Source organism: Chiroxiphia lanceolata, chromosome Z (genome assembly GCF_009829145.1).
Source record: "Chiroxiphia lanceolata isolate bChiLan1 chromosome Z, bChiLan1.pri, whole genome shotgun sequence".
NCBI lineage: Eukaryota > Metazoa > Chordata > Aves > Passeriformes > Pipridae > Chiroxiphia > Chiroxiphia lanceolata.
In genome coordinates, this window is record NC_045671.1 from 15357855 (window position 1) to 15490423 (window position 132569).

The 132569-nt window shown below is 38.7% G+C and overlaps 2 protein-coding genes across 7 annotated transcripts; one reads left to right on the forward strand and one right to left on the reverse strand.

The window, feature by feature from the left end:
- Positions 1-1496: 1496 nt before the first annotated feature.
- DDX4 (DEAD-box helicase 4) lies at positions 1497-67393 on the forward strand. Of its 5 annotated transcripts, XM_032675740.1 has the most exons (34): positions 1497-1588; positions 1848-1929; positions 3372-3435; positions 3723-3797; positions 6583-6660; positions 6868-6960; positions 7298-7369; positions 8366-8446; positions 8750-8830; positions 10422-10564; positions 11628-11780; positions 13054-13208; positions 15758-15887; positions 16930-17096; positions 17842-17987; positions 18792-18891; positions 20664-20934; positions 21085-21165; positions 40527-40601; positions 44238-44319; positions 45671-45967; positions 47308-47428; positions 48844-49013; positions 50146-50297; positions 53124-53289; positions 53902-53987; positions 54539-54755; positions 56031-56213; positions 57583-57684; positions 59021-59167; positions 62303-62443; positions 63779-63872; positions 65349-65427; positions 66251-67393. In XM_032675740.1, exons 1-34 carry the CDS (start codon positions 1497-1499, stop codon positions 66812-66814), a joined length of 4740 nt encoding a protein of 1579 aa, XP_032531631.1. In that variant the 3' UTR covers positions 66815-67393. The 5 variants fall into 5 exon arrangements, with proteins under 5 accessions (XP_032531631.1, XP_032531632.1, XP_032531636.1 ...); XM_032675741.1 differs by lacking the exon at positions 40527-40601; XM_032675745.1 differs by lacking the exon at positions 63779-63872 and having other exon boundaries at positions 66251-66354.
- Positions 67394-75408: 8015 nt separating this feature from the next.
- IL6ST (interleukin 6 signal transducer) lies at positions 75409-106640 on the reverse strand. Of its 2 annotated transcripts, none has more exons than XM_032675746.1 (16): positions 106534-106640; positions 99552-99632; positions 98694-99005; positions 97078-97210; positions 95629-95789; positions 95141-95292; positions 92544-92703; positions 87924-88006; positions 86418-86637; positions 85013-85189; positions 84223-84321; positions 83527-83673; positions 82430-82570; positions 81297-81393; positions 79870-79951; positions 75409-79072 (listed from the first exon to the last, which is right to left on the reverse strand). In XM_032675746.1, the coding sequence occupies exons 2-16, from the start codon at positions 99616-99618 to the stop codon at positions 78347-78349; spliced, it is 2757 nt and encodes a 918-aa protein (XP_032531637.1). In that variant the 5' UTR covers positions 99619-99632; positions 106534-106640; the 3' UTR covers positions 75409-78346. The 2 variants fall into 2 exon arrangements, with proteins under 2 accessions (XP_032531637.1, XP_032531638.1); XM_032675747.1 differs by lacking the exon at positions 106534-106640 and adding an exon at positions 105948-106108.
- Positions 106641-132569: the final 25929 nt, after the last annotated feature.

Genomic DNA, 132569 nt, shown 5'->3' on the forward strand with positions numbered 1-132569 from the left:
TCATGGGACCAGAGCTATAGCATCTTTCTCCTGTCCTCTTTCTATCAACCACATTTCAGTAATACTTTCCACAAATGGTAACCTGTTGATGGATAGGAGGATGAACAATCTGAAAGCTTTTAGTTTGGCTTAGCTGTTCCAGAATAGCACATCTGCCATCAACCATAAATTTCTCAGGAGAACAGACACACTTCTCTTTTTTCCTCAAGGTGATCCAAAATAGAGCTTCAGTGCAATGAAAACAGTAGCCATTTTGTCTCATGAAGCAGCCTACTCTCTTTCCTTGTTTAGACAAAAATATGGTGTGTTAAAGAGTTCGCACAGTGGGTGAAATTTAACTCATAAGCCTGCCAGTTTCAGGTGCTGCTTCAGGAATTTATGAATAGTTTTATACACTTTCCACAGAGATACTCCCACTGCAAGTTCTTCATCCTTGACCATTGTGTGTTTTGCTGACTACTTATTGAAAGCTAATAACTGCCGGCAGCCATCTTTGCTACTTGCACGAAGCACAGCATAATATGTATCACCTAGTGGTGCAGTTTTAACCTCGCTATGAGACAGAGAAGCTGTTTAAGTTTCTTAACTGCCTTATCTTGTCTTGATGCTCCTGAAAAATGAGCAGCTGGAAAGGACAGGGCTTAACTGACAATGGTTAAGGGGAAAATAACGAAAGCATTGGTTCAGAGACCACTTTCCAAAATTCTCCAGCTGCTGCAGGAATTTGACTTGGTGCCCAAAGCCCCTACTAGATGTTCAGAATTCCACATCTGCTGTGACTTCTCTGCAACAGAAGACAGAAGTTCTCAAACAAGGTTTTCTAATAGTTTTTCTGATGAGGAAAATCTGTTTCACATGGTGGAGCAGGTTAATGAGTATTATCAAGTTTATGAAATGTACTTCCTGTATGTTTTTCTAAACAAGCATTGCTGGATTATACCACAGCATGAAGAGAGATACAGAGAATACACACACTGTGCTAGCAGCTCAGAAACACAAGCAGAAGTGTCAGAGTACTTGCCACCATTTTAATAGACGTATTGAACTGATACGAGTCCTATAGATGTTCTCCTGCACTCCAGCAACACCTCCTAAGCCAGGAATTTTGCTCTCTTTCTTTTCTCTAGCAAGTCTAGTATTACAAAAAACGGTGGGAAAGGGGTGTTGTGCTTAAGTTTGAGGTTTTGTTTTATTTTCTTTGTTTTGTTTTTCTAAATATATAACCTCTTTAACCTAATTTAATGTATTTTAAAACAAAATTTCAGCAAAGTGCTGTTAGTTATCATGCTAACGCTTGAAAAACGTGTTTGTAAACAGTAAAATTATTAATGTCTTATTCGGGGTTCCGCCAGACTGTGGATTTCACTTTTATCAGACGTTTGCCAAGCAAATCCCGCTGAAACAGCTCTACGTAAGGGAATTCAGGAACGCTGAGGGAGCCGAGAGGGGCCGCCGGCACGCCCGCGCGCCCTGACGCCGAGCCGCGCGCCCATTGGATGGCCGCGGGTCACGTGACCAGCCGGCTACACGTGCGCGGTGTCTTTAAGAGGGTGTCGGTGCCCGGCGCCATTTTATTTCCTTGCGGAGCGTCCGTGGCTGAGGTAAGGGGCTGGGCGCCGGGCGCCGCTCTTGTAGAAGCGGGAGGCTTTTCCCCGGCAGGATCTCCTTCTTCCCCCCCACCCCCCTTCCATCCCCACCAGCGCAGAGGCCGGACCGGACCGGGCCGTACTCACTCCCGCCCGCAGGCAGGGTCGGTGAGCCTCGGTGCAGGGTGCCATTTTCTCTCCTTGTTAGACCTTCCGGAGCTGAGCAGGAGGCGGCTGCTGATGTGTTCTGTCTCCTGCAAGCAGGTCTGGCGGGCACAGCATGATTGAAGAGGACTGGAATGCGGAGATGGGGGACAAGTCGTTGCTCCCATCCCTTGAGAAGGTATAGGGGGGGAGGGGGACGGCATTTGTTAGGCTGTAGTGTGTTTGCTTCTTTTCCCTTTCCTTTCTCCAGCCTCTCTCTGCGCAGCCTGGGTGGCTGGTGGGCTGTGGTGTGCCCTGTTCCTGTGATTCCAGAAGCACGTGGAGGAACTTGACCTTAACTTGGTGCTGAAAAGACAGTGTTTTCTTAACGAGGTGCAGCAGTTTCAGTCTCTAAAAATGTTGAGGTGCCTTGCCTCCCTGGAAGCTCCTGGGACGTGATTGGTGTGGGTGATTATTGTTACTCTTCCAGATGCTCGATGCTGCTCCTTTACACTGGATTATGAAACGATGCATACTTTTTGGAAATAAAATGCGTGCATAAAAGCGGCACATACGAGTAACTCATTAACTACGGTGTGTGAGCTAGGAACCGAGTACCTATGTGGATAGGCTAGTGGATCAGCGTAGGCTGGAAAAGAAGTAGAGCTAACTTAGGTAGGGTAGAAACTTAAAACTGCAGATCGGTGGTGATAAGGAGTATTCCAGTGCAGTTTTGTAACTCCTGAAGGAAGTTGGTGGTTCACATTGCATGTCCTTTTTGTTTTCTGATGTATTCCTCTTCTGTGTATGCAAGATATAGTGTTTTTCATGTTGTAACATAAACTGAGAACAGATGCTGGATTTTGGGTATTAGTAGGCCCCAATTTCTTGCACAAATCAAATTGGTTTGAAGATTGTTATTGCTGGCTATTGAACAGTGAAAGCGCAGTGGTGGAGCTGCATTTTTGGAGACTTGCAGAACTACATCTGTTGGCGAAGGTGTGGGTTAGACGTGAGCTGTGACTTCTCTTTCAAAGCCATCCTTTTAGCTGTTCTGTTTGCTGTCTCTTCCTTCTGGCAGTCACAGAATTGCTATTTCATTGTACCACAGCAATGAATAGAACATAGGTGACTGTCTCAGCTGTTCTGTGTTGTTCAGTTAATACAGGGCCTCATGTTGTCCCCAAACTTCATGGTCTTACATGCAGAGCTGCTGTAGAAAGAGTGAGAAGTTTTCCTGTGTAAGGACTGTAGGTAGGACTTTGAATATACTTTACAGTATATTCTTGCAAATACGGTAGATAGCCATAGGAATTCGCTGCAACTAAAGAGGTTTCCTCTGTGCCAGCAGTTTGCTTGCTGCTGTTTTGTTCATGTACTCTAGTGCTTGTTGTATACTTCGTGAGCTTCACATCTTAGCTGTGTATAATGTGATTTTTGGTAACATTCATATGCAAACAGTATACCGTTTAGAATACTGAAGTGTAATAAGCTGAAGTGAACACAGGAGTGTGAGAGTCTGCATTTCAGAAGGTGCAGAAGGCAACTTTTCAAGTGGAAGACATAGCAACTGCATCTGTGTTTACGTACTTTGCTTGGCCTGAAGTTATCATGATGTTGTGCCTTTTTTTTTTTTTGTAGGTTAGCTTGTTTGAAAGACCAAATGACCTCTCATCTGGCTTCAGTCCGAGTGTAGGCTCATTCGGTATGTGAAAGGCACTTCTGACTGGCATTTGGGGGAGTTGATCACTTGAGCAGTTTACAAGGTTAAAGGAAAACACAATATTATCATTGTGATATTTTAATGTCTTCCCTATGGAATAGCAGCATCAAATTATAGAGAGAACATAATGAATATACTTTTTTGACCTTCAACCTTTATTTATTTACTTTTTTTTACTACTTCATTTATTTGTTTATAATGCAATATATAACTTATACTGAGTCAAAGATACCTTTGAATGTTAACTCAGTTATTTTTTCTAATTCTAGGTACCGATGAGTTTTTGAACAGACAGTGTCAACCAATGAGTAGTTTCGGTAGAGGAAGGAATTTTGCAGCCAAAGGTAACTTCCTCTAATGGCTATAATTCTGATGGCTAGTCCTATATTATATATTAAATTTTGCTTATTAAGGTGCTCAGTTTTGTTGTATCGGAGCCAAATGAGTATTTGTGACTTGGAGAGTAATTCAGGTCCTTATTTCTGTATGATGTAGGCACTCACTATCACCCCTTGGTTTTGACTGCACAACACAAAATACCCCACCGCATTTCCCAGAAGGCAGGACTCGACATCTAAAATTGATGTTTTGTTTACCTCTTGCTTTGATTCTGTTCTGCCTGTGGAGGGGTATTTTTCTGATAGTTTTGTTGTTATGTGGTATAAAAGTCAAGCTGAGTATTAGTATTCGTATATGTGCTGTGTGAGGGACTATGTCAGTTCTCTTCTGTGAAAGACTTGAAAACTTGCTTTCTTTAGTATCCATAAAGCAGTATTCAGTCCCTGTCCTCCTACTGCTTACAGTGGTGAGTGCCACACCTGTATGCAGTGCACACTGAGGAGGCAGCTTGGCAGTACTGCTTCATGTGCTTCCACCTGGTATGTACAATATACAGGGGCAGTGGGAGCTGCTGGCTAATTCTGTGTCAGTGGGACTGGTTATGAAACAAGGAAGATTGAAACTCTAGTCCTGGTCTAGGCTGGTTATCAAGAGGTCTGGCCTGCAGAACAGCTGTGGAGCCACTCAGTGTTATGTTTATTGCATAGATTTAACCCCAGCTGGCATCTAAGCCCCACGCAGCTGCTTGCTCACTCTTACTGGTGGGATGGGGATGAGAATTGAAGGAGTGAAAGTGAGACAACCCATAGATTGAGATAAAAGCAGTTTAATAGGTAACACAGGAGCTGCACATGCAAGCAAAACAAGGAATTCATTCATCACTTCCCACTGGCAGGCAGGTTCAGCCTTTCCCACAAAAGCCGAGCTCTGTCGTGCATAACCGTGACTGAGAAGACATCTGAGCATCCCGTCTTTCCTTCTTCCCCCAGCTTTATCTGCTGAGTGTGATGTGATGCCATATGGGATGGATTGTCCCTGCAGTCACTTGGGGTCAGCTGCTCCGGCTGTGTCCCCTCCCAGCTCTTTGTGCCCTCCAGCCTTCTCGCAGATGGGGTGAGGAGCAAAAAAGGCCTTGGCCCTGTGTGAGCACTGCTCAGTGGTAGCTAAAACATCCCTGTGTTATCAACACGGTTTCCAGCACAAATCCAAAACACAGCCCCATATCAGCTGCTGTGAAGAAAATTAACTTGACCCCGGTTAAACCCAGCATGGTTTATTCTTTCAAAAAATTCTCAAACCATTTCTGCATCTTTTGGATTGATGCCCACTATAGTAGGTTTGTTTGACTATGCAGATGGCAGCGCTTTGTGCAGAGAAATGATGATGAGAAATTCTGCTGTAGACTCTCCAACAATTGTGAAGTAACTCACAAGCTGTATGTAGGGTCTGTAGTATTTGTGGATACTTACCTCTAGACTGTTTTTGCAGTGAGCCTTTAAGATGTGATTTTGTTTTTTATTTCTTTATGTAATTGATTTGGAAAAACTCAAACAATGAACAAATTGGTATTCACCAAGTCTTGGGGGAGAAGGAACTACAGATGCTGTGGTAGGAGAACTTCTTGATGTCATGTAACAGCAGATTCTCTTTGTCATTACGATATGATAGAACAGATGTTGAGTTGAAGAATAAGGACTTAGGAGAAAATTCCAGTCTAAGCTGACTGCTTGGATCTTGAACAACACCTAAAATTGTCCAGTGTAAAATGAGAAATACCTTATTTGTGCATATGACTCTTTACTTCCTCTCCTTCCCTATCAGGAGAGTGACTAAGGAAGGGGATTAGAAATGAAAATACACTAAATACTTGTCACTGCTGACGGAATAAGCAATTCTGAGTAATAAAAAAAAAAAAGTGGAAGTTGGTAGATCTGAAAGGCACGTTTTCAAATCCTAACTCTGCAGGTACTGGTTATGAAAACTGATAAGGTACAAATGCTGTCAGTTGCCTTATGACTGAACCAGAGTTCTGAATGACAGAATCACAGAATCAGCTAGGTTGGAAAAGACCTCTGAGACGATGAAGTCCTACCTTTGACCCAACACCACCTTGTCTACTAGACTGTGGCACTAAGTGCCAGATCCAGTCTTTCCTTAAACACCTCCAGGGACAGTGACTCTAGCACCTCCCTGGGCAGCCCATTCCAACGCCCGGTCACTCTCTCTGTAAAGAACTTCTTCCTAGTGTCTAACCCAAACCTCTCCTGGCTCAGCTTAAGGCTGTGCCCTCTTGTCCTGTTGCTGGTTGCCTGGGAGAAGAGACCGATGCCCACCCGCCTACAAACTCCTTTCAGGTAATTGTAGAGAGTGATGAGGTCTCCCCTGAGCCTCCTCTTCTCCAGGCTAAACAACCCCAGCTCCCTCAGCTGCTTCTCAAAGGACTTGTGCTCCAGACCCTTCACCAGTCTTGTTGCCCTTCTTTGATTTGCACCTGGATCAAAACTGAAGAGTTGAATGTTTGTGGCATATACGCATGTAAAGTGAGATACTTAGACCTAACGTTTGATTTATGTCTTGAAATCATACAGGAGAGCAGTACTCTTCTTGTCAGACTTTTTGGCAAAAAGTACTTTTTTTCTTCGTTGTTTCATATGTTTAGGCAAATCATTTAGTTGTATTATACTTTTTTTGTGGATTTATAAAACAAGGAATGGGAAGAATTAAAAGATGCTTGATCTGCACATGTGATATTAGGCAAACTGAATTATTGTGTTGTATGCTGCACTGCAGGTTTTCAAGAAAGAAACATAGAAGATGCTAGTACACAAAATAGAGGGTCTAAAGGATTCCGTGGTGGCTTTGGACAAGGTAAGAGTAAGTTTTTTGTATTGACTAGTTTGTATGGGAACACTGTACATATTGCCATTCTTTCTGGGTTTGCTTGCTCTCTGAGAACTGCCAGTACAAGGGTGAGTGCTGTGAAATGGCTTCTGTTCTTCATCCAGGTAAAAGGCTCTTGATCTGCACATGCAGAACTGGGCATACTAAGTTGTTGTTTGCTGTGCTGTACTCCAGGTTTTCAAAGAAGAAATGCTGCAGAAGGTTCTAGTACACATACAAAAAATAAAGGGTTTAAAGGATTTCATGGTGACTTTGGACGATGTGAGAGTAAGTGTTTGTTTGAGGTGTTTTTTATATTAACTGGTTTGTATGGGAGCAGCATGCAATTGGCCATTCTTTCTGGGTTTGCTTGCTCTGTGAGAACTACAAGGGTGAAAGCTACAAAATGGCTTCTGTTCTTCAACTGTGTTTGTGGCTATGTTGTGGAAGAGGAATGGGGTCTTTAGGAAAACGGTATCACTGAGTATAATACAGTATAGGTTGGAGTTAAAAAAGAATCTTTTGGGACTGTTGCACTGCAGATTTCTTGGAGTAAATATTACTAGCTTTAATTGTAGTATTTCCTTATACTAATTTTATACTCTATATCTACTACACTGTCTAGATGGGCAGAGGAACATGTCTCAGTCTGGAATTCTTGACTCTACAGTAAAAGGAACATTTACAGATGGTGCAGGTAAGACTTTTTAATATGTAGGGGTGAACCCTTCAGATTTGTTCAGTGGTGATTTGTGGCAATGCTGTTCCTTGTTAGCTTGAATGGGTCTTTGAGCAACCTGATCTAGTGGATGGCACCCTTGCCCGTGGCAGGGGGATTGTAACTAGGTGATCTTTAAGGTCCCTTCTAACCCAAACCATCCAATGATTAGAATGCATTTTCAGCAGTGCTCCTTAATATTTGAAGAATAATTGATTTGCCCCTATGTGAGTTAGTTCAAGCTAAGTTTTTCAGATTTTTAGTTGAAATAATGATTTTTAGGAAGTGTTTACAGAGGCAGTGTGCTAGTTCCTCTAGTGGATGTAACTGCATCCTTAACAGTGTATTCTTTAAAAAAACAAGTTACTGCTTTACAAAACCAGCATGGTTTATTCTTTCAAAAAATTCTCAACCATTTCTGCATCTTTTGGATTGATGCCCACTATAGTAGGTTTGTTTGACTATGCAGATGGCAGCGCTTTGTGCAGAGAAATGATGATGAGAAATTCTGCTGTAGACTCTCCAACAATTGTGAAGTAACTCACAAGCTGTATGTAGGGTCTGTAGTATTTGTGGATACTTACCTCTAGACTGTTTTTGCAGTGAGCCTTTAAGATGTGATTTTGTTTTTATTTCTTTATGTAATTGATTTGGAAAAACTCAAACAATGAACAAATTGGTATTCACCAAGTCTTGGGGGAGAAGGAACTACAGATGCTGTGGTAGGAGAACTTCTTGATGTCATGTAACAGCAGATTCTCTTTGTTATTATGATACGATAGACCAGCTGAATACTTTTTGGCAAAAAAGTATTTATTATCTTTGTTTTTTTCATATGTTTAGGTAAATCAGTTATATTGTACTTTCTATGTGAATTAATAAGGAATGAGAAGAATAATTTCCGGATAAAAGGTGCTTGATCTGCACATGCGAAATTAGGCAAACTAAGTTATTATGTTCTGTGCTGCACTGCAGGTTTTCAAGAAAGAAACGTTGTAAAAGGTTTTAGTACACGAAATAGAGGGTCCAGAGGATTTCGTGATGGCTTTGGACAAGGTGAGAGTAAGTGTTTTGTATTGACTGGTTTGTATGGGAACAACATACATTGACCATTCTTTCTGGGTCTGCTTGCTCTCTGAGAACTGCCAGTACAAGGGTGAAAGCTATGGAATGTTTTCTGTTCTTTGGCTGTATTGTGGAACATAGGTGATGTCTTTACAAAATAGCATTACTGGAAATAATACATCATGGATTGGAGTTAACAAAGGATCTGTTGCACTGCAGATTTCTTGGAGTAAATAGTACTGGTGTCAGTCATATTTCATTATACGAATTTTATACCCTGTCCATTACTTACAGGTATTAATAATGGGCGAAGGGTCATACCTCAGTCTGGAACTCTTGACTCTAGAGAAAAAGGGACATTTACAGATGGTACAGGTGAGACTTTTGGTATGGGTGGTGAACTTTCAGATTTGTCATTTGTGGCTTGTGGCAATGCAGTTCCTTCCTAGCTCTGCTAAATACTGTCATTGTGATTGTTCTCCCTGTTAAGAACCTTTTGCAAATGTTACAGATCTTGTTTGTATGCCTGCAAAAGACATGCTTGTAACTTCTATGAATTTTAGTGATTGGATTTTCAAAGCCATTGTCTTCCATAATTTTTTTCTTGGTCTTTCTCCTACTGGTTGAGTTAATGTCAGTGAAGCAGAGATGCTAGCCCCAAAACTGGAAGTAAACCTTAAGAACTTGCTCAGTTTTGAAACAGTCACTCTAGACTCTTACAGGAAGGGTAAAAAAAAAAAAAAAAAAAAAAAGTGGAAGTATTTTAAGTTTGTCCAGACTGACAAGTAAGGTGTGTAGCTCAGAGAGGCCAGCTATTCCTGATTAAACTATTAAACTTTATATTGATTTTGGTTTTTTTTCTTTGTTTGTTTTCTACAAGGGATTTTTCCCTCACAGTCCTGTATTCTATTGCCACTGATGCTGCTGTACCTTTTTATCTGTATGTTGTGCTATCTTAGAGCATAGTAATCTTTCATTCACAGAAATACCATAATTCAAATTAGAAATGCCATTAAGCCAGTGTAATGGGTAGTGGATGGCTGATATTCTCCATGAAAGAACATTTCGTGTGATAGTGGTAAAAGAATTTTTCGTAGTAAAAAGGATGGATAAATGATTCTTTACTCAGAGGGTAGTGAAGCACTGGGACAAGTTACCCAGAGAAGTTGTGGATACTCCATCCCTGGAAGTGTTAAAGGCCAGGCTAGGTGAGGCTTTGAGCAACCTGATCTAATGGGTGATATCCCTGCCCATGGCAGAGAGGTTGGAACTAGATGATCTTTAAGGTCCCTTCCAACCCCAAACATTCTGTGATTCAGTGATTAGTATATGTTTTCAGAAGTGCTCCTTAATATCCAAAGAACAATTGATTTGCCTCTATTTGACTTAGTTCAAGCTACGTTTTTCAGATTTTTAGTTCAAATAATGATTTTTAGGAACTGAAATGTTTATAGAAGCAACATGGTAATGCTCCTAGTGGACATAATACATCCTTAATACAGGATCGTAATTCCTTTTTCATGACCACAGGGTAAACTGGTAGCATGTGAAGACTGTTTTGGTTATTGGTACGCAACAGTTGCACCTGTCTGTATAGAAGTTCATGTGGAAAGATAGTTCTTCATAAGGAGTAGTTTGTTGCATGGGAAGTATGTCCCTGGATCCTAAGAGCATGTGTCTGGATGATAAAGGATTTTTGTGACCAGCTCTTGAAAGTAAGGTCCTTAAACAAATGTGAGACAAGAATGCTTTACTGAAGTCTGACTTCATTTGTGAGTGTTAGGTCTAGTAGTATAAAACTAAGTTCTGATAGAGTCAATTTATGGAATTTTGTACCTTCCTGGAAAGTGGAGGGAAATCCAAATGACGCCTCACTGAACTTAACTTCAGTAGCTCCATACTTAAAATAGTTTTAGTTTAGCTGTTCTTGATACTGTTCATGAACTTAAGTAGTTCTGTTCTTAAGGTCCGAAGGTGACGTATGTGCCCCCTCCTCCACCTAATGATGAACAAGCCATCTTTGCACGTTATGAGACAGGAATGAATTTTGACAAGTATGATGAAAATATCGTCGAAGTGTCAGGACTGGACCCTCCAGCAGCATTAATGGTTAGTGAACTGATTAATTGCAGAGTTTGCTGAGCATGATTTTGCAAGGGTGTTTAATTTACTGAGTTTAATATTGGCTGCTAATGAAAATACTAATAAAAATTTGGAGTATTGCAGACAGTATGATGTTGGAAGGAGGTGCTGCCCATTTGAAAGATACAAATTTGAATTCACAGTAATATTGACAGACTACATAAATTTTCCAGAGAAAATAATACTGCATATATAGGAAAGATAGTAATTAAATTGCAGAGGAATACCAGTTTAGATATTGAAAGAAAGAGGTCTTTGGCAGCAGTTGCTGGGAAGGCTGGTAGAGTTATCTTACTGACGTTTGTTACTGGGGGATCTTTAATGATGTAAATGAATGTGTGTTGGAGAAGTATTGATTTGGACAGAGAAGAGTTTGAAAGTATTTCTATCCCTGTTCTCTGTGGCTGTAGTTTATTGTTTAACATACAACTTTGCTGCTTCTCCATATGGGTGGCTAGTGTTTAAAAAAAAAAGAAAAAAAAGCCCTTTCTAGGGAAAAGAAAGAGGAAAGAAGTGCCAATGGGTTAGTAGCACCTGCGTTGAAAGGGAGGATACAGAGGTATTTTCACCATCTGTCTTCTGAAAGGTTTTTTCACTGAAGTTAAAGTGATTTTTGTCATATATGATGCTTTTTGGTCCTGGGTAGAAATGTTGCTGTAGGTCCCCTTACTGTTTTTAGCACAGAAACTGTGTGTATCTCCTGCATGAAATGAAACCAGACAGTTTGTTTTCATAGTGTGCTATGATGTGAGTTTACCTGCTTGAATCCAGATGTATGGCTTCTGAGCAGTTTTTTCTCACAGCTGATACACCAGCTGAAAGTCTTCTGTCCCACAAAGTTACTTGAATGGCATGAGCAGATTTAAGAGACCTTTGGAACTTTTACCTGTAGGAACCTTGGCAGTCTAGATGACTGGTGAGACGCTTTAAAGTTAACCCTTTAATTTTTGGATGTCTGCGTCCTGTGGTAAGTTTCTCTGTCTTTCTAACTTCTGTGATTGTGTAATAACCTGATTTTTTTCTGTTACAGAGCTTTGCAGATGCTAACATATCCCATACTTTAACTGTGAACATTGCTAAAGCTGGATACTCTAAACCTACTCCAGTGCAGAAGTACAGCATTCCTATTGTACTGGCAGGACGGGATTTAATGGCATGTGCCCAGACAGGATCAGGAAAAACTGTAAGCATTATGTATACTGCTGTGACTGTGAACTTTCAGGTGGATGATTTCAGTCTTCCATGTGCCAGATGCTTCACAGCTTGTTATCTAGTAATTTAACACTTGGCTAGCAATGCCAGATGTACTATTAAGCACAGATACAAATGATGTCACGTTTTGGGTTGGATTTCCTTTTAGTTTCAGTGAACTACTGTCTTGATACAGTGGACCACCCTTCAGGGCTGCAGACACAGGTTCAGAAATATAGGCAGGCATTCCTAGACCCTGCTTATGTGAAAACTCAGCAGTTGAAAGCATGGATTTCTTTCAGTGTTGTGTGGAGTTTTGTCGAGTGTTTTTTGGTGGTGGTTGGTTTTTTTTTTTTGGTTGGTTGGTTTGTGTGTGTGTGTGTGAGTTTTGTTTTCTATGTTTTTGTGGGTGTTTTGGGGGGTTTTTGAGAACTTAGCCAGATTGTAACAGGATGTTGTGCTAGTTTGTGACACTTGGTTTGGTCAAGTCTGATCTGCACTGAACTTGGTTTTAGGTAATTCAATATTAATCATGGAACAGTGTTAAGAGTTGATACTAAGTTGAAAGTTGTCTCAATTTATTACATTGCATAGTACCCAAATCTAACCACGGACAGCTGATGTATGAGAATGTTTGGCTATGAAGTGTAACTTTTTGCTGTTCAGTGTAATTGTAGAATCTTGGTTTTGATGTAACGTAGCTTACTGCTTATTTCTTCTGGAAAACCTCTTCTGTTTGTAGAAAGGGAAACGTCCAAATATTCTGAATGCTTTTGGGACTGCTGTACAGATGCAGTTTTGGGGTTAACTAGTCTTATATGGCAGTACCTGTGCTGGTGTAGTGCAGCTGTGTTGCAAAGTGATCTGCCATTCTAGTAGTCTGCAGAATGTTGATACATAGTTACTTTACAGACCTACTGATAATAATCTAGTTTGTAAGTACATGTTAAGGACCTGTTTTGATCCTGGGTACAGAATTATCAGTGTATATCATCAGGGTATGGAACTGCATGTTAGCCACTGCATACTTGTGTTGCTGTGTTACTAAACTCTTAAGATCTAGAGAAATACTTTCATACTGCTTAAATGAGGAGAAATAAGTTTCCATGTCCTGTAGTGCATTCAGGTCAGTCCTTTTGCAGTCTCATTTCCTTGATTGTGTGCACTATCATTCAAGCTTTAAGATTGATATACAGCTTTTAGCATGACTGATGAAAGCTAAACAGCGTAAATACTGCTGTGCTGTTGTTTTTTTTTTTTCCTAGGCAGCTTTTCTTGTACCAATTGTGGCCCAAATGATGAGAGATGGTGTAACTGCCAGTAGCTTTAAACAGCAGCAAGAACCAGAATGTATTATTACTGGCCCAACTAGAGAACTAGTAAATCAGATCTTCCTAGAAGCAAGAAAATTTGTGTATGGGTAAGCTTTTGCACTGTTGCCTGGTATTAATTATTACTTTGCCTGAATCAACAGTGATTGTTTTTTTTTTTTTTCATAAATACTTGCAAAATTTTTTTTTTGCCAATCAAATTATTGAAAACATTGAGTTCAGATTATAATGAGTTCAAATTTTAATACTAGCCAGGAAGTTTCTTACTATATGGCTAGGGATTTAAATTCCTAATCTTCCTGATATTGGGGTGGGTGGGTGAATGGGAGACCTAGTCCAGCTTGGAGAGGAGATAAGTACTAAACTTCTGTCACATAATACTTACTGATGGGAAAAATGAAACGTCTTTCATGAAGTGTTAAGAAAACTTTCTTTTCTGACCATCCAGGAGCCACTCTGGCAGTCGCAGTCACACCCACCAGGAACTTCACTGCTGTGACCAAAGCACCTTTGCAGTGGGTGGCACCAGTGACCCCATGGGTACCTCACTTGACTCCCAACACAGAGCACTTAGTCAGACAAGGTTTCCACACTAACTTGACCCCAGGTTTCCCATGGCAGAGTCTCAGATCTCTGGTTTCTTTAAGTAATTTAACTTGTGCAGCAACATGCAACAGCTCAAGCTGGATGTTTCCATGAAGGGACCCCTAAACAAGGGAATCCCTGGGCTTTTATACACTCACAGTGTATGTACATGATATTCTGGAATCTTTTTACTGAGTTATTGGCTCCTACTGAGTCTCTGTGTCAGGTCACCTGGCTAATGGTGCAGGTCCCTGTGCCCTTTGTTAAGTAAAGAGTTGGTGCCCAGTTCATGGTCTTTTGCTTGGGCTCCAGCCATTTCCAGCCACCCAGAGCTCAATCTGCAGCTCGCACTGCAACAGCACACTGAGCTACCTACACTAGATTTATTCTTCAACATGAAGAAACTGATTAGCTTACCCTATGTAATTTATACTTGCTTTATTTTCATCTTCATAAAAACAGAGGTGTGTTAGGGGTTTTAGTTAACTTTCAGTGATGGTTTCTAGTAACTCTTACTTCCCTGTGTTTCTGGTCTTGGACAGACATTTCACAGCTCAAGGAAACTCTTCTAGCTTTCAAAGCAGAACAAAAGATCTAAACCTGTCATTGAACCTTTGGATGTTGTATGAGAATGCATTTGTACTAGTTCTGTCATTAATCTTTCCACTCTTAAGTAATAAGTTTCACCAGTGCACAGAATAGAATTAAATCTATTGTCTGTGACAGTTTGTTGCTGTTTGGAGGTGCAATGCAGAACATCATCAGTGCAAAATCTGGTGGGGTAAATCAATACTTGGCTTTGTTCAAGCAAGCTTAGGCTTGGAGACTGTCTGCCTTTGAAAAGTATGATCATGTTTGCCCATGTACTTACTAAGCATGTTATTAAGAACAGCTTCTTAATCTGAAACTCTTCTAATGTTGTAGCTAAACAAAGTTTAGCTGTTCATTATCATTGTAGCTAATTCTGTTCAACTAGATACCGATGATTTCACAATAAAATAGCTTTTGAATCTAGAAAGCTTCTGCTGCAGCTGGCCTCCAGTAAAAACAAGATAACCTCTGTTTGGAGGGCAGTCAAGCAGTATCAGAATGTGAATCTGTTGTCTCTAAAGAATTGCTTGCATTTTGCTCAGTTCAGGTTTATGATGATCTTAAGCTCTTTAGTTTAATTCACAAATAGGAATATGAAATATATGTATTAAATACTGGAATTGTAGAAGTCCCCGAAGCATTTCTATTCTTGACTAAAACTTTTTGAAGAGTTTTTATTAACCCTGGTAAAAATTGTTTATGTGTTCACTGTTGCTGCATAGGAAGCTGAGTTAGTATCTTCAAGAAAAGACAGTTTGAATTTCAGTCTAAAAATACTTGTTGCATGCATGTAAAAACTCATTGTGTGCATATAAAGACCTTAGTAAAAGGTTATAAAGGTGAGCTTGTAGACTTGTTTCACAGCTGTATAAGGTAGTTCTTGCTTGAAGAGGTAGTTTTCTACAGAAGAGTATCTGGTGTTGCTGTACTTGGTGGATCTACCCAGAAAGCTTAGTGAGAAGAACACTGAGTAGTGTAGTGTTCAAGTGGATTTGCAGTCTAATCCTCGTGTCACACACAGTGTGATTAGTTACTTTACAAAGATTCTGTCTGTGTATTTTAAGATCTGCAGAGATTACTTTTGAAGCTCTAGAGGCATATAGAGAGGTGGTTCTGCTTTTCCTAAGTGTGCTGTATAAAAGGGAACAAAGTCTAACACCATTTTGGCTGTTAGTGTTAGTAGCTCTCAGCTTAAGCGAGAGGGAAGAATGCAGGTGAAATCAAGAGTTCATTCCAAGCAGACCATCTTGGCAGCCTCTGTTACACAGTGAGAATGGGAACTTCAAGCTTACAGTGGGCGAATTCCTGGTTTTTTGAGTCCTTTTGGAGCAAGCTGTATGGAGAAGGAATTAAACCACTCTAAGCTTGTTTGTGGTAGATCTGATTATTTTTTACAATTTTTCCTGAAACAATACTGTTTGCATACTTACATAATTAATCCGAACTTTTTTCTATGTAACAGAACTTGTATAAGGCCTGTTGTGGTCTATGGAGGTACACAAATAGGCCATTCAGTTCATCAGGTTATGCAAGGCTGTAATATACTATGTGCCACTCCAGGAAGGCTTCTAGACATCATTGGAAGAGGAAAGGTAAGATCTTAAAATTTAATGTGAATTCCCTAAGCACTCTTACCTTTTTTTACCTACTGGTTTTTGTTCTTCAAATTTGATAGAAGCAGAGATAGATATTCTAAGACAAGGTCACTTGTATTTCAGTGCCTGTACAAAGGCAGCATACTGATTGGTTTTCAATGGCTCTAAGTTCCTTGAGGTTTTTGAAAGAATAGCCTGAGTGTAGATCTCTTCAGTTCCTTTCAGAGCCAACTGGAAAATACTAGTCTAAATCAAAGTGGCTGCAGTGTTCGTGACAATAAAATTTCATGGTTTAAATACATGGAACAGCTTTGCCTAGTTCTTTTGGAAAATTCTGTAGCAGATTTTCACTTTCTGTCTTGGTTTTTTTGCTATGATGGCTTTTATCTAACTATATTTTCATACCAATTTTATTAAAAATACAAAAAATTCCAGTGTAATACTGTATTTGAATTTTTATTTTTCCAACCATTGTAAATTCAAATCCAAATTGCTACATTGGTGACTCAATGATGTTGCACTGGACAAATGAAGTTTGGAAAAACATTTCCTGATAATAAACTGGAGATTCGTTTTCTGCTGTTGTCAGGCTTTTAATCAAAGTGATTGGTCTTGGTCAGGACCAGCGAAGTTGAACTGTCCTTAATAATGCTTTCTGACATAATTTATTTTTTCAGAACAAAAAGTTTTCTTGAGAATGTGTGAGGGTTGTATGAGAGAACCTTTCTAAAACTCAAAGCATAATTCCAAAATAGATGTGCTTGAGTAATAGTTGATCTTCAGGTTCTATCTCAGTTTATATTGCTGAACCAAGTTCTGAAGCACTTCACTGTGTGCATTGTATTATAATTAGGGCAAATTAAAAAGTTGAGGTTGAGATGCAAATAAATATTTTGATTTGTGAATAATTAACTTTCATTTTTTAATAACTTCTACTTGAAAGAAATAAGTAAAAGATGGATTTTGCTAGTTAGGAAATCTTGTAAGTATATACTGTCAGTGAACCAATACTGTTTTTCTTTGACTGAAATACTTGCAGATTAGTTTGCATAATGTGAAATATTTGGTGCTAGATGAAGCAGACCGCATGCTTGATATGGGTTTTGGCTCAGAGATGAAGAAGCTGATTTCTTTCCCAGACATGCCACAAAAAGACAAACGCCAGACACTAATGTTTAGTGCCACATTCCCTGAAGAAGTTCAGAGGTGAGTAAAGTAAAAATAGAAACATATGTGAAGATGTACTTGTACAGAATTAAATAACTGAAGAGTTAAGAATAGTCCTTATATTTCTGGGCTTCCACAAGTGCACATTGCTGGGTCATATCCAGCTTCTCATCCACCAGCAACCCTAAGTCTTTCTCCTTAGGGCTAGTCTTGATCCATTTTTCTGTCCAGCCTGTACCTCATCCTGTCCTATTGAATCATGTAAAAGGTTTCTCTTCCTCTCTTTTATGAGGTCCCTTTAGGTACTGGAAGGCTGCAGTAAGGTCTCCCCAGAGCCTTCTCTTCTGAGAGGCCTGACCAACCCCAGCTCTTCAACTCTCAAGCTTGCTTCACAGGAGAGGTGCTCCAGTTCTGTGGTCATCTTTGTGGTCTTCTCTGGACCTGCTCTAACAGGTCCATGTCTGTCTTGTGCTGAAGACCCCAGAGCTGTACACAGCACTCTAGGTGGGATCTCATGAAGACAGTGTCAGAATCACCTCCCTCAACCTGCTGGTCATATTTCTTTTCATGCAGCCCAGGATGTGGTTGGAGTTCTGAACCCAAACACTGCAGACATTTTTAGCTTTTTGAAAAATGCACATGACTGCTTGTGTTATTCCTGACTAGACAGAGAATAAAAATATTTGTTGTCAGGGTTGCTTATTGTAAATGAAAGTACTTGATCTTAAAACAAAAATAATCTACATAATAGACTTCATGTTGCTCAATTTTGTCTCTTTTTAAGGCTGGCTGGTGAATTTTTGAAAACTGATTTTTTATTTGTTGTTGTCGGACACGTGGGTGGAGCATGCAGCGATGTTCAGCAAAATATTCTTCAGGTGTCTCAGTATCTCAAGAGAGATAAACTGATGGAAATTCTACGCAGCATAGGTAACTTTCCTTGTTGCTAATTGTTTACCAGGAAAGAAAAATTGATTGGTTTTAAACTTTGTTTAAAAGGTCGTGATTCTGTGATTTTATTGTGACATGCTTTACAAGATTACTGATGAAGCTTGAAGTGGAACTTCAGAATTTCCAAGTTTTTAGGCATATTGTGTTACAGGAACTTCATAAATTCACACAATACTTTTGATTGAAAGGGACCTCTGAAGGTCACTGAATCTAATCAAATACCCAGTATTTGTCAATGTCTCATCTCAATTGAGTACTAGCAGATAAGCTTCCTAGATGGTTTTCTTCTTTATATGGTCAATTACAATTCTTTAGTATCTGGGGGTGTTATCTCAAGATTATAGGTGTATTAAAATTCTTACCTGAATGTTTGGGCCTGTATTTTGTAAGTGACTGGGATTCTTTCATTTTTGTTCTGAATTTATCTTACGTTTTAATGCTGAAAACTGGAACTGAGTTTGGAATTAAAATGTGGTTTATCTACCTTGCTGTTCAGTGCTCAGGATGGCGTGCTGCTCTTAGCTTCATACTGTGGGGAGTGCTTGCTTCTCAGAGAGCAACATTAATTTCTTCTTTTTATTGAGGAGAAAAATAGAAGGCACATGTCTTCACAGGTTTCTGTATTGATCTAGAAATCGATCAGTTGAGTTTAATTAGTTCAACACAATCAAGAAATTACAATATGTGTGTATATATTAGGTGTTTATATAAGTAAGTGCAACTCTAAATAGTGAAGTGCATCATGTTTTGAACTGCAGTGGCTCTGAACTTCTGTTCAAATAGGTAATGAGCGAACCATGGTGTTTGTGGACACGAAGAAAAAAGCAGACTTCATTGCATGCTTTCTTTGTCAAGAAAATATACCAGCCACTAGCATCCATGGGTAAGTATTTTTAAAGTGAAAGTCACCTAATACTATTGTGAGAAGCTTTTATTGAGAACACAGGTTTTGCCACATCTGTGGTTTAGCTTGCAATGTTTCAGATAGTCCTGTAATTCTCAGTAGCTCTGCCCAATGGAGAATGTAAAGTTTCTAAATGCTAGTTCTCACAGCATTTGCTGAGCATACATTTTTGGTTGACCAAATACTGTGTTTGAACTGGAGAATCTTTTATGCCTACTGCTTATAAAATTAGTATAATAAATTCTGTAGAATCAGCTGTTCTTCATGTGTAATTTTTGCCATAATTTCTGTGACCAAAACCAGAACTTTTGCTGTTACTGGTGAGATGATGTTCATAAATGCGAGTGGCAGTTGTGAACCTTTCACTCTGTCTTAGAGCTTCCTCAAAATGATAAGTTAAGTCACGTGCCATACAGATTTCTGATGCTGTCATTTCTGCCTCTATGATGTGTTCATGGACTTAGCATTTGTATGAAGATAGATCTAAAGAAAAGATGCTTCTAACTTGTGTTAATAGTCCACTTATAAGTGTTGCATACCTGAACAGATTCTGAGAAACAAAAATGAAGTAGGTTCTGATTCCAGGTAAAAACACATCTAAGATGATGTGTCTTTCACATCATGAGCTGGAATGAAGTTTTCTGTTTTGTTTTGTTTTTTGTTTTTTTTTATCCTAGTGACCTGTAGCACATTGAAAATGTAATTTTGTAGTGGTTTTTGTATTAGGAGGAAGGGACTTGAATTTTTGCCAATAAAATTATGTTATGGGCAGTGTTCTGACAGATGTCAGAACATCAAGGTTGTAGAGGGGTTAAAATGATCTTATTACACAGATACAAGATGTTTATGTGTACCCTGTGACCTGTCCGATGTATAGGTGTGTGAAAGTCATATTGAGAAGGTCTGGCCTTCTGTTCTTGGCTAGTCTGAATTGCTATCCCACAAGTTCCTTATGTGAGAGGAGGTTCTTAACACATTTCTGTAGAAACACTGCGCTGTGAGTTAAAGACACTTGAATAACTGGTTCAGTGGAAGCGTCATGAATGTTAGTGGTTTCTGATTCACTTTACCCTTTTGAGTTGAAGGTAGGATGGTTACTCTTCTCTGGAGTAGTGGTCATACCAGACTTCACTAAATATCCCGTATTAAGATCCCAAAGAGTACTGTTTAGCTTTCTAATTTGTTTTCTCATTTGGGCAACAAAGAGTGTGAGTGAAACTGATCCACAGTAGTTAAGTACTGGATGATCTGTAAATACTCTTTAAACATGCAAACCCCAGAGGTTTTCTTGGCATGATGATAAACAGAAGACAAGTTCTTTACTGTTGGCTGGCCACATTTTTTAGTATATCTGGAAAATGTGGGAGTCTAAGAGTCCAGGTAGACTTTATCTTTGTTACTCTGACTCCCTGCTACAAAGCTGTAGGAGAATGACTTCTAACTATGGCATGAAGAATCAACCAATTAAACAAGTGAATCTTCTAGGGAGGCAGTTTGATGCATAATTATTTCTGATACTTTAAAAAACCTCAATATATCTAGAGACTTAGGTTAAAGCAGTTGCTAATCAGTTAAAAATTCAGAAAAGCTGAATTGGTAGTATATGTGGGTTGTTCGGGGGGTTTTTCGTTTTGTGTCTGTTGTCCCCCACAAGGACTACATCTATCCATGAATCATGACATTTAAAGTGTATCTTAAATAATACTGCAGATCTTTTGAGACATCCATTCTAACCACTGCTTTCTTTGTAGAGATAGAGAGCAGAGAGAGAGAGAAATAGCCCTTCAGGATTTTCGTTCTGGAAAATGTCCAGTTCTCGTGGCAACCTCGGTGGCAGCAAGAGGTCTGGACATCGAAAGCGTTCAGCATGTTATTAATTTTGATCTTCCTTCCACCATTGAGGAGTATGTACACAGAATTGGACGAACTGGCCGTTGTGGAAATACAGGGAAAGCAGTTTGCTTCTTTGATAATGATTCGGATGGCCATCTTGCACAGTCTCTAATCAAAGTGCTTTCAGACGTAAGTTTCAAATCTTACTGCTTAACTTTCACTGCTCTTTGGGATTTTGCTTTAATGTACTGAGCAACTGTTAGGTCTTTGGAACAGCTAGGGAACTCCTGAATTGGTAAAGCAGTCAAAGTCTCTGAATTGTCTTTCTTAATTATGTAGGCCCAGCAGGAAGTTCCTCTTTGGTTGACAGAAGTTGCTTTTGAGTCTGAAAGAGGAAGACTCTCAGCTAATGTCCAAAAGGTAGGTCTAGAAATCAACTGAAAGTCTTGACTTTTAGAACTTTGTCTTAGTGAAAAAGTGTGGTTAGCCGTATATATCGTGAGTAATGCCACTGAAACTGTTTTGACTGTAGCTGCAGTTACAACTTTTCTTAGTTGTGCATCTTCAAAGAATTCCAAAGAATTACTGAAACTAATTTCAGACAACTTGCTTGACTTGGACTCTTAACGGTGTGACCTGTTACTAACTGCCTTACTCTTGATCTGTTAGTGTCAAGAATTAGTCTGTGGAAGACAGGTTTGTGCAAACATATGCCAAGGCTGTAGTTCCAGAAATTTCTCTACTGCACATGTAAAATGGGAGCATATAGTTGCTGATCATACAGTTAGTGCTTGCTGTAAATCACTCAGTCAGGTAACTTGTTGACTAAAATCTCAGTTAATTATAGTTAGATAAATGCCCCAGTCTGGTCCATGTCAAAATTGTTCTTAATATCTGTGATGAGGAGAAGCCTTCTAGTCTCTTGGCGTTGCTGATACGAGATGTTAAAATACAGCTTGAATAAAGGAGAAAGCCTCTATGGCATAGCTCTCAAATCACTCTGCAGTTAATATTTTAGGATTTAAATTCTGTGCTTACTCCTATTTTGAATGAAATTCAAATTTTCAACTGATGTTTGTTACTTAATTGCCTTTGTCTAATTGGATTTTAACCAAAAGCCTTTCCTTCATCTCTTACTTCCAGTAAGAACTTTATCGCATCTCAGTTGTGTTCCAGATGTTGATACTTTCTTAGAGACCATGGTAGAAGTAATTGCTCTCACTTCTTAGATGGTGTCTGAAGCTTGAGTTCAAGCTCAGGCCCTTTCTTTCATTAATTATCTTTTTCCATACCGTAATTATTGAAAGTACTGAGAAGTTTGGGTGTTTTTTACCTGCCTGGCTAGTTCCCTAATCAGATCTGAGTAATTTTTCTTTGCGCCTTTATGGGATTTCAGTTATACAAACTTTGCTTCATTTTTATAGATTACTTTCAAAAGTGGATCTCACTAGATTCTTCCAAATACACATCTCCAGCCTTTGAGTAATGTCTCCCAGCGTTTCATGAAATCTGTAATTTTCTAGGTCCAAGTCTTTTATGTCCTTTATAACCTCTAAGCTACCAAATCTGACTGTTGCCCAAGGATATGTGTGAATACAGTATTTTCAGATGAAATCTCTCTGCCTGCATTGGGAATACTGTCCTTGATATCACATATATACAGTGCACCAGCTCTTGAGTTGGAGATCATGAGGTTCTAATTCTTTTGAGACCATCTGATGTCAGTCTGACAGAAACTGTGCATTTGTAACCAGTCCTATTTTTTTTCTTTCAAATGAACTATTAAAGCTGAGTTTTGCTGCTTTACTTTTATTGAAAGAAAATCTTATCTAATGTTCAGTAAAGATCCTCATGCCCTTTCTCTTGGATAAGAAAGGTAATATTTATGTTTTTATAATATTCACTTTCAAAGGGAATGCATAAAAGGGCCATTCGATAATCAAATGGTGAATCTGAAAGCGGAATCTGTTGGAAGATCTTATCTGATTATTTTGGGATGATCTTATAGATGACTGGACTTCGTTGTTTTTTGTTTTTTTTAAAAAGGCGTTTGCTGAGAAAGTAATTCAGTCACTTTTATGTAAGAAATTGAGAAGGAAGTTTTTTCCCACAGTTGTATGAACTGATTTGTTTTGGGTAAGAAAAGATGTTGGGATGTGAACTTCAGTAAGTGTTACTGCCACACCTGATGAAATCTGAGGTTGATTAAACTGCATTAATTTCACACTGGGGTCCAAAAAACCTTATATATAGAAGGTTCATGATAAAAACTATACTTAAAAGTGGTGTTCAGATACATTGAGACACGCATGCAGAAAGCTGAAATTGTTTTGCAGTGACTTTTACCATTAAATAATTGAAAGTGGTTGGAATGATTCTAAATTAGGACCTGTTCTGTTTCCTAGAATAACAGAGGTAGAGGCAACATGAACCCAGGAGAAATGAAGATGAAGTATTCTGCAAGTGAAGTTGAGTCATGGGATTAAAACTGTTTTATCCCAAACTGGTTTATATTCTGTTGCGCTGTAAATGAAATGTTGCATGGGAAGATAGTCTTGTGGAGACCTAGTTTGGGAAAGTACTTTATATAAGGGTTCACTTAAACTTTGTCCTTTTTTTGTAACATGTCAGTTAAAAAGTTTGAATCTTGTGTTGTGATGACTGAAAGATCTGTTGAACACCTCCTAAGCGATTACTTAATAGAAATTTGAGAAGTTCTCTTTGAATGTAGCCTCTGTATCAGATATTACAAAAACCCACATATTGCACTTTCATGAACTGGTATTATTTTGACATGCGTGGAACATTTGCATCTCCATATGGAACTAAAGATGAGTGGCTACACCCACAGCTTAGTGGAAATACATGTTTTTACAGAGCTGTCATCAGAGAATGATGGAGCCCTGTTTGTTTCTAGTAGAATGTTTTTACCTTTGACAGACAAATACACTTCTGCTGTCTCTTGTGGAAAAGTTTGCTTTAGAACAAGCCTGGTGACTTAGGTCCAAGAAGTTTCCCTGGCTTGTAGAACCTATAGAGGGTAAACAGTCATTAACAGTTTAAGGAGATTTCTTTAAAGTTGCTTTTTCTTTGAATTTTTTCTCTTTATCAGTGCAGTATGCTACAAAGATGCATATCATTGTGTTCCAAAGGAAAATGGCAAAGTAATTATATTTCATAATATCTTGCACAGCTGAACAAGTTTACAAGCTTCTCAAGTTCTTTGGTATTTCACACACAGTGCTGAGCGCTATTTCTTGTACAGTCTTCCCACTTAATCCAGGGAAATAATAATTTTAAGCTGTACTTACAGGACTGAAAGTTTAATGCCCAAGTTGGTAGGAATCAGAACTGACTGGGCAGTACTAGGGAATCTGTCATTGTGGAAAAGCATACTGTCACTGTCACCAAAACTATTTACTTAAGTATCCATTTAGAAAAATAGTGTTATTTTTGTAGACTGTAGTTTTACTGCTATATAATGTGGGAAAATAGTAAAGTAAGTGTTAATTGTGTACTTAGAAGTGAGCTGAAAGGATAATATACTTAAATTGCAACTCACATGCAGTGGATGTATTTAGGCCTGAAGTCTGTAATTCAGAGTAAATACCCTGGGCAGCATGACTCCTCTTCCTGAGAAGTCTCCTTGAAGATTTTTGCATCCATTCTGAATTTCAGGTGAGAAATTGAGGGTTCTTTTGGTTGCTGAGTGCAGTAAATGTGAGTGAACTGTAATTGTTGGAGGAAGCTGTGAGCTGATAAAGCCTTCCATTTCTGTGAAAAGAAGCCAGAGGACAGAGTCATGGACCAAAACCTAGAATAAACCTGTGAAGAGAACATGGTTTAGCAATTTTAAAGGACTGCTTATCAGTCCTTATAAACTGCATGTTTTTTTGCTTTGTCTCCCATTTTATGACTTGTTGAGTTGGGGTTGGGCAACAGAGGGAATTCTGCAGTTGTCTCTTTTTCTGTAAAAGAACTATACTGTCCCTATTGTTCCTAACCACTTACAGAAAAAAGGAAAATGAAAGCCTCAAAGAGTTGAAGTACTTGAAGAAAAATACAGTTCCTTTTTGAACATTCAGTTTTACTTTTAGCCTTGTGATTCTTTAAGTACATATTTAATCTGCAGGAAGGTATTTCAGTGCGATTCTCAACTGGAGGAAAATGCTGACAAGAGGAGTTGAGGTGGGGAATGTACTGCGCTGTCAGCTGCCTGTTACTTTTATTCTTGCACTCAAGTAATCTTATATGAGAACATGCTGAAAAATTTACTGTAAAATACTATATTAATACCCTCTTCACTCAAGAGAATCCTGTTGTCCCTCTGGCAGCAGCCAGGGTGAATGTCCTTAAAAGGTTTTGCTGAACTGATTGAAACCTGATAGCAGTGTACCACATACCTGTAATTTCGGTTAGATGTTTCTACTGCCTATAGTTGTGCTAAATTCAGGTCCTTGGATGTTTTTCTGATCTTTACCTCCATGTTTGTATAAAAATTGCTATCTGTATTGCAACTTAGTTCAAGATTAAAGTGAAGGTTTTTGACAAGCTAGTGTTGAAAAATTCCTTCAAACCTTCTTTCATTGAACAATACTTAAAATCCTGCTTTTTCTTTTTTTGTCACATTGCAGTAGTGATGTACTTCATGCAGTGCCTGCACTTTTTCTCACAAGTTGAGTTTCTCATTGTGGTCTGAGAGGAGTGCAGTCAGGGTGTCTGTTGGGTCTGGATGAGATGGAGTTCATTTTCCCCTTAGCTTGTGTGCCCCTTCACAGTGCTGTGCTTTGTATTGGTTATTAGAAAGGTATTGGCAACACAGCTGTGTTTTGGCAGCTACTGAGCAGTGCTCACACAGAAAAGAAGAAGGAAGGAGGGTATTTGCTACTTAGAACAGTTGCCTTCCAGAGCAACCAGTACAAGTGCTTGAAGCCCTGCTTCCCTGGAAGGTGTATGGACGTGGCTTGCTGATAAGAAGTACATAGTAAAATCTTAAGAGGTTTTTTCCCTTTCTTTGTGTGCATGCAGCCTTTCACTTTTGCCTTAGTAAACTGCCTTATCTCAATCTGCAAATTGTTTTCCATTTTATTTTCTCTCCCCCTTCCTGATGAGATGCAGGAAGATGAGATACAATGGCTTGGTGCATACTTGACATCCAGCTAAGGTCAACCCACCACAAGGTGAAAAGAAAGGACAGTCTGTAGAGGTGACTTATGACACTGTGTTGACTGTAGGTCCTGATCAGAACACCAGTTTTAGTAATCTGGATACAGATTTACAAAGTCAGTCAGGTATGGTATCTTAGAAGAAAATGGGCACAATCTCTTTGGAAGTAATGATCATGGTTCAAAATATTCTGAGGCAATTAAGTTCTTACAGGTAAGTAACTAATGTATTAGTACAGAGGAAGTCAAGAAATTGCACAAAGAACTGAACACTGGTCATGAGTAAAAATGAAAAGGAAATGAAAGTTTTTTAATTTTCAGGCTTATAGCAGTTGGGCAAGATGACCTCCAGAGTTCCCATTCAATCTCAATCATTCTATGATTCTTATTCTGTGACATCAGACAAAAATTGAGAAGTTGAGAAGATGGGAATTACAGCATGTCACAGAATGACTGAACTGGTACTTTTAAGCAGCTAGGAAAAAACCACCCCAGTGTGCATCAGGATTAGAAAGGAAGCAAGGGGGCACTTGCTTCTGAAGTTGGCAGGTAAGAAATACTGTAATGCGGGACAACCAGCAGAAGCATTCAAGAGCAGGACTCCCATCCAGAGTGACCTGGGCAGGCATGAAAAACAGGCCTTGTGCAAGGCGGTGTGGACAAATGATGAGCTCCTAATGGAATTTAAAATAATAACCTAGAAAAGAGCCTGGAGAACCTTTCCTACTAAGATCATAATGGACTAGCACTTCCGGTGCTGGACACCATCCTTCATAGTTTTCCAGACCAGACAGGATAAAACCTTGAGCCACATGTTCCCAGTCTCCTCACTGATGCTTTGAGCAAGAAGTTGGACAGAGGACCTCCTATGATCACTGCTATTTAAAGTGATAAGAGTGAAGGCAGCTGGGGAAGAGTCTTCTGAATTGAGGGTTTGATCATAAATCATTAGGCTTCAAGATGAATTGAGGTAGTAGTGCATCCAGCAAATAATTTATAAGGCAGAGCAGATAACAGTAATGGGAATTTTTTTTAAGTTAAATTTGATATTTATGAGACATAAAAAGCCCATTTGAGTATAAATCACGTCCAATTCTTGTCACTAAAGGAAAACATAAATTAGTGGTTTACAGCCCTTGATCTGGAGCTGTTTGTGGGCTGTGAACTAGTTCTAATGAATCTGCAGGTGGTAGCTGAGTAAAGTGTCAAAATTTTGACTGCATACTTAAATTTGATGATTAAGGGCTGCATCTCTCAACTCAATAATTATGACCACAGGAGTTGAAGGATGTAAACAAGAGTCAGAAACAACAGAGAAATCAAATAGAATGCCCACAAACTAACACCAGTTTGATTAAAGTCCTTCACCTTTGGCAGGTAGGAAAGCAGAAGATGTAACAACCAATCCTGAAAACCTCTTTTTCATTGTTGATAATACTTGTTGGAAGTAGCTACAAATTAGCTTTAAAAATGCTGAAGAGAATGGACCTGTTTCTCCTCACTGACCTCAGTTTAGGGCTGGGAGCAGAAAGCAAGCTTGCTGAATACTGTTGGTGTATCAGCTGGCTGTATGCAGTATCAGCTGGCTGTATGCAGAGTCTCTATGCTTCTTTGATTTAAGGTAAACTGTAAAACTTCTGAAGTACAGAAAAACTGTACTCCGTCGTCAGCTTGTAATAAGTGGGGTTTTTCCTGTGTTAGCCAGTTGAGTAATTTGAGCATGTTGTTTAGCAGTTCCAGGGAATTCCCTGGTGACACAGGAGGGGGATATTGTGACATCTGTCACAACTTTGTCCTCAATAACATGATAAATGGATGGGTCTTGGTCAGGTGTGGATGTCTGTACATTGTCCTGTACTTCAGGAATTGTCAAGGATGAAAATACCGTTTAGTTTTGTCATTGCAGATTTTACTTTTTTGTGACTATTACTGTGTGTGTGTTTAGTTTCAGTCTGACAGTGACATTTCTTATAAACCCTCTGTTATTTGAGGGTTTTATGGTATGATTGTTTCCATCTCTTAGCTGCAGTAGCCAATAAGCAACAAGAGAAGAAATCACATGGCTATGGAGTGTGGACCAAGGATGTGGGAGTCTTACGTTTAAGCACATTCTTTTCAAATTTATCTGATTTTTGTATTTTTTTTCTAAATAGCTTAAGGCAAATTACAAAATCAAGTGGGACTTAATTCTGGACAATAGTTCAGTAATGCTTGAAATATAAATATTAAGTGTTTTTCATTTTACACTGTTTATTTCCTTCCAACTAGCTACAATACAGTCTTCGACACTTCTAAGTGTGATGAGTGTGGCTTTTATTTCTTTTTATTAAGCAGAAAAAATGTTCTGGTGAGAAAGGACACTTCAGAAGAGCTACTTTGTGTTCAAGGCTAGGGAGTCAGCTCTTTGATCAAAGTTGACTGGAGCCAAACTACTGAAAATGTGTCTTCCTCCTTATGCTTCTACATAGTTGTAGAAACCTAACTTATCTTTCAGAGCCTGATATCCATATATAAGCTAAGAATAATATTTTCTTCAGAACTCACTGTAAATGTGTGTGTTCCCTGCTGATACTGTCTGAGAAAACTATGGACAGTGGCTGTAATCAGTTGACTTTAGTGTTGTATTAGCATGTCATTCTTACTGCAGTGGAAATACTATCAAGCAGGATTTCATTGCTCTGTTGTCTTTCTCCTTCTTCTTTAACTGGGTCAGCTAAAATAGTTTTCAATATCTAATCTTTACTTGAATATCTCTGAACTTTAAAGAATGTTGTGTTTTGCTCTTCCTCCACTATTCAAAGTGACATATGGACAGTCATAGGGGATGATATGATTGTTTTTTTCCTGGAAAGGTGAATGAGGTTTGAACTGAAAGAAGTTGACTTAATTTTGGCCTCCTTGTGCACTTCTCTTTATCACTGGTAGCAGAGAGGGGAAAACGGGGAGATGATTTACCAATAATTCTTTGTCTTCATCAACTCAGCCCCACCGCTCCCCCTGCTTAAAAATGCTGAGTTTCTCCCTTTAGGACCATTTTCATAAATCACTTGAAACTATGAAACTATCCCTACAACAATATTTCATGGGCTTCTCAGTCTAAACATACCAGTCATATAATAAAGTCAATTATATTGAAGACTTGTGTTTCCTTAGGAGATTCTGTATTTTAAGGTCATATGCAACATACTCAAATATACTAAATAAAAGGTAAAATTCTTTTCCAGAATGAGTGAATAGCTGAGCTTCCACTGTAAGCTTTTTTGTAGTACTTTGGCAGCTCAGAGATCACTTCTAGAACTGAACACACTTGTTTTATTCATATTTATTGTCTAGATTGGTGAATATGTAACCCACCCTCACCGAACCACTTTGGGAAATCTTGTACAAAACTGCAAATACCATTATATACAACTTAAGCATAGAAAGCAATGATTTATTGGAAGGTATAGATAACATGTTAGTCCTAGCTAAATGCTAATGTACCCCTTATAAAACACCTAGTAAATCATGAGAAAGAACCTGACTTCAGACCACAGCAACAAAAATGTTCAGTCTCACCAAGTGAAGACTTGGTGTCCTGACTCCTCAGAAGGTACTGCTTAGCAACAACTGAGACATCAATCAGTGTATTACCAACATTGTTCTCCTCCTAAATCAAAACCACAGCACTTTACCACCTACTAGGAAGAAGATTAACCCTATCCCAGCTGAAACAAGGATGGTAACCAAAAAGACAAACAGAGGGAAAACACTAATCCTCCATTTCCCAGCTTACTCCAGGGACTTCTCCATGGCTTATAGCCACAGGTTATACTTTCTACCCTTAAGAGTGGCAACAAGGGGTGCGGGAAGGAGGGGAGAGTGGAGTTCTGGTCAGTATGTAAGGATTTCACCCTTCTCCCAGCTTCCCTTTGCTGGGAGAAGAGTCTTTGCCTGGCTGCAGAGACTATGCTCTGGAGTAGGTCCTCTGCAGGCTGGAATGAGGCTCCACCTCTAGTCCTGGTGTTGCCTCTCTTACTTCTTGGTCCTTTTCATGCTCTTTTCCTCTACCATTTTTGCAGTTTCTTAAATGCGTTTTCTCTGAGGCATCACCAGCTCTGCTGGGGGCTCAGCTGTGCCCTGTGCTGGGTCTGCTGGACTGCCTGGAGATGGCTGTGTGACACTGGGCAACCCACAGCTCTCTAGCCCTGCAGGCTCCAGTACCTAAATCTGCTATTGCAGAGTGCATCCAGCCTAGGATAACATTTGGTGTGGCAGGAGCCACATTGTTCTGAGGTAAGAAAGGTGAAAATCATAGAATTGTTACGGTTGGAAAAGTCCAGTCATTAACATGGCACTGTCAAGTCTACCACTAAGCCGTGTCCATAAGTGCCATATCTATAGGCCTTTTAAATACCCCCAGGGATGGCAATTCTACCAGTTCCCTGAGAAGCCTGATCCAATGCCATGAGCAGCCTTCCCCGGGAGAATGAATGCTGTGGGAAGCAATGTCAGAGGCTTTACTAAAGTTAGGGCAGACAACATCCATAGCCTGTTGCTCATCCACTAAATGTTTCACCCTGTCATAGAAGGAGATAGGGCTGCTCAAGCAGGACCTGCCTTTCCTAAACCCATGCTGGCTGGGTTCCAGATCCCCTGGTTGTCCTGCACATGCTGCATGATGGCACTTAAGATGAACTGGTCCATGACCTGCCCTGGCATTGAGGTCAGGCTGACAGGCCTGTAATTCCCCATATCTGTCTTCTAGTCCTTCTTCTGGATGGGCGTCATATTTGCCAACTGAGACCTCCCTGGTTAGCCAGGGCTGCTGGTTAAGTGATGAAAAGTGGCTCAGAGTGTGCCTCCGCCAGTTTGCTCAGTAGTAGAATTGATATCCCCACTGTATTTTGAAGGCCAGCTCAGCAAGGAGCTTTGCTTAACACAGATGCCAGATTGCAAATCTGGTCACTAACACAGTTTGTCTTTGAAAAGGCTCTTTTGAGTCTTGGAAGTTTTGTATGTATCATGTCCAGCCTTCCTAGGAGTTCTTATACAATAAGTATGACGTCTAACTTGAGGGCCAGGCAAGTGATGATGCAGGCAAAGGTCTATCCAGGGGATTGCCTAGGGCAACTCAGTCAACCGCTATGCATTACAACTGCCTCAGGAAAGAAAAGGAAAGAAAGTAAGAAAGAAAGAAATTAATTGTAGGCAACTCCCTTCTGAGGCAAACACTTATGGGACGGGATGGGATTCACCTGAGTATATAACAGAAATTGATTGCAGCCGACTCCTCGCTAGAGGTTTCTCAGAGAAGTCTCAGCCACGCGGTCCTCCTTCAGCAGGAGGAGAGAGTGGCCAAGTTCCTTCTCTGGATTCCAAGGCGAAAAGTCCTTTATTTGAAATTCCCGTGGCTTATATGGGTTTGGGGGGAGGGCTAGAAGGAGGAACGTGATTGTGCCAAGATCTGGGGGAAAGGGAGTGGCTTGAGGGCTCTGCTGACCAGTGGGGGATACAGGAGGACCACATTCCAGTAACAGAACCAGGGATTGGAGAGAAGCGGATGAGACAGCTTATCATGCTTGTGCAGAGGTGGAGTCCGCGATCGGGGAGGGGAGACGATATGGTTCCGCGGGGGGGGGCCATGCGGACCGGGGAAAATACATAACTCAGGGGAAAACCCATACGATAAAAACGCAAGTACTTGTTGTTTTTCTGCTGCGCTCGATCCCAGAGAGCTGCTGCTGTGATGGACCTGTTTCTAAAACCATTCTTTCCAGGATTCATGATCTTGGTGTTCTGCCACAAGTATACTGAGGGAGCTGGCAGAAGTTCTCACTGAGCCACATTCCTCCATCTTTACCAGCATCCTCCCAGCTAACCTGGGAGGGGCCCTGGTGACTGGAGGTTGAACAATGTGACGTCCATCCACAAGAAGGGCTGGAAGGAGGATCCAAGAAACTACAGGCACGTCAGCCTGACCTCAGTGTTGGGGAAGGCTAGGGAACAGATCATCTTGAGCGCAATCACGCAGCACACACAGGACAGCTAGAGGATCAGGCCCAGCCAGCATGAGTTTAAGAAAGGCAGGTCCTAGTGGATGAGGGGGAGGATGTGGATGTTGTCTACTTGGGCTCAGTAAAGCCTTTGACAGTGTTTCAAAGGTGCACTCTTCATTGATTTAAGAACTATCTGGATGGCCGGGCTCAGAGAGTGGTGGTAAATGGAGTTACGTCCAGCTGGTTGCTAGTGGTGTTCTCCAGGGCTCAGTATTTGATCTAGTCCTGTTCAATTTCTTTATTGATGATCTGGTGAATTTGCAGATGACACCAAGTTGGGTAGGAGTGTTGATCTGCCGGAGGGTAGGAAGGTTTTGCAGAGGGATCTGAACTGGCTGGATTGGTGGCCTGAGGCCAGTGGTATGAGGTTCAACAAGGCCAAGTCCCAGGTCCTACGCTGATGTCACAACAACCCCAGGTAGCGTTACAGACTGGGGGCAGAGTGACTGGAAAGCTGCCTGATGGAAAAGGACCTGGGAGTGCTGGTCAACATCAGCTGAACATGAGCCAGCAATGTGCCCAGGTGGCCAAGAAAGCCAATGGCATCCTGGCTTGGATCAGCAATAGTGTGGCCAGCAGGACCTGTTCAGTGAGGGCAGTGATCATCCCTCTGTACTCGGCACTGGTGAAGGCACACCTCAAATCCTGTGTCCTGTTTTGGGCCCCTCACTCTGAGAAAGACATTTAGGTGCTGGAATGAATCCAGAGAAGGACGATGGAGGTGGTGAAGGGTCTGGAGCACAAGTCCTGTAAGGAGCAGCTGAGGGAGCTGGGGGTGTTTAACCTGAAGAAAAAGAGGCTCAGCAGTGACCTGAAAGGAGCTTGTAGCAAGGTGGGAGTCTGCCTTTTCTCTCAGGCAACCAGCAACAGGACAAGAGGAAATGGCCTCAAGCTGTGCTGGGGAGGTTAAGGTTGGACATCAGGAAGAATTTCTTCACAGAAAGCATTGTTAAGCATTATAATGGGCTGTCCAGTGGGGTGGTGGAGTCACTGTCCCTGGGATTGTTCAAAAAAATGGGTCGACATGGCACTTGGTTATGTGGTAGGTGTTTGGTCAATGGTTAGACTTGATGATCTTGAAGGTCCTTTCCAGCCATAATGATTTTGTGATTGCATGATCTATGTGATGATGTGCTTCTTACCCTTTAATTTGGAGATATACCATGCTGTTGGACATATCAGCTTTGAAAGATGCTGGCTCCAGAAATTATATGAATAATTTTAAAGCAGAATGTGGTGTGTGGGGGAAGAGAGGAGTATATGTATGATAACCTGTTCTCACCTACATAGCCTTTTCCTTTTTCGGAGGTCTTTGTTAAAGTGTATGTTTGTAAAAAACTTGCTTCATTGCAAGTCACTACAAACTGCTGCAGTTCTCCCTGTGTAGTGGCTGTCTGTCAGGAGTAAATAATGCTGGTACTTGTCATAGAGAGTCTGCTCACTGTGGTTTTGGGGTGGAAAATTCCTGGCACCTTGTAGTCCTGCTATTAAAGCCACTCAGAATTTTCAGTAATTCCTTTAGCCTGTTTGTACAAATAGGTTTAATTATGTTTGTCTGCTTTTGCAATTATAGTAAAAGGCTTGGTAAGCTTGAATTACCGTAGAGTGAAAACATGTAAAAAATTTCTGTAATAAGTCACAAAAAGCATCACTCTGGGAATAGAGTCCCTTCTTTGCCAGCACAATTGCAATACAGCTGTTGTTGCAGTGTTGCAATGCTGTGAAGGAAGATGCGACAGAAAGGAAATATTGTGTAGTTCTCTATTCTGAAATTGACAAAGGCTTTGTGGCCTTTTTAGCAAAATACCTGATTCTTTTCTTGAGGAATAAATCTTCTCTAGAGCAGAGATTAAGAAGATTCACAAATAATTACACTTAGGCATTAAAACCTTTCTTTGTATATTAAATCTTGGTAGATGCACACAGCACAGCATAGTAATTGACACATTTCTTACTCCTTCTGTTAGGTTTGAATAATTTGTAGATCTGCCCCTAAAACTGTGTCAAATTAAGAGTCGTACAGTTGTTGTCTGTTATAGAGGGCCAGAGAAGCTGCTTGGAGTCACCGGATGGATTGTGGTGGTGCATTCTCTCTCTCTTTCTCTCTCTTTTTCTCTTTTCCTTTCTCTCTTTTATTTGTTAATTCATCTGCCCTCTCTAATTCCTCTCTTCCCTTTCACCCCACAGTTTCATCCAAATCCCACTGCTGCATGCTTGTATAGTGGGTCAGGGATTAACGTACCAATTTCCATGTGAAGTGTGTAATTTACTAATAAAACACTGATTGTTTGCAGACCTTCTACTTTTTTTGTTCCTTTTGATGAATAAGCATTAACAAATCTTAGGTGTTTCCTTCCCCTTAAGGATGGGTTGTCATACCTGATATCCTTGCTTATTCACTGATATGGGAGTCATTAGCTTGGACAATGTATTGCATTTAAATGAAGGCTATAGTCATAAGAGCCTGGTTTTGAGCGTACTGCTGCTATTGAATTTTTCACTGAAGTGAAATCTAAGAGCTGCGTATTAATTCTTAAAAGCAGCCTTGCATGGAGTTTCAGTCTAGTATATTTCTGGTAACTATTTACTGAAAAACAGTTACGTGTACTCCGAAACTGATATCAGAATCTGATTATTTTCACTGGATTTTTCTTCCCTCAAATGACATCACTAAGGAATAGGAGGACACTCATGATTTTTATTTGTGTTCTAGAGTGTTTTAAGTCAATGGAAATCAGTACCCATCCCCTCCTCTTTACACTGGGAGAAATGAAGTGGTCAGGTGGTGGTTCAGGTCATTGGCCCAGGAAGAAATCAACCTTACAAGTTACTTGGTTAAAACCAGCTTTGTAACTTCTCAAAGTAGAATTCTGTGTGTTTTTCATCAAACCTGCTTTCATTATGACTGCACAATTAAATCCTGCAAGGTCTGTTTCCAGACTGGCCAGTGAAAATGCACCTCATTTTTCCACTTAACTACACAATTCTCTGTTCTGTGCCAGTCTGTTAATTAATACAGACTCACTGTAGTTATATGGTGGTCAGTAACATTATAGGGTGTGGTCACACAGAAGATAAATCATACAGAAGGTAAATACTTTTGAAAACTGAGCTACCACAGGTAAATTAATTTATAATGAGGGTCAGATTTTTAGCAGTACTTCTGCAGTGTCCTGTCCCTGCCAGCAGGGACAGTGCAAATGCCTCCCTTTAAGAAGGGGTACCATCTGGGATCAACCAGTCCCAGAGCAGCCACTTCTGAATCACCAGCCAAAAGAATAATGGTAGAGAGGCGTGGGCAATGAAAACTGTGAGTCTTCCTGTTGAAGATGCTTCCTGCCATGTGTTTCAGAAACAGCAGCTCAACTTTGCTCCCACCCTTAGGAAGAAGAACTAATTCTTTTAAAGCATTCATGTGCAAAGTGGATAAAAGCATCTTAAAGTGTGGATATGCAAACACACTTTTGGCATGATTTCTGTCTTTGTTTCGAATCACTTTTGGTAAATCACATCCCTTTTTTTTGGCAAGATGTTTTTCTCTCTACTATTAAATTATTACAAATGGTGGTAGCTGAAACAGTTACTGACGGTATCACTAAGTGTCCTCTGCATCCTGGAATCTCCTAAGTGCTATCTCCGAGTCCACACTCAAACATTTAAGACTATGGACACTTTAATTTAAGCATATAAGTAGTCCTCAATCAGAAGGATGACTCAAGGTTTTTAAAAGTTACGCACATATTTAACTAATCTGGTAGGTCTGGTGCAACTTTTCATCACTTTGAAAGACTGAGCAGCCATCTTTCAGTGAGTGAATGAAAACAATGTATTAATCTGTGAGCACTGGCAACTAATCAGACCAAGTTTAACATTTAATTTCCATTCAATTAAAAATAATTAAGGGTCTAGTCCTGGCCTTTCTTTCATGCTCAGTAGAAAAAATATCTGATGTGTCAAGGAGCATTTAGGTTACAGTTTGGGTCTGTTTCTGTTGAATCACATTTCTGTTTTATCTGTTACCTACTAATAAAATAAATGGAAGTTTTCAAAATATCACTATACGTGCTAATGTATTACAATACTTCTAAATATCAAAGGGAATTTAGAAACATTAAAACAGTTTACAGTGTAGCCTTACACTGAGGTTATGGATGATGGGGAGATGGCAACATCATTCAAACATAAGAAGGGAATCAAAGGGCTGAATCTGATGATTATGTAAAGAGAGAGAAGGCTAGTGGATGCTCCAAAAGTTGGAATGGGTGTTGAGCTTGTGTGTTAAAATAGCTGCTGTAGGGGAAAGAAGGCTAAACAAACCTGATCCGAACAAGTGATGGAAGTCAGAATGAGTCAATCTACAGCTTCTCTTGCTTAGTGACACTAGTGTAGGACAAACACATTTGTTGTCTGTAATGGATCTCCTGAATTGGGGCCAAGACCTCTTGATGACGTCTATATTGACTGAGTTATTAAAACACAATAGCTGTTCTTGGAGAGTGTCTTTGTAGCAAGGACTGTCTGCTTAATAGGAGGCACATTACTATGGACTTCGGCTTTCCATTTACTGATTTCACAGTATCTATTTTAATTGCAAGGTTCCTTCTGATTTTCAATCCTGCTATTCCTTTTTGTGTTGCTGACGGCTGCAGTCTTCTTGCAAGTCATTAACTGGAATACATTTGTTCGCTTTAAAAGGAACCATCACTTGAGTTGTTCCTCTCACAGTGCTGATGCCCTAAATGATGCATAAGGTACCTACTCGTGAGTGCTCTTAGTTGGTGGCTGTTACTCGATACCTTGTCTCGCTGTGCACGTTTGTGCTATTTAAACGAGCAGCTGAATTGATTCATCGGCACCAAAACGCTGCGCACATCACCGCACAGCCGGCTGCTCGGTGCGCTTCGAGAGGGCTGCGAGGTTTGTGCGGGCACTCCCTAAACTTGTGCGACGGCGGGGCCGGGTCCCCGCGGAGATGGGGTGGTGTGGAGTGTCCGCGGGACAGGCGGAGGCTGCGATGCGGGTCCGGCGGGGCGGGGAGCGGCGGAGGCGGTGTCCCTCGGTCCGTGCGGGTCCCCGCAGCGGTGGCTCAGCGCGGCTGGTGCCTGTCGGGGTGCCCCTCCGGCCGCCGGGGAAGGCAGAGAATCCCCCACCACAGACCCCGCGGACGGCGGAGCCCAGAGCCGTGCGGAGTCTGGCACCGCTCCCCGCGAGTCCCGGCGGAGAGGGCGGAGATTTCTGGCCTTCAGAATTACAGGAAAAAGCGTTACTTAGCCCGGGCTGAACTGGGCAACTTCCTATTTTGTACGCCCTTTCGCGGTCGCTGGGAGGCAGAGGCCCCTGCTAAACCAAATGTCCATTCTGCAGCCGAGGTAAGTGGATGTTTTCAGCAGAGGTCTCTGCTCGTCTTTGTTAACACGAAGTGTTGGAGAGTGTGAAACTCTTCCCTGGACTGTTACTTGCTTAGTTCTCTACCAGTGGTGGTGATGTGTGCTTGCGTTCCTGTCTCTCCAGCTGTTCAACCCAGAACAGGGCATGCTTTTGCATCTATCCAGGCCAAGAACTGGCCAACTCCTTTCAGTTTCTTTCTTTCAAGTCCGTGAGACAGTCAGAATTGAAATTCCCCATTTAGCTCATTGCATTCACCTCATTTTTGAAAGAATGTGATACATATGCTTGGCAGTTGTTTTCTTTGTGTGTCTAATGGTTAAGAGTCAGTTCTCAAAATGTTTGCAACATGTGCAATCACAAAGGCAGTAAAATCTCTTTCCTAACTGCTCTCCGCTTAAATTGTTTCTATTAACTCAAATTTTCTTGAAGTAATGTATCAGATTTTAATACACTGGCCCCATGTTTCTTCAATGCTTGCAGTTTCTGCCTCCTGATAAAAAATATTTTCATGTTGTGTTTCTGTTTGTGTCCATCATGAGTATTATCCTCACATACTCATGCTCAAAGTTGAAAAGTGTCGCTTAGCTTCTCTCCTGTAATGGACTGTGTGATTTGTGTTTTGGAGGTGGAGGGTCTGGAGCACAAATCTGATGAGGAGCATCTGAGGGAGCTGAAGGTCTTTAGGCTGGAGAAAAGGAGGTTTGGGGGGGACCTTATCCCTCTCTACAAGTGCCTGAAACGAGATTGTAGCCAGCTGGGGATTGGTCTCTTCTCTCAGTTAACATGTAATAGGACAAGAAGAAGTTGCCTCAAATTATACCAGGGGAGGTGTTGTCAAGCATTGAAACAGGCTGCCCTTGGGGAGTGGTGGAACCACTGTCCCTGGAGGTATTTAAAAGATGTATACTTGTAAAATGATTCTATGATTGTCTAAAATAGTTGAAATCCAACTTTTAGACTCTACCTGTGAATTAAAACACTGATTGGGTAAGAGAATGTTTTCATACTTGAAGGAAGATTCATGTGTTGGGTAGAAGAACAGAATGGTCAGTTCAGATTTTTCTGTCAGATAGAGGCTTATCAGTAAACAAAACAGGTCTCAAAAGGGATAAAAACAGGGAGAAAGAAGTTTTAGATTTATATCATAGAAGTTACAGTATTGAACATTAAAGATCTTGATTTTTCTATAATAATTGTGTAAACCTGGTGAATTTTTGCATTATTTGGTGCTTATAGGGAACATTTTCAATTAAAAAATGCCATACTAGGGGAGATGTCAAAATGTAGCTGTGTTCAGTAGGTCCTCTGGAGCCTGATTTGGGATCAAGGAATACAGAGGATGCTCAACAGGTCAAAAAAAGTCCTGGAAAGTAGTAATGTAAAGACCGTTTTAGATAACTGTGTCTGTCCTCTGTTAGGGAAAAGGGCTAATGTTCTGCTTCAATGTACAGTAAATAGGAATAGCAAGTATGTGCCTCGTAGTGATTCTGTGTTCCTTTGAGAATGTACATGAAGTGTTTAAATACAGCGGTGGTAAGGAGTATGTGAAGGTTAGCTGTTTATGTTATACATTCACTGAATTAATGCAATAGAGATTGTAGCTCACCTCTGTAAGTTTTTCTCTGACTATTCAGATACTGTGCCCACACTTGAGGAAGGATATGAAATACTTGAGAACCTCCAAAAGAGAATATTAAAAAATAATCAAAGGAAGTGGAAACCAATGATGTGTAAGGGTAAGCTTCAGGGTCATGGTCATCTCTTTTTGAGTGATAAGAAAATATAAAAGTGAAGTTTTGTGCTCCTTTTGTTCCCTTTCCTTCTTGTGTCTGTGGGAGCACAGAATTACCTGCACTGTCCTTTGTGTTCTTCTAACACTTGCAGCACTGCAGGTGGACAGGGATTATAATTATATCCTTCATTTTGGGGCTGTAACTGATTCCCTGAACAGTCCAGGAAAGTTTTTATTTTCTTTCTTGCAAAACACATTTTGTTAATGTTATTTAAGTCGATGAGTGCTTTATTCCAGAACATCTAGTTCCAGTCTTAAGTTAAGAGGCAAGAGTGGTGAAGGTGAAATAATGCTCTGGAGCTGTACAGAAAATCTCGCTTCTGATTTTTTTCTTTTGGATCCTCCTCCCCTGCCCATCCATTTTGCTCACCTTAGTTGCTTTCCACAGCAGAGCCAGCTTGTTTTCCACCAACATGAAGGGGCATGAGGGCAACCATCCTGTCTAATAATGTCTTACTAACTGAAAATGTCTGATGCAAAATCATCTCTCAAAGTAGACTCCTGTAGCCCAAATACACTTCATAGTAACTCAGGCACTGAGCCTAAGAAGAAGACTTCAAGACCAGACCTGTACATGAAGCCTGTATAAACCATAACTTGTCTGGTTTTATTTTCTTGGTAAAAAAAGAATAGGGAATGACAGTGCTGCTATGAAAGCTACGTTCTTCTATATCACCAACATTTATTTCTGATGATAGTGATGGCCTGCCCTTTCTTTCAATGAGCATTATCAAGTCAGATACAATCATGTAGTTAAAATAAATGACCCATATGTAAAGATAAAGAAAATAAATCTAGTTTTGTATGTTTGTAGCTTTAAACTTTCTCCCTAAAAATTAGGTTTTTCTTATAAGGTACAATATATTCATTAGTAAAGAAATACCTATTTTGCATCTTTTTTTGTCTAGCTGAGCATTTTATACCTTAAGATCTATTTAGAGGCTTATTTGTTATGGTTGTTCAGAGAATATTGGATTATATCCTGTTTACTTGATATGGATTAGTTATTTTTCTGTATTAGTACCAAACTGCATGTAGTTAATTATATTTAAATTTCAATATAACAACATTTTATATTAAAATGTGTTAATATTCAATATCCTATTATATATTGTTTTATAAGAAAACAAAGGGTTTATCAAAACATGTTTTGCATCTGTAACTCTTGGGTATACTAAGCAAAATAACTATTATCAGAAGTTATTAGCAGAACTGACCTTTCCTGGTCACTATGTCCTTCAGAATTTTAGAACAAAAGTATCTTATCCTTTTATGCTTATTTTTTCTATTTAGAGACTGAAAGGAAAATAGCTTTCCTGCTTTTTCAGTTTCCATTTGATTTGCAGCTTTTATTAGCAAGTTGTTGAACTTGATTTTTTTGGTTGTTTTTGTTTTTAGAACACATTTCTCTGGTCAAAAGTTAGCATGGGATTTCAAGGGCCTCTGCTTCATGTGGCTCCTACAGACCTATCTGTGAGCTTAGAAGTTTTCTCAACAAATATATACTGTCTGAATTTATTTCATTTATTGTTTGAATTAATTTCATTTAAGTGATGTTAATAGATTATGATACCGTTGTGTTTTCAGATAGGCTGTCATAATTTCAAATTTAATAGGTTTATTTTCCAAAATAAAATGCACCTAACATCTGTTTCAATAAAGTTCTATTTCAGTGTTAATATTATAAATCATATTCATCCTGGTCTGAGGTTCAGCTGACTATTTTTAGCTCATTTAAGGACTGTGGATTGTGAAACAGCATGCTCAGGATCTTTCACTATAGTGTCATTTTCCCCATGGGTGGTCTTGTCAGTGCATGGTTTGTAGGGATTAGAGAGTTGGGAAACTCCTCAAATTTACTGCTTCCTCCAGTATGTTTCTGTGTCATTCTCTGACCTGTGTAGAAGAACCTCCGTTTTCCTCTTCTGAGGCTCGCTGGTACTCACTCTTGGTGTAATCCTAACCAAATCTTGAAGATGATGCACCTTGTTGTCAAGAAAGAAGTTCATATTTGGATCATTTGCCTGAAATGTTCTCTTTCCCTATGGGATTTGTGTAAATGCTGATGAATTTGACAAGAAGTAATGGGTACAAACTGGAAGAGGGGAAGTGTAGAAAAAGAAATTTTTTGCTGTGCAGGTGCTGAGACAGTGGAACAGGTTGCCCAGGGAGGTTGTGGATGTTCCAGTCGTTGCAATGTTCAAAACCAGGTTGGATAAAGCCTTGAGCAGTGTTGTCTAGTGGGAGGAGTCCCTGCCCATGGCAGAGGATTCTGGGATTGGATGATCTTTAAGGTCCATTCCAACCCCTTAACACCCTATGCTTCTGTGTCATACTGCCTTTCCATTTATCGATGTGGCATGTTCTTTATTCCTGGTGTAACATCTACACTGCATGCAGAATTGTACATGTAGTTAAAAACAATCTTAAAATTGGATCTGAATGGAAAAAGATTTCCTGTCCTGAAATGGAGGAGAAGAGTGATAAGAAATGGTCTTAAGTACAGTTACTTTGGATAATTTTTCCCTCTAGTTTCTTTAAATTTTTAAACCATAGCACTTTCGAACACTGAAATTCCGAAATGAAAATGGAAAATCTGAAGTGTAAAGAAAATATTGTTTCATCAACTATGTTACACAAGTTTTATTTATTTAATGTGACCTCTATTGAGATTGCATCTGCCTGCAAGAAATCTGGGTTTGGTGAATCAGTTCGTGAATCATTTGAAGAAGATGGTTCTGTTCATGCCATTTGTTTAGTTATCTGCATTTACCTTACATAGGTGTCTTTAAGTGAAACACTTCTTAATTTATCATGTGACTTTCACTCGGACATGTTTTTTCATCACTTTTACCTGTGCAACAGTAAACAGCCAAAGAGCTCTTCAGTCGTGCATCAGTACCATGACAAGCAGATGAGGCTTGAGCAGCATTGTAAGCTGCGGAGTCACTACCCTTATTTCTGGTGGATAGTAACTAGCAGCTGGCATGTCAAATAAACAGCTGCTAATTGGTACTAGAGAAAGTGGAAGCAGGAGGACTGAACCAAATTAACAGCTCACAACTAGGAAAAAATGTTATGGAGGTCTCTCTCCCCAGTCTTCTCTATTTCACCAGCTAAGATGACTGTCTAACCGTGTAAGCAAGTTGCTTACATTTGCTAATGTAGCACAAATTCTTCTTTTTTCTTAGTTGTCTGCTGTTTTGGCATGTGGAATTGACTGTGTGGGAAGTAGGGCACTAGAGGAGCAGTCGAAGAAGGGGGAAAAAGTAGCTGTTGTTACAGGGTGAGGAGCCACTGAGTGTGGATGGGATCTTTGTTTAATCTTTCTGGTGAACGTGTGAAATCAGAATTTTTCAAAGGCTTCTAAATTGGCATCACAGCCCGATTTGTTCTTTTAGTGTTCTGTTTCACAGCACTGTCCCTGGCACAAGGATAATTCAAAAATGTTTTCATGATTTCCCAATGCTTCTGAGTTCCAATTCCCTGCTAAAATAGTGTGGGATTTCTGGAGCTTATTAAAGGAATATGATAAGGAAATGTTGTCTTTATTCTTGAAAACAGCTGAACTATTTTGGCTGAAATGCAGCCTCTTCTCTTTCATATACCCTTGAAAACAACAAACCAGAATGTGCAGAATATAAGCAGAAATTTTATTATGGGGAATAAACAAGAAGAGTTAGGTGTGTACCACATGCCTGCAGGGCTGTGATCTTCGGACATCGTGGAGATGTAGCGGGATGGTTCCTATGACTGGAGCATTGGAATGGAAGGATGTAGGCTCTTTAGGAAGGACAGGCAGGGGAGATGAGGAGGCAGTGTTGCCCTATATGTCAATGATCAGCTGGAGAGCATGAAGCTTCTCCTGGGGATGGATGAGCCAAACAAGAGCTTACGGGTCAGGATTTAAGAGTGGGCAGGGACAGGGGACATTATAGTGAGAGTCTGCTACAGGGCACTTGACCAGGAAGACCATGTGGATGAGGCCCTCTACAGACAGATAGGAACAGCCTCATGTTCACATGTCCTGGTCCTCATGGGGAACTTCAACCACCCCAACATCTGTTGGAGGGACAACACAGTAGGGCACCCAAGTGACAGAGAAGCCAATGAGGAGAGATGCTGTGCTGTACCTTGTTCTCACCAACAAGGAGGGACTGGTAGAAGGGTGAAGCTCAAGGGCAGCCTTGGCTGCCATGGCCATGAAATGCTCAAGTTCAAAATCCTTAAGGCAGCCAGGACAATAGGCTCATTACCCTGGACTTAAGGGCAACAGAATTTGGCTTCTTCAGGAATCTGCTTGGTAGAGTACCGTGGGATAAAGCCGTGGAGGGAAGAGGGGCCCAAGAGAGCTGGATGATAATCAAGGATAATTTTCTTCAAGCTCAGGAGCGATGCATCCCAGCAAAAAAGAAGTCAGGCAGAAACACTGTGAGGCCTGCTTGGATTAATAAGACAAACACAAACACAAAAAGGAAGTCTACAGAGGGTAGAAGCAGGGACAGGTAGCCTGGGTGGTGACCGGCCAGGGATCAGGTGAGGAAAGCTAAAGCCCTGATAGAATTAAATCTGGCCAGGAACATCAAGGGCAATAAGAAAAGCTTCTGTAGGTATGCTTATGTGGAATACTTGAACAATTGCTAAAGGTTCTTTTTTTTATTGGCATCGATAGTGTAACCTGTCTTTACTGCTTTAAGAATAAGAACATACACCGTAGGCAATTGAAGTAGTAATAGATTCTCTTTATGTACTGGATTTGTTTCCTGTTGGAACACATCTTACTACTGCTGTTTTTTTGGAGTCTGTCACTGGGCAAACTCTTCCCTCATTTTTCTTTTTATCCCATGTGTCCTTTTAATGTTTTTTCTCCTGTTTCACGCTGTCATAGCCTCAAAGACTATAAAATGCTTTCCAAGATTTTTATCTTAGGAGAACTGCATGGAATTTCTTCCATTGTGCAGGAAAGTAACACTCAGACAAAACAATAATTAATTTGAATTCAAGTGAGAAATGCTAAATAGTATTATTAACTCTTACACAAATACTAACAAAGTATTACAGGGACATCTTTACTTGAAGTATGTTATTTTTATTTTTTTTTTATGACAGCATTTCGTGCCTGTAGTTACTGAGAAGGAAATGTTCAGCTCTTTGATTTGGATGTTCGTCCTGCTCTGCAGCTCTGTAGCAGGTATGTTTCTTGATTATTAGCACCTGTCTTGCCATAGGAAAATTTTCCAAAAGACGATGTCCTCCAAATGAAATTTTGAAGAATTCTGAAAACAGAAAAGTGTATTTTAAAAGTAGGTTGACTAAGTAGTGTACAGTATGTGATAAACAAAGTCTCGTTTCTGTAAGTTTTTGAATAGGAGTTTATTATATGGTAAAAGCAAGCAGCTGGCTGGGTGACAGAAATGGGGACAAATTTCCCAAATCCCTACTACAGTGTACATTTGGCATTTATCTTAGCTACTTCATGCATATTAATTATATCATATACATATACATTTTACAGTTTTTTGCTAAGCATTTAATATATGGGGTTTCTTACAGCTAAAGCTAAAAGGGTTATCTCTAGAACCAGTCATAATTCATGCATTCTTGGACAAACAGGCGCCTAAAAGACTTAAAGTTCTACCATATTTTATTCTCAGGATAGTAGGGAGGTTTTAGGGCCCCTTGACCTTGTAAGGGTCTGTTTTATTTCTTTATGGGGGTGTAATTAAGTTTTACAATGAGTTTGTTTTATTTTGATGTAATCACCCATTTGTTTCACGAATCACAATTATTTATTTATCACAATTATATGTAGAAAAATTAATTTATGGCAGTCTTGATGTCCTCTTCTGTACAGATTTATTTATTAAACTTATTAATGATTTAATAATTACAAATTTATGAAATTTGGCTTCAAGAAATAAGTAACAGCAAAACAAAACAACACAAAAGAGGAAGCTCTTTGCAGGACTTTAATGGGTGATTTTTGCACTGTTTGATAGCTTTGGTGTTGAATTCATTCATTCAGCCCACTTAAGTGTTTTTCTTTTACATGTATTTTAATTACAATTCCTACACTCTATCTGGCAATATAAATTCTAAGAGGTGTACAGGTACTAATGAGATATTGAAATATATTGCAGCTTGGTTGTAAATTTTAACCTTATTAGTTTGATATGTTTTCTGATATTGTAATTAGTAATGATAACATGTAAATGGTATGCATATATTTTACATATAGGAATGTTTTATAAAATCAAATTTTTCTTCCATTAGAACTAGAGGCATCTGAGTTGAAATGTCCCAATTATTTCAGTGACGTTTTAGAAATGTCACTCCAATGTAACACCTATTCTAATATAGTAATTCATATGAACTGAGTTTTCAAACAGCAGTGTCTGAGTTGAGTGACTAACTGAGCATTTTATTTGAATTCTCTTTGACAAAAAAAAAAATTATTTTTAGACAACAAAATAACTTACAATTTTTTCCACTAGTATTTTAAGATTAATTAGGCTATGTGATGTCTTTGATTCTGTTTTTAGATGAAAACTCTATCAGAGATGCTCACATTTTTCCTTCATCTGCTGAAATTAAAAGAGGATCCTCCCTGAAACGATTTTGTATTCTTGGAAAACACCACATGCCTCACAGAAATGCAAGCCACATCATCTGGAAATTGAATGATGAATTGATTGCTCCAGAGAATTATAACATTGTGAATGAGACTGTATCTAGTATAACCATCCCTAATTTCACCTACAGCACAGCTTATCTGAAATGTTTCATGAAGTACTTGGACAAGGAACAGCTTCTGGTTCGCAAAGAAGTTAAATCTGGCTGTAAGTAGAAATACAGAAAAATTGATTTTAACATTTTTACTCTAGTAATTTTGCTTTTAAAAGAGCTACTTTTGGTTTTTTATCTTGCGGCATCGTAAAACACCTGTATTCAAGTATCTCATTTTTTCCCCCCCTGAAATAAAGTATGAATGTATGGGCATTCCTTACTAACACTGATCTAAACCCTCTCTGATACCAGCTTTTAGCCAGTTGAAATTTTCTGTCGAGTTCCAACAGTGCTGGGTATATCCCTTTGTTATATCTTTTGTCTAACTTAGCCATATTTGACTTTCTCCAGAGAGGACTTCTTCTCTAGTGCTCTCTTCCAAAGAAATTTTAGTTATAAATCTCTTATGGAGAAGGTTGAAGTATGTATATGAATTCTCTAGTTTATTGAACAGATTAAGTCCAGATTATACAGATGTATGCCTGGAAGTCCCATTCTGATAAAGAAGCAATAAATGCAGAAAGATATGTGTAGAATAAAATCCAGCAGAAAGTATTGCTTGTCTGGGAAGATCATTGTGCAATAAACTTGTCAATAACAGAAAGTTCTTTTGAATGTTCTATTAGATGGGACAGAAAAGTACTATTTTGAAAAGAGGGCTTTTTCATCCAACTTATTTCAATGGGCACAGTTTTCCTCCTTTCCACTGCAATTTTTTCTGACCAGTGCAGTAACCTAGCTGTAACAAAGAAATCTTTGAGAATGTTACATTTTTGTGGATGACTTCAGACTACAGAGATTGTAGAAGATTGTTTCCTTTATGCTATCTTGCATAAAGAGATAAAGAGAGTCCAGAATTAGTGATCTCTTCAAGGTCACCTAGATCTGTTTCCCAGGAATTTGTCTGCTGCACTCTGTATGTGATTAGATGTTCTCTGAGGGAATCAAGAGGAGTTTTGTCTTTCGAAGAATGCCTCTTTTTTTGGAATGTTTGTACTATTTCTTTGTTTTTCTCTTACTGTCTGGACTACCATTGAGCTACAGGTGTGTTGCAGGTGGGAGGTGGGGTATGTGTGTACTTAGAGGTTCAGGACAGTGTATTTAGTGGTTTGATACAAGCTTGTTAATCGGTTACTGCCTTTAGGCCGCCTAGTAAAGTATTTTCAAGAAATAGCTGGAGAAAATATCTCTGTCTCCCCAGGGAAAGACAGACTGGTTTTGATTTTGATCTTATGAAGAGTTTTGAGGGCAGTAAGGAATAATAAAATGAAGTGCTATGCGATACACTGGGTGAAGTTTGCCATAATCTGCTTTTTGACCAACAAAATCAGCTGTACATTAAAATTACTTATTTGCACTGGGTTGTTTTTTTCTTAAACCTTTGTCATTGCAGTTCCCCCAGACACTCCAGGAAATATTTCCTGCATTTATTACTTTGATGATAACCTTACCTGTACCTGGAATTCAGGAAGAAAAACAAGTTTCGCAAGAAACTATACTCTTTACCGAAAACTGTAAGTATAGGAGGTGTTGGGAGCTGGGTTGCTGGAGTGTGATAACCAGCCTGTTTTCCCTCTCATCCTGACTTCTGTTTAAAGACAACCTGGAAACATCATGGAATTCAGAAACATCATGGCATTAATGTAAATTAAATTAATTAATTCAGGGTTGGTAATTGTTGAAAAAAGTGACAATGACCTTTTTACTGTGCTGTATAAAGAAATTGAGCATGCTCAACCCAATATTCAGTAGAGAAATGTCAGAAGTGATATGCACTTGTTCCCTTGAAGTAGTGTTACTAATTAGGTTGAAATTGTAGGGTAGGAAAACCTCTTTAGTTTTATCTCCATTGTAGGTTTGACATTTTAGGCTTCTACCTTTACTATGTGGAACTTTCTTACTTCTTCTGGTGCTTATATAACTTATAACTCAGCTGAGTTAGTGAAATCAGAACCTATTGAAAGTATGTTTCCTCTACAAGCACAAATTCTTCATTAACCATACAGTGAATTGGACTGCAGAACTATTTCCAGTCAAATCTAACCATTAATTTTAATCCAGATAACTCCCCAGCTGAGTTTAACATATGACTACAAAAGCACTGGTACAAGAGGTGGAGAGCCATGGGTGGAAACCAACAGCTCTGCATGATAGAGAAGGTTGGACTGCTGCTTTTTGCAGCAGCACAGGCTTACACTAGCTTAAAATGTTGATGAAATACCAGCCCCAAAAAGCATTTTGAGTTACAAAATTATCTGCTTGCTTACTGCATCGTATGGAACATTTAGCAGAAGCCCCTTATCTGAGTTTTCATTAGTTGAAGAATTTCTCTGTGGGTCAGTAAAATGAAATGTATTTTGTTAGTTTTGCATTCTGCACTATTTATTATGAAAGTAAATGCTGTAAAGACAATGTATTGTCAGTATGTTCTTTCTGTCAAATTTCTGTTGCCTTGGGATAGTTTGGCAGTGGTGGATTTTGGCTTTTTTCTGTATTTAAAAAATGAATAAAAGCTTGTTATTACATAGTTCCATGTGGCATGTGTTACTAGCTCAATCAACCTAACTGTATTTTTAAAGGAAGTCCTGTAAGGAGTTACATGATTTCACTTCTCTTTGAGATTTTTATAAAAAATAATCATAGCATGTGGATTTCCTATTAAGGCCTTTTTACTCTTTGCTCTGCTCCTGGAAAATGGTTTTACTAATTGCAGTTAAAACTAACTGAGTCTGTGCAGACTATTTATATGCATTTGCATAAGCAGTGCAATTAGGAAAGAGTATTCATTGCACAAACAAATCATCTAAAAATGTTCACTGGCAGAAAAGTCTTGCAACCTCAAAAATCTATAAATAATAACCCAACAGTGAGTTTGAATTACTCTAAGAAAAATCTTTAACTCCTATAATTTTTCTCTTATGTTTTTTAGGGCGACTGATCCAAATACTGTATTCAGCTCCTGCCTGAGTAAAACAGAGTCATGTTCATTTCGATATCCAGATACTCCATATAGTAGTGCTTTTTGTTTTCAGGTGAAAGCTGAAAATGTTTTGGGTGAAGCCTTATCGAAGTGTGTTCCTATAGCTTTGGAAAAAATAGGTAATTAAAGAAGAGTTAAATAAAGATTTAATTGATGGTCTTTCTGTATAAAATTCTTCAAAGTGGTGTGTTACAGCAGTAATTTTCATAAGTTTCTTGATTTTACAGAGAGTTGATGAAAAATGACAGGGTGCTGTATTCATACTATGAAACACCTAACTGCAGCAGTATTTTTTTAAGATAATGTCTGATGTATCCATTATAAATTACTAAGTTTTAATTATTGACAAGTAAAGGCAATATTCTAAAACTTTTTGTTGAACTAAGTGGTACTTGGACTGTACTTTTCTATTTCTGAGTGGTAATAAATGTACTGCAACACCCAGCTGTAATTTCTCCAGGGCCGCCTATCATTTACTCTGCTATTCTACTTTCTGGTTAGGCGTGTTAAAAAACACCTGTTCTGTGTGCAGTAATAATAATTGCACACAGGAGCAAAAATAAATATTTTGTCTACCTCTTCTCCCTCTGTCCTGTGCTCTGTTTTCCTCTGTTCACTTTGGTGTAGATAATCGATAATCCTTATTGCTACAACACTCATCAACTTTCCAGTCATATGCTCCTTTATTCCTATGTTCCAGCCTGCTGTGGCTCCTCATTACTCTTCACATTCTCTGTGCCAGCCATCTCTTTCCTCATTGCTAATGCGTTCTTTCCCCACTTTGTCCTTCACACTTCTCTCCCCCTCAAATCCTTTTCAGCTGAATTCTTCCTTTCTCTGCAGTTCAGACTTGTCTTTCGCATCCCAGCTCTGCTTTATTTATTTTCCCTGCCCTTATCTCTGAGTAGTATTTTTCAGTGCTGATATAGATGAAAGAAGTCTGCGCATGTGTTTGAGAGCAGGTTTGTGAGCAAAATCATAGAAAAGCTTGGCTGGCCAGGGACACCTTCTGCTAGACCAGGTAGTTCAAAGTCCCATTTAATTAAATCAGAGTTATATGTGCAATTTCTCTTACAGACAACTTCCCAAATGTAGAGTTATGTCTGTGAAACAGACCATCACATGAATACTCTGATAGGACGTGTGTTTTTGGGATACTGATTAAACTTTTTGGAACACACATACCCAGAGAAATTCTAAACTTTTATAGAGGCATTTTCCCCTCTTAATGTTTTTTTTTCTTCATTCTAGAGAAATTTGACCCTCCTGAAATACTTTCAGTTAAAACAATCAGCGGTATAAAGCAGTTACTTACAGTAACCTGGAAAATGCCTGAGAAGATTATCCCTTCACAAGATTTAACTTGCCAGGTTCAATACAGAAACTTGTATTCAAACTCTACAGTAAGTTACATCATTTTTCTTCTGAATGCTAGTCTCTTTGTGACTAATAGTGACTAATAGTTATAAAAGTTTAAATAGGAAAAAGGCAACAATTAGTTTGAACTAATGTTTAAAAACTTGTTATTTTAATGGAATGTAATAAGGTATTCATGGTTTTAAGAACATTGTTTTGTTATCTAGGATTAATTGTTCTCTTTCTTTTGCTCCTTTTCTGTTTTGTACATACCATACTTCTCAGTATATTTCTTTGAAAGGCTAAGGGATGATCCTGGGCCAAGGGATTTACACAGGCAGTCAATCAAAATATTTTATTTTCCCCTTGCATTCTGGTGTGGAAAACATCACTTACTCCCAAACAAAGTAGTTGAATCTGATTAAGAGGGATTAATGTTACATTAATTTTAAACTGAACTAAAATATGAATTTTACAGGATGGAAAATAAGGGAAGTTATTTTTCTGTTTGTCTTTCTGACAGTTAAATGGAAATGCAGGTGCCAAATGATCTATTCCTATACTTCTCAATATGGAAGGGATTCTGTTTGTAGTTTTACTGTTTCCTCTCTCAGATTCAAGAATGGTACAGGTTCCTTGGCTTACTTTTCTGAGTTCATTGAACTTAGCTGTCTGCCTTGATCTTACTGTTTCATACATTATATATGTAATTTTGTGAGAGAAGAATTCATCAAGGTAGTCTTCAGAGCTTTCAGGAAGTTCCTAATACTGAAGATGTTTCTAATTAGCATTCTTTTCACATTTTCATGGCAAGCATCTCTACTGTAGATATGACATACTGATTTTTGGATTCAAGATATAATATTTGGGATGACTGGATGGGCAGAATAGCTCAAATCCACTTGGGATATTAGAAATGGAACTAAGAGTTATTAAAAAGACCTGTTCCAGATGTTTATCCCTTTGGAGTCAGGGCACTGGTGTCCTTGTGATGCTTGCTTGCTGTGGGGTCCTTCCCCAGTGTTGAAAACATTCACATTTTTGTAAAGTTACAGCTTTATTGTGCATTGTGTCTGTTTTTCAGCACCTGCATTAGAAATCACCTTTCTGCTTTTCCAGCACTGAATACAGTTTACATCCATTTGCTTCCTCACATCTTACTTGCATTTTCCCACAGATAATCTAGAGGAAAAACAGTAACTATCCATGATCAGTAAAGACATAGAAGGTGCTTTTCTGTCAGCACATATATGCAAAAAAAAAAAAATCTCAAACAAAGGAACAAAAAGAATATTTGAGCCTTTTAAGCTGTCCTACCAAAAAAACAGTCTAAACAGTTTGGTGTGAACTGTTTTTACTGAGTGAAAACAGGTTACCTGTTTTTCTATCTGCATATACCGAGTTTCTACTAAGTTTCTGATTATGATGAAATATTGTTAACAGCCTTTTGGCAAGTAACTAAAAGCTAGTCTGTGGTGTGTCCAGTTCTATGTCAGGTTCTGCAGGAGGCTGATAATAGTTTTGAAGCCCTTTTTGCTGTAGGTTCAATAAAGAGTCTGTCACATAGAGTGCTTCGTAGGTCCCTGAATTCATTCTCATAGAAGCAATTTTCTTTTTTTGACAATGAGTTTCTTGGGATCAGAATGGACTAAAAATTTCAGTTTCATTAGACAGTGCATTTCCCATTATGGTGTTTATAGGAGTGGGTGTCTGCATTTTGTATTGTTATACTTTGATTCACTTTTTATTGGAAGGTTCAGGTGGTAGAAGACAAGAATTTCTTCACAGTTTTTTAGTCCTACTGAGAATCTATGTGACTTTACTACTTCAGTTCAGCTCCCAAGAGGGAATCTTCCTTATTCAAAAACTTGCCTTTGCTGACGTTGTTAGAATTTAGCTAGTTGAACATTTATTTTGGTGTCTTTCTGTTTCAGTAATCTGAAATTTAAGACGGGAAGAGTTGTTAATTATTGAGTAATTTTTGCAATTTGGAATACATTAATGTTGGTATAGTGATTATATCAGTCCTTCTGTTCACAAACACTTATCTTTCTACAGTTCCTGTTGTTTCTTTCTGCTTCATGTTGTCAGTCCGCTTGAGTTGGTTTATCAACTCCAGTTCCTGGTCTTCATATCTATTTTATTTGTTTTGGAAGAGTAATCTAACTTCTGTCTTCCGTCAGTGAGAAGTGAGTGGAGCTCCTTTTAAGACAAAGAAATTACTCACCTTGTCATTACTTTTCCAAAAATATACTACATCAGTGATTTCTCATGCTGTTGTTTTCCTTCACCACTTGAAGGCTCCATCTTCTTTTTCTTTTCCTCTTGATATCAAACTTTTTTGTATTTCATTTGTCTTCTCATTTTAATCCTTTGCTGATAATCTTTGGAATGGCTCACAACCACACTATTGTATGGCAAAGAGCTAGAAGACCTTGTAACTCAGAAAAGAAAAACAAGAAAGGAAAGAAGTACCCAGCTGGCTCACAAAATGCTTCCCCCAGCATGCCGTTGTGGGATATTATTGTGATAATAGCTTTGCAATAACCAGCTGCTTCCCATCAGTGGGAACTGCACTCATCCAGCCCCTCCTGTGCCAGCACAGCTGCTCTAGAATCATGTGTGAGCTGTACAGCATTCAAGCCACAGGACAGCCAGTACAGATCTAGTTTTGGCTCAAACCCTGAGGTTTCATTGGAAGAATGAAGAGGCTACACAGAAAAATGAAATACAGTCTTGAGTCTCAACGGGGTGAGGTGGGAAACATTAAAATTGCGTCTTTTGTGTTATTTTTGTTTCATTTTTTTCTTAATAGGTCAAATATCTGCACACAATTTTCTATCAAATAATTTTGTTCATGTACCTACTTTCAGAAATCTGTCACTGTCCCACTGAATTCTGCAGAGAAAACAGGATCATGTAATCTCACAGGTCTGTGGGACTCCACAGAATATTCTGTTGCTGTTCGGTGTATCAGTAATGAATCAATATTTTGGAGTGATTGGAGTGGAGAGAAAAATGGAAGCACGAAAGAGAAAGGTGGGCTGACTACCTGTAAAAGTTTTCTTTAGTTATACCTTGAGGCATTAGGATTTAATAAACTGTGTTTTCAGTCTATTGTCTATTGCATTTAGAATTCTGTTGCTTAAACAGAACATGTGTATTTTGTTTAAAGACAGAAGAGGAAAACAAACACAAGAGCAAGTAGTGGAGGAGATTTGAAAAGTGATTCAAAGAATATAGGGCTAAGGAAGAAAATGGGTGAGTAGACAGTGAAGAGAGGGAAAATTAGGAGTGCAGATGGAGATTGAACATTGCAAAATAGGATAGTAGCAAAAATGTAGTATAGCAAGTATGTTCAATAAAATTAATCATAAGTAGAGACACTAAATTTCCAGTTATAAAACAAGACTACAAAATCTCCTCTAGGAGACTCTGATACTTAACTATAAAAGAAAGCAGAAGGAAACTTATGGAAAGAGAGAAGCTGTACTTACTAGGGGAAAAAACGCACAGCATTACACAAGAGAAAACTTATTTTTATTAACTTTCTTTCAGGTTGTATGTTTGAAACCTTTTGTTTGTTTTACCATATTAGACTATCTTTTTAATACAGCAAAGATATTCAAGTTATTTTTTGTCCTTATATAGCTCCTTCAGAAAAAGTGGATTTGTGGAGAGTAATTGAGTCTTCACACTCACCTGGTGGAAGTAGATCTGTACATCTTATGTGGAAGGTATATACTGTTTTTTATACTCTTTATGTGAATTGATAATCATATTGGTATCCTGTAACTGATGTTGTGTTTAAGTATTGTAGTGCTGTAGGACATATAACTGCCAGGGGCATTTGCTGTCATCAGAAAAAACCTCACTGAACTAAAGCAGAATTAAAAAGGCTTTTGTTTACTAAATGGTAGATGAATAGAGTTTTGTAATGTCTTTGGAAAGGAAGCATTAAATTGTGTTGAGATCACTGGAGAATCTGATTGAAAGTCTTTACAACTACTTTTAAATAATATGGCTTATCAAAGTTATGTTAAATTCACTTTAATCTTCTAGTAAAGTGTCCAAAGACTTTTTGCATTTCTAATCTCAGGACTTTTGAACCTTTCCTTCAAGGAAATTGTTATGGCTCTTTGTCCTGAAAATGGGACTGAAGAAAGTACCTTGCTTTTCTAAATATAGTATAATCATTTTGTAATTTGATCTGGACTCTTCAATGCAACATGTATTTTTGGTTATGCAAATAACACTGTGAAACACTACTGTTTATTTTTTTTAATAGCCATTAAATAGCTTTCCACCTTCTGGGAGAATTCTAGGCTACCAAATACAGTATTTTCCAGAAAACAAGACTGCACTTAAAATGATAAACAACTCTACTGACAAGAAAATCACTTTACTTTTAAATGAAGAGGCACATATAGTATCTGTTACTGCCTATAACTCTGCTGGAAATTCTCCTGAAGCTATTTTGAGGATTCCATCCACAGACGAAAAAAGTAAGATTTCTCAATGCCATATTTTTCTCATTAACAAAAAAATTATCTTCATGACATCTGTTCAAGTTTTGCTATAGTGGAAGCAAAATTGTTTTAAGGACTTCTATCCTACATCTTTATCTATATCTATATCTATATCTATATCTATATATCTATATCTATATCTATATCTATATCTTGTTGTTGTGTTTTGCTGTCATGCATCTGTTATAAATGATTATTGTTAGGGATTTTATTTTGAGATAAAGTTGTTAAGATATGAATACTTTCTGATGTTTATTTCTATATTATTTCCATTGTTTTATTTTCTGAGGGTTTTTTGGTTTGGTTTGTGTTTTTTTCCTAACCTTGTACCTCCCAAATAAGTTTATAGAGTGCTACCCAATTCTGTCACATCCCTTTGCTAGATCATAAAATTGGTTATCTCAGGACAATATTGCAGAGCATTAAACAGCATCATTCAAAGATGCCTTGAATAGAAGTCTCTAAGATGTGTCAGTGGAAGCAGAGAGAGAAGCCTTTATTCTCGTTTCGTGTGCATTCCCGAAGTACCTCATCCCACCCACTGCCAGAGTCAGGAAGTTGGTCTGCTCTAGCACAACAGCTGAGCTCTTTGGCTCTTATGTTTAATTCTAATACCTCTGTGAGCCTTGTATTCCAACATCCTGCTGCCTACCATAATCTAGAAGAGAGTCTACATTTGAAACACTTGAATAATTTCTGTATCAGTTGTTCATGAAATAAGTGCAAGCGTCCCCCTGAAACTGCTCAAATTCCATTTCTGATTAAAAAACTGGATGTGTAGATGTGCTGTCATCTTGCCCTGGAGGTTTCTGACTACCTCTCTACCCACTTCTGTATCCCACCATAAATGTTTTTCTGATTTTTCCATGCTGTGACATGCTTTCCCCTCCCCACCCCTAGAGGCATCTATTTTTTCCTCTGCTTTATCAGGTCTTTTTTGCCTCTGCTTTGCCAGGTGGTGTTTTCAGTCAGACTTTTATTACATCTGTTCTGTAGGCTGATGGTGCACTTTTGCTTCACTGTCACTCGTGACCTTGCTGACTTATATTTTACTGTTCTTCTGTTGCCTTTGTCATCTCAATCAAAACTTGCTTTTCTGCACAAACTGCAAAATTGGTAGTAAATTGGTTCGCAAAATTTTACAAACTGTAAAATTCAGATTCTAAAAGAGAGACTTGTCTTTGGATTCTGTATGTATTTTTTAAGTTTTTATGAAAATAGAATTGCTGATATTATCTGTTAAATTTTTAGCTGCTCAGATTATTGAAACAGCGAGCGCCTCTCCATCAAATGAAGAAGTGGTTGTGGAATGGGTAGCCTCTAAACCAGAAGCAACAGAATATGTAGTTGAGTGGTTTGAGGAGTTGGAGATGGATCCTTTTAGTAGATCGTGGCAATATGTGTCGAATTCTACAAACTGGAAAACTAACAAAAGTACGTTTATTTATTGGCTACAGCTATAATAATGTACAGATACGTATGTATTTATAGGTAGACCGGAAAGAACAAACAAGGATGAACTCATCCAGCTTTCCTCAGACCATTTTAAACATAGCAGTGTTATTACATGCTTTATTGAAATCTCTGCAAGTAATTTAATAGCAATTTTAACTCTTTCAAATTTTCATGCAACGTGAAAGGTGGTGTTTGCTCCCATGTAAGATTAGGCTTTAGATTTTGTGTTTAAGCACTTCTGTGGCTTCATCTCATGCCAGTAGGGAGGCAGATGTACACTGTTTTAGCAGAGAAATCTACAACAAAAAAGATTAATTTAAATATGGGAAAAGATCGTGATAGTTCATATGTTTTAGAAGAGAGCAAGAAACCTGAAAGAGGATTTGAGTGAAAATTCTACTTTGAAATAAGCAAGTGGAGTGATTGATCAATCTGGCGTGTTAGATGTTACATAACCACATTTGTATTATGATCTAAGGCATTTTTAAGAGTTTTCAGTGACCTTATGAAACACTGACAAATAGAGGAGGATCTTAGTTTTTTTCCTAGAGGCTGACGTTTTAAAAACAGATAATCTCTGTAACTGTTAATGTTTTGGCTATGCCTGTGTAGTTTCAATGAAAAACCAAAAAGTGTACAGAGCTCAAGAGATGTGTGCAAAAGGCAAAGTTGTTGTGAATGTTGATGCCAATGTGAATATCCCATGTCCATTACCATTAGCTAATATAATGCATGTAATTTTCCTTATACATTTGGATTTGGGCGGTGACCACTGCTCTGGAGAGCCTGTTACAGTTCTCAACCACCTTCAGGGTGAAAAACCTTCTCCTAATATCCCTGACACAACTTCATGCTGCTCCCTCAGGTTCTAAGTATTAAGAGCTGGGGTTCCACTGTACCTTTTAGACTATTTGATGCATGAGACAAAACTGTCTTCTGCAGAGCATAAACATAAAGATATGTGAAATTAAAAGTATTACTGTAAGTGCAATTTTTTTACTCGTTATTTGAAAATAGAAACTTCCTCCAAAACCATAAGCTCTTTCGAGATGAGTAAGTGGGTTCATTTGGAGAAGTCATATAAGACTGAAGTCTAATGACCCATTCAAAGTATTTCTAGTGAAAAATGAGTCAGAAACCACGTGCTCTTATGAATACTACTAGCAAAAAAGTGTGTTAAGGGCAGTAATGAGCATTCAAGGTAATAAATACATGTTGTGCTTGCTAAAGAGTTGAAGGAAATAATCTGTAACACTATATTTAGAACTTGTTTGGGATTTAGTCTATTTTCATTGTATTAATCTCACACAGAGAATTGTATGTAAATATTCCTTTTTTTCCTTTACAGAAAACTTTAAACCATTTGTATGCTATAACATCTCGGTGTATCCTCTTTATGAAAATAAAGTAGCAGCTCCATATACCATACAAACTTACGTTCAAGAAAAAAGTATGTATTTTAAACTAATAATGTTGTGAAAGATATGTTGTAGTCTGTCTGTCAGGATGTATTGTCTTTGATCAATTTAGTACTATCATTATTTGAAAGAGAGATGGAGATAGTGGAAAAATCCCAAGGTTTCAGGCCTCCTGATTTCTGTTTTGTTCAGCGACAAAATTGTTCAGTAAGAAAACATGCATCTTGTGATACTGAGGTATTACTGCTTCAATCCACTAATTTTTTGTAAAGTTTACATACTTTACACAAAGCACTTGGAAAGTGTATAGCTACAAGCATGAAAGGATTTTTTTAAACTAGTTATCACTTCAGTGTTACAGTTCATTAAGATATATGCTTGATTTTAGTGCTTGACTGCATTTGTAAGTCCTAATATATGACGAAATTCTACTCACAGAATAAAATGAATGGTTTGAAAAGCTTGCTTTTTGTTAAATTTTATAATGTAACAAAATATTTGCAGTTCTGCATATAAAAAGTAGTAAGAAGCTGTGACATTTGTGGTTAGATAGAAACCGTATATGAAATAGTGTTGAGGGGAGGGAAGAGGAGGAATGTTTCTTTATTTGCAGAAGTTTAATGTGAATTTAGTGATTTATACACACAGCTGTAAGAATGTAGTTTACTGGTAATTTTAAGATTTCATGTGAAAATGTTGATTTGTGTGTGTGCATATATAGGACAGTGCTCTACTAAACAGCATTAATTACTGGGAAGAGGTAGAGGAATATTTTATTTTTGAGTAATACTTACTAGCACAATTAGAGCTGTGTGTCCAATGCTTTCCTGTTTATAGGTAGCTATGACAGCACTCAAGGTTGTCAGAGAATGGGAAGCAAGTTACTTGTTTTAAAGCTGAAATGCAGGGAACTCTTCCTGAGAAGTTATGAGCAATGTATGTGAGGTGGTATTGTGTAAGTAGGAAGGCTTTGTCTAATGTAATGTGCAAGATTGGGTGTGCTGGAGACACCAGTTAAATCTCAGCTCAGCCTGAGGCATCCTGCACACACAGTGTCCTTGCATCTGAGTTCCCCCATGAGTATGTAGCGTTGCTTTACCTCTTGATCTGTCTCTGATCTTGCGAGGAAAGGCAGTAGCACTTAGAACTATGCTAACACCAGAATAAACGAGGGGAAGTTTTATCAGAAGAAATCCCGTATAAAGAGAGTGAGAAAAGTTAAGGACTACGTCAGAGCACTGAGATTACATATTTTCTTGTGCATTTGTTACTCCTAATTTTACTGGTATGTGTGAAGTAACACAGATGGATAACATTGTGGAATATTGACTTTTAGTACTTTTTCTATTTTCTGATGCTTCTGTGTAGAACCATCAGAAGGACCTGTGGCTGACACAGGCATTCCAGGAAAAAATGAAGTTACAATAAAATGGAATGAGATTTCAAAAGATAAAAGAAATGGAGTTATCACTAACTATACAATATTTTATAAACCTGAAGATGGAAAAGAATTGAGTAAGTATACACTAAACAGTGATGTTTTCAACAGAATTATGACAATGTGCTGTCTGCAGATAGTTATTGTCATAGTTACTAGCAAGCTTTGTTATTGTGTATCATATTGTATATAATATGTAAATAAGTCTGAAAATACTGGTTCTAAAATGTGGCTTATGTACAGATTAAAAAAATGTTTAGTTTCAATGGAAATGATGTGGTATTCTAGTGAATAGTCCCTACTTTAGTACTTTAATGCAATACATGTGTCCTTTTTCTCAGTTCCTTTTTTCTGAACTTATTTTGTACAGCACTGCTTACTCTCAGTTTACTAGTAGTGTTGTACTACCCATGGTAATACAGTCTTGACTGTTGACTACATTGTCCTTCTGCTTCTCAGATATAAATCTGAGGGATCTCTAGGTGATAAACTTAGTGTGTGGCAGCACTATTATTCCTCTTCCTTTTCCAGACCAGGATGAAAACTCACATATGAGGAACATTTTGCAGATTGTTTGCTATTAACAGTTAAAACAAAAGAAATTTGCCAGATTATGCCAAAGTAATGAGTATTACTTGTCAGATACTTGCTGTTTTACCGTTTTACATTTGTACTAGTGTCCCTCCCTTTTTTGTCTGTCTTCCATCATGACACACCTTTGAACTCAATCGAAAAATTAATGACAGGAGCAGAGGAGCTAAAATATATAGGAGAGTCATAGGTCTTTTGCAAGTTCATGGATCGTGAGGGTTCAGTGGGTTTATAAATTCCATTCACATCTTTGAAAGGACATGCCTTCAGCTTCTGGAACCCTTCAGCTTCTGGAACAGTATGGTGGAAATTTTCTGTTAAAAATGTTTTTACAGTCAATTTTATATTAAAAGCAAATTAGGAAATAACAGTTGAGAAGCTAAATTAAGCTGCCAAGAAATAGTTTCTCTGGACATAGTTTTTAGATCAGTTTCTTCAGATGCTTGATTTTCTGTGCTTGGTATTGCTTTTCTGGTCTGGAGGCTGATAGCATAACTTTGAGCATATTCCTAATCTCTACCTCAGGAACAGTATCCATACAATCTGACAGTGCAATGCTATCTGTTCAGAGCTTCTTTAGTTTAAATCTCAGTAGAATCTTTTATGAAAAGGGTTTTGGTAGCCTAAATTTCTCTTCCTGTACAATTTATGAAGAATGCTGTTGGAACAGTCAGTGCTTTAGAAATGTTTTTTTCCCTGCTATTTTATGAGACATCACTGTTAACAGGCACCTAACACAATCTCTTTTGAAAAGTTCTCAAACTTTCAAATCTTGTGGTGTCTTCTGTTTCTTCTGGATATCCAGTTTACAGCCAGGGCATGAGTATTCTTGATAATTTTTAAATTGAAAGAGAAAGCTAATTATTTCTTTCAGATTCAGTCCTCTACATGCTGTTTTTCCTGCCGCGTTGGTTTCTGAGTAATTTAATGCTGACTGCTTTGTGCGGGGTCATCCTTGTGACATGCAGCCTCATGTTACAGAGCAATACATGTCCATATTACTTCTAATGTAAAGCAGGCTGTGTCCATTTTAGGGGTTCAGATTAGTTTCTTTAGAAAATTAGTTCTAAATATGAACTCAGGGGAGTTAAATTTAAATGACAGAAACATACCGTACTGAAACATACTGTACTGATGTTTTGAGGCTTCTCTGATGTCACATCTTCTTGATGAGAATAGAACATGGGGTTTGTGCCAATGTAACTTCACTGGTGGCCTTTAACTCTAGAACTTCACTTTTCCCTCCTTGATTTAGGAGAAACTCAGTTTATTTTAACTCTGGGCGTATTGCAGCATAGCTGTTTCCTGAGTGTTACTTGACTGAACTGAATAATGACATGAGGTGACTTAGACTTTATGCACCAGAAAATGTTTTAGCGACTGTAATTTCATAGTAGGAAGATGCTTTTGGTACTGTTAGTAGACATAGGATGGTAGACTATATGCCCTGCTTAAAAAGGTGAAGCACATCATACTAATTTCGGTATTGGACAAAGTATTGGAAACATTGAGTTCTATTCATAAAAGCATTTTGAAACTTGGTGTCTAAGTTTTATTTGGCTCCCCGCCAAGTTCCCAGGCCTAGCACAAAACCCTCTGGCAAAGAGGAAAATAAAAAAAAACCTGTGAAAAAATCCAGACTAGCCGAACTATATTAAAATAAATGTATTTATGTATATTACAGTTAAATACAGTTGAAAAACTATATACAGTTCCAAAAGGGAAAGGAACAAAAAAGACAAAACCAAAATAGATATACACAATCAAAAACTCAGGATCTAGCAAACTAAAGAATTAGCAAAAGAATATCTTACTACTTTCCTTGAGATAGCACAATCGCCCAAATGCCGCCGCCACACTACCGGACCCTGGATCGGCAGAAACAACAAGGCCCTGTAGGCCCGGCCAGGCCTCAGCTCCCCCACAGGAGCGAGACCGGCTGGGGGAGTCTGCTGTCTCCAAACCTTGCCAGAAGGGAAGAGAGGAAGAGGCTTCTCTCTCCGCCTATTTATATGTTTGGGTTACATAAAGGAATAGGATGGAATACTTCCTTCCTTCCTTCGTGGTGACCAGGAAGGAAGGCCTAATACTTAAAACCATTACACTTGGAAAAAAATTCCTGTTGATTTTGGCTTTCCTTTGCCATAATTGGGATGATATCCCAGTGCTGATAGATTGCATCTTTTTGGATGATCAGTGTCTAACTGCATGTACTAGAAATATAGGTAAACTTCACAAACTACAGAAACTATTTTAAGTTTCTAATTTCTGAGCCAACTAGTTTAAGGAAATAAAGTTCTCAAAGCACTGTTTTCAGTGATAATATAAACTACAGGAGATCATAATTCACCTGTCTTTAATATTAGAAAAAATATTTGTATTTAATTTTGAAAAATAAATGCATAATGGTTTGTGTATTTACTTTAAATTTTAAGTAGTATTGATAAACATTTTTTAGTAATTTAAGTTTTCTCCGTAAAAGGATTAATAAGATCACTTTGTATTTCAAATTGTCTTTAAAATACTTTATGATCTATTATTGTAAATGTTGCTAAATAATTGTACAGTTCCCTGATATAACACTATTTTTGTGTGTTTATTGACATAAATCTTCTAAAAAGATGAAACAGTGAACTCTGATGTTCTGCAATACAGACTGAAGTCCTTACAGGCTAATACACAGTATACTGTCTATATCATGGCAAGCAATGAAGCTGGTGGAACCACCGGAGAGCCAAAGACATTCAAAACTTTGAAACTGGGTAAGTAATATTCCAGATTAGTTACTACTATTTTAAAAATGGGTTTGGGAGTAAGGAATACAGAATTTGGGACGTTGTTTAGGCATTTGTTAACTTTTTTTTTTAAAGGACTGTTGAACAAAGCAAGGAAGAATTGCCAGCAGTAGCTGAATTTAACACAATTTCACTGACCATCTCACAGACTAAAAGCTCAAGATTAGAAGTCAAACCCAGTTGTCAGTAATGCTGTGGAGTGCTATGGATGTTTGTGGAAGCAGCAGTTTGTTTGCTGTCAATTATGGGATGGCTAAGAGTTTATTAAAAAGTAGACTTTTCCATCTGAGGTATTAGGTTTAGAATAACCTGGCATTGTATTTTACCTTTTCTGGTATATAAGCTTAACTGATAAATGAGTGCACAGGTTATGGCCAGTATGTGTGGGGAAATACCTTTTCCTATTTCTTGCTATTTGTTCTAGCCAGATATTACCAAGGAGATTGGTATGATGGCAGAAGTTCAGACATTTCCCCATTTCAGCTTCTGGAGGAATGTTTTCAGTACATTCCTAAATTGTCATAGTGGTGGCCAAACTGAAATTTAAAAAAGTGCATGAGCTATTCCTAAACTTGTCATGGGACTCAAAGCTAATTCATTTTTTGCCTGTAAATTATTCTGCTGATTGCTAGTCAAATACAAGGTATGTTAGACTGTGCTGAGGTCAGGTCTCTTGCTGTCCATACCTGCCTCTAGTACTTGGAAGCTATCTCAGAAATCTTTACAGTGTTTCAGTCAGAGTAACTGTATTTTTTGTGATTTAAGATCTATCTCCTGCACTTAACTTGCTGTTTATTTTGTAGTAACTGATAGAAGTGGCACTATGTGTCAGTGTGAGGTGACTGTAAAATAACAGGTGCTCAAAGCAGTGGCAGAGTCTTCATCTTAGGTTGCTTTCAAAAGTTGGCTTTGTATGACCCTGGGCAGTTTGATTCTAATTTTAAAGTTGGATGAGGTGACCTACAGATGTCCCCTCCCATCTAAATTACTGTCCGATTCTAGTAAATAAAGGAAATTTTAAAATACAGTACATGTGTTCCTGGGAAATCCTGAGAAGTCTCATTGTGACCTGGTTTTCTGACTGAGTAACTATGGCTTGTTGGATTCAAAATACTCATCTTTTGACACATCATACAATGCACACCATACAGTATTCTGAGTAATTCTGGCTCTTTAGAAATGTGCTAATTAGGTGACTTGGATGTTGAAAATTAGCTATCTTCAAGGAATACATGAAGAAATGACAGACATCTGTGGGCTGATTGTTGTTTTGTTTTTTTCTGTGTGTTTTTTCCTCTAAAGATAAAGAAGATGTTATTTTAATTGCTGTACTTGTTGGAATAAGCGTGTTCTGTCTGTTAGGCCTTTGGGTAACATGCATTTTGAAAAAACATGCGTAAGTACATTTTCTACTGTCTAAAACCAAATTCAGCCTGTTAATTTTACCTTGGAAAAGGCAAATTTTTATATATCTTATAAATGCTTTTGTTGGGCTCAAAACCAGTGTCAAATTAAGAAAATAAGCAATTAGAGTAGCAAATAAATAAGCATATAGGTTATACTTTAACTGCAGATTATGTGCTCTAGTCCAAAAACAAGTACTAATTTTAGAAAGTTCGGTAAATTAGAACAAAATAAATAGGAGAAACAGATTTATGTGTCACCTGTATAATTCTGTGGAAAATGGTATATGCCATTTGCAGTTCTATTGTCAGTCAGTTGAAGGGAGCATACCTTAAGTCAGTTACTGAAAAATTAATAATGCCAAGAATAAAGTTTCCTAGGCATATAGGAAATATATCTGCTAGTACGGCACTAGAACATATTTCATATAATTGCTTATCTTAGCTATAATAATATTGCTTTTGTTACTTTGTGATGCTTCCCTTGAGCTGTAAAAAAGTCATGCTTTGTGTGAAAGCATTTGGATGCTTGATCCATGAGTATGGATCTGTATCCATATGTGATTCATAATCTGCTGTCACAGGTGTCCCCTGCCAGATTTGAAATTGCTTTCTCAGAGCATGGGGATGTAATAACATAGCAATGATGAATCTGAGGGGTTTTTTGAGGTTATAAAATATGTTTTTCTTTCACATGAAAGTGACTAGCGAAGCATCAGGTGATAAGTATGGCTGAATAAATAAGTGTAATTTCCAGCTCTTTTACATCTTCTTCTGTGTTGTGGATTCTGTATTTTTGCAATAATAAGAAACTATATTTTGGTTCTGGACAATATTCGAGATACAGTTCAGTGTTTATATTCTTGTGTAATCACATTACAATGTGAAAAGTCAAGCTTTGGACTGTTTTTCATTTCCTTACATATATACCTAGTATCAATGAGTGATTCAATGAGTGAGCATCATTTATCTGCTGCTAACATTGGAACCCGGCTTAGCTCTAGTGTGGTGTAGTGCTTGGGATACTTTCCTTGGGCCAAGTTTACCTGAAGTGGCTTTTCACTAAAGAAACACCTTGAAACGTGATCACAACAGATTTTGTATACAGCCTTATTTTGACATGCTGTTATTTAATATATTATAATATACTATATTATAAGAAATATAAAAAATATATACATAAGTATATACATAGAAAATATATAATGTAATTAAAAATTACTTTTGTGAGTTCTTAATTTTTCTACAATGTCTCTGTAACCCAAGAGGTCTTGTTGAGATCTTTTGTAATAAAAGTCAGTGTATGGGAAAGCAATTTCATTGAAAAAAGGCTGTGTTAATATAGAAAAGACCTCCTTTCTGAAAATTTGGTATTTTAGCAGTATGTGGACTTTCCGGAGGTTTGTTAATTTTATTTTTAATAATCTATTTCTGTCATAATTTGACTAAAATTACTGTCTCAATTATAGGTTTAAGAAGGTTTGCTGGCCTGATATACCAAATCCTGCAGAGAGCATTGCAGTGGAATGGCCTCTTTCTACATCTATGGTAATAATTGCAATCTCATGTATTAAAGAAGGGATCAAATGGAGAGAAAAGAAGTCCTTCTCTGACAGTAATTTTATAACTTTTAAAAAAAGTATATAGAGTTTCATTCTTCTTTTTAAGTGCTATGAAATGCTCTTCATAACAGAGAACATGCATCTTCATAAAGTATATTCTTTTAATTCTCATATGATAACGAGAAATAATGTTTTGAAGTTCCTGAGTGGTTGGCAGACATGGTTGATTTAATACAGTCAATTCAATTTACACAGGTTATTGCATCTACTGAATCAGGTTCCCACATTTGGATAAATCCTCACTTCTCCATAAAAATGTATTGCCACATGTAGTAAGATTTGGCATATTATTGTACTAATATTTCTGTCTTTTTATTTGTTGAATATTTATGCCTTATTAAAGTTTTGATGTCTATTTGAATGAAGTGGAGTTGATCAGTTTTACGTAGAAAGTGTAATCTGTGGAGAATGAGATTTAAAGTTTTTTCCCCATAAGTGACTGGTTAGAGTAGAAAAGATGGACACAGTCCAAACCTGATTCTGAGCTTTCATGGAAACTTCTTGTTTCATTAAGCACAGAAGACCTACTATGAAACTGTTTAACAAATGAACAGAATAACATTGTCATTTTTAGTACTCATTCACATATAACTGCATCCCTGCTGAAATGCACATGAACTCTTTATTAGTGCACTTCTAAAATTATGAGTCAAATAGAGCTCAAATGGCAATAATTTATCCTTTAAAAAACAAACTAATATGTTATCTATCTGTGTATAACTCTCCAATTTATCTCTTGGTACTGACAGAATAATTCACTTTTGAAGAAGTTGGCACCTGAGGCTAAAACTGTAGACTTTGAAGACATAAATGTTTTGGAACATTGTTTTCCTGAAGAAAACCATGTTTCTGAATGTATTGATATTAATGCAGAAGACATGATCAATGGAGATAAAAAGATACTGCATAAACAAGAAAATGATGTTGCTAAATGTTTTTTGCCATCCATGCCTTATGTGATCACTGATCAATTTACCAGAAGCCAAATGAAGTCAACTTTGATACTAGTGAAGGAAATCCAACCCGTGGAAATGCTGGCAAATGATTTGTGTGGATCCCAACAGAATTCAGTCAAAAATGATGAAAATGATGGTGAAGTTTTAAAGGTGGAAGATTTCAATGAAAAAACACTGTTCAATCCATACCTTAAAAATTCTGTTAAAACAAGGGAATTTCTTATTTCTGAGAGCTTGCCAGAGCACAATATGGATGAACGCAAAAGCCAGTCAAGTGTCTTACCTCCTTTTCAACAAAATGTTGCAGGACAACCCTACATAACACTGGACATGTTCGAGCCGGCCGCTGCTCAGTAGCATGGGAAGATTTTCTGTTGTAAAATCCCCCTGTGAAAAAACTCTTGGCACTGCTGCTCATGTGCATTCCTATGTTTTAACCTGTCTGGTCTCAGTTAATTTGGATGGAAACACCCTCTTCCTTCAAACAGCTGTGAAGTTATTATTTGCACCGTGTTTATACATGTCAGGGTTCACTTTTGTGGGTTTTTTTGTTCGTTTTTGTTTGTTTGTTTGTTTTTATTTGTTTTTGTTTTGGTTTGGTTTGGTTTTGGTTTGGTTTGGTTTGGTTTGGTTTTGGGTATTTTAGGGGGGGTGTTTCATTTGTGGGTTTTTACCAGACATGCCAGTACTGAGGCAAAAGAAATAACTTTTGTTATTTCTTCTTAGTTCTCCCATAATCAGCCTGCTAAAACAAACTTGTATTTGCTGCAAGAGGATCCAGCAATGCAAACAGCTCATTGATTTCCCCCCCAGGCGGCCAGTTCCCAAGGCTCAGCTCTGCTGGGGAAACATGGACTGACTTTTGAATAGAGCCAGAATCTGACAAATCCTTACTTCAGTTATGTGAAATAAAACTACCATCCTGTTCTTACTTTCCTTGATTGTTTTATATATGGTTTTATGTATAGTGTTCCTTTTGTATCACAAATACCTTGTAGATTTCAGTAGTTGTTGTTTTGTATCTTGACTCTTGAATCAGTGGTTTGGCTTATATTTTGTCTTTAATGAGAGTTTATTTGTATGTTATCTGCATTTTAGAAAAGATACGGTTATGCTGTCTATGTAACTTCTTTCCTTTCTCTCATGTTTTTAGTCATCCTCTGCATTTTGTGCTGCTTTTGTCTCTTCTAATTGTTTCCTGATTTTAAAAACTATTTATTGAAGGATAACTTCTTATCTTTTTATTCCTTTGCCTCTAATTTCTTGCAGTTTAAATCTGTTTCTCTGTTGATATTCTGATATTTTCAACTAAAAAAACCACAACAACTAAATATGGCATCTTGTGTTGGAATAAGCACTAAGTTAGGAAGTTATTTTTCTGAGAGTTATGAAAAAAACACTAAGTCTACAAAATATCGCCATATATCCACTGGTAGATGATTTAGGATTAGATATTTCTACATGAAGGCTATAACTTTTGTAATTTGTTTTATGATTTTGATAAATCGTAAAACGACTTGTGGTTTCCAGTTTATAAAGCGACAATTAAGCAGGAAACAATCACACTAATTTTTTTTTTTTTTTGGCGGGAAAGAGGCCATTACTGTAAAGTTCTCTACTGAAGTATTTACTCTGTTAAATAACAGGTTGAAAAGGATGGAGAGTCTAAGTAAATTGGTCTTCATTATGACACATGTGACATATGGTCATTTTAATACTTCAAAGTATTTTTACAGTGTTTAAAGTCTTGTTGTCATGAGTCTTGTTTGCACATAACTACAGACTTCGTTTGGGATAAAAAAAAAGATACAGGAGTTATGGGGATAGAAAAACGAGAAACATGTGAATAGAAACAGAAAGCCTTTCCTTTCTGTGCAGGAAGAGAAGTGGGAGAATGGAAAATATATTGTCTAGCATGAATGAGAAGACTGAGCCTTTCTCTGGATGTATTGGCTATTACTTGCATTGTGTTGTGGAAGACAGGGTAAAGTTTGCATTCAGGATTTTTGTCTACAGTTTGGAAGTTGCTTTTACTTACAGTGATATTTGTAGTTTTCAAGGAATGACGAGAAGACAATTTCTGCAAATGTTCCTTGTTTAGCATCACAGATTTCATGTTTGTTGGGTCACTTTCTCAACTATAGTGCTATAAGCCATACTGCATGTATGTTTGTTCTTATAAGCCTTTGCTCACTTAGGTAGGTCATGCTCTGAAATTAGCATGGGACACAGCCTTGGTTAGGTCAGTGCTGCTTCTGCTGTTTCGCTTCTCACTCAGAGCTACATTGCTGGTTCCTAGGGTTCAGAACTCACTGACTCAATCAAAGAATTTTTTTTTCACTTAAATCTCAGTATTGTTTTAATATCACAAGATATAAAAATAAACAGATGCAGAGACATTTCAGAGCTGTCTAGGAATTTTTTAGCAGCCATATGAAAGCTGCATACTCTGTGTTGAGATCGAGACAGGTAAAGATTAAAAATAATCCAATTTGTAACATCTCTTAGCTTTTGGAGGCTAAATATAACCTGATTTTCTGTCCCATTTTATTTCCTTCTCTATTGATATTCTGATTTTCTATCCTCGTTTTTCTGTTTTCCTTGCCCATTATTTTCTCTGAAAAAGCACAATGCAAGTAACTGGGCTCAGTACATTCCAGAAATTAAGCTTGCATTTTGCACATGCTTTGAAATGCCAACTTCTTGTACTTGGTTTGTTTTGCATTGGGAATTGTACTCTTTCTGATCTTTTACAATTTGTCCTTCAGACTAATGCTGTGACCCATTAAAAAAATAAAACTGAGAGAACAAAGAAAAGTTTTTTATTGATTTACACTAAATACACCATTTAGACATTTTAGATTTTCATGTTCATTTAGAAATGTGTTCCTAGTTTGAGAGGGATTTACAATAGTATTTGAGTAGTTTGACTATTTGAACAATTATTCCACTTTTATAATACCAAGTGGCAATTGGTTGGAAATTACAATACTTTAGCATTTTTTGTGCATATTTTGATACAACACCTGGTGCTATTATTGCTAGAGAGCATTTTTTGTTAATTTCATTTCATCTCACCATCACTGATCTGGAAAATGCCCATTTTTACCCCTCCTTAAAATATAGAAAATGACTCTTCAGTGTCTTGGCAAGGTTAATAGAGATCAGACTGTGGCATAATTCTAAGAATATATTGATGCATCTTCAGAATTGTCATTCTTCTGTGTATCGTACTGGAAATTCCTTTCTGACCTGAAGGCTTATGTCCCATAAATTATTAATAGGTCATGTTTTGAACTTAACAGATTTTTAATTAAATTAAAAGTTCAGTCTTTTTTAATCTTAGTTTACCTTTAACTACCCAGAACTTCGAATTCTTTGAGCAGGAATTTGTCAAGCTTTTTGATATAAGTGAGTGCCTTCTTATAGGCAAATTTTCCATAGTGCGTAACCTGTCATATCTCTGTGTTCTTCGTGCCCTTTACAATTGCCCATATAGAGGGGAAAAAAGTCAGTGGTTAAAGCAGTGAAGAGATGGATTTAGGCTAATTTTAAAGGCTGATACTCATGTAATGATTCAATTTGCTTTTATTTACAGATGCATTACCTATCTAAATGAAATTAATTTATATAAATAAAATGGAAAGGCTTTCTGACACATGCAGGAACGTTAATAGTTTCAGGAAGATATCCAGCAAACAGAGAGTAAAAATACATGCAGCAAATGGAGCATAATGGGTACATGCTGAAGGAGCCATGTCCTGAGCAGGCTCTCGAGGCATCTGCTTTTGTGCTGGGCTATCAGCAAGTACTTGTGTCTGGGAGAACAAGGTGGGAAAGGGAAGAGGCAGCCTCTTCAGGTGTCTTCATGTAATCCATAATAAAGTGTGACCAGAATGTGCTTTAAAGTTTATTACAGTGACACCATTTAGGGAAGTTTGTCTTAGTACCAAAACAGCACCCTTGCCTCATCCACAGCAGAGTCCTGCAGTGGTGGTGGAGAGAGGCAATGTGCACAGAGGGGTGGTCCCCATGGCTCTTTGGTGCACGTGTAGCTGGGCACATGTTCTTTCGCCAATGATGCATCTCCTCCAAACACAGGAAAAAGCTGCGTCTGTTCAAGCAGGAAGAGTTTTACTGCCACAGGTCTGATCCAGAAATAGTCTTTGTGAGTCCTGTGCTTTTTGCCAATTGCTTGGGTCAGAGGTGATTACTTATCTGGGCAGAGCAGGGCGGTGATTCAAGCTGTAGAAGTGCATGAGAACAGCCTTCCTGTCAGCGAACCCCAGCATATTCATCAGCCCATGGGGACAAGGAAACGGTAATCTGGGCCTGTTTCATGTGGATTGACTATTGTGTGGCCCCATCCAAGGGGATGGTGTGCCAAGTGGGCTGTGGAATTGTGACCTGCCTGGCAGCAGGCAGGTGCTGAGCCTGCCCATTGGGCCAGGATTTATTATCCCACTCAGGAATGCAGGTGATGGAAGAACATAACAGCTTTTGCTGACAAATGGAGAGGAAGAAGAATAGCCAAGGGGACTTGCTAAACTGTCAGGAAATAAATATTAAACACAGTTACTGGAGCAGTCAGCCTGTCTGACTATTACAAGAAACATGTGGTGCCATCTCTTGGCATAGTCCTGGAGGCTTGAACAGGCTGTGGAGTGCTGGGGCCTAGCTGGTCCATCCCCCAGAAATGCCCTGAGAGGCCAGACTTGGGGCTGCACTGTGCTCCTGAAAGCAGTGGATCTGTAGCATGCCTGGTACCCAGGAGATGCCCAGGCTCCAGTCCGGACTCCAGTCCACTGTCCCAATACCACAGTGCTCTCTCACTGGCCCCAGTTAATGATGCTGGCTTGTGTCTGCTGCTTGGCTGCATCCTGGCAGTAATGAGTGCTTCAGGCACTTGCAGCCCTGAAGAGCATTCTCTGAGGAGCTTTACTTGGGATTCTGGTGCTCAGAACCTGCCCCATGTCACTGTGCACTCGGTAATGGGCTGTGCTGGTGGTACCTGAGGACCGGCTGAGTGCTGCTGGAGCTGGGTGGGTGGCTCCTGCAGATCTGTCCCCTTACCGAAACCTTCTGCTGGCCCCTGACCCAGCTTCCTGCCCAATCTCACTGTGTGACTCAGGCGTTATCGTAAAAGGAAAACCAGGGTGATGCCTGCTACCCCAGTGCACAGTATGTTTTCGTTTTCCAGGCGAGCCTGGAGTTAGATTAACTGGCTTTGAAAGTCATCCTCCATCTCCCAGTTGAGTCATCAGTGCTCAGAGCCTCCCTGGCTGTGCCAGGAATTTCCTAGCTATTTTGTAGGGAGTAGAAGGAATATTTTGGCTCTGATAGTTTTTTCATGGTAGATGGAGACTGCTGGGAAGTCAGAAAGGCACTGGATCACTTTGCCACTAACATCACAAATGTCTGGAAAACTCACAGATGTTTTTGCAGAGAGATTCCATGTTACTGTGATTGTCAGTGGTCAGGATGAAGCAGTAATCCCCCAGCCACCCTCCCACCGCATTGCCCTGTTAAGTGTGGGTTGGCAGGGCTCCTGTGCACCATCTTGAGGCTGTTGTGCTGTGTTGCTCTCAGTGACCATCCTGGCTGGACAAACCCAGGCTACTCCAAGGCTAGCTCAGGGTTAGGCACATCCCCTGCTCCTCCGCAGCAGACTGCTGACCTCTGCCATGGAGAGTGGAGAACTGTTTCCAGGAACTGGGCTGCTTCTGGCATTCTGATGTGTACACTGCACAAGTATGTGTTTTCAGTATTGGTCTGGCAGCAAGGAAGAAGTCTGGAAAAGACACAGCTGCTGCCTCCTCTTCTGTGCACACTTTGTCCTGCAGTTGTGAAGCACAACCACACTAATGCTCAATCAGCTGAGTGCAGGGGAGGAGGACACACAAAAAAATGCTTCTCTGTAGAAGCTTGAGGGGCCTTATGTGAAACAGTGGTAAGTGAACTACTGTGCTCTTAACTAACATTTTGGAAAAGGAGTCTAGTGTTTTATTTGTGCCTAATACCACCAAAGTGTTGAGGCACATGATGTGCCTCAGCTGGCTCTTCTGTGCCAGCAATCATTTCTGGTGACACATAACACCCCCATCCCCACGCTTCCTCAGTGTCACACAGGTCTGAGTCTGTTCAAATGAGAGTTTCAGCCAGGAATGGGATGCTATCTTTCCCCAGCTGCCCCCAGCTTGAAGCCTTTTGGGAAGGTGACCAGCCTTTGAAGGTCCAACTCTGCTTTTTTAGTACTGAGAGCAATGTCAGACAGAGCTGTCACAGACAAGCTCTGTCCCGCCTTTCTTGGAAATGAGTCTGTGGGGGTAGACAACAATTCTATTTCCAGGAGCAATTACAAAGGCAGGACTAAAGGCTACTCGCCTTCTGATGAATATGCCCACATGTGCAAAGGTAGCCTTTTATCGTGGTATCTCATGGTCGTGTCTCTCCGTTTATTGCCTATGAGGTAATGACCCAGACTCTTCTCCTTTCTTGGTTACTACTTAAGTCAGCCTCACAAAACACTGACTCCAGGACACAAGGTATGTATGGAATTTTGTTTTGTTTTCTTTCTGTGTATTATGTACTACAGAAATGCAATATTCAGGCTCAGTCAGGTAACAAAGAAGAAGACACTCAAAACTGACCATAAAATAAATTGTAAAAAGCAGATTTTATATGACAATATGCATGCAGCTTGCAAAAGAATGAAGACAGTGAACTAGTATTAAAACACATTTCCATACAGAGACAGCTTATGCAGCAATTTACATGTTTAACCTCTGGCTGAAGTACGCAAGCCCTTTAAAGCTGGCATTCAAATTACCACTAGCTTAATCAGCCATACTTAGTTAAAGTACATAGTAAAATTTAACTTAATGTTTACATTCACCATTCACTAGCCATCCAATCCAGCATCAAGGCACTTTCCTTGTTGGTGTATCTGTTCCTGTGTCGCACACCTCTGCTTACCTAGATGCATATATTGGCACAGCAAATTGGGTGACCAGTAACTCCTTATCCCCAAATAAAAGCAATTGGTTACCAGACATCCCTGGCTGTATCAAAGTGTCAGGCTATATGTGACACTGTAAACAAAACTGGTGTGTTAAAAAAAACACGGCAAGTTGACTGGATCCATTAACAAATGTGCTTTGATGACAAAAAGTGATAGGTGTTACCAGTTTCAACACTGCAGAGAATGCTCATCTATCACGGCTGTGATCACCGGAGAACAGCTGACACTTCAGGCTGAGCAGGAGGATGTGGAGCCTTCCAGCCATCAGTCAACAGTTGTGCCATAAGTGTTTTTCATCTATTGTTACAGAAGTGTGCTTCTGCAGAGTAGCAATGACGTTATTGCATATATCCCCTTCAAGGTTGTCTTTGCAAATAAATACAAGTACTAGCTAAGGCTGCATTCTGGGAGGTACTTGCTGCCCACCCTCTCTCTGCACTACAGTTAAGGGGGGGGAAGTGGATAATTGTTGAAATCTGGCTCTTTGTCATTATTTTTAAGTTTATCAAATCTGGTGGCCTTAGAAATGCATCCTTGTGCATGAAGTCAGCACTGCTTTCATTTTCAGGAATGGCTCAGATTGCACAAGTACTACAAAGGAAACAACAGTGATAGCAAATATACATGCATTTCAGCTTTTTTTTTTTAACTGATGTTTTCACTTTAAAGGAAGAGAAATGGGAATTTGTGAGTCCAATTCAAGATATTTAATTTCAAACTTCTCCAGGCTTTTGCACTTATACCTCCACTTTACTGCAGTTTTCTGGATCAACAGCAAAGCTGGAGACTCTGAGCTTAGCCTTCACTCCCTAACAGCTGTTTCATGACAAAAGACTCAGTATTTTTCACATAACTTTTTCTGATTAACCCTAAAAGCAACTTTGGGAATTGAAAATGGCTATATGTATCCATCCTTGCAGACAGATAAGAGGTTACAAGGATTAATGAAGTTTTACAGTTGATCAGTCAAGAGAACTTTTTAACACGCTTAAAGGAATGTGTCCAAATAACAGTTAATCTCAGTCACAACCACTGTCTAATAAGGGGAAATAAACTAGTGTATTTAGTCCCATTTAATGCACATAAAATACAGTGTAAAACACGTATATCCTGGAGTGGGGCAGACTATTAACATTCTGACAGTCTTTGGAGTTTCAGATCCCACTAAGAAGCCTATAGCATAGCAGCACATACTGATGTGGGTCTTGGATATTCAAGACCTGGCACTAATTAAACAAGCTCAGTTACTGAATTTAAATCAGCATGTGATTCCCACATACTGGGCATACTAAATGTAAGTTTTAATTGCCTGGCAATGCTCACGATTTACAGTCAGAGCTGAAGCTCCAAACCCCACCTGAGGTCATGGGGCTTCTCCAGTGCCCAAGAACGGGCCTCAGCCTTTGCATGCAAACTCCCTCATCCTCCCAGGGCCAAAGTTTCTTCCAGCTTTTGCTAGGCTCCTGTAGCACAACCTAGCACATACTTGACACAAAGCTCTCCAGAACAAAGTTTAGAAAAATTTCTGCTCTGCTGTGCTTTGTGCTGCCATGTTAAGGCCTAACAGGCAGCATAGTTTTCTACTCTAGGGTGTATGAAACAGTCCCAAGACTTTCACTACAGTGGGAGTGGATATTTCTAGATTAACTGCCCTGAAAGTGGACCAACACGGTCCAGAAACAACACCAATCACCTTCTGGTCTAAAAGAACCACCACAACAGAACTACTTACTCCCTTGTAAACAGGGGAGCCTTAGCCAGCCTGCATGTACGAGATTTTTCAAATATGCTAATACAGGAAAATACTTCATATTTCTACTAGCATCCCTTTCCTGCCACCAAATTAAGAGTCTTTAAAACTATTCTTCCACCCCTACCTGAAAAATTCCAGTCCAGGAAATCAAGATGGATAAGAGTGTCTACACTGAAGTGTGATTTTACTTTAATAATGCCTTTATTGTGTAAAGTACACCGCAGCCATTAGTCAGAGGAGGAGAAAAGTTTTTAATTACTATGTTAGGCCCAAGTTTCAGAAAATTTCAGTTGATTGCTATAGTTATGCTACAGATACTCTGAAAAATCTGTATCCAATTCTTTGATACAATTAGATTTTTACAGTCTGAAGTACAAAATCAAGTTAAACCCTGAACATTGCATGATATATTTGGCACATAGGTCTATGAACTAGCTGTAAACCTGTTATTTATATGTATTGTGGCTTCTCAAAGCTGTTCACTCACCAGGATCTCCTGCTTAGTCTTTAGTATTTTAGCCCTAGATAAATGCACAAGCTCAAGTTAGAGCATATAACTGTCAGCCAGAACTCTCTCTAGGATCCACTCCTGCACAATTCTTAGTTTATTACCACTGGCCCATAAACATCAAAGAAAAATACCAGAAGTGACAGGCCAGAACTCTTGTTAGCACAGACTTTTAAAAATGAGAATCTCTTGATGCTCTAACATTAGCAATAGTCCACAATTAACAGCAACTGAGGATAAAATGCCTTCCCCTTTAACAGAAAGGCAACTAGCAATTTAAGGAATAACTGACATTCTCCCTCAAATAACAAATGCTATCAAAACCTAGCATCCTTGGATCACAAAAACAATTAAAAAAAATCATGAGCACGTTTTTGAAAACATTCAGACTTTTGAAGCAATGTTTAGGCTACACAGCCAGGTTGTGGCCTACAATATTTCAGAAGTGAGAAGATGGATGAAATGGCTCCTGGGCAGTTCTAATAAGCACACACACTGCTCAACAGAGACTTTCCCTTTTACTTGTGGTTTCTGCAGTCACTGTAAAGTTTGCATAGAGAAGACAACCCATCCCCCACTAAAGTAACTGCTATTTCTTTCCAAGAGAAACATGTTCTGACAAAGAAATGCTCCTTAAACCTCTTAAAAAATGGAGGATGGTCTCTGCTGCCTCATGACAGCAGAGTTTTCATTATACCTTTGCCCTTTGTGAGGGAGTTTGAAGGTGCTGAGGTGCAGTGGGGTGAAAAGGAAGGGGACCATTCTGATGAAAGGTGTAATTACAGTAAGCTGCAACACAGCCTTTTAGTTTAAAAAAAAGTGCCCAGATACAGAAAAATACTGTCAGGAGAAAGGAACTGTGGAATACTGAAACGTTAAAGGTTCTGTATTCTTTATCTGTTTTAAATATACCAGTCTTAAAGAGATAATCTTATGAATTTACTCTTGCACTGAATTTCTTTGTAACAGAAGCAAAAGACACATGGACATTTATATGTACACCCACCCTTCCATGCAAGCTGTCAGACAAGAACAAGAGAAGATGAAATGATACTGACACATGCCTTTCCAGGGCCTTTAGCAAGTGCTCTGCAGAACAGCAGTACCAGAGGTCACAGCACAAAAGGTTTCAGGTGGTCTTAAATATATAGTTCTTTTACTGAAGGAGAAATAAAACATTTGTTTTATTCTCACAACACAGCATTTAGTGTTTTGGAATACAGTTTTATTAGTGTCAGATTAGAAAGCTGACTAGTCTAAGTTAGGCTTAAAAAGAATTCAAAAAAATCTTTAGGAGTGCCATACAATTTCTGCTTATCACTGGAAAAGGGGTTTATTGTCATGTAATTTAATTTTTCTTTATACTGGTGGAGACAGTTTCCAAGAAATGCAGCTTTTTCAAATATTGAAAACCATATGAGCAGGAAAAAAAGTGAGACATTAAGAAAAAAGTTAAGGAATTTTAACAACCACCTAAGTGTTATTTGTGGCTCGTGATTGCTAACAGATACACTCTACAAAAGTTCAAATTCAGGTTTTGGTTTTAGTTTCAAGAGAGTCAATGATTTTAATGCTTTGGCTGCCTTCAGTTTCAAGAAGGTCCCTCAGTATGAGTAGGGAGGCTACAGCACACTAATAGTTGTAGTCAATCAGGAAGAAGGTCATATTCCCTTTCTCCTGAGGTATTAGAAAAATGGTAAAAGCTTGTTACTTGCCTCTCAAGCTGTATACAGCAAAGGTGCACTTATTAAACAAACACATATGATGAAAGAGGTATTGTAGAATCAGACAGTGATTGGGATACAAAATGATTTAAGTAACTGTCAATCGGTGGTGTCACCTGATTTTTAAATTTCTGAACATGAGACTGAATTGCCATGCATCAAGTTGCAAGGCACATTTTTTAGGCCAAATTATTATATAGTTAATTTGTATACACATCTAAATGTAGATAAAATATCAGTTAATAGTAGTAGCATTCAGATTCAAGCAATCTTGTTGTTTTCCTCTTTGCACACCACAAGTTATATTTAATTTTTATAATTTTTAAACAGGGATGAACATGATTTGAATGTCTGGTAAGCTGAAAATTAAGGCACTGGGCCAAGTCAAAATTCAGTAAGTCAAACAAGTTATTGAAAAGTATATGACACAAGTATTCCATGTCAGAATACTAAGCTTCAGTCTTACTGGTGCACAAAGATGCTCTGCACAACTAGAGTTGGCTTTTTAGGCTTGTACACTGTGACAAATCAAAGTACTTCTTCTAGGAGGTGAAGTACTTCTTCTATTGGCTGATGTGACTAATTAAAACTTGCCCTTTTCATTCATGTGAAATTCTGGTATGAAAAGACACAAAACCCCCAATATAGCACAAAGGCTTGTTCAGCTATCTAGAAATAAGATTTTATGTAGTGCATAAAAGTAAGTCTCCAGTAGGTCTGGACTGCAAATTTTCCAAAAACACAGTCCTTATTGTACTTTGTCAAATTAATTTCAATATTTCTATCTGCATTCAGATAAAAATACCTAGCTTAATTTATCAGAAACACAGGGGAAAATGTGAACAGGCACTAATGAAGGCCTAAACAGAGCCAGTCTCTACTCTCACTGAGGCATATAGCCCCCTTGTCTCACAGTCTGTGGAAGGTAACTTTTTGGCATTTCATCAATTGACAGGGGATTTTCTTCCACTGTTTCAGGTCTCACAGTTTGTCCTTCAGTACTTGCCTGAAAAACATTTGATAGAGCAGTTTCCTGGGTATTTTTTTCCATCCCAAGGCCCAATGGCTGTGAACTCTGACCTGAGATCTGCAGTTGTACAAATCCAACAAGATCCCCCTCATTAGCGTGAGTAATTTGCTTTGTTCTGTCAAAGCATGGTCTGTCTCTGTTGGTTTCATCCTGACCACCATTTTGTCTGAAATACTGTTGCCTCTGTGCTGGACTGTCATCTCCTCCAGCGTGATCCTCTGACCTCTCTTCTGAATCAAGCAGTGGTTGAGTTGACTCAGACCTTGAAAAGACTTGTACAGGAGTTTGATCTCTGTAGCCATTAAGAACTACAGTTGAATACTGTACAGTGCTTGAAGTGTTTTGTGCTGCTTCACCATCATCGCTGTCAGAGACGCTTTGCCTAGGAGAAGACATACAGGAGGATCCTCCAATACCACTGCTGTGCCCTTCTGAAGTACTTTTTTCTTTTTTAAGTAAGTCAAATGGTTTTAAATCTTGTTCTGAAAAAGACTTCTTGTCATCAGCTTCTATTTCTACGACGCTTACATCTGTAAAGCTGCCTTCTGGGTACATCTGATCTTTGGAACTAAAGTTATGCTGAAAGAAAGATGTATGTTGCCTAAGAGGAAGGTCATGTTAAAAAATCAACAGCCTCATTAAATATCTGAATTTTTATTCTCTAATGGCTTTCAATCTCTTCATATAAGTTTTATCTTTACTAAATCTGGCAATATCTCCAAAGTATCTGTTAAATGATAAAGGACATAGTCTTGTTCCCAATGCAAAGTCTTAATTATGCTGCTACTTTAAAATCATAGTGGATGTGTGGGCAAGTTTTGCTCTCATTTAATTATCCTTAAGAGCTGTAAGCATAGAACCATTTGCTATACAGCACAGGAACATTCTATATTGAGAACCATACATTACTTCAAATAATGTATTCAACATCACAGCACTTCTTCACAGAAGTTAGCCAAAATTTGTTGAATAGAATTTGCTATCTCATTCACAGGGCATAAATTTTGCTGCTATCTTCTCATCCATGAGAAACTCTTTGGAGTTTTCACTCTCATTCATGAGTGAACTGTGCAAACAAGTCACTCTAGGGTTTTAAGAATGGGAATCATGAATTGTTTAGTTAATCCTGATTAAGTAAATTAGGGCTTGGCCCTTCCAACCAGTAAACTGAATCTAATTCACAATGTATTTCTAATGCTGAATCTACTGACGCAATAAAGTCTTCTAACCATATTGTATCACAATGTCAAAGAAACTTAACATCCAGGTTTTTCCTTGAAATCCATGTGTGCTAGAAGACAGAAAACTCCCATTGGTTAGTTTATCTGAAACCTTGCAAACTAGGAAGATACAGAATGCAGAAAGGTGAGTACTACCTTAGCTGGAACTTGAGGAGACCACTGAGCAATGTTACTCTTGGATGGATCAGGTACTATAGGCCAGATATGCTTTTTAATTCTGCAAAGGATTAAAACCAGAAAAGTTACAAGATGCACTCCTCAAATTCCCATGTTCATAGCAAGTACAGCATAATCCAGGACACCACTCCTTTACACAGCAATTTTGCAAGAATATTTATTTCCAAATAGGAATGTTTCCTATGATACTTTACTTCCTTGTATGAAGTCATACTACTCAGCAAAACGTAACACTGCATTTAATTCCTCCACACAGATGCAGCCATCCAACATAAGGCAAAACAACAAATCGTAACAGTCAGCAAGGGATTTTCAAATTTATAGCACTCCAGAATCTACAGAGAGATTACTTAGGTAGAGTCTATGATGCACATCAGTATAAAAATACACTCTTGCTTCATTAAGATAACTATGAATATCACAGGTCAAATTCTAAGATAACTTCACAGTTAAAAGTAAAGTGAAAATACTGAAGAAAAACTTGCTTTGTAACTTTAAAGTTTAAGAAAGTACTGTCACTTAACAACAGAAGTTTCTGTTCATACATCCCCCCCAAAAAACCAACTTTGAACCTGATGCACCTATCATGCTCTTTACAAACAGGCTCCAACAACAGATCCTCTCTAGGAGAAGTATGAAGAATATTGCAAGATGTGCTTTTCAACTAATGTCCAATAAGACTGATTTTAGGAGCAGTAGGGATGTCAGAAAGAAAAGGACATAAAATGCTGTCTTCAATTAGAAAGAAAGGAAGTTGACTGGTGACATCAGAGAGGTGCTATTCCTTGCCAAGGGAAACACTGCAGCAATGCCATTCTGGTTAAAGCCACAGACAAGAGCTGTGGGGTGAGGGAACAGGCAGGTTGTTTTCCAGAAGACAGTAAACAGACACAGAATTTGACTGAGGTTGTGCAAGGTAGATCGAGATGTCTGCCGAACTTTTTTTTGCCTGTAAAGCCTAATATTTGTTAACACTGTAATTAAATAGCCCAAACAGAGCTAACAAATAGACCTCCTGTGCTTCACAAACTAGGGACCATCATTCCACTCATATGATGACTGAGAAAACACAGACAGTATACCCTGATCAAAACCTAACAAACCTAATCCTAACCAACTCTAGCAAGAAAAGCAGGAATTTACTTACAGGATTGAGTCACGGAACATTCTGTATGTGTGCAGTTAACAGTAAGAAATCAGTATCAGAAGAGGCCCTGATTTCTCAAGGAAAACACAGAAGTTTTTAATGCCAATCAGTGTATGTGTGGTTTACATTTTTTTTTCTGAACTACCTGCAGAATACTTACTTGTCTGGTATTGAATTAACATTTCTGTTATGCTCAGAAATATAGGAAGTATAAGAGAAAGACTTAATTTATACTTACAAGTCACGTTTGTTGAAGCAAAACAGAACTGCAAGGAGCACAATCAGCAGGAATGCTAGACACACAGGTACAACTATGGCTTCTATTTCTCCTTTCCCTGAAGAAGATGAAGAGAAGCAGTTATAGCCCACTTTGACATTTAAGGAACTCAGCAGAGGATCAGGGAAAACCTGAAATTGAACACACCTTCAACACTCAATTCTCAAGCTTCACATTCAGAAGGAAAAGAGCTTATTTATTAGTGAAAACATGAAGAGCTCTGGCCTAAAAATATAATGCCTTGCATCAACAAAAAACATGGGTTGATCTAGAAGTTGTAATACTGACAGAGCAAATAACTTTGCAGTTTGGGCAGGTATGACAGTAATGTCTATGTCAATTTGTCTGCCATCCAGGGGTTTCAGTGGCCTGCTGGCTGCCATTACATAGCCGTGGTCAAATAAGTAATGTAAGCAAAGTAACTACTCATCCATCAGTTTATTCTGTACATGAAAATAACCTCTGCCTGCAAACACTTAAGTCTGCACTACTATTATGGATTCCTTCCAATGTCATACATATTCTTAAGTAAACCTTAGAGAACGCTTAGGGAAGAGCAACACTATACAGAAAATAATACCTCTGCTAAATCTAAAGAAGTATCTTCCACAACTAAATTCAGTTAATAATGTTGCTCTGACCATTACAAATAAGAAGCGCTCTAAAGCCGAACATACAATAAATTTAACTATTCAAATTTAAGTATTCAAAATGAGTCTCTGTAGAGAACTGTAGCAAACTTTAATAGTAATATGAAGGAGCATGCAGAACCCAAGGAAGGGCTGTAAGAATGGCATATGCTGACTAGAACCTAGATCAGCAGATCAAGATCCAAGCACACCTGTCTGCAGCTTCTTAGGACACCCGAATGAGGGTAATAAAGGCCAACCTATCTTCAGATTAAAACAAAGACTCTGACCAGGGTAGGTGCCACTGGACACCAGAAGAGACAAGAACACTGAGTAAATCCTAATGACTCATGAAAAGTCAGGGCAAAACAATACTATAATCTAAAGTATACACAAAACACATCGAAATCAGCATGCTTGACAACATAAGAAGAACTATTCAGGAGACTTGCCACTCTTCCTTACCAAATTTTTGTGTAGTAAATGTGAAATCAGGACCACTCCTGCTTCCATTATCTGTGGATGCCATCATCCGCACAGTATACAGTGTGTCACTGGTTAGAGAGGAAAGGGTATACTCTGTTTTGGAAGGATCCACTGTCACAACTGAAGAGAGGGAGAAATTTATACTAGTTTTCTGTAACATGTATTAGATCTCCAAAGAACCAGCAGCATTAAGACATTCAAGACTTCAGATGTACAAGACAGTTTTAGCAGAATGCGTGGTTGTACAGAAAACACAACACACAGAAAGACTGACAAACCTGTACAAGAAATGCTGACATTCATTTGTTTCTGTTTAAATGTTTTAAATTAGTCTTTTTTGATATTATTTTATATTTAGTTTAATTTCCCCTGAGATTTTTTCCCCAGAATGCGCCAATAAACTAAACTAGTAGTAAAGCTGAGGCTTAAAGGTGTCTAGTAGGCCAAATACATAGCTAATTAGAAATTGCTGGTTACTGACTAGAAAAAACCCCATGGTTAAATATAATAAGACATAGGGTATGCGTAAGTACTTGGCTCTTCTAATTTAAACAAATCTAGGAAGGAAATTCTGATAGTGCTAGCTCCCTGTCTCATGCCTGCAGGTCATATACATTACTGAAAACTAAGATGTACTTAAAACAAAATGATTTATATCAGTACTATAGTGATCTATAGCTCCAGAAGGACTATTAAACTCCTCCCCATCACCCTTTTTTAAGGTTTTGTCATAGTTAAATGCAGTCAACTCCTTTTTTATCTTGGTATGGTCTATCATCATCTTGATATACCACAATTTCACTCTGTATTTAGACAGAAATATGGGAGCACAATATCCACAAATCAGCTTTCAGAAACTAAACACAGTACCCTGCTATACACAGACTGAATGTTCTGAATTCTCTGCTAGGGACTTTTCTGTTCTAGATGGAACTATGACCTAGACATCAGCTTTACGTTATCAGAAGAGACTGTCAACCACACTTGATTCTTTATCTTTTTTTTTCAGAAACAAATGTTAGGAAAGAGACAGATGAAACACTTCAGTGCCACAAACCACTTATGTTTTTCGGTACCTGTTTCATTTCCATCAATAGTTTTGTAAAGTATGGTGTAATTTCTGATAAATCCATTTTGTTCATCCACTGTGAGATGGCTCCATGTCAAAACAGCTTCAGCTTTTCCTACTTTTTTTGTCTGAACAGTAGGTCCTTTTGAAGGACCTGTAACGGCAGATGAAGATTAGTTCCTGTTCGGCAGCCTTGCATCCACAGAAGCAAGTGTATCAACGAGCACTGAATTGCTACTGCATAAAAACCTCAATTGAATAGTTGGACTAACTCTTTTGGAAAGCACTGTTTTCCGACAATATAAAAACTACAAAGATGTTTTAAAAAAGAAACCTTCAGGAAAACAGATATGAAAAAGAATAATCACCCCATCACATGAAATCTTCAACTGAAGTTAATTAGTCTTGGTTTTATACGTGAAATTTAAAATAAATCAGCATATAAATATCACTATACCAATAAAATAAACTCATGTCAAATTATCTGATAAAAGTTGGAAAAACAGGAAGCATCAGTCACAGATACCTATTTAACTCCTAAATACTGTAAATAAGCAGAATGGATACAAACAGAAGAGACTAGATCAATTATGTCAGAAGTATTAGACTGTTTTTCACTACGTAGTCCACATTAAAGCAAAGGCCTCATTTTTTTGTCAACAAGGTCAGTTTATGTGCTCCAAGATAATGATTTTGTACTTACGATCTTGCTTCAGATAAGCCTTCACAGACTGTCCACTTCCCTGACCATCAGCATATAGAGGGTACACAGTTATCAAGTAACACTTGAACGGCTTTATATCTATGAAAGGAATTTAAAAGGTGTTGTTTATTCAGACAGTCAAATTGCCCACCATCCTTCTCATTTACTTCAGATACAACAGACAGAATTCTGAGTTTTGTCTGTTTAATTAGATGCACTTCTATCTAAGGTAGCTGAGTATTTTCTAGAGCTCATTGATATATTGCTCCAAAATATTAACTAAAGGCACTGAATTCACATTCAAATGTTAAATTTATTAAACAGACTTCAAAGAAGTCAAGGGTCTTTTTCTAATTTATTTGAAATAAAAAGCCTTCATCTGTCTACAGCACTAGCTCCCAAACTTATTGATTTGAGTTACTGATCATAATCTGAAAAGAACAGTAAAGCTGATCAAGTTTCAATATTTGAACTGAAGAAGGATCAGAGAGTTTGATTTTGAAGGAACTAAGCCTGTTCACTATTTTAATGGTTTCCAAGAATGAAAAGAATAAAACCAAAATGCAGATAAACACCCTTGCTGTTATATGATATAAATTTCCAAATGCAAGATCAGATACAGTTATATGTTACCTATGATAAACTAAAAGAAACCCTCTCAGCACTAACTCAGTTTCCTGTTCTACCACAAAACTCTAATCAGCATGAGGATGTTCTTCACCTTGAGAATACTCACTACGTTTTTACAGCATCCCACTGTAAAACTTCTGTACACTTATGATCTGAATACCTTTTAAGTCTATTCCTTGAACATCTCCTTGTGCAATCTGCCATTCTATGATGCAGTCTGAGCGGCTGGACACCAGACACCATTCAATCACGTATTTAAGAACATAATTGTTAGGAGCAGTCCACCCTACCCACAACTTGTCATATTTAGGCAATGTTCTAAGATTCTTCACAGGTGCTGTAATGAAAGAAAACAGAAAAGTGATCAATACGGACAGTTCTTCCACTAGATATTCATTATAAGAGATATTCTGTCACATGTTGATACTTTTGGGTTATTGCGATGGCGGCAAACTGACAGAACCTTTGTAAAAACCATTTTCTGAAATTTGGAGGTTTACACCTGAATTTTTGTATCAGAGATCCAAAGTAAGCAGTATTAGGCTATATGAATATCGGAAATTAGACTTCGCTTCTCTGTTTTCCAACACAGTAAGCTGCCCCATTGCATGTACACAGACGCTATGTTTCTTGCTTCCAAAAGAAAGGGTCTATTTCAGAGAGAAATCAAATTTAAAATGGGAATTTAAAGGGTATAAAACAGTCACACTTAAGTACCTTACTAAGATTTATACCTTACATATAGTATAAATATATATAAAGTATACAGTATATACGTTATATACTTGTATACCTTATACATACACTATATACTTACACCTTACTAAGTGCTTACTTCTGTCTGCAATGCTACTTTATTTGAACCATACCCTTAACTAATTATCTAATGGTTTTAGAACCAGTGACTCTCCCTTGTGTTTACTCTAAAAGCAGCATCTACCCGTAAAACTTTTTTTTGCTTTCCCTCTTGGTAATGTTTGGGCTGTCAAAGAGAAGGCTGGAAGTAAGGAGAAACCAGCCTGTAGTTATTATTACTGCATAATAAAAAGAACATGAAAAGGAACATGAACAATAAGGAAACAGTGGAAGCATATGACAAAGCAACCAGGCAAGATACTGAAAATGTGGGAGAGTGAGACTGGGAAAAGCAAAGAAAGAGGTGGGAAGAAGATCAGGAAGTTAAAAGAAGAGCAATGGTAAAACTATATATACATGAAGTAAAGAATGCTTGCTTCTGCAACCCTTTGGTTTTTTTTTTTCAATAAGGACACAAAAATGCCTGCTGTGCTAAGAAAAAAACAACAGGGAATATAGGGCACAGCAGTTCTAAGGATCAAATCCCAGTAAAACACACACATAGCTTTAAATGACCCTGTGAGTACATAAATCCACATGTTCCCTTGTATACAAATGGTAGAACAGTTATAAACATGTGAGACTCTAGATACATTCAGTAATGCTTTAATTATGTGTCCATGTAAGAGGTATAATTTTACAACACTGAAGGCTTTTTGTAACAAAAGCCATGCAGATTTATTTGACATAGACATTACCAGGACACTAACCTTTTGAATTACTTGCTGGGATAAGTAAAACTGATGGAGGAGATGCCCCAACTCTGTTACGGGCAATCACAGTCACTTCATAAGTTCCATTTGGCAGCTGTAACGTAAGGTTGGTGCTGGTAACATTGAATTTCTTCAGTGGACTGGAGAGAGACGATTTATCTCTGACAGTCAGTTCATACTGCAAGATTACTCCATTCGCTTCAGAAGGCTTCAATGCCTGTCAGAAACACATTTTTGATTAAACTAACGTGACATATACCTTACTGTCTTTGAGACGCAATTTAAAACTCTGAAAACAAAAAAAGTTACATAGATCAAATACCTGTGTATTTAAGACAAGCATAAATAACCCTTGTTCATTTCTGCAAAACAGTAAAATTCTAAAACTATTTTTCATTTAAATACTATTTTTCTTGGATCACAATCTCACCTAGTGACTTAATAAAAGCTATTCTGTAAAGATTGCATAACATATGTTGATAAAACCTCTGTTTTAAGTGACTTTACAACACAATGACATAAAAGGAGTCTCACATCTTAAGCTGTGTTGAATCTGAAGCAAAACACCCCAAGTAGTTTCATTATGCATGGCAAAAATACTTGTTTGTGTCATGTAACAACATAGAAAAATACTATGTTTCTGTGTAACACTATCAGTTTCCACAAAAATTAAGAGAAAATTGTTGAAACTGTAAAGAAGTAGCGATTTTTCCATTTTAGGCTAAATAACGTCAGAAGCAGAATCACAGAATAACCTGAGATGGAAGGGACCCTCATGGATCATTGAAGTCCAACTCCTGGCCTTGTCCAGGACCATGTGCCTATCAGCACTGTCACAAGTGGTGTCAGAAAATGATGCCATATTGATTTACATGTAACTTCACACAATCCGCCTAGCAATAGGCGGATTAATAACAAAATTAATAACAGAAAGACAGCTGGGACACAGTTTATGGACCAAAAGAAAGTAGGGGATGGGGACTGACCATAATTACATTCCCTGTCTCAGCTGGACCAATTATCCAATTGGATGCAGCAGCCCACTGCATGCAAACATACAGTGCTGTATTTAATAAGCCTGACCTGTACAGGATTTCTAGGCTTACTGGATTTTGCAGCTGGGGTTTCACTGTCCAGAGAGTGCTACCAGAGCTTTAAGTTACAGCAGAAGACATAACATGAAGGTTTGCTTTGTTCAAGTGGAAGTTCCAAATTCACAGACTCCTTAAGGACAAGTCAGGAATCTGAAAGTGTATTCTGTATACTCTGGATCACAGTTGTGTGTCAGTTAACTGATGGCCTTTACATCTCTACTTTTAACTTCTCATAACTCATTATTATAATAAGAACACTAAAGTAACTTCTCATATCAATAAAACCTACCTCATATCAATAAAATCAATCCCACCACCCTACTCAAGGTTGTTGGGGCACATTTCTCTACTTAAAAACTCATGTTTTTAGAAGAATGCTCAATTTCTGCAGTTTATCACGTTGCTTTACCTTCCACATCAGATGCACAGTCCAGGAAGCCGGTGAGTGAGATGCATCAATGATCCTCCATATGGGTGGTCCTTTAGATGGTTCTGATGAAAGAAACAATGCTTAATAGTAGAAATATTTTTATTTAATCTGTTTAAATTTATACTTTGATTGTCATATGCTTTAAATAGATATGATTTTTATATTTTGTATATTAATCATTATGAGGTTTTGTCTGTTTTACCTCAAAAACCCCTCAGTGTTAAGTATACAGTGTGCACCTTGTTTCTTATGATTTACGTTATGAGGGAAGGAGAATCAGGAACTGAGGCAAAGGGAGTTCTTAACCTCACTTGAGTACCTGCATTTGGTTCACATGAAAACGAAGCAACTGTACATCTTGCCTAATATGGATCATGTTCATTTGCTACTATAACACCGTTGTTCTAAAGCTAAAATAAGACATGTTCTAAAGCTAAAATAACTTAATCAATATTAGCAGTATTTTTGCAAAGCCAGTCACTACAGCAGAATAGCAATGCAGTCTAAATAGGCAGGCAGTCCTGAAATCCTCATTGCTCAGCCTGATGCAGAAATACAGAAAATGAAGCCATACTATCATTAGGAGTTGAAAGGTAGCTACTAGAATACTGAAATAATATTTTACTATATCTCCCCCAGAGAAAGTAAATTTTGCAATTGAAGCAATGCCATTATGCACAAAAATTCCACTTTGTTTAAACAAAAATTACAAAAATATTTTTCTTATTGTGCCAATCTAAGATGACAAATTCATTCAATTAGAGCTCATTATTGCAAACTCAGTCAGGATAAATAAGGAAGGATTTGTGATCTGTTTTAACAAAGGAACCTATAGTGGTTTAGCTTTGTTTAAAGACATCCTCTGAAACTTTGGAGCAAACAGACTGCTTAGAAAACAGCACGCCTTGGAAGGCATTATGGAATACACAGGATATTACAGAAAAAAGACTAGGAAGGTGCAAGCAGGAAAGGCTAAAGCCCATTAAAAAAAATAATCAATCAGGTTGACTAGAGGCTAAACTGCTATCACAAAGTATTTGCAGCAATGGAAAGCAGGAATAGATCCCTACTGACTATTAAGTACACAAACAGAAAGTCTGTACACTGGCTCCATGTGGGGTAAGATCAGCATAGGCCAGCAACAAAGCCAATTTTGCAGGCTATCAAAGTAGAAGAGAATGGAAACTGGACCAAGCTAAAGTAGTTTTATTCCTCACAACTCTAGAATGAGTTTCTAACTGATACTAATAACCAAGTTCCTAGAAAAACAAGATAAAATCCCCACATTATTTAATTCCCTTTAAAGTCAGAAATCAGCAAGTGATTCCCAATGCTGCTACCACTGATGATTCATGAGGAAACCAAACAAACTTTTAAAATAAAATCCCTTTGAGGGCAATTTACTAATTCTAGAATCCCAAGAAATCACAATGCATATTATTGTAACTTACACAGCTATGCAACAAATCTATTCTGTTGGATATGAAGACCTTTGGCTAGAGTCACTATTTGGAGATAAAAAGCAGCTGTTTCCTCATAAGGATTATGTAGTAAAATAACTGCCAAAAGATTTCAAAATTGTCAGAATGCTTGCATTACTCTAACACTGTAATTCTGCATTTGTGCATTTCCATTTAAAGATTCTATTGAAACTTCACTTGATTAGTTACAATATTTAACGCTTGGAAACATAACACTTGGATAAAACCATATGAAAAATAGAGAAGTGTACCTTCCTCAAAACAGTAGGGTAAACATGCCTGTATCTTGGTAGCTTGCTACTGAGACAAACACCAAATCTTTGAATGCAGAGGGCAAGCAGATGTGGAACCTTCTGGGATGTGGGTCTAACAGTCATAGAAAAAGTACAGTATTCAGAAGTCAATTTTCTGATTTGACTGAGGGCAATAACAACCATATAAGTAACTTAAGTGTCCAGTGTCTGCTTGTTTCTTGTTTAGTCTTTGCAATTCAAAAATAAAAATATATTAACAAAGTTTTGGTTTAGTTTTGCCAAAATTGCAACCTGCAGTCCCTTGTCTAAGCTTGACACTGGCCAGAAAAAGAATCACGAAACTACGGACTTCATAACCTCCTTTCCAATTAAAGTTATCCCACTATCCTATAAATTTTTCAGGGTATCTAGGCATTTGCAAGAGGTGACCATATCTCTTAAGTTGTCCATAAGTGAACTCAGAATAGGAAATTATCCTACTGTCAACTTATTCCTATAATAGCACAAAGTGCTATCTGATCAGTAAGCAATGTAGGAAAAGTGTGACTATCCTATTGTCATTAGGAAGGCTAGTTATGACAATTAGTTAAAATGCTTTTCTACCACTGTATTTTCTACCACTGTGTTTCCATTTACAATGTATCACAACTAATTGTGATACACAGGTATTCAACAGCTTACTGCACACTGAAATTAATTCATTTTACCTTTAGCAACAAACCAGACAATGTACGGTGTTCTGACACCAATACAGGTTCAAAAACATTTCAAACATCTATTAAAGATGTTGAATTAGTTCCAGTTCAGACTATGCAGTTTACTAAGATGAATGACAAAATGAAAACAGACCACAGAAAGCTAAGTTCTTGATGAAAGTGTGGAGGTTTTATACTGAAAGCAAATTAAAAGGCCAAATGCATAGGTCTAGGTTGTGTTTCACTATATGCTGCATGTAATTTTGTTCTGTTAATGGAAAAATGTAAGAAATTACTATTTGATAAGAGGATTTTTCACACAGTAACAAATGCATGGGTGTGATTTTACTGCTCAGTCATTGTTGTGCAACTTTATACTTCATATGAGTTTCTAGTTGCTTGACACAATCGCTAAGTCATTAAATGATGCAAAACAAAACAGCTAAACAACATCAGTAATAAAAAATGCTAAATATACTTAACTAATGGTTTTAGCACAACTCAGTGACGGAAGGTACAATCTCTGTACTCAAGCACAAGCTTGAGGGAGAGCCACTCTAGTGGGGACATACTGCAGTGATTTCCATGAATTGAGAAGTCTACTGAATTCATAACACAGCAAGCTGTAGTTACTTTAATGCCATGGTACATTTCAAGCAATGAGTGTGTTCATGAGCAACTCAGAGCAATCAATGAAGTTAAAAAATGTGCTCTGGAATGCAGTGGACACACATCTTAGAAGACAGTGAGTGCAGTCTCTGTGCCACTGTCCTGAAGGAATACGAATATGACCAGGCTGAGGTAGCACACCTGTAGAACGTGCAGTTCAATGTAAACAGACAATGTCATAACAGCTGACTTAAGCACTGCAAGTAATTGAAAGGCCAGGCAAGTTGGCGAGCTGGTTGTAGCATGAACAGATTCTGTATGGCAACAGTTTTACAATGCTGAGGATTTGTTCCACAAAGCACTGAAAGCTGAGGCTTGACTGATACTCTTAAGCAGCTTTTTTTTTTAAACAGGGCTGTGAACTTTAAACCTAGTGGATGGTTACCTTTTGTGTATCTTTATAAAGTTTACACTTTGAAATTGTATGTATCCTGCTTGCAAATTCCTTTTGTGCAAGACTAAACACGATTCAAATACTGCCCCCAAAGAGCTTAAGTATGAAGTTGGTAAGAACTTTTCCTCATTAAATTACGACCATAGCAAGCAATGTTCACCCCTACTGAAAGGAATGGGATATTACAAGTCAGATCTATAAAATAACAACTCCAATGGTACATCATCAAGAAGGAACACTAAGGAAACACTGAATTTTGTGATTAATTATAAACAAAATAAAACTATCTTCCACATAAACTCAATCTTGCTTAAACTGAGATAACTTTTATAGATGGCATTCCCTTTCTTATGCCTCTCACAGTGACAACCATATCAGTGATGAGCAGCAGGACTCTTGATTACTATGTGTATAATGTAAACAGTGAGTACAAGACAGAGCAGAGACAGCTGTAAGTGACTAAAAAGCAAGAAAGTGTTACAGATGCAGAAAAGTTAAAAGTAAATCAGAATGTTTTATTTAGATGCTTTGGTGCATAAGAGGCTACACATAATATATGCACATTATTTTGTATAATTGTTTTACTAAGTTTGTGAAGAAGTCTATGCATCCTATGTGAGTAAAATCTTCTGTTTCATAATTGTTGATGCTTGTTCAACTACAACTTTATCTACTGGTGTCCTAAACATCATGTTGTTCACAAACTAAGGCAGTAGGTCTACCAATAAAACACTTCCTAATAGGCAGAATAACTTCTGTTACAGAGGATAACCTTCAGAATAAAAAAACAAGCACAAAGCCTACATCTCCTCTAGAAGACTTCCTCTAGAAGACACAGAAGTTTTCTGTGAAGAAAGCTTCTTCCTTACCTCCCATTCCAGCTGTTTTCAGGAAGCACCGCTAGACTGGCTTAATGGGAAACTATTCTTATGCTCCTTGGAATGCACGGGTCAAGTCAGTCAGTGCTGAAAGTAACTCAGGAGAGCTTTGTTGCACGTCTAATCAAGAAACTCAAGTGAGGATACACAACTTCAGCTGGCTATTGCCAAAATGCTGAACGTTCACACACTTTGAAAGTCAGTGACCTACTTTCATATATTACTTACTGTCTTCAGTAGTGATTCCAGACTTTTCTTCACTCCAGTCACTCCAGTAGCCCACTCCATCTTCCTTCATGCAACGAATGGAAAAGACATACTCTGTGAAGGGCCGGAGCCCTTGAACACTGAATGAAGTTCTTGGGGAAGCTGTATCTTCAGAAGGAATCTATACATGGAAGAAAGATTTTAAAGGCACTGATCAAAATACTGTAAAGCTGACTTGTGTGCTACTACAGCTGTCATCCAATAGGGCTCCCCACTGCATACATGCCTATAACAAACAACAGTTTTCCTCCTCTCTTATTTCCAAAAGCTTCAATTCTCCACCATTGTTTGACAAAGATTCAGTCAGAGTTGTGTGTCTTTACCAGGTACAACAACATACATGCACTAGAATAGTTAAGCACCCACCTCAGGACAATCTCATATTCTGTTATTTTAGCTTATATCTCTCTCTCTCCTTCCTTCTCATATAATTCTAATTCTGCTATTACTGATCTGTAATACCCTGTCTCACATTTCAGAACTTTGCTATGTTATCTGCTTAATAATTGATTGCAAAATTATTGATTGCTAGAAACATTCTATAAAGCTAAAGAGTCTAGGATCATTGCTTCCACTGACACAGAACAGTGTTTTTTAACTGACAGTGAAAATAATTCTGAAGTAGTTTATACTTTTGCTAATAAATTACTTTATAGGCTCTTTTGTTTATCTTAGGTGAGCAACTGAATGCCAGAAAAATAATCTTACTGTCTATGTATGGAAACAGGTGTGATGTAAATAGACACAAGTAGGTACATACACACACGCTGACTCTGTCACGTTACTCCATTTGCAAAAATGTTTTTATACTGAGGAATCCTGCAAGAGGAATAACTGCAGATAAAACATAAATGCAGGACACTTAAGAGGTGAATCTTGAGAGCAAAGAATTACCAAGATAGTCAAAATTTACCACAGCTAAGCAAGTTCAGCTAATTTAAAAGTTACTATTTCAATGGTCTTGTGCACATGTTAAAAGGGCAAGATAAGTTAAAAGAACTTGCCCTATTGTCCTATAAAGACAAAATATCCACAGATCCTGGAGCTGCAGACTACATTGTGCAGGTCAGTGCTCTTTAAAATATCAATACAGGTGATCTTAATAAATAGTCTCTGCATCTAAAGCCACATTAGTCAGAAGGGCAGCTGAGTTATGCCATCTGCTTCAAATATAGTATTTTAGTAAAATTAGAAGCAGATTTCCTTCCAGTCATGGAATTCAGAATATTTTCAGGCCTCTGCACTGAAACAAGATCTTGGAAAAAAAAGAGCATTTCTGGAATACTGCTGCTCTGATAGAGGCCTAAAGTAAGGAAAAACTGAGAAGCTATTAAAAAGAAGAAAAAAAAACCACCACAGATCTTGATGATGGTAAGATAAGGCAAGGCATATTCCTTACTCTTTTCCTGTTCCTTGACTGCAACACACTTAAGGAAGGTATGCAGGGCAACCAGATTTACAGAATTACATAATCATTTAGGATGGAAGAGATCATTGAGGCTAACCATATACCTATCACTGCTAAGTCCACTACTGAACCGTGTCCCTAAATGACACATCTAGACACTTTCCAAACAGTTCCATGGATGGTGGCTCTACAACTTCCCTGGGCAGCCTGTGCCAATGCTTGACAACCCTTTCCATGAAGAAATTCTTCCTCACATCCAATCTAAACTGCCCCAGCACAACTTGAAGCCATTTCTTCTTGTCCTAACACTTCTTACTCAGGAGAAGAGACTGACCCTGACCTCGCTACAACCTCTTTTTTGGTAGTTGTAGAGCGTGATACGGTCTCCCCTGAGCCTCCTTTTCTCCAGGCTGAGTACCCTTCACCAGCTTCACTGCCCTTCTCTGGACACTCCCCAGCACCTCAACGTGTTTCTTGTAGTGAGGGGCCAAGAACTAAACACAAGATTCAAGGTGCAGCCTCACCAGTGCTGAGTACATGGAGACACTCACTGTCCTGGTCCTGCTGGCCATATTATTTCAGACCCAAGCTAAGATGCCACTGGCCTTCTTGGCTACCAGGGCACACTGCTGGCTCATGTTCAGTTGCTGTCGACCAGCACTCCCAGGTCCTTTTCTGCCAAGCAGCTTTCTAACCACTCTGCCCCAAGGCTGTACCACTGCTTGGGGTTATTGCAGCTCTAATGCAGGTATAGTAAGTTCAAAAAAGCATTCCAGAATGGTAGAGTATTTACCCAAGCTCTAAATGACATTTAGATCACTGTTTTTGCAGTGCATGGGAAGCAGAAACTTCTGAATGTTCTGTATGTTGCATATGCAGAAAAAAATTCAAAATAAACATACTGCACTGTGATAGGGAGGACAGCAGAGAGGCCCACAAAGATAAGAGAACGTCACTGTACTCACAGTGTGCCAAAAAACTGCTAGTTCACAGCCCTCATGAACAGGTCAGATAAACTACCATGGGTAGGCATATAAGGTGTAAAGAAATAAAAGTGAATGCTCTGAACTGCAACAGTGAGGGAACTTCTGCAGTTTGACAGATGGCTGGGTAACACAAGAAGAGTGGCAGGGGACATAAATGGTACTACCTCCATCCAGTTTGTGTCACCAGCGATCCTATAGCGAATATTGAATTTCAGCTTCATCACAGTAGATGAAATACGATTCTCCCAGGAAAGCTTCAGGACAGTTGGCAGTATTCCTGAGTTGACTGTTACATTGTGGGGAGGCAGTGGTTGAACTAGAAGAGAAGAAGTCAGAGTCAGCTCCACAGCTGTATTTTACAATGATTTTAGGAGCTGGTACACTCTATTGCAACACTACCATTAAAGCCCTTCAGAAGCTCAAATGCCTGCTACTTCACGTTATTTTCTAAAGCAGACTACTCAACACGAACTTGCTATCTGAATTGTGATGAAATCTCTCTCCCCCTACCTTTGCCCAGCACAGTTCAAATTCTGGTCAACAACATTTTTGCAGTGTTAATTTTTATAGTGAAGAAACATTAACATACTAATTCACCAATATTCACAGAAGCAGTAATGTACCACTAAAGCTTTAACAGGCATATAGTTACCAATATCAATGGGATCAAGAACAAGGGGATCAGATTCAGCCTTCCCAAGAGCATTTGCTGCTTCTACCCAGATCTCCAGGTTAACAAAGAACTGAACATCAGGAATTGTACAAGAATTGTTTACATCTTTTGGTATACAGTCGGGAAAATTCTCTCGTGGCCTAAATAAAAGAGAGGGAAAAACAAGGTACAAAGCAGTAAGTTTGGTTTGCTTTAGAGAATATTTTAAAGTAGATCAGAGCAATCAATCAGTGTATTTTGTATGTTTCCCCTCTACCACCCCCCTATGTCTTATCTCTGTAAGCAGAGGGGTGAGAAGAAAAAGTAAACATATGAGAATGGCTTGTTCAGCCACAAATGCATAATTGCATTAGAATTGAAACCAGAATAAAATCTCTTGGCTTTCCAGTCGCATACCTTCAAAAGCACAAGCCACAGTATTTTAATTAAAGTTGTATAAAAACCTGATTTAGCTTAAAAAGATAAAGATCAAGAACTGATACAACTAATCAAAAGCAACATGGCTACTAAATAGAAGCATATTTATGCATTAAAGAATGTAGTCAGTACTACCTGTATACCCATCAAGAGTACAGTGTCAGAGGTGCAACACAATTTCTGTTCACCACCTCTGCTACATTAACAGTAGATAATTCTAGGGCATCAGGAGATTTGCAAAGCATTAAGGTTTTCTATCTGTGCATACTTTCTACCACAACTGTTACCACAACACTTTAGCAGAACTGGGTAGATGGAAGCTGAAGGCAGTCACTTGTTTCCAGAGCAGAGCAACAATTCCGCTCATTCCATTTTAAACTACAAGAGACCATTTGAAGAGTTGGAAAAATATTTAATTTGCTTTCACAGTAGAAATACTTTGCTGAAGCTTTCATGTTAGGATCAATTCAGAATAGTGTTTGTCCACGATTCTTATGAAGTGCAGAGTAGATAATACCTCTGCAAAATTCAGTCACTATATGTTGGTTTCTCTACTTAGAATCATAGAATGGTCTGGAGTGGAAGGGACCTGTAAAGGTTACCTAGTCTGATCCTCCTACAATGGGCAGGGACCTCTTCTACTTGTTTAGAATGGGACAGAACAGTCAACTCAGAAAAATGAAAAATATATAATTTGGGTACAGTCACCTTTTATTAGGTATATTGTAGTCAAGCCACACTTATCATGTATTTGAAGAATGGAAAACCATGAGATTGTTGTTACTCTAAAACAAGTGCAGCAACAAATTTCATGTCTGACTTAGAATTATTTTCAATGACAACTTCTTTAACTCTTCCCTTTCCCCTCAAACCAGACAGATAACAATGCTTCAGAAAACTGGCCTTAAATGTTAAGAACTTTTCCAAAGCATCGAGGAATTTCAAGGAAGTTTGGCTTAGCCTACAAATATTCTTCACAACTATTCAGATATTCTATAGAGGGCTACTTACCACCTGTATCTTAATCTGAACTGAGTATCCAGGAATGTATGCCTTCCAGGGTTCCAGGTACAAGTCATAGGATTTGTGAGTTTTGACACCTGATGCACAATGCAACTTAAGTTCTTGGGCTTCTCTGGGGGCACTGTACAGAAAGTTAGCAATAATTAATCTATACAGACACTTCAACCCAGTAAGAATCATTCAAAGTGTTCCATTAGGGCAATTTCAGTGAACATCAGAAGTATTTACTCAATTTTATTTCTAAAGGAGGTGGCAAAAGAGTGCTAAGGTATGATCCAGCAATCAAAGTCAAGAAGCTTAACCAGCTGCTTTGAAAAACAGTAGGCTGTATAAGGAACAAGCACCCGCCAGCAAGGAATGACAAAGATTTCTCATTCTGAAGCAGAAAATCTGATATCAACCAATTCTCATCTAAATATATTTTACTTCATACAGGATGCTTTAGCTGCAAATGCATGCAAGAAGATTAGGGATCTTCATCAGTGCACCGTACTGTGTAAGAAACTTCTTCAGAGTGCAGCAAAACTATTTACTTTCCTTCTTAAACTTATATTGTATTCTTCTGAAACCTGTTGTTAGCCTCATTATTTAGTTCTTCTTTAACTGAAATCAAAATACAATAGCTTTAAATACAAATGCATGTCAAGATGCATAATGTGAGTTACAACTGTAGAACGTCCTCTGTACTGTCCTTTAGTTTGTCATAATTTATCTGTCCTCACCTTTCCATATGTTTTATCTGTCACATCTTTTCCAGTGAAATATTTACTCCTCAGAAGTTAAAACAGGAAACATTACTTTTCTGTGAAAGTACTTCGTAAGTCATGCTAGAATACCACATGCTAGAACCACATTAGTCTAAATTGTGAACTCAAGCCAGTGGACCATTCAACAACTGCAGTACCTTTTGCCAACACCAGGAGACAACATAATTCATCAGCCATATCATACAATATTTAGGACATTTGAACACTTATTCCATAGGCAGAACACCAAGTAATTAAGAAGTAGCATATTAAGTTTTTCATACCACTTTCTGAAGACCTCAGTCTTGTCTCAAGGAACATTTGCTCAGAACTACACAAGTACTATCATTCTAGAACAAGGGAAGTTTATAATGAGTTACAAGTATTTCCTTATGTTTAGAGATAAAGTAATACAAGTAATATGTTCCATCCTTAAGGCAGTTCAGGTTAGCTATAGTGACACAGATGGACTAAGTATTTCTCAATCCATTAGTGAAGAAAACAATTTCAAAATTCAAAATCAACACTGACACAGAAGAAATTTCCTAGGATCTATTTCTGTTAAATCCACATCTTAGTTCTGTAATTCAAATCTTCCTGCTTGAAGGTTTTTCTGTTGTTCTGTTTTCATCCTATTCAAACACTGAAAATGCTGAGTATTTTCCACTTTTTAGAAAACTTTATTCAGTGCATATTTACCAGCTTTGCTGTCATGTAATTTGACACTATTTTTCTACAATTATCCAGGAACTGAGGGAATGAAAATAAGTGTATCAAGGAATGCACACTTTCCATTGTTTTCATTTTCCCCTGTTTCTCAAAAGACCAGAGTAATATGAAAAAAAAAATGGTACTCACAGCCTACTGTAACTGTAATTCCATAAATGTTCTGTTCAATCTGTCCATCTGCTAAGATGTTGCATGTCAGAGGAGTAGCTAGTGAAGAAGTGTCATTAAATGTGACACTGGAAACTGTTCTGTTTATTTCACGATATTGTTCTTTAGGTACCACTCTATTTTTAATTTTCCAGATAATTTGACTAGCATAGATATTGCCAAAGTCAAGACAACTCTCATTCAGAATGCATAATGCTGTGAAATTGGAACCAAGGGCCAATACAGGAGATTCCGGGATGATGTGACCACATGACTGCACAAGTCCACCTGAAGCTAAAAAGAAAAAAAGAATTTCACCTTTTTTAAAAACTACAGAGCATTCCATAATCAATACTGCTGATACACTGCTAGTGTAATGTTAAAAATACTACACATGTCTAAGCAGGAAGTTAAGTAGTACTTGATAGTTGTAAAACTGAAATGCATTAATAAACCACCAAGCAGATCTAAGGGGCAAAACCAGTGCAATGTTCCTTAGGCTTTGCAAAAGCATTTTACCAAGCAAGAAAAGCTCTATTCATAAACAAGGGCATTTAGAGAGAGGAGAGTCTAGGGTTGAATGTTTATATGTTTTGAAGGAAGAAGTTATTACTCTTGAAGTTATTCTTGCAATAAAAAGGTATTTCCTGTTAAGAAAGTTAAAACAGAAAAATCAGGGTAAGTGTGGACCTTTGTTGTGGTGGACTAGCATTAGAAGAACAGCAGGTGTCCTAACACACCTTGCTTTCTGTCCCCATCCCACAAGTATCTAGACAAAATTCAAATATCTGATTTAAGAAGTTCTACAAGTCTCTTGTGTTTGAAAAACAAAACTCTTACCTTCAAGAGAACAAATATTCAGCAGCAGATAGAATCCATAGGCCACCCAGTTCCACCCAGAAAACATGCTGCATGGAATTCCTGTAACAGAGAGATATACATATATATATTTAAATTTAAACTATTACTCTTTAGATTAGATCAATGTCAAATTCAGATTTGCATTTGCTTTAAGATCATTTCTCACCTATGCATATTTACTTTCCTGAAAGAGTTTGTATCTTCTCACTCTAAAGAAAGAATGGGCATATTGTTTTCATTTCCCTCACTGCTAAAACAAAATTAAATGTCTACTTAAGACAACTGACGCAGTTTAAAGCCTCATCAGGTACAAATTTAAGAAATGTGTAAGCTTAAGGTTTTCATGTTGTATATGAAAACAAACTTCACTGGTACTTCCATGGGAGGTTCAGTTAGAATACAGAGCATAACGCTGTGGGTTCAGGTTTTAAAATATATCCCTATGAAATTGGTTATGGTTACCATACTCACCTAGCTTTCAAGGACTTTGGACAAGGTTCAGAACAACTCATAACAAAACCACGTATCTCATTCACAAGAGTGACTTAAAATAGGTTCCATATCAAAAACTGTTGTCTACTATAGAAAAAGCAACAATTATTTCTTTAAAACCTTACAAGGGAGTTCATAATTCATCAGAAGTTGGGAAGCTTTTTATAACATCTTATTTATTTTTATATTTCAGCAGAGCTCACTCATTCTCAGTTTTGACAAATCTATAGAACAGTTTAGGGGACCTAAAGCATTCACACAGCAGCTTCCACCCCAGTTGTTTTGAAGCCACAAAGACTGTTCTGGTTTTCTCAACTTGCAGTTGTAAAGCAGCCCTAAACTACTAAAAGCAAGTGACCATTCTTATGGTCATAAGCAAAATAGCTCATAAGCATATGAGCTATTTTATTTTTAGCCGTATTTACATACCTTTACAAGAACAGGTAGATTGGCTTAGTTAAATAGGATACTTAGTACACTAGCCGATTTCTAGAAGCAGTCTTCATGCTGTTCATACAGCTAGAAACTAAACACAGACTTTCTATGTTTACTAAGATTTGAGATGAGATTGCCTATAGCAACCTGGTTTCTGTAGTTCTATTTTTCACTAACCTGACAGCTTCTTTGGAAACTAGTATTCTGAGCTTTATCCCTGTGTAAAAGGCAACTCACTAAAACGTTTAAAGGTATTTCACAGTATTTTCTAGACAGGAAAATTTATAAGCTACATTTACTACTATCAGAAGAAAAAAGAAACTGCCATTTATGATAGTAAACACTCTTTGCTTTAATTGCATGTAATTTACTCTTTAGCAGTGACAGAAAGACACAAGGCATTTCACACAGATCAGTAAAACTAGACACGTTTAAGCATGGATATACCCACACCAAGCCAAAACCTCATACATCAACACAAGCTTTTTTTTTTTCAAATCAGGATGAACAATGTAATGTAAGGAAAATCCCTATTCACAACAACAACAACGAAATGGAAGCCAATCTCAAACATTTATAGCAGCATCTTTGTAGGGTTTACCAACTGAGAAGTCTTTCACTAAGAACTAAAATAAAACCCATTGGAATCACCCAGCAGTATCTTTACTTGCATCTATTCTTGCAAGTCCATTACTCAAAGCCCACCAATATTTCCTACAGAGAAACTTCATACTAGAAGCATTGCTGATTGAAAGACTTGACATTTTTAATCATATTAACAAGCATTTATATTTGTCACTAGAAGTTTACTGGTTTGTTCTTTGACTAAATAACAAGATATTTATCATCAGACCGTAGTTTTACAGAATTGAGAATCAAAAAGCTATTAATTTTTCCTATGTTCCACTCAAGTACTCTCACTAGGCTGGATACAGAACCATTATACAGCTTTAAATGCAATACATCTTAGGATATTTATTACAAGTGTACAGTAAAATAACTACACCAATTGATTTTTGCTTATTTTGGATGTAATATCTCCAATATCTGAAAAATAAGGTTTCTACCCACACATGTCTTTCTGCATTTTAAAATCCCAATTAATTTCATTAATTTGTATAAATTTGCATGGTAAATCCAACCAAACTCTGAAGAGTTTTAGTTTAAGTCACTAAACCAGCACATAGGAATCTACTTTAGGATCTTGACTTACACTAACACTTATCAGAATACTGCTTGCTACCTAAAGTTTGTTGAGCTCTATTATGGACAGACCTCAGGCTCTGTCACTTTAAGCAAGACTCATTTAAAACTATTTAAGTAGGACAATTTGAGTTGGGGAAAATCTGAAATTCATCAGAATCCTGAGGGCAACTACAAGGTAGGTAGAAAGAAGCAGCAGCTCCACTTCACTGCTAATTGCCAACAGTCACAAAACAACAGCAGAAGCACCTTCCACACTGAAGGGGAAAGAACGAAACATGTAAAAAGATAAAAAGGAAAATTTTTAAAATTATGTTCAATACAACAATTGTCTCCCATTTGGTGTCATCTGGCACACCACATTAGAATAATGGCGGTGTCAGCTAAACTAAGTACAACATCATTACAAAGTTACTGGTTTTCTTTTTGGTCATTATTTATTCGGATTAAACAATATTTCCACAAAACTATTCAATGATTTTCACACCAGCAGTTATTAAGTATGGCTCAGGTTAGTAAAAAAAAAAAAACTGCAAAGCAACTGAAAATAAATAAAAAGCAACAGTCATCAGAAGTAAACAATAACAGGGAATTATCACAGATTTTGTCCTACAGGATGATGTTTTTCATAGGAAATTCAAATGAAATTACTATCCTTTAAAATAAATGCCATTTCTGTATTCAACTGTTTTCCAGGCTTGGAATACTACATTTCAGTTGTCCTGAGCAGATTAATTCACACCTGAGAGGCTTAAGTCCAAATCTCTACACTACCTTGCACTTTGGAAATTTAGCACCTGTTCTGAGGGAGCAATGAACTCTCCATAGGTTATGATACTTAATTGTGGTACTGCATTCAGCTCCTAAAACACAAGAGAACCGAGACTCATGCTCCAGCATCTGCAAAGGAGAGTTAAGTGGAAAGCCCACCCACCTACAGCATGGGAACCAAGCAGTTGCAACTACAGTGTCAAAATCATGCTACAATTCAGCATATATCTGCTTTAGGCTATTCTGACTTATTTTACTTCTCCCCTCCTCCGCTGATCAAAACAGTTTGAAGAAGACTGAAGCTACACACCTCCCAGCCCACAAAGGGTCTATTACAATCCCTTCTAATGTATGCTACTTTAATAATTTAGTTCTAGGGGAAAGAACCAGAATTATACTAGACACCTCCATCCATCTAGCCTACATGAAAGCTGTAAAAAAACCGAAAAAAAACCGGTGGGGTTTGTAACTAACAAAACAAGGACCCATACTTCACATTAGAATGACGAAGATACTTCTCTGCAAAGTAGCATTTCCTTATCTGAGCATGTAAAAATGCTAAAGCAAAGAAACCCTGCACATAAGCCAGCCCAAACTTTAAAAGATGTGCCACCATTCAACAGAAATGTTAATCACTAATTGCTCACGATCAACTACTTCAAGTCAGACTAAGCCGTTAGTTTAGACAACAGAAAACCCAATAGTTTCTTTCACTCATTATGCAGAGCCCAAAGCTGGTATAGCGTATTAGGAAATCTAAGGTGCAAATTGAACCTGATGCTGAACTAACATTGAAGCACCTAGTCAGTTCAGATGCGTTTCATAAAAAATACCCCAAAAACCAAAAAGCCAAATCAACACTTATGTACACTATGCAGTTTTTGTGCATCAGTAGGTGAAGACAAAAGGGAGACAGCGAAAGAAACTGATGCTTGAAGTTTGTCAAGTTATTCTCAGTTTAGTCTGCCTAAGTGGCAAGGGATCAAAGTGCATCCATATACTACAGAGTAAAACCAACATAGCCAATTTAGAAACGCTGTCGGTAACAGTTCTTAACTCACAACATAAATAATCTCACAGAGGAAGAAAACCTGTTAAAACGCTCTGATTACTTCAGTAAAGACAGACTTACAAAACTTACATGCTATGAGATCACCCCATTTAAACTCTAAATCACATGGAACTTCCATTATTCTTCTTCACATCCTGAAATCATTTTGAAAGGAAAGCACTAAGCCTTCATGCCTGAACCTTAAGCTGATACTTCAGGCAGTGTCCTGTGAAAAACTAAGAACGACCCTAAAGCCAAGCTTCATATGCAAAAAGTAGCAACAGTATTGCGTTTTATAATTAACCTGCGACCTGTTTTTGAAGAAGTGTCAGGCATTCATCCAAAACAGGTATTATTACTTACTCTGAGCAAGAGAGAAGTCTTAAAAATTAATCTTATTTCATAAATCATGAGAACTACCCCAAAATGAATACACATGTCATGTAACGAATTATCACCTCTCCGTTTCAGAGAGGTGACAATTACTTTCCAAAGGACCTGCAAATGACAATGTCATCTTAAGAGATTGTAGCCAAAACATGTACTTGCCAGCAAAGCCGGCTTGCAAGTCAGGAAGTTCAGATAACACCACAACCACCATAGGAAGGTGTTCTGTCTGTTAAGGCTCATCACCACGTAAATCATGGAAGACCAAAGGTTGCTGGCAAATGGATTTACAGAAATTCCTCAAAAAAATTAAGAGCCAAGTTTAGAGCTTCAAGTGATAATCTCTCACTAAGAATCCACACAGCACAGGCAGACAGGGCCAGCGATACTGCACAAAGCAGCTACAGCTTGAGGTTTTACAATAAGCCAGACAGATACTTAAAGCCCATCTAAAAGCTGTAGCTATTCTGAAGGAATTTTGATTACTCCAACAGTAACTGCTTTCTAATTAAGAGTATTTCATCTGCAAGCTTCCTTCCTTCCTCCAAGCTTACTTCCTTCTTGGAAATATTTATGAGGCTCAAAAACCACCAAACACCTCTAAGAGAAGCACTTGAAAATATTACATAACATTCCTTATAGGTACAGAATATTCTGAAATTCATTCTCATATTTAAAATCTCTCTATGAGAAAGTGATTATCTCTATCGCTTTCAGTCTATAAGTATGTATTTTCTCTACATTACTCATTCCTTTGCCTCTAGAAAGAGGCTTCTCCCTACCTCTGGGGTTTTAGTATAACACTCGGAATAAAAAAATGAAGAGAAAATAAGAAAAAAACAAAAAAGGGACACAGATTAAAATTACTGAAACACCTAATTACAGGAACCAAATATTTGCTTGCAATAATTAAGTTCTTCCTGGTATTTTCTTAAAACTGTAAATAATTCTCTATGAAATACTTCAGGATTTTTTCAAAGCTAATGAGTAGCTTTAGTCCAAAAATCAAACTAATTTATACAAAATAATGTTTTAGCATTCCGTGCACTCATCTTGAAGTCAAACCTTCCAAACTAATGACCACCAATGTTGGTTCTCTAATTTAGACAGTTCTCACTAATAAAAAAAATTACTAAAAAAATGGCCAAGTTTATTTATTTTTATGTAATTGTGCTAGTGCTAATCCTCCAGACAAGCAGCACAGGAAACGGTATATCTGCATTTTATGTACTCATGGATGTGCATGTATCTTCCCCCCACAGCCAAAAATATTTATGTATTTGGTTTACTTGAAGCTATCACATTTCCAGACACATAAACAAGATTCAAATAATTACTTCTAGGGCTCAACTTCTAGGAAGTAATCTCAAAATTTCGTCACCCACTCTTACATTCTTATTGTGATACATCAACATAACAGATTAAAAATCTTTTGAGTTCAGAAGTTAGATGCTCTAGAGATATCTTTTACATAAATATTCCTCTGAAAGGAACAGTATATAAGAAGAAAAATTTTATGATTTTAAAAAAAAGAGAGTGAAAGAAAAAAGACCATTAACTCCCAAAAGTATCCAATTTCTTCAAGTTGTGGATCCCCCCCTTTTTTCCCCCCTCCTAGTGACAGGGCAGATCACCAATGACAAAATTATAATCCCACTCCCAGGTTTCTCCTTCAGAAATGCCTCAGAAGTAACAAGAAGCCACCAGCTGGCAAACTCCTAGTCAGCCTAACACAAGGATGAAAACTGAGACTGGTATTTATTCTCCTCTGCACTGCCAACACACTTGGCAGACCGCTTTCCTTTGTGCCTCAGTTTCATCATCTGAGAGAAGAAAATAATGACGCCTGTTTTCTCTAGGGAAAGCATCCGAACCCTACTACAGGGATGACTGGAGCTCCGGAGCACGCTGGAAATTACCAGAGGACCGAGACTGACCACTGCACCCACCCGCTCCTCCCTAATTCCTCAGGGAATCACTACTGGACCAGCAGTAAAAACAAGCATGCGTCTCTTTCAAGGCCAGCAGTTTCCTACCTTCTCATCCACAGGCAACAAGAGCAAACCTCTCGCGGTGAAGGCAACAAAACGCAAATATTTCCATCAACGAAATGCCCGCCGATAGCGCGGCCGAGCTTATCAGGGAGTCGAGAGTGCCCGACAGTCGCGGCCCCACTGTCAGCGCAGAGCGCCGGCACTCCCCACTCCGCACGGGGGGAGAGCACAGACACCCTTCGGCCTGACCTCCTCCCGGGGACGGGACCCCCCGGCAGCGGCTCCTCGGGGGACTCGACGCACGCAGCGGCCCCGGGCGAGGTCGCGTCGCGTTCGGAGCGTCACCGCCGGGCAGCTCCGCCAGCGCTCCGAGAGGAGGCGGGACGAGGCGGGACACGGCCGCGGGGCACGGCTGGCGATCGGCCCGGGGAACGAGTGGCGCAAGGGCCGACCGCCTCCGCCACAGATCCCGGCCTGAATCCCTGTCAGCCCTGGACGAACGCCCCGGTACTCCCGCCCGCGGCGTGCGGGCCCCGACAGTGGACGCCCCTCAGGGCGAGGGCGCTGAGGGCCCGGAGGGGATGGGAAGGGACGGGATAACCGCACTGACCGGACCCCCGGCCCTTACCCGGCGCCGCTCGCGCCCTTCGGCCGCTGCCCCTAAACGGTGGCCGGGCCGCCTCGCGCCATCCCGCCGCCGTCCCGCACGCGCGGCCCCGCGACCGGCCACGCTCCGGCCCCGCCCCGGCCTCCGCGCGTCCCGCCCGCCCCCTCCTCCTCTCTGCGCTGCCATTGGTCAACGGGAGCCGTGACGTCGGCAGAACGGGCGTGTCCAGAGAAGGGTTGGGGCTTCCCGGAACACGGCGGCCCGTGCCGGGATCGCGGGGGCGCGGGGGGTCGTGGTGGGGGCGGTGTCCTATCCCAGCATCCCTTAGGCCGCGTGTACCCGGTGTGCCCGAGCCCCCCGGTCCCTCACGGCTTTCCCTCGAGGTGTGTGCCAACTGTGCCGCCGCCGGCCAGGCCACTGGAAGCTTCTCCCGGCCCGTGTCCTGCCGGGCCTGCGCTGGCGGCGCGGCAGAGGTGTTGTCCTGGGCAGGCCCGAGCAGCCATCGGCCTTCCCGGCGTTTCGCAAGGCTCCCCTGGGAGCACGGGCGGCTGGAGAACGCGCTTGTTAACAGATGCAGTGTGAGCAGAGCGCTGTGAGCGAGGGCAGGCTCGGTGCTTCAGTCCCTGAAAGTCAGGGTGTCAGTCCTGAAAAGGTGTTGCTAAGGAATGGGTCTTAATGTAGTTCATTGATGTGATCGTGATCCAGCAAAACCTCTATGTTCTCTCCATGGTTGTCTTTGCACATTTCTTCCTTCAATAACCCTGAAAAAATGACTTTTGTAAATCAGACACTAACATGCCCTCTTCATTCCAGATGAATTCCAGTTCAGGAGTGAGAAGAAACATGTTCCAGTGCCACGCCACAGACTTCGGTGGTGCTGAGAGTGTCAAAGGAGGCTCTTTCTAGTCAGGAAAGCACCAGATATCACTGATGCATGCCCGAGTTGCTTCCTGCCATACACTTTAGGCTTTTGCCCATTCACTTCTTAATCATTTTGGGGCTTGAGTAGGATATGAGCTATATTATGTTCTTAGTTACATCTTTAAAGGAGTGGGCAGATTTGCTAGACAAATAGGGCATCTAGTTTAATACCCTGTTTCAAGGACTGGCATGAGCTGCTAATGAGAAAAGATTAAGAACTTTGGGGGAAAAAAAAGTGGAAGATAACCTATTTCTCATGTGTTTAGTACCAATCTCTGATTATTTTGGTTTACTTTCTGTGATGGCTTAATATCCCCAACAAAAATGTGTTGCTTACTCTGAGAATGTTGTATATTTTCTACACAACAAAGTAGAGCTGGATGGACACTTCAAAAGTCATTTAGTTCCTCTGTTTTCCTCAAGACAGAATTGTCTATACTTAAATAGTGTCTGATAGGTATTTATCTAACCTGCAGGTTAAATTTATTGCTCTATGTCCCTGCTCACAGCTGATGCTCTTCCTAGTAACCTTAGATCCTATAGGTGCTGCTGTTTCTCTCATAGGTGGTCTCTGCACTCAGTAGTCTTGGTCCTTTCCATTTTCTCCTACAGGGCTTTTGGTATTTAAGCCCTTCTTAATGTATCAGGACAACTGACATCTGGGAACAAGTTTCACAGTTTTTTCATTATGAAAAAAGCAGTTTGTCACTTTTGCTTTCTCTTCAAATTGTGGTTGGTGTGTCTTTGATTATGACGATTACAGTTTGAGATTGTACAAGTATGGTTCAATTGTATAATTGGCAGATTTCAATCTGTATGGATATGCCTGCTTCAGCACCTTCAAAAATTGGTGTTTGGCAACAAAGGTTTAAGTGGAACCAGGCTCTAACTAGAGGGGACTGAAAAAAATAATGTGGGCTTTTTTCCTCTTGTTTTAGCATGTCTTCTGTGTCTTTTAAGATCACTCGAATTCTGCTACTAAATAGACATTTCAGAGTAGACACTCCACTCTCCCCCCTCCTCCAGCTGACAGAAAGCCTCTTGTGACATTCTTATTCTGAAATCCTATAGCCTGAAGCCATTCCTCTTATATTGCCAAAGCTCCTAGAACAACTCCCCCACTCTCTTTAAAACCGATTCCATGTCAGGCTTCACTGACATGCTACATGTATTGTAACTCTTCAAATAAGCAAGAGCTCTTGTATTTCACAGGCTATTTATGAACTCATTGTAAAACTATTTACACATAGCTGAAGTTTCACAGAAAACCAATATTATTTGTTTGCAGCTGTGCCTTATTTTTTTCTGTATTGGCACAAAATATTATTTATTCGGTAACAATTTAGTTGCCAAAAATCTGACTTGTGTTCTTAGACATTGGGCATTTTCTGTTGCAAGCAGGTAAAAAGTTACTATTATTGCAGCTACCACTTCATAAAACTGGAACATTTCGGATCCCTAGTAAAGAAAAGAGTTAAGCCTTTCAAGCATGCTGTGAAGTGCCTTTTCTGCACATGGACCATTTCCTGAAAGACTCTTCAGTTTGATTTACTGCTTTATAGTCTTCCCTACTGAAACACATTATACAGCTTTATAGTGTACTGTATATGCAGCATAGTACTGGTATATGGGTAATATAAACACCAGTAATTTAAAGTTTTTAATACCCAGAGAAGTGCAAAATTCTGGCCACATTTTAAAATGTTCCTTCAAGCTAATGTTTTAATCTGCACGTTGAATGAAGCATTATATTAAATGTTTATGTATTTAATGAAATGTTTAGTCATATAATTCCTAAATATATGAGGCAAGAATAAAAGGAGGTTAATTATCAGGAATTGGAGGGTCTTTGAGATTGATTACTTATCTGCTTATTTAGACTGAAATTTGTGTTCCAGCACAGTGTTCAGATCAGGGCTATATAGGATATTTCCAAGCTCCCACAATCTACAGCCAGGATATAAGTGGATGGAGCATGCCTTCACACTCTCTGCTTTTTGAGGCCCAGGAAGAAGAGGATAGCCTGAGAGTGTGGAGGTGGGCAGTGATGCTTGGAAAACATTTAGTGATTGGCAAAGGTTTCTAGGTAGCTGCTTGACTGTGGGAGCAGAGATATTTTTAGAGATGCTCTTAGAGATTGCCAAGGAACAAACTTGTACTACTCTTTTTGGATATTTGAAGCAGTTTTGTAACAAGCTGTGACAAGGTTTGCAGTCAGTGCAAAATCTACTGAATCCTACAATAGATATGCCACAGAAAGGAAAATATGTTTCTGGAAATTATTATCTTGGTATAAGGACATGAAGCATCCTATAGATGCATCAGGGGTGTGAAAAGATTCCTCAGTCTGTATACATGTGAGGTTTTTTTGAGATGGGTTGCTGTTGGGAAAGATTTCCAAAGTAAGGGAGAAGCTGAATAATAAGACCCTTCAGTGGCAATGTTCTGACCCATGGCAAGTCAAAGTAATTTTCTGTGAGATGGCTGAATTACTATATAGAACTACTTACCTATAAGGTTCAGTGAAACATCCAAACCTCTTGCTGTAGTGATGATATCTCAGCCTGTATCACTCTCCTGAACTTGAACTTAGGATCTCCAGGTCTGACATTCGTTAACATGAAGAAGAGTCACTTTTTTCCCACCCTCAAGAGTGGAGAGGACTAGTCCTTTGTCCTGAGTTGTCAGAACAGTAGCAGACTGTTGTGTTGAAGCCATAATCTTAAGGTCATGAAGTTATGGTAAAGTCCTTTGAAAAAGTAGGGAGGAGGCAGGCTGGGAGGCAGCAGCAAGGAAAAAAATGGCTGATGTAAGTGTTGGAAATGATTTAGTGACAGTTACAGCATTTCACAGCCTTATAACTTAGCAAACATGAGCTGCTCCGTGGCAGGAAAAAATAGGCTTGTTAATTCATTACTTCCTTTTGAGGCTGTCCTAGTTAGAACAGCTGGGACCAGTTCAAAACTGTGTATTCTATAGCCTTCCACGCCATTTCCCAGAAACTGGTATCAATAGACTATTCACACCTTCTGCCCAGAGCAGCCTGACTCCTCAGGCTATAAACTGGATGTTAAGAGGCCTGCGAGATAGGAGGGTGCCTCCCTGTCCTCACACTCTTTTGTGGAACACCCCACCCTGAGGGAAGTACTGAGCATTCCTGCCTGAACTGGAGGATATATAATCGTGGAGTCTTGGAACTTTTTTAACCACTCGTGGGATCCAGAGGAAGACTGCAGATCATCGTTTTCAACTGGACTGCAGATCACCGCTCTCAACCAGACTGCAACCACCATTCTCGACCAGACTGAAACCACCACTCTTGACCAGACTGCAACAGCACTCTCACCAACAGGTTTTCCCCTCTCCTTTTACTTTGGACTTGGGGCCCAAGGAACACCACTCTGTTCATGCCTCAGGGTGCTGGGTTATACATTTGGGTTTTGTGGGTTAAAACCAATTGTTTGTCTGTATAATCATACTTATTGTATTATTTTATTAAATTGTTATTCTGACTTATAATCTCTCTTTTGAGTTGAGTTCATTTCCCCTGCTGGTTTACCTTTAAACCAGCACAGAGGCACATGGGAGTATGTTTCTTTTTCTTAAGAGCAAGTAGATGTTTGTCACCCTGTGACAAAGGGGTAAAGTTCACTGAGACACAAGCAGCCATTATTGCAAACAAACAAATATGTACAACTTGATACTCGATGGCATCTGTTTCATGAGGGAATGAATGATGCATATGGCAAAAGAAGTGCCCTCATTCCTTAGCATCGCTATGCCCAGTAGGTCCCTAAAATCTGAGGCTTTGGATGAGATCTTGAAAAATTCAATCAGGGTCTGTAGAGTTGCAGCTAGGCTTCAGAACTTCAGGAAAATCATGTGATTGTTGGAAAAAATTAGGAATGGAGATAGTTGACTCCTTCACATGTGATACGCTTAATAGGAAAGCTTTGGGCTGTTGAAGAGGACTTGATCCAGTTCTTTGTTGTTTTTATTCAGGAATAGAAATGGTAACATCATGAAGCTGCAGCAGGACATATGGAAAAGAAAGGGCATTGGGTATAGCCCACTTTAAATTAATGGCACATCTAACAGAGCAATGTGGAACCTAGCAACCTGCTTGTTTTTCTGGAGTGGAAATCATACAGCTAATGTAATTTTAGGCCTAGGTGGTAAGCTTTGACTGATGGAACATGTTGCTGGGGGTGTTTTTTTCCAAAAGGATGTTGGGCAGGACAATCCTGAAATAAGGGGTCTGGTCTTGGTAAACAAGACCAAAAGTGAGACCAGAAAAAGGAAAACAAATATGAAATTTCAATGAAGATAAAATTAAAATACTGTAAAGGAATAAATTAATCAAACATAAAAGATGGTTAGGTCAGAGTGAGCAATACTGTTCACTGCAAAGTGCTGATTCAAAGCTAGGATGAGGTGAAGGTGTTACGACATGCTGCAGTCACTTATGCCACATGTGTGAGCTGCTCATGAATTTAGTATACTTTTGGCAGCTACTGGAGCTAAAATGCCTTTGGAGTGATTCTGCACCCACAGACTGAATGTAGATGTATCCCTGCACAAATGCTTAAGGCAGAACTCTTGGACGTGGGCAAGAAGACCCAATTAGGAGCAGCAGAAGATGATGAAAAAGAAGAGGAAGATGTCTTCAGAGTGAGGGGAATTGTCTTTCCTACTTGGCCACAAAGATTTTCATGAGCAGTGTAGCCAATAACAAATATGCCAGAAAATGTCAGTCCTTTTTTGCCAAAGTAATCTAGTGTTTGAATGAAGTAAAGTGTCATGTGTGAAGAAAACTGAGCTGGGCCAGAATGTTGGGCTGACAGAAGGGATACTAGCAGTAGAAAATGGCATTCTGAAACTGAGACTATGGTTCAGTCTCCTCTGTTATGGGAAGCCAGGCTGTGTTATATAGATATAACTGTGGATTCCTTTCTGGTGTTGACCTCTTAAAAACACATAAGTGGCGCTTCCTGTCCTTTCCAGTGGGTGAGGGAACAGTTCTAGTCAGCCAAATTATCACTGGCCATGGTTATCCGTGGTTATCCCTTGCGTTTTGGGCAGGCTATAACAAGGTTCAAGTCTATGCAGAACAACATCATGTGACTCGCCTCTTCAGGTTGTATGAGAACTGGCATACAAGGTGCAGAGCTACAAAAGGAGCTTGTGTTCTTGGTCCTCAACTGCAGAGCACAGCAAGTACAGCACAGGGGGTGCCTGGCCCCATATTCCACACTGGTTGCTCCACTGAGCAACTGTGGAGTCTCCAGACTAAGGCTAAAACTTGTCTGTAGGAGGGCTGGTCTTAGGTAGTGGCATGACTCTAAACACAAAGAGTGTGTATGGGTTAAACTTTGTTATGGTTGGAAATGGCTTGGCTTTCTGATACTACAGCTTGTGCCTTCTCAGTATAAGATGGTAGAGATATATTGAAGAAACTGTATATGGAGCTTACAGAGAAGAAATAATCTACAGGCAAACTACTGACAAGTCCTTTTTGTAATTTTCCCTGCTATACATATTGTTCTACACTATACTCCTGAAATCAGTCTAGTGAGATACCACTTGATTGCCTGGAAGATAGCTATCAGTGATGATTTATAATTTCCTTTAAGTGGCACATTTTTAAAAAATGGTCTTGACAACTTTGTGCTTGAAGTTTTCTGCTTGAGCTGTTAGAAAACACAAAATGCTGGAGGCTGTTTCGCCACATGCCGTAACAAGTGCTTTGCAGTCAAAATTTGGCAAACAAAAATGATGGTGGTCATGCATAAGGTATAGCCAAATCAAGCCCAGTTTCTCAATACTGAAGCTCCTCCACAGTGCCAATAGCAGCAAAAGCTTGAGGAGATAAGCCAGATACATATGAATCACAGTTCAAGAGCATCTCCTATAGTGAGCTGTAAAAATTCTCTTTAGAGCCCAGGTCCCAGTATAGAATTTGTCATTATTACTTGGAATTCTGGTATGAATATTTGTAATCAAGCTTTAACTTCCAGGAACAGAATTTTGGAGGTTTTGTGTTTTCTGTTTGGTTTTGTTGCAGCACTCAGATTTACCAGACTTGAATAGGAACACGTTGTCTTGCTGATGTATAAACGTATGGAAAAATGTAGACCTTCTCCAGAATCAGGGATCCTAATGGATAAAAGAAAACGGCAGAAAAACACTAGTGGTAAGGGATGTATCATACACACCAAACCATTATCATAATCATAGACTAATGCTCTCTCATTCTTTACATTATCATTGTCTACTCATTTCTTTTTCACTTTCCTGGCTCTTTTCTTTTGCCCTTGTTTTCTTCTGTCATCAAATCCACTTGTTATTCAGTCTGTAAAGGTTGACTTGAATATATTTTGTCTATAGTTAATTAAGCAGTGGGAAAATCCTCTTGGAGAGATCTGCATGCTCAAGACCAGGTTCAAGTCGTGTCAATGTCCATATATCCTGAAACATATGAACTGCTGCTGTTCATATTTCAATGCCTTTTCTGAATAGATCCTTTATGGAACAATTTGCTAGTATCTGCTCCAAAGTTATAGTTGCTTGTGTTACTTGAATTTTGTTATATGACTGCCTGTGACAATCAATAGCAACTAAAAAAATAATTAATTCACCAACGATACTGTGTTGAACAAGAGGCATTAAAATTTTAACTATCCTGATGTTTAATAAGCAGTCCTTAGCAATGTGAATAAATGTATTTCAGAAATGCTTATAAATTCTTTTGTCACTCATTATGGCCTCATAAGCTTGATTCAGAAGGAGTCATGAACAAATTACTTTTAATGCATTGGATTTGATGAAAATTTCTCAGGTTATGTAGACATTCTCCTGGTGGTTTCCTCTTGACAGTTCTGTACTGTGTATTACATGCATGTCACCATGTAACAACAATAATATAAGTAGGTTCAGTAAATGAAATGTTTGAAAAACATTAGTGTGAAGTTGGGTAATCTCATCTTTGGATGTGTTGAGTGCACTGTTCTCCCATGAGCTGATGGTGGATAATATGAGCTTTGAGAGGAGGATGGAACCACAGTGCCTCCGGAGCTTGTTTTCTAAATCATTTACTAAACTATTTTTCAATTCCATGGTAATCAATAACTTATCACTAATGATTGGGCTATTAGCCCATATTTTTCAATTCCATGGTAATCAATAACTTATCACTAATGATTGGGCTGTTAGCCCATGTACTGTCCAATGCATCTACTATTCACAGGATTACTGGAATATATTCAACATGTCTTCTTAAATTTTTTTTAATGTTACATTTATGCCTGCCTACCGTATTACAAGTTTAATTGTGTGTCACTGATAATATGAATGATTTGTAGAGAGTTAGAGGACCATTAATGCCTGGAAATACAACAATACACTCAAAATAAGCAACCATCTCCTTTGGAGCGATTCCATTTTTAGTGTCAAGATGTATTCCGTATCTCATTTTGAAAAAAGCTGCCCCGTAGTGCCTTTGTGTTGCCACTCCTAGTGCTGGGAAAGCTTTTCAAATGTTGTGTAAGCTGTGGTCTAAAGTTGCTTTGCAGATTTTTTTGTAGCTCAAGGTTTCTTAGAATACTCAGGTGTTCTCGGGAATGACCTGGTAATTGCTGTCTCTCTGCTTTCCTGCAGTTTCAAGTGTCAGGCTGTCCTTTTCCTGCCTTGTCTTCCTTCAGATCTTCTTGCTCCACTGCATTTCTTTCCTCTAACTTTTGCATCTGGATTTATTTGGTGTTGTCCAGGGTGTGTCCATCAGGAGGCAAATTTGGTTAGGTAGGTTGGTATCACAGCCTGTGATTTATGGGAACCCTTGCTACTGACAGAAGTACTAGAGGAGATACAGACAGGGAAGAAAAGGAAGCTGTGGTTAACAAGCTGCTGTTCTCAGTACCCGAGTTAGGACTTGATGGTGGCCTTACTTGGCACTGGTGAGGCCACACCTTGAATCTTGTTCCAGTTCTGGGCCCCTCACTACAAGATAACCATTGAGGTGCTGGAGTGTGTCCAGAAAAGGGCAATAGAGCTGAGGAAGGGTCTAGAGAGTAAGTTATACGAGGAGTTTTGGAGGGAGCTGGGGTCTGGGGAAGAGGAGTCTCACTCTCCAGCTGCCTGAAAGGAGGTTGTAGCCAGGTGGGGGTTGGTCTCTTCTTCCAGGCAACTAGTGTCAGGACAAGATGAAATGGCCTCAAGCTGCACCAGGGGAGGTTCAAGTTGGACATCAGGAGGAAGTTCTTCAAGGAATTGGATACCCAAGGAGATGGTGGAGTCACCATTCCTGGAAATGTTTAAGAAATGACTGGATGTGGTAGTTAGTGCAATGGTATAGTTGACAAGGTGGAGATCGGTCAAAGGTTTGACTTGATAATCTTGGAGGTCTTTTCCAGCCTAAATGATTCTGTGATTCTGTGAAACTAGTACCTCATGTACAGATGAGCTATTGACTGTATGGTGATGGGATCTTGTCCTTTGGAAAGCAGCAGTTCCTGGCTCCTGCTGAGTTCCTTCCAGCAAGTTCAACCACTGAATTAGAAAAGAAAAATACAATCTGACATATAATCTTTGACAAGTTGCTGACCCTTGTATCTGAGGGATGAGAGGAAATTATTCTCTGTGTTCACGCAGTTCTTTTCTCTGTAAACAGCAATTCTTCATCCACAGCCTTAAGAAAAAAAAGAAGTCTGTGTTGAAGGCAGAAAGTTCAGTCTCATTTCTTAGTGTAAGAAATCCCTTTTACAGATGATTGAATTCAACCATCTCCAGAGTGACTGTAACAATTGCTTAATAATGTGAAGCCTTAAATTATATCTAGCAGATTCTGTAGGGGGATTTTGCAGGCAGGAAGAAGTTAATTATTCAAAGGTGGATCCAGATCAAGGTTTATTGGCTTATAAACTGTAAACTTGATAGCTCTAAAGTGGTAACTGACATACTTTTTTAAATGTAATTTGTGAGCATGTGCAATGGTGTAAGAAGGTGTTTTTCCAGCAGGTCAAGAAACAACTTTTTACTTGCTCATTAATCAATTACACTTTTCTTGAGAAAAGACATGTAACCTAGCATAATATTCCAAAGTGGAATAAAAAATCCAAGTAGAAGCTTTTCAGGTTATAATTAAGGATTCGTTTTGCTTGTTTGTTGGGGTTTTTTCTCCCTTGAAATAGTCCATCAACATGACCAGTATGTTTTCAGGTAAGAGAAACCTTTACTTCAGCAGCAACCTTCTTATCCTGTATGAGACTTTATACTGTTAATGCAGAGTATCTGTGTTAAATGAGTTTGATCTTGTTATTTTTCTTTCCATAGATAAGTCTAAAGTGCAGACAAAAAAATGATACCTCCAGCAGACAGAATTAATTTTCTGCAAGGGAGTTTCATCTATTTTGCACACCAAAAATGTAATGCTGAAATAACATTTTGTGACATTGCTATGTACAAAGGCAGACTGAAAAATCATGTTTCCATGGACAAGTTTAATGTATAAAAGAAGAAGTAGAGGGAAATTCTGTTCTCAGTGAAGTTAATTTTTTTTCTCTTGTCTTTCACAAGGTCAGTTTTCATCTCAGTTTTCTAAAATACGCTGCCCGATGAGTAAATGTAATCTAACAAAAAATGTAAAGAAAAGTGACAGTAACAGAGGTCATCTACATTTTCAGCTTTTAATGGTACCTTTCTTACAATGTGTACCTTTTCAATTACTGTTGGTTTTTGAAGCATATCTTGATTTTTGGAACACTGATAACAATACTAGTGTCAATTTCTTTGTGAAATGAAGCTCCAATATAATGGTGAAGTCAAATGGAAAATCAAGAAAACAAGGACAGGATGCAAACTGCTTGACTGACTGACACATGGCTTGAAAGGAAAGGAAACAGAGTGAATTCACTTCCTATTTGAGTCAAACCCTAGTGCTAAAAAAAGAACCAGTGATTGGAACAGCAAAGTAAGTTACTTGAAAGGGACCACAAGTTGTCAAGGTAAAAAGGAGGAAAAGACAAGTAACAAGATTATTGGAGAGATACAGAACACATTGTGGCTCTGTCAGTGTTATTTGGGGTACTGTGTAAATTTTAGCTATTACAAGAAAAGAAAAACAATCTTTTATTGTTTAACTTACACAAATAACGCTTCAAATAAATTTCTTTAAGCAATAGATTGCTTTAAAACCCCACTAAATTTCAACATTTAGTCTTCTGTATTTCTAAATTTTCTATTTCTAAAACCTCTGGGGTTTCTGTTGGCTTTTGAATACGTTTGCAAAATAGGCATACAACTCACTCTTCTGTGAAATCAAACATATTTCTCTAATTATTATGAATGTGTTATATTTCCTAGGAAATATAATGCATTTGCTGATTTTTCTAAGGTATATTAGGTGACTTTTTTAGGTATAGCAAGTGTTGTGTTGTCTAATGTAGGTATGGGAAATGCTTCCTAGCCCAATAACTAATAACACAAGGAGGAAATTTGATAACTGTATCCTCTTAGTTTAATGGTGGTTGCGGTATACTAGAACTAGAGTCAAGCCCTGCACTGTTCCCCTCAGATACAAGTCTGTTAAGGCTTTTCCTAGCAGCCTATATTTCCTAGACTGCAATCAACATTTAATCAATGTCTTGCATTTAAATGAAGGGTTTGAATTTGTGAGCCAGACTGTATAAATTTACTGTCACCAGACCTTTCAGAATCTGTAAAATTTTCATTTTTTTGAGACATCTGTTATTTTGCTAAGCCTGATCATCTAGCAAAGCCCTTTGTGTTCTCCACTAACCATGATTAGCCATCTGGCAGCTATCTGTAGATTTAGTTTCCCAAACCGTAATTTCTTTCCAGTGCTAAGCCTAGACGCATGACTAGGGGCCTCCATTGGCGTCTGCTTTTTTGTTATTTTAAAAAATTGCTTCCAGTATTTCTGCCCAGTACTTAGCACCCTTGTTTACTTTAGAGTATTTCCAGCAGATGGGGAAGAATGTTACATTTTCCTCACATTCAGCACATTTCCAAAGAACGCTGATTTCCTTTTCTTGATCTAAAATGGAGCAAGATACCACTGGAATAACATGTTTCAAAAGGGATTTCTTTCATGTTTGTACTTTTTGATGACCCTAGAGATCTCTTAGATGCCACTGTTCGTCATCTTGCCTTGTGTTGCTTTGACTATGCCATAAAAGCAGAAGCATAGTCTGTAGAGTGAGTCTGTTCTAAAGAAGTACTCCACTGTTTCATATAGCTCTGCATTCATGAAAACCATGCTAACCATGACTGACAATTACAACTGAGAAAACAAACAACTGCTCCAGATTACAGGAACAGCAAATTAGTGCTCAAGATAAGAATGGTTAAACCCCCCTCCCCAAACACAAATAATCAAACCCAACAAAAAAAAAAACGAACAAAAAACCAATCTCCAATTTATCTGTAGTTTTTCTTCTAATTTGAAAGAGTGCCAAATTTTCATGATATGGAGACTTGTAGAAGCTTTGAGTTGCAAAGACTGACAATGGTTTTGGTAGTGCTTTATGCTAGTGACATGGCTTCCACACCCTCAGCTCAATATACAGGGTTTATATTCTAAGTATATTAATCAATACCACTACAAAGCTGGAAAGCACAAACTCCTCGTGCATTTAGCAGTCCTGGGAAACCAGTGAAGCTAAGTTAAAGTTATGCTGATGTGGTTTACTTTTGAGGGTGATGAGGATGGTGCTTTACTTCACCTTTGTAATGCAATGTCAGAAAGGAGGAAAACTGCTACTTTCCACTTACATATTTTGTGGCTCACTCTCAGGTTTTACCTAGGTAAGATTATTTTAAAGAGTGTTCTCAGCAGACAGACTACTACATTTGCACTGAAACAATTCAGTTCCAAGAGTACAGATAAGAAATCAAATAGAAACATTCATTTAAACTTTGTGGTTAAATAATTACTGGTAGCAGGAAGTCTGCCTTCCTATTTTTTTCATCAGCTGATTCATCTAGATCAGATCTTATATCACTTTTGAAGGGACTGAAGTCATGTAATTTAGAAAGCTGTCAAGGTTTCTGAACCTTTTCAATCTTATGTTAAGAAAGGCTGTGGGTGGTGTAGCTGAATGATAGGCCTCTCTGTATGCACAGAAAATTATTATGCAGGACACAGAATACACTCAAATAACACTGGTGGGGAAAGTTCAGGGAAGGATTGTGGGAATATAGCATGGTTTCTAATCTTTCCAGGCTGCAACAGGCAGAAGCAATAGGCAGAAGCTGTTTCAGAGTGTATTCTGAAAAGAGGGTGGGGAAGGTTGTGTTCAAGGAGCTCATAATTCAGCAGGTGAATTCCTCCTTCACAAACATGCTGATAGCCTGTAGCTCCTGACATCTTGCCTGTTTTTCTGGTTTGAAATGGGAGGGGTGAATTTCCATGTATAAAAGTCCTTCTGTTTACAGGTCACCTCAAATAGTTGGTAAAGAGCTGCCACACTTTCTAGCTGGCCTTAAGCCTCAAACTCTATGACTGAGAAACTTTTTTTTCTAAAGGCACGGGGGGACATAAAATATTTTCTTCTGTGATTTTTTTTTAAAAAATAAACATTTGAACTACATTGGAAATATTGTTCAGATACAAATTGGACTTTCTCCTAAAGATGGCAAGAAATGTTTGGGGAGAAAGATGTTTGTATTTCTGTTTTCACTTTCTACATTAAATCATTCAAAGCTTGTGGGTGCTGATTACAGCATTTCCTCTTTACTTCTTGTAATGCTCTAATTGAAACACTCATATAAACATTGGAGCAAATAGCTCTGGCGTGTATTTCTCTTTTCTTTTCACCTCAGGATTGTAAATGTGTAAAATTCTAAAAAATGCTTTATAATACTAACAAAACAGATGCTTGTGACATGAGACAAAAAGGCTTCTGAAAGTCCTGCTGCACTTATCTACTGGTATGTTTTGCAGTCCAAGTGCATCCTAGAGCTCTATGTTTTAGAATTGACTGGAACATTTGAAGCTAAATCGCTTGCTTGATTCTGACTGGCCAAATGTTCATCTACAATGATTTCACACTAGAATATGCAAGAATTCCAAAAGCTGTACTTTTCAATTGGTCTTGCAATCTTCCATTTTAGAAAATATGTTTAAATCTCTGGTTTCTAAAAATAGTAATAGGAATGAGGTGAGGGATGAGAGATACTCTGCAGGAAGATTAAAGAGCACTCTGTAAAAGATTCTTAGAAAGAATGAAGCTCTGTAACTCTTTAAAGAAGAGATTCCTTATTTTATATAGATTGCTGACATGATTGGAGGAACACAGGCTGTTATCATTCATTTTAAAACAGTCAGTAGTTAGAGAAAGTCTAGGGAATTAAACATATGTGATAATTATGTTTTATCCACTGCTAAAATGCAGCCCCTTCCTAGGGTGCAACACAGTAACTGTTAAAAAGGACTTAACAGCACTACAGGGGTTTTAGGTGTCTTATAACCAGAGTGAGTGATATTAATGGATGACTTCAAAATACCACAATTTTCAGTCACTGACTGCAAATGGGCATCATGTTTTCAATCTTAAAAAGCTACTAACAGTATGTATGGCTGAATCAAGAAACCAACCAAGATATCTCTGCTGTATCATTTTGACAAAAATAGTTTCATTTTTCCGCTCTCTGTGTAACCTGCTTACTTCAGCTATAAATTTTGGGACTGTAGAGTCTATTTCTTGTAATGTTTTGAACAGTAAGAAGCACAATGAGGTTTAAATCCTCACTGGAATGCCTAGGTGCCACTTTGATATGAGTAAATAAATTACAAGCAGTTAAATAAGTAGTTACATTTTAAGATGCACTTTAGTGCAATTGGAGTCTAGTGGAACAAGAATGAATATCAAAAGATTTGCCTGCAGCTTGGGAGAGGATGGATGCAGTCTGAGACAATGCTGGCTTCTGCCACAGGCTCTATTTCCAGTTATGCTGACTGCAAAGTGAAAGAATATTTTGCATAATGGCATTTGCCTTTTTGTTTTTCCTGTATGAGCCAACCACACAAATCACACTCTAAATTAGTCTTTTATAAATCACAGTACAGGTTACTATCACGTGCTGCTCAGTGACATTCCACTCTCTTATAAACGTATTTATTGTTTATTTTCATAAACTTCTGCTAGAGACTATTAAAAGTACTTACCAGTAAGATCTTAATTTAAACTGGATAAGTATTCCCAGAAAGTCAAACTGTTAGCATAGTCCTTGCACTATATGGCACAGCTGTATGATGCTAAACAATTTGGATGTATATAGAACACATTCCTGAGGTGGTGCCTCAGCCAGCTGTGTTGGTGCTGGCCAGTATGAATAGGTGGTGTGAAAATCAGTGTATGTTTACAGCAGAAGGTGGCTGGGAATCCAAGAGAAGTGGGAGAGTCACCGTTGGGATTACAATGGTAAGAGAAGGAATAAGCTCATCTGGCTCTGCCTGGAAAACAGGTCCCTGTTTTGAATACAGAAACTGGAACTATATTCTAGTGCTTGTTTATATGTAGGAAGCGTAACCCTGCAGATACTCTTGAAAAGTAATCAGACCAAGTCAGAGACCATTCTGCTTACCTTTCATGTATCTTATTTAGATTTGTTTGCTAGTCACTTAGGATCCATGCAATAGTTGTTTTCACAACTATTTGATTTAACTCAAATCACACTGTGAGGTTGACCTTGGAAATGAGGCATAATGTGGTTGTTCCTTGGTTCCTTCCTTCGCTCTTGCAAGAACTTTCCAGCATGCTTCTGTTTGGGCAAATGGGACTTAGAGTTCAACACACTGAGTTTCATTTTGTTGCTCTGCTCCTCTGTTCTATTGAACTGAGCTCTGCTATTTCCTGTTTATAGAGGGTTGGAGTGGCAAGTGTAAACCCCAGGAAGCAACTGCTGATTTTAGAATAATGTACCTTACTAATCTGTTGAAAAGTGAATGTAACACACCATTTTTATGAAAAAAGTGACATTTTTTTCAGAGTACACAGCAGTAATTAACTGGTGATCTGAGGCAGTTGTTTTTGTTTTCCTAGAACTTCAACCTTCAGCTGACACTCCTCTACCACTAAAAACAAAACAAAAAAATACCCAACCATCTCACATCACCAAGTACTCTTATTCAATGTTTTCTTAGTCATCGTACAGACAAGACTACACACTCTGGGAGATCAGCCCAGGAAGACTGGATAATCAGTTTAAAAATGACAAAAATGACAGACTGAAAGTTTTAGTCCAAAAACATAATACCTGAACAAATACTTGTCATTACAGTGAGGTGGTACACCATATCCTGATGCACTGCAACTAATTACAGCCGTTTGATGCGACATGGCTGTTTGAGCAAGTTCATGTGTTATCATTTCAAATAATGCATCACAATTACTCTGTGTTGTTGGCATTGAGGAGTTACCACTCTTCATTCTGCCACGTAGATAACAATTCAATAGCTGGAGGATCAGTGTGGGCTACTTTCAGGAATCACCTGGAGAATTCAGACTCTTGGAGAAATCCAAAAGATTTCCAAAACAAAAATGTCATAGAATCACAGAATTTTTTAGGTTGGGAAAAAACCTTAAGATCATTAGCCTGACTGTTAGCCCAGAACTGCCAAGTCCACCACTAAACCACATCCGTAAGTACCACATCTACACGTCTTTTAAATAACCTTGGGGATGGTGACTCCACCACTACCCTGGACAATCTGTGCCAATGCTTGACATCTTGTTACTTGGGAGAAGAGACTGACCCCTACCTGGCTACAACCTCCTTTCAGGCAGTTGTAGAGAGCAAAAAAATCTCTCCTGAGCCTCCTTCTCTCCAGGCCAAACACCCTCAGCTCTCTCAGCCGCTCCTCACAGGACTTGTTCTCCAGACCCTCCCCCAGCTCCATTGCCCTTTTACAGACTTGCTTCAGACCCTCCGTGTCCTTATTGGAGTGAGGGGCCCAGAACTGGATTTGAGGTGCAGCTTCACCAGTACTGAGTACAGAGAGATGATCACAGCTGTGGTCCTTCTGGCCACGCTGTTGCTGATCCAAGTCAGGATGCCCCTGACCTTGCCATCTGGGCATGCTGCTGGCTCATGTTCAGATGCTGTTGACTAGTGCTCCCAGGTCCTTTTCCACTGGGCAGCTTTCCAGCCACTCTTCCCACAGCCTGTAGCACTCCCTGGGGTTGTTATGATCCAAGAGCAGGACCCAGCACTTGGTCTTGTCGAACCTCATAAAACTGGCCTCAGCCCATCTATCCAGCCTGTCCTGATCCCTCTGCAGAGCCTTCCTGTCCTCCAGCAGATCAAAACTCTCACCCAACTTAGTATCATCTGTGAACTCAGTGAGGATACCCTCAATCCCCTCATCCAGATAATTGATAAAGATATTAAACAGGACTGGCTCAAATACTGAGCCCTCTGGGACACCACTAGTGACCGGCTGCCAACTGCATGTAACTCCATTCACCATCAATCTCTGGGCCTGGCCATCCTGACAGTTTTTTACCCAGTGAAAAGTGCACCTGTCAAAGCCATGTGCTGCCAGCTTCTTCAGGAGAGTGATGTGGTGTCAAAGACTTTACTGAAGTCCAGGTAGACAGCATTCACAACATTCCAGGTAGACAGCATCTCCCTGAGGAGATCAGTGGGTCAAGCAGGACCTGCCTTTTCTAAACCCATGTTGGCCGAGCCTGATCTCGCTGTTGTCCTGCATGCGCCGAGTGATGGCACTCACACTGATCTGTTCTATGACCAACACCAAGGTCAGGTTGGCAGGCCTGTAGTTCCCTGCATCCTCCTTTCGGCCTGTCTTATATGGGGACATACCTTATGCCATCCTCCAGTCAAATGGGACCAGCCCGGTTAGCCAGGGCTGCTGGTAAATGATGAAAGTGGCTTGGTGAGCTGTTGCACCAGCTCCCTCAGTACCCTTAGGTGGATCCTATCTGGCCCAATAGACCCGTGTGTGTCTAAGTGGTGTAGCAGGTCTCCCCTTGGATTATAGAGTCTTCATTCTGCCCATCTCTGACTTCCACATCAGTGGGCTGGGTATCCAGAGAACAACTGGTATTAGTATTAAAGACTGAGGGAAATAAGGCATTAAGTTCCTCATCTGCTTCCTCATCCCTTGTCACAATATTTCCCTCTGCATCCAGTAAAGGATAGAGATTCTCCTTTTGTTGCTGATGTATTTATAGAAACGCTTTTTCTTATCTTTTACAGCAGTAGGCATATTAAATTCCTGTTGAGTTTTGGCCCTTCACGAGGATGTTTTTCTCTGTAAAAATTCTCTTTTGAGCTGAGACATGATTTCTGTTATGAAAATATATTTAAAAATAGCTTGAAAGGCAGTTTCTCAGACTAAGACTGAAATTGTTGGTAGATGTGCTTGAAAGGAAGTAGTTCACACCTGTGGCAACATTTTTTGTAGGGCTCTTTATTTAGAGAACATTTTGACACAGATCTGACATCTCTCGACTTCAGGCAGCTGAGGGGATTAAATTTTTTCTTAAAAAATGTTTGGAAAAAAATAAATCAACTTGACTGTCGATGTAATATTTTTACGTAGGTAAATAATACAATGTGATTATGTATAGCAACAAACAGAAAAAAACCAACACCCTAAACTGTTATGTGGAATGCAGAATTTATCACACTCTTAGAGATTGGAAACTTGCAGAAATGCATATGAATGTGAGAATTAGCTTGATGTCTGACAGCCGTTGAGAAGATGGACCAGGAGATGAGTAAAGCTTGGACTCATGTTAAAGCATGTAAACCATAAACAAGTGACATTTAGTGCAGAGACAAAAGCCTACAGGCTTTATTCATGTTTTAAAGTAGCATATTTTAAGTCATCACTTGAAGCAATTTGTACTTGTTAGTTTGAACTGGCCCAGTTGTTGAACTTAGCCCAACATTTGGGTAACTAAACTTGTATTATGGAGTTTAGAATGTTAAACAAGGGAGTTATGCTAAGGTGGATTTTATTTTAATGGCTGCGTGTATTTGGTTGGCAAAACAAGAAACTTTTCAGACCAGTTCATTGGCAGAAAAGAGTATGTCATTAAGAACTGAACTCATCCTATAGCTTTCCAGTGGCCTCTGTAGTTTGAGTTGATGATTTTGTTCAGCTCACAGAAGCCAGTTGTGTAAGCACTGTAAACACCTGCCTTTTAAATCTTGAAGACATGACAAGCCTGTTATGTCCTCATTACTTTGTTATGTTTAACCTGTAAATACAGCTCTGCATTCCCAAGTACTGTTCACCTAGCATCCTATTTGGGTGAAAATGATGTGCCGAGGTGCTTACCAAATGGTACTGCCCAAAAACGGTTGTGCTGACCGCATGTACCATATCTGCTGTCCCTTCATGGGTGGTATTAGAGGGCAACAACATTTTGATTTGGATCAGCTAGAGGATGTGAAACAAAACTGTCCTCTATGATGATGAGTATTATGTGATGAATTCTCAAAACCCATCAGGAGAGCAACTGGAATGTGCTCTTTATGTATTAGCTTTTTTAATCTCTTTTCTGTAGTCTGGGATGTCAGAGTGGTACTGTGACTCCAAAATCTCTGCCTATTCTCTTCCATCATCAAAGAGAATTAAGGAGATGAAAGGACAAAGAGGATCAAGGAGACAAAAGTAGAGCTAATCTCAGCTGGCAGCTCTACTTTCCTAACCTGGAGAGTAATCACACAGAGTAACTGCCATGAAGAAGGTTGGCACTTTGTTATCCTGAAGACAAAGGCTGTTTCTCAGTCCTTTCCTTCTGCTCTGAAGCTGCAGTTTCTGGCCAAGACTCCCAGTGCCCTGCATGAACTGTCCATAGCCACAGATAATGTTGCCTTTCAGTCTGTCAGTGATAGCCTTGTGACTACTACACACTCCCCAGCAGAAGCCTTGCAGCTGAGCTGGCCATGGCAGATTTTTGCAAAGAATAAGCATAGTCCAGTGGCCAGAATAGACTGCTGTTAGACTCTGTGTCTACATTGAGCCCTGAGAACAGCCACTTATGATCTTTACTTTTCAGCCCTTAATTTGCTTCCTGTGTTCCTCCACCTGATTGTCATAAATACTGAACACTCAAAACAAGTTCCTGTAAGGAGGGAAAATAGAAATATTTTGGATGGTTAACACCTGAGCACTGAAGTTAGTCTCTGTCAGCCCCAGTTCTAAGAAACCACTATTGGTAATTTAGTGTCTCATCTTTCTGCCATATGTGCCATTGGGATAATACTATTTACTAGCCTACTGGGAAAGTTTCAGTGATGGAATGATTACTTTTTGTTAAGTGCTAAATTTCATTAGAATGTATAAAAATATCCTCCACTTTGCTACAAGATCTCTGTGGATTTTAGGAAGCAGGTGCTATCCTCACATAAAAGCTGAGAGGAGAATAAAAGCCCTGTGAAAACAGACTATCTTCCTGTTTGCCACCTTACCAGAAAACACCAGTAGCAAGTAAAAACTGGTGCTTGCTTTTTTTCTCCCCCCTGTTTACATAAAGAACTTACCCTGGTTCCTGCCACAGTTTTGCAGTATGCTTTTTACACTTGTCTGACATGTGCTGATCTTATATCTATAAAATATTGAAAACTAGTGTTGATAGATCTGACAGTCAAATGCAATTTTCCTTGTGAAAAATAAGTTAGAAAAGTATTTTTTGCTGTTGTGTGTGACAATTATCACAATTAAGAAGGTGGTGCTTGAATTATCAAAAACTACTCCAATAAAGGAGTAATATAGCTGAAAGTCCTGACATATTGATTTTTGCATTTCTGAAACTAAGTAGTATGAGCTCTGCATCAGTGTAGGAGAGGCTTGACTTGTGCTTTTAAAATGCCCATAAATGCAGCATTTGATTCACTGTACAGTAGGTGTGTATATACGAGTGAAAACAATAAAATCCTGATGTGAATTCGTCAGGCATAAAAAACCCCCAGCATAACAGAAGGAAGTAGAAGGACGGCAGGGACACAAACTGCTCCTCATGACCTATACCACTGACAAGTCACTACGTCTGAGTGGAAGTTTCCATGTATATTAACTATAATGAACCCTTTTAGTGGATATGATTTTGTTTTCGTGAAGAAACCTAAGCAGTGGCAAATCAGAGGCAGCTTTCAGGTGTTGGAATCCACAATAAAAATAAAATGGGAAATTTTTTTACAGGACAATTAATCTTTTCAAACTATTTAGCTGAGAGAGAAAGACTACAGAGACAATAACAAACTTCAAGTGGCTTCAGTCTGTAGTTTCTAGGACATTATGGAAAAATGGCCTGAATCAATGATGGGAGGAAAATCTTTGCAAGGTCAACAAAGTGAGTTATGGAAAAAACACTAGACACTGTAATAGGAGACTCAAAGCACAAAAAATACTTTTAGTTTCAAGAATGAGAATTTTCAAAAACATTCAACTCCTATCTGATAAACTCCCTACACAGAATGTCTCTTTGGGTCAACAGCTGGAGGGTGAATGAACCTTCAGGAAGCTCCAGACCTCCAGATCAGAAAAAAAATCACATCTCTTGTGTACTAGGAGTCAGACAGAATGGGAGGCAGAGCCTCCCCCTGGGATCACAGAATCATTTAATAATTTGGTTTAGCTGTTCTTACTAATAAATCTCTGCTTATTTCCTAGAGTCCAAGAGTCACTTCAAAACCAGGACAAGACTGACAAATTTTAGAAACTGAAAATGTAGTCTTTACAACTGTATATTTAGTATAGCCTTTCTGGTTAGACTTTATATTTCTTCCTTCCACAGGTGATATTTACCCTCATCTGTTTTATATGAAAGATACAGCCCCATTTCTTTCAATTATTTAAATGCACTGTGGAAAGGTCTCCCTTCATAGTTTTCAGAATATGTGCAAAGCTGCTTTCAGCTAAGTTGGCAAGCTGAAAATATAGCTGAAGGTTTTGGCACTCTGTTTGAGCAGGGGATCTCCTTCTCCTGCCCCTTCCCCTCACTTCCCATCTTACCAAATTAATCTTCTTGATGTAATCTTTCTAGAAAAGGCTGTGACTGTGGGGTAGTGATGATTGTGGCAACAGAGACATGTTGGGAGGGCTGGATCAAGCCTTTTCTTAGTGTGTTGATGTGTTCAGGGAGTTTCAGCCTGCTCCTGTGTGATGCATTTGTTCATCATATTCTTCTTCCAGAGTACGGAATGCCACACACTGAGCGCAGAAACACGTGTAAAGGTGCAGGAAGGCACATGTGCATGGAGTCAAGTAATCCTCTTGGACAGGTATGGACATGCCCTTGACTCTGCAGGTTCTTCCTCATGTAGGCAGAGCAGCAGAAAGTCACACCATGATGCCAAGTACCATAAAGCACCACCAGGGAGCTGGGTAATGGAAAGTTACTGCAGGAGGCTGTACCATGTAAGTGAGCAGGAAGGTTGAACCAGATGACCCAATGTGATCCCTTCCAACCGGACCCCATCTGTGATTCTGTGCCCTTACTAGGCACAGTAGCACCTCCATCAGGTAAGGCCCTTGTCAGTATTGACTGTCTGGGTCAGAACTGTTGGACTTTAGGATCCCGACAGGAATGGAATTAATTTTTTTACTCTTTGTCAAGAGCTTCACATAAAGTACTACTCTCTGCCCTTGGTCAGAGGTGGCTTTGAGGCTGGACACCTGACAACCTCTGGTCTAAAGTGCCTCTGTCATAATGCTGAGCTTTTCCACCAATAGGGCCAGCACAGAAAAATCTCTGGATCTAAGGAACATAGGAAAACACTATGAAAATAATGAGAAAAAATTCCACTTTTAAAATACAAAGGCAAACAATGTATACATACAATACTTCTTCTATTATAATGCAGGTGCAGAGGAGGAGTGTTAGTCATGATGACAGTATCATCAGATGAGCTCTTATAGTCCTCTTACAATTGTTTGAAAAGTTGCTATGCTTTTATGTCCCAAAGGGACATATGATGCTTCTAGTGTTTTGCATTGGCAAAACATTTGGATTGTGCAGACATTTCTGTAGTGATGGTAACAGTATGCAGTGTATTAAGGAGTAAAGTGACAGAGATCTCTACTTTTAGCAGTGATGGGGCATTTAAAATGCTTTATTAGGACTGAATTTTAGAGGATATAGCTTCCTCTGTGGGTATTTATACAAGAAAATTAACCTGCTGATCAGATACTCTGCTCATCAATAGAAAAGCCTGTGAAGAATCCTAATACTGGATGATCTTTTGTTTTACATATGAACATTTTTCTCTGTTATATGGACTAATGCTAATCCCCTGCACAGTTTACTGTTTACTCAATTCAGTATCAATGTGTAAGTAAATAGTCCACTGGAATAAAGACTGCACCGTTTTAAAAGCATTTTGAAATGACATTCATAATAATGATATAAGGAATATAGAGTGTATTCCAGTAAGGAAATATAGTTTGTTTTGGCCATAAAATTTATCCTGTATGTGTATGTATTTTCTTAGCTCTCTGTACCACGTGAAACTCCCCGAGTACTGCACACTCTATGAGTAAACACTCCACTAGTGTCATAGAAGAATGTGCCAGGGATATTTAATCACTAGACAGAGGGGAAAAAAGTCTGTGTCATGACCTACTGACCAGGCATTTCTTGGCAATTGGTAATCAGCTGTGTTAGCCTTTTATTGTCTCTCCTGCCATTATCTTCCAGGAAAGGTCTGAGCAAAAGGTCAGAGTAGCATAAGTGGGTATTGGTTCATTTGTTATCTTTCATGCAATATGCTGCAGTCAACAGTGTGCTCTCCTCTGAAGATGAAAGACTTCAGCTTAATTTACTTTGTTTATTTAGTGTAGAATTTGGCTACCAAAGAATAACAACGGTTTCTGGTGATATGAACAGTTTCTCATTTCTGAGAATAGTTTTTAATCCTTTCTATGAGCATTAAATTTTAAAAGATCTATATTTGGTAAAACGTGAACTCCTTCTTTATTGACAGCCTACAAAAGAAACACATCAGAACAGCGACCTGGATCTTAGTTCAGATTATCATTCATTTAAGACTCATTCTGTTTGTGTAAGATCTGTATTTTACGCTTACCTCTGAACAGGCAATTGGATTTGCATTCCTTTCCCAAAAAAGTCTTTCCTGGTTGCAGGCCCACAGAAGAAAACACTCATTTCTAGAAAAAGATGAGGAAAAAAGGGGCAAATGATAGGAAAAAATCATCTAGCAGCTGCGTCCTCTCAATCAAATGTATTGCATAGAGAGGAGGCACTGGTAATGTGTTTTTCTAGCTTCAGGTGACTGCACCCAAAATTCTGCATTTTTGGAAGGAATTTCATTTATAAGACAGTGTTATCTTTGATCAAAAATTGTTCATTACTCATGTTTTTCCTCCCATGCTGCATTAACAAAGCACTGTTAAATAGGAAAAACAGACAGCTGATTACTTCCTTCCTGGGAGTGGAAGTGTCTAGCCTAAGGCATGGGGAAACTTCTCTTCCTTTCTCTCCTGCTGTAATACTGGAAACATCTGAAATTTTTTCAAGCCTCTGTGGGAAGCCAACACAGACTGCTCCTATATTTGTCTCCAGCATGGAACAGCAGCTGGCAAATGGGCACCACCACAGCTTTTATGATTGCCTAGGCAGCCCAGGACTCTCCTGGTCCCTGGATAGGCAGGGTAGCACAAGAGAGAGGAGAGATTCACCTCCTTCCTCAAAGCCAGTAGTTGCAATGATGATCCCCTTCTATTCAGGAAAAAATGGAGTTGCAACACATGACTTGCCTGTTTTAATAGCTAAAAGCGTGGTTTCCTTACCCACTGAAAAGGGCTTTTGTGGCAATGGAGTCACAAATGTTTGTCCTCACTGGGATTTACTTAAGCCATTTGGTCTTCCCTTCCTTCCATATGCTGTACTCATTCCCAAGCAGTGCGTTGAACTAAAGATAATTAATCTTTGCCAGAGCGGTTACTTTGGGCTTTCACTCTGTGAAGACAAACCTCATTCTTGAGACATCTACAATGACACTTAGAGTTTACACAGAGGTTATTTGCTGCCAGCCAGAGCTGTAGGAATTATTTTCCTTCTCCTCTGTTCAGTCTGCACCAAAACCATTGGCTTTGTACTAAGAGATAGTGGCATAAAGTCTGCACTGAAGCTTTAATATTTCTAGGAAATTACTTATGAACCACTTGTCCCTTGTGTGAGGCTACAGGGAGAAGTACAAAGGGGCATGGGTCAGAATAGAGATTTTGGGACTTGGAATATGTGGAGTTTCAAGCAGAGAAGTTCAGGGGCTCTGGAGAGCTCTGGTAGTGGTCTTGTAGAGCAAATACCGGTCTGCTACACTATAGGAGAGACTCTGGGCTTTTCAGTGAGGCTGGACTGAGCAGGACTGGTCAGGTGCAAAGAGAGCATGGCAGAATTGATTTTTCCTGTAACAGAGCATGCTTCTGTCATGCAGTGTTTTTTCCATCTAGCCTCAGGGATTAGGCTGCCTGTGAGGTCCAAGCACATGAGCTTTTTACTCTCATGTTTTTCATTAAGAAGCTAGATGTTTACATCACTTGTTGAATTTGAGCTTTATACCCTGACATTTAGATTAGATGTTTAAAAATAAAACATTCTTTTATTTATGTGCAAAAGTTCCCTCTTTGGTGTGTTGCGTGAGAGCAGCTCTTGTTGTGCTCGGCTTTTTTCTTTCTGGGACTGTCTGTGGCAGCCACCAGCCATCCTTCTATATACAGTCATTACCACAAGGAAATTGGAAACTGCAGCTACTGGGACATGATTATCTTCTTCTTCTTCGTGTCAGGTTTGTCTTTTACTGCGACACAGTAAAAAACCTGTTTGTACAGTTAATAGAACATTTATCTAGAGATAAACAGAAGTGCTGTGTTCTGGTTGAATGAGCTGCTGATGTAGAGCTAATTTTGGACAGTCTTACTAGCAGTGGTGATACAGAAGAGTGTCAAAAGGGGACTACCTCCCCCACACCCAGTAATGCCCACAGCCCTTCTATAATCAGAAGTGGGGAAGCCTCTAAAGTAATGGCAGCAAGACTTAGATAAGAATCCTGAAGCAAACAGAGGCTGGCATCCTTGTTGGCCTCTAGAAAAGGATAGTCTTGTGAAATGTTTAGTCAAAGGC

Bases quoted from the DNA above. Each gene is read 5' to 3' on its own strand.
- IL6ST (XM_032675746.1), bottom strand. From the start codon at position 99,618: ATGTTTTCTGGGTGGAACTGGGTGGCCTATGGATTCTATCTGCTGCTG. The intron at 95,293-95,628 runs GTAACTATATGC...CTTCTCTTCTAG, and splicing joins TCTTGATCCCATTGATATTG to TTCAACCACTGCCTCCCCAC. The intron at 82,571-83,526 runs GTACCGAAAAAC...CCCTCTCTTCAG, and splicing joins TATTGATGGAAATGAAACAG to TTGTGACAGTGGATCCTTCC.
- DDX4 (XM_032675740.1), top strand. From the start codon at position 1,497: ATGGCCGCGGGTCACGTGACCAGCCGGCTACACGTGCGCGGTGTCTTT. The intron at 1,930-3,371 runs GTATAGGGGGGG...TTTTTTTTGTAG, and splicing joins TGCTCCCATCCCTTGAGAAG to GTTAGCTTGTTTGAAAGACC. The intron at 17,988-18,791 runs GTAACTTTCCTT...CTGTTCAAATAG, and splicing joins GGAAATTCTACGCAGCATAG to GTAATGAGCGAACCATGGTG.